Source organism: Salvia hispanica, chromosome 5 (genome assembly GCF_023119035.1).
Source record: "Salvia hispanica cultivar TCC Black 2014 chromosome 5, UniMelb_Shisp_WGS_1.0, whole genome shotgun sequence".
Taxonomy (NCBI): Eukaryota; Viridiplantae; Streptophyta; class Magnoliopsida; order Lamiales; family Lamiaceae; genus Salvia; species Salvia hispanica.
In genome coordinates this window covers 13,536,801-13,652,454 of record NC_062969.1, presented here as the reverse complement: position 1 = coordinate 13,652,454, position 115,654 = coordinate 13,536,801, and the positions used below count along the sequence as shown (strand labels likewise).

At 36.0% G+C, this 115,654-nt stretch overlaps 12 protein-coding genes, 2 non-coding genes and 1 pseudogene across 17 annotated transcripts; 8 read left to right on the top strand and 7 right to left on the bottom strand.

Annotated features, from left to right (window-relative positions):
• Positions 1–4,985: 4,985 nt before the first annotated feature.
• Positions 4,986–6,538, bottom strand: LOC125186927. The gene is made up of 3 exons (XM_048083415.1): positions 6,133–6,538; positions 5,574–5,759; positions 4,986–5,345 (listed from the first exon to the last, which is right to left on the bottom strand). The coding sequence occupies exons 1-3, from the start codon at positions 6,532–6,534 to the stop codon at positions 5,064–5,066; spliced, it is 870 nt and encodes a 289-aa protein (XP_047939372.1). The 5' UTR covers positions 6,535–6,538; the 3' UTR covers positions 4,986–5,063.
• Positions 6,539–14,452: 7,914 nt separating this feature from the next.
• LOC125191432 lies at positions 14,453–14,545 on the bottom strand. Its single transcript, XR_007171116.1, has one exon. It is a non-coding gene; the product is annotated as a small nucleolar RNA snoR1 (small nucleolar RNA).
• A 249-nt stretch (positions 14,546–14,794) lies between these two features.
• LOC125191428 lies at positions 14,795–14,894 on the bottom strand. The gene has a single exon (XR_007171112.1). It is a non-coding gene; the product is annotated as a small nucleolar RNA Z43 (small nucleolar RNA).
• Positions 14,895–16,094: 1,200 nt separating this feature from the next.
• On the top strand, positions 16,095–18,199 carry LOC125189466 (rop guanine nucleotide exchange factor 9-like). The gene is made up of 7 exons (XM_048086741.1): positions 16,095–16,242; positions 16,337–16,486; positions 16,570–16,724; positions 16,821–16,895; positions 16,969–17,235; positions 17,367–17,687; positions 17,780–18,199. The coding sequence occupies exons 1-7, from the start codon at positions 16,095–16,097 to the stop codon at positions 18,056–18,058; spliced, it is 1,395 nt and encodes a 464-aa protein (XP_047942698.1). The 3' UTR covers positions 18,059–18,199.
• Positions 18,200–19,043: 844 nt separating this feature from the next.
• On the bottom strand, positions 19,044–20,516 carry LOC125189465 (glycine, alanine and asparagine-rich protein-like). The gene has a single exon (XM_048086740.1). It carries the CDS (start codon positions 20,514–20,516, stop codon positions 19,044–19,046), a length of 1,473 nt encoding a protein of 490 aa, XP_047942697.1.
• A 6,164-nt stretch (positions 20,517–26,680) lies between these two features.
• LOC125187853 (peroxisomal fatty acid beta-oxidation multifunctional protein AIM1) lies at positions 26,681–34,431 on the top strand. Its single transcript, XM_048084502.1, has 18 exons — positions 26,681–26,984; positions 27,069–27,140; positions 27,593–27,655; positions 27,749–27,805; positions 27,898–27,965; positions 28,071–28,152; positions 28,268–28,323; positions 28,938–29,240; positions 29,391–29,477; positions 30,352–30,526; positions 30,717–30,838; positions 31,233–31,396; positions 31,869–32,123; positions 32,322–32,443; positions 32,532–32,653; positions 32,788–32,936; positions 33,298–33,436; positions 34,111–34,431. Exons 1-18 carry the CDS (start codon positions 26,891–26,893, stop codon positions 34,153–34,155), a joined length of 2,175 nt encoding a protein of 724 aa, XP_047940459.1. The 5' UTR covers positions 26,681–26,890; the 3' UTR covers positions 34,156–34,431.
• A 720-nt stretch (positions 34,432–35,151) lies between these two features.
• On the bottom strand, positions 35,152–41,267 carry LOC125187854 (protein tesmin/TSO1-like CXC 5). Its single transcript, XM_048084503.1, has 9 exons — positions 40,639–41,267; positions 39,577–39,687; positions 39,279–39,456; positions 38,043–38,399; positions 37,209–37,312; positions 37,045–37,139; positions 36,540–36,929; positions 35,918–36,144; positions 35,152–35,446 (listed from the first exon to the last, which is right to left on the bottom strand). The coding sequence occupies exons 1-9, from the start codon at positions 40,923–40,925 to the stop codon at positions 35,396–35,398; spliced, it is 1,800 nt and encodes a 599-aa protein (XP_047940460.1). The 5' UTR covers positions 40,926–41,267; the 3' UTR covers positions 35,152–35,395.
• Positions 41,268–57,532: 16,265 nt separating this feature from the next.
• LOC125188763 (leucine-rich repeat extensin-like protein 3) lies at positions 57,533–59,792 on the top strand. Its single transcript, XM_048085811.1, has one exon. It carries the CDS (start codon positions 57,754–57,756, stop codon positions 59,362–59,364), a length of 1,611 nt encoding a protein of 536 aa, XP_047941768.1. The 5' UTR covers positions 57,533–57,753; the 3' UTR covers positions 59,365–59,792.
• Positions 59,793–74,908: 15,116 nt separating this feature from the next.
• LOC125188909 (palmitoyl-acyl carrier protein thioesterase, chloroplastic-like) lies at positions 74,909–78,565 on the top strand. Of its 2 annotated transcripts, none has more exons than XM_048086008.1 (7): positions 74,909–75,088; positions 75,690–76,309; positions 76,411–76,544; positions 76,661–76,774; positions 77,031–77,202; positions 77,308–77,376; positions 77,977–78,565. In XM_048086008.1, exons 2-7 carry the CDS (start codon positions 75,803–75,805, stop codon positions 78,244–78,246), a joined length of 1,266 nt encoding a protein of 421 aa, XP_047941965.1. In that variant the 5' UTR covers positions 74,909–75,088; positions 75,690–75,802; the 3' UTR covers positions 78,247–78,565. The 2 variants fall into 2 exon arrangements, with proteins under 2 accessions (XP_047941965.1, XP_047941964.1); XM_048086007.1 differs by having other exon boundaries at positions 74,909–75,183.
• Positions 78,566–79,620: 1,055 nt separating this feature from the next.
• LOC125191489 lies at positions 79,621–79,717 on the bottom strand (annotated as a pseudogene).
• Positions 79,718–81,107: 1,390 nt separating this feature from the next.
• On the top strand, positions 81,108–86,084 carry LOC125188100 (3-hydroxyisobutyryl-CoA hydrolase-like protein 3, mitochondrial). Of its 3 annotated transcripts, XM_048084842.1 has the most exons (11): positions 81,111–81,342; positions 81,525–81,626; positions 81,839–81,884; positions 82,118–82,169; positions 82,803–82,937; positions 83,025–83,121; positions 83,395–83,524; positions 83,859–84,037; positions 84,157–84,284; positions 84,425–84,526; positions 85,746–86,084. In XM_048084842.1, the coding sequence occupies exons 1-11, from the start codon at positions 81,123–81,125 to the stop codon at positions 85,845–85,847; spliced, it is 1,293 nt and encodes a 430-aa protein (XP_047940799.1). In that variant the 5' UTR covers positions 81,111–81,122; the 3' UTR covers positions 85,848–86,084. The 3 variants fall into 3 exon arrangements, with proteins under 3 accessions (XP_047940798.1, XP_047940799.1, XP_047940797.1); XM_048084841.1 differs by lacking the exon at positions 81,839–81,884 and having other exon boundaries at positions 81,108–81,342; positions 82,117–82,169; XM_048084840.1 differs by lacking the exon at positions 82,118–82,169 and having other exon boundaries at positions 81,112–81,342; positions 81,839–81,903.
• A 50-nt stretch (positions 86,085–86,134) lies between these two features.
• Positions 86,135–89,241, bottom strand: LOC125188101 (nudix hydrolase 20, chloroplastic-like). The gene is made up of 9 exons (XM_048084843.1): positions 89,012–89,241; positions 88,877–88,941; positions 88,071–88,257; positions 87,846–87,926; positions 87,372–87,497; positions 86,975–87,054; positions 86,739–86,854; positions 86,557–86,677; positions 86,135–86,463 (listed from the first exon to the last, which is right to left on the bottom strand). Exons 1-9 carry the CDS (start codon positions 89,198–89,200, stop codon positions 86,394–86,396), a joined length of 1,035 nt encoding a protein of 344 aa, XP_047940800.1. The 5' UTR covers positions 89,201–89,241; the 3' UTR covers positions 86,135–86,393.
• A 4,224-nt stretch (positions 89,242–93,465) lies between these two features.
• Positions 93,466–95,444, top strand: LOC125187867 (glucan endo-1,3-beta-glucosidase 8-like). Its single transcript, XM_048084511.1, has 2 exons — positions 93,466–93,948; positions 94,119–95,444. Exons 1-2 carry the CDS (start codon positions 93,578–93,580, stop codon positions 95,245–95,247), a joined length of 1,500 nt encoding a protein of 499 aa, XP_047940468.1. The 5' UTR covers positions 93,466–93,577; the 3' UTR covers positions 95,248–95,444.
• A 4,412-nt stretch (positions 95,445–99,856) lies between these two features.
• On the top strand, positions 99,857–100,657 carry LOC125186275 (zinc finger Ran-binding domain-containing protein 2-like). The gene is made up of 3 exons (XM_048082630.1): positions 99,857–100,224; positions 100,321–100,391; positions 100,506–100,657. The coding sequence occupies exons 1-2, from the start codon at positions 99,914–99,916 to the stop codon at positions 100,388–100,390; spliced, it is 381 nt and encodes a 126-aa protein (XP_047938587.1). The 5' UTR covers positions 99,857–99,913; the 3' UTR covers position 100,391; positions 100,506–100,657.
• Positions 100,658–108,764: 8,107 nt separating this feature from the next.
• LOC125189464 lies at positions 108,765–114,254 on the top strand. Its single transcript, XM_048086739.1, has 3 exons — positions 108,765–112,152; positions 112,255–113,153; positions 113,271–114,254. Exons 1-3 carry the CDS (start codon positions 108,765–108,767, stop codon positions 114,252–114,254), a joined length of 5,271 nt encoding a protein of 1,756 aa, XP_047942696.1.
• The last annotated feature ends 1,400 nt before the right edge of the window (positions 114,255–115,654 follow it).

The window sequence follows — 115,654 nt, the reverse complement described above, 5'->3', positions numbered from 1 at the left end:
TACTTTATTCGTTGCATAAAAATAGTTAACTTTTATCTATTTATAAAATTAATTCACATTCACTTATATAGTTAAAGATTAATTATGTGGATTTTGTTATTGTTAGTTTAATAATATTTACTTCTTTTTTATTTATCAATTGCAAATTAAAATATGTATATGTACCGTTTCAAAAAGTCATGAACCCTACTGTCCCTGCATAAGTCAACAGCGAATTATCAAGAATAAAAATAATTGATAAGAGGTAAGTAACCAAGATTTTTGACCAGATGTAAATCCAGATTTCAGAGTTGAGCTTCTCATATTATAATAACGTGCTCTTTTACGTCTATTGCTTATTAGCTCTAAAAAATTAAAATTGGAAATCGATGCTAATGCTAAGCTTCTCAGACATAGACCCATGAGATCTATATATCCATGATTTTGTCAAGAAAATTTAATTACGTGCCTCTTTTTAGTTTGTTTCAATAATTCTTTCTCAATACTAATTATAAATAAATTACATGGGTGTACAGCACAAACTAATACCCAAGCTAGCTATTGTCAACAGGCACCAACTCACCCCATTAATTTGTTCTAGAAATATGATGCTCCAATTCATGCAAAAAAATTGATCGAAACAAATCATGAAGTATCTGAACCACTCAAGCGTAATATCCCATTTTAGATTAGTTCATAAAGCAAAGCAAACAATTAAATAGATTTGTTTCTGTTATGTTATAAACTACTATTAAAATAGTATCAGTCCAATATTGGATGGATATTATTTACTTATTTATTAAATAGGAGTATAGATTTATGTATCAAAGTTTTTATTATCTCATTAGTGATTTTATTAATTTTATTATATTTTCATATTAATTGTACTATCAATTAATATCTTCGTTTACAATTATTCTTCAAAACGAAAAACTAAACAGTCATCACTCATCTCATATCCGATTAGAAGGAAAATATTGATAACTAAATTGATAAATTTAAGGGGAAAAAAAGGTTACTCCATAGATAGGTTTATTTTATATATCAAAATTTTGGATGAAATAACAAACACAAAAACTTGGGTAAGTGTGCGCTTACCTTCAGCGCAACCATTAATTACAATATATTAGTGACTTTGATTATAATATTTAAACATTAAATATAATGATGGTGTGCTTAGTATCTTGTACCGTCGGCGTATAGAGTGTTTTTCAATAATAAAATCAGTAAAAATCTGGATGTGATCGATCAAACTATATTATATATCCTGTTGAGATTCGGGACACTTTTGGTCAATAAATTGGAACTCTTATTATATACACCGATATTTTTAAATATTGGGCCACCATAATTGGGCTATTCGGTGGACTAGTACACAGGATACTTTGGGCTCATAGTTGATGGGCGGAATCTACGAAATATGTTTCAATTAATTAATTGCGTAAAAGCATACTCCTTCCGTCCCTAATAATTTGTTACCATTTGACCTGACACGAATTTTAAAAAATATAATAAAAAGTGGATTGAAAAATTTATTGGCACGCGGATCCTACTTTTATATACTCCCTCTGTCCCATTAGAAATGCAACGTTTTCCTTTTTGGGTTGTCCCACTAAAAATGAAACATTTCCTAAAATGGAAACATCACTCTCTCTACTTTTCCCTTTCTCTTACTTTACTCTCTCTTCATTAACTCACAAAACAACACTTGCATAAAATCCTGTGCCGGAAACCAAATGTTTCATATTTATTGGGACGGATGGAGTATTAGTTTTATAATAAAATGTGAGTGGTAATGAGTTAGTGAAATGTGAAGTCTACTGCCAAAAATAGTAAAAGTGAAAGGTGATAAATTTTTAGGGACGGATGAAAATGGAAATAAGTGACAAATTTTCACAGGGATGGGTGGAATAAAATAAATTATTGGATTATTGGTTTGAAATTGCATTGCGAAAATTTCGTTATAGTATTAGTGTTTTGATGGGTATCAAAAATCAAATGATGATGAAACGTATGATGTTATAAGTCGTAGCTCAAATGTTAGATGCTAAGTCATTTGGTTTATAGGAATTTAATTATGAGTGAACTGATCGTCAAAGTCACCAAATGTTGTGAATGCACAATCACAAAGTTAACAACAAAGAACTAATAGGATCGAGATTACAGAACTACATTGAGTGTTGAAATAGCAAAGAAGGATCCAAAGAAACATAAGAAAAGAAAAACAAGCACAAAGACATAGTCTACCAGCCATGACATAATGGAGAGGTCGTCTTTGCAATTGGCGACTGAATAAAATAACAAGATTGCCACACAAAAATGGCTAATCGTACTTTAGCTCGCCCAGCTGTAGGCTCGAGCGATTGTTATTTTATAAAAAAAAAAACATATTAATGAACTCACATTTACCAAATGCAAGAAAGAGATTAAAAAAAACCAACAAGTTTTAACACCGAGGTTTGAACAATATATTTGCAATTAGAAGGGTTTAATATAAGTTATATAAACACTACTCAATGTTTCTAGTAGAGTAGTAGTATATACTTTAGAGCAATTTTTTTTGTTTCACCCATTATAATCAAACATTTATTGATTAGTATTTTTCCTAAACACTAATTTGATCCGAACTAAAACAAATTCAAAACCAAAAGTTTTGATTCTCGGTTAATCAATAACCAACCTGAGCAACCTCTATTGATTCGATTATTAATTAATAAACGATAATCGACTAACTGAATACAATCCACACGAGGTTGAAGTCATTTATATATTCATACATTTTTACAGTGGATTCATATATATTGAAAATCTGAACACTTTATATTGATTAGAGGTTGACAAATCGTGAGGATTGTATTATGTTATTGGGTCAGTCTGAATTAATGACCCAGCTCAATAAGGCCTACACGAACTTGGCCTCTTAAGGAATTTTTCAGCCCTAAACAAGAACCCATCTTGCTACTTTCAAACCCAAACACAATCCACACACGACAAAATGACACGGTATAATATGGTAGATACTAGATACAACACGATAACAACCCGAATATGATATTACACAATAAAACCTAATATTACATAATTAAAACATGATATTACACAAGTAAACTTGATTCACACAATTAACTAAAACCTTATACTCCACAATAAAACCTTATTTTAAATCTGATATACCACATTATAAACCTGATGCACACTATTAAATAAATCTGATCTACACACATCTATCTTCCTTAATCCAAGTGCCAAAATAGACGTCTCTATTAATAAGAAACCCACCAATTCCAATTTAAATCATCTTTAGTTGTGATTCACAACTCAATTTGACGGTTGCAGAAACGGAAGGTGAATTAATGATGCAATTTACCTAGATCTTGACATTTTAGATTTATTAGTAAACTTGTTTTGTGGCATATATTAGATGAATCTTAATGTGTGTATGCTATAGATTATTATCTCCTAGCATATTATATTGTCCTAACTAATTCTTGTATCTTTATTGCACTTTTGAAGAGATCTTCCCGACGCAATTGATATGACGAGTGAGCAGCCGCAAAAACCCTCATTTTGCCAATGTTAGGTTAGGGCACAACTGATGCAGTTCAAGGCATTGACGGCAAGGACATCAACTTATAAATAGTGAGAATAGTCGTTTTTGAAGTCGGACTTGATATAAGGTTTCTTGAAACTAGAGTTTCTTTTAATTTTTTGTGTGATTGTTCTATCTTGGTCGATTGTCAACAACAACCATATGCTTCTTATCTACTTTTAATGTAAGGCTTGTTAAACATTGTGTCCACATTGTTGAATATTTGTGGTCTAGTTTTAGTTGGACCTTTGTATTTAATTGGTTTTGGGCTAGTCCCAATTGATTAAATACTGGAGCCCAATATTGTGTAAGGGAAGCCCAATCCGGCTTGACCCATTACTTACCTTGATCACACCGATGCTTGCCACGTGGAGCTCTCACCCGGATCCTGCTTTGAGGCCGTTGATCTTGAGCTGTGTTTGTTAAGTGAGAGGCCGACCTCTCACTTACCCTATTCTGTTAATCTCTCTCTCTCTCACTCCAGAACTCTCTCTGCCTTCTCTCTTCTTTCTCTCTCTTGTTTTCAGGGCGACTTCGCCGATGAACTCCTCAGATCTTTGGTTTACACCGATCGATCCTTGTTTTAGTGGGTTCTATAGGTTTAGATCTTGAGTTTGGAGACTTTCTCGGTTTCCATTAGAGTGTTGGAAGGATTCTTACTTAGGGTTTGAATCTGGTGAAGTCTAGCGTTCAAGAAGTGAGAACTTGTGAGGATCTTGTGGGTTTCTGGTGATTGCGAGGTGTTCTGACAGTTGGTGTGGCAATTGGTGTGGCTAGGGGTTCTGACCTAGCATTCGACGGTTTCTCCCTTGTGACTTGTGGTAGAAGTGTGTGAGGAGGTCCTTGGCCTAGTGTAGTCACTGTTGTGACCTGAACCATATCCTTACTATTCTGTCTTAGTTGTTGTTTCTTGCTATTACTTAGATCCGAAAGGATCTTGTGTTGGTTTACTGATCTATCTACTTAGTGTGCATGTACTAATTGGGCAAGGACTTGGATTCCAGATTGGTAGAAATCTGGAAATAGTTAGGGTTCCAATTAGGGCTTATATATGTAATAGTTAGATATCTCAGTGTTCTAGATTACTTGTAATCTTGTAGCAACCTTTGTGCTTGGCTTGTAACTTCTGAGATTAGCCATCTCAGAGATCAATCAATAAAAGAGGTCCCGGTAATTAGTGAATCCCGAGTGATCTGATCCCTACACACATCTATTAATTCTTTTTGCTAAGTATAAATTCTCATGCACTGTGTTAATTTATAACTTTTTATTCACTCACAAAGTTAGTTCTTGAAGGAAATATTCTATAATCGTGTGTTTGTCAAAAATATCAACAAACAAACCGGACAAACTAAAACTAAAAAAGAAAAATTATGCTTTTATTTCACTCTCATATTCATATAATAATGCCTAATACTGAAACGAAAAAAAAGACATACAAATTTGCTAGCTGGCCTAGTGAAATTGGAAGGTAAAGAGATTGAAAATGGTGTTATTACAAGTATTTGCAAGCGCCGTGGGAAAATAAGATCTGTTTGGTGAGGAGCTTTGAAGTGATAAGAGGGGAGCATGATAAATGAGTTGTGTGCAAAGTCTTGACCAACTTGCCAAGATGGCGTCCCTTGGACTGAATACTGAACTCGAGCTTAAATCGAATTCCGGCTTCCCTGTTGGAGTCGGCCAGCACCATCCCCGCCCCGTACAGAGGAACATCTCTCCCCACCAGCTCCACTCGCATCATCCTTGTGCTCTTTCTTGGCTGGTAGTATTTCTTCAGCTGATAATCAATCTCATCTAATTATAATGTCTAGTATTCCACATATTTTGTATTTTAGTATTATTTTTTTCAGACTTATTTTTAATTTTCTAATTTGTTTCTAACTGCTCAAAAATAGCAGATGTCTTTGTTTTGGATGCAATTTTTTAGTAAGAAATTAACTAGGATATCTTTGATTATTCAATTATTTTTTATTTGTTTATTTATCAATAATAATAAATTAAATACCTGGCCGGTTGCAACGGTGACATCTAAGAATTTGAGACGAGCAGTGTGGGAAGTGACATCAATTCCAAAAAATGTAGCAGGATTGTAAATCACCAAATTAGCTGAACAGTTGACTGTGATCAACGTTGTTGGAACACCTGTGTGGTCTGATCCTTCTCCAAAATAAAATTTTGTAACCTTTAAGCTCTGTCACCATTACAACAAACATGGAGTATAAAATCAGTTTGCAAATATATATCAGTTAATATCATAAACAAAATATCAGTTCTGACTCAATATTAATTTGTTAATTTATGAATCTCAGTTAGTTCCTAACTTAATATCAGAAACTGATATGTTTTGTTTCTAGTACATTCTCGATGAATCGCCCTTGTTATATACTCCCCCGTCTACGATATAAGCCCCACTTTGATTCGGTCTGGATTTTAAGAAATGTAAAAGAAAGTGGTGAAAAATATTAATGGATGTAAGAATGTACTGGAGTGTAAGAGCCCCTTCGTAAAATGGAAAATCAAAATAGCAAATTGGGACGAGTGTATAGTTAAAAAAAGAGGGATACCTTGATGGTGATTTGAGATTTATAATTCCTGGTAACCCCAAAGAAACCCAACCAAATCATTGAAAAGAATAGGAGAAATGAGATGCCAAGAATGAGGCAATTGCACTGCCTGGCATAGGCTTTCTCCCCATAGTAATCGTCATGAAAGGCGCCCTCCTCCGACACCACGTTGCAGTAGTGCTTGTTCCACCTGCGGCGGCTGGCGGCGGTGGTGGAGGAGGAGGAGGTGAGAGAATGCCTTGGAGCGGTGGGCGAGTCCAACGTGCTACGGTCGTTGGAAGAGGAGCACTTGTCAATGTCGTCGTGGGAGTCTCGCGAGGGGCTCTGCACGTAGTAGCCCCTCGGAGACGCCGACGACGGCCGGACGCTCGTCATGTCCGATTCGGACGTCGCGTGCATCATCTTTCCTTCCAAAACCCGATCACAAATATCAAGATCTAACCACAGGAGAAATGGTCACTTGGTTCTATATATGCATGCTTGCCTTGGTGTATTTATTTATTTAGGTACTACTATTTTGCGACAAAATTGCATGAACTGGTCACGGTTGATGCTACATCGACGGTGGGTTTATTGATTAGCTTTTCAAATTAATGTGCATAGAATTTTATCATGTTTAGAGCATTCACAATGTGTCTCTCCATCATTCTTTTTTCCCCTTATTTATTCACATCACTTTTTTACCCTATTTCTTACTCAAGAGATAACAACCGACGATTATCCATCATTCCACCATCTCTTCATTTAATAATTCATAAGTTTTACTATTTCATTTTTTTCTTATCTTTTTTACCAATCAATAATTTAAATTAAACATTGTATTCGAATCCTAAAAATGACAATTATTTAAAAAATCAAATATTACTTAATTAAAATCCTAAATTTACAATTCATTGTAAGCAATAAAAGTAAATTATTCCAAACAAGTCTTTTGAGCAGGATTCTCCCAATCACAATGTGATGTAGTAGATTATAACATCGGCAGTCAAGTTCATCGTGCACAGAGGAGGAGGATCGGCAAGATTGTCGTAATACTCTTTTCAACATTGCTCCGTTAACACAATCTACCAAGCTATTTCTGCATTGATGGCCTATACTTGAATTGAAAATGGAAATAAGAGAGAAAGTTCAGTCTGAGAGAATTTTTTAGGGTGTGAAAACAAATTTTGAGATTAAAAAAAAGGAAAAAAAAATTGGAGGGAAAACGGAGTATTTGGGAACAGCAGGATAGTATATTAGAGGTGCGTTAAAATAACAAACCTCAATATGGGTAGTCATAAAATGCAAACTTATATATTGTACAAACTTAAAACTCCTCAACACAGCTTCAACACAGTTTCAACACAATATCAACAGTGTAAAATTTCAAGATTTTAATATCAATACAGCATCAATCATTGACTACCGTTGAAATTCTATTGACATTTTTCCGTTGATGCTTGTTTGTGATCTGTTGACATTTTTCAATTGTCCAGATCATAGTTTTGAGTGTGTACAATATTTAGAGTTTTCATTTGATCACATCTCACCTCAATATTATAAACACTACACAACAATAGTATAAACGCTAGCAGTCTGGCATATTGGATATTGCAGACGAGCAAAAATTGCAGTCTGGCGTATTGGATATTGCAGACTGACAAAAATTGCAGTCTGGCATATTGGATATTACAGACTGGCAAAAATTGCACTCTAGCGTATTAGATATTGCAAACCAAGAAAATTGGATATTAAATTTACCTTGAGTTTGTCATTTTAACACAAACCTAGTATATTATACTCTTCTAATTGATTTTCAAATTTTTAATTAAAATAGTACATTTTTAACGATCAACAACATATACTCCCTCCGTTCCATAGTAATAGAGTCATTTTGCTATTTTGATACGTTCCACAGTAATAGAGTCATTTCCATTTTAAGTAAAAATTAACATATTTTTCTCACCTACTTTACTCTCTCTTACTTTTTTCTCTCTTCATCTTTACTCTCTCTTACTTTTTTCTCTCTTCATCTCTCTATCTTTTCCATTTTTCATTTTATTCTCTCTTAACTTAACTTATATAACTCTTATTTTTTTCTCTCTTAATTTCTCTACCTTTTACACTTTCCATTTTATTCTCTCTTAACACAATATTTATTAATCTCCGTGCAAAAAAAAAAAAAACGTCTTTATTACTATAAAACAAAGGGAGTAAGTTTTAGTCTCTCTGGAATTTCATTTCTCTTCGTTACATGAAAGTCTAAATAGATTTTTAATATAGTTTTAATATAAACCTAAATGTGAAGAAATATGTTTTGTAGGAATTTTTCTACTTCGTACAAAGAGTGGCAATACTGTTAACCTTTATTGATCCAAAACACAAATCAAATCATGATACCTTACCATTTAAGTAGCCGTGTAGTGGTGAATTTAAGTCGATAATTTTTACAAACAAGGAACCTGGTATGTTTAGAAGGTGTGTTGTTATGTTGGGCTTGCAGTGTAAATTTAGTTCTTTTGTTAAATCACTTTAAATATTTGCTTTTATTGGTAATTCTATATTACACAACAAATGATTTTTTTAAGAAGTAATGTAATCTATACGATATATATAAAAGGAGACTTTTGGGATATTTAGGGAAATATCATTTTAAAAGATATTAGGTTATTTAAATAAAACTATTTTTTTATTGAATTATAGTGGTAAATATTAATCTCCCGTTTGTGTGGCCTCTCAAACTAAGAGTGGAGTGAGTGGGTTGTAACCGCCACATTTGTATGTGCAAATTGTACACGACCTATTTTTGTAACTGCCATTATTAACATAATTTGTTGTTCTTTGTAAAAATGGACACAAGAAGGTTAGTACCAGTAGATCCAGTAAGATTCTTAACATCCCCCTTTTCATATTATGCACTTCTAATTAAAAGTTGTTGTGTAGGGTGGTGCTAAGAAAGTTGTGATCTCAGCTCCTTCAGCAGATGCTCCTATGTTTGTCGTTGGTGAAAATGAAAATAGTTACAAACCAAACATGGATGTTGTTTCCAATGCTAGCTGCACCACCAATTGCCTTGCTCCTCTTGCCAAGGTTCTTAAGAAATCCAAGTTCTTTTCTGTAACACCTCCTAACCAACCATCTGTCGACCCAATGCCGGCCGAATAGGTGATGTCACAAAAGAGGCGCCATCAAGTTTGAAAATTTAAGATTTCATATTTCTGGATCACTCAGAAACAAATAATCAAATAATTAATATTTACAATCACAGCCAAATTATTTAGTTATATAGTTTAGTTCTAACATGCCACAACTAATAATTCAAAAGATTTATATCGCAAACAGAGACCAGTGACCCACCAAGGATGCAGCGCTGAGACGGACAAGAAGAAACATTGACTGATACTCTCCAATGCCGACTAACCTGTAGCACACTCAACACTTTAGCCAAAATTCTCTAGACTAATCTAGATTAAGTTTGCAAGTTGGAGCTTATTTTCTCCACATCACACGCCACTTTGATTGAGAAGAGCAAGGTTAAACTAACTCATATGCAATTCTTTAATTATAAGCCTCTAATTAAACATATACCCACCATTTATCTAATTTCTTCTATTCTTCAAAATATCCTTTATATTAATTCCAATGCTACAATTTCTCATACATAAATGATAACTAAATCCATTATTAGATCTACACAATATAACTTATATACTAATTCAAAATCTCAATTCTCATCACATAATAATCTTATAATCATTATGGATTATAATTATTTACTATTTCTGTCCGATTTTCCTATTGAAATAATGAATTTCGTTTAGGATCATTTTTAGGATGTTACATTTTCTATTGTAGATTATCCTTTAATTTGTATGAGTTTTTCATAGCAGCTTCTTTTCAATCTCGTGGCATGCAAACATTCCCCATCTACTATTCTCTAACAGTTTGCTAATTTTGCAGGTAGTTAACGAAGAGTTTGGCATTGTAGAGGCTCTGATGACAACTGTCCATGCAACAACGGGTATGTGTTATGCCAGTAGCTGCTTCCCTGCAGATTTTGAAATATCACTTTCGCTCATAATTATCCTTATCTATAGCCCTGCGTGATCTTAGTTCTCTTTGTTTATGTCCACTGAAGACAGTTGATGGTCCTTCAATGAAGGACTGGAGGGGTGGTCGAGGAGCAGGGCATAACACTGATTATAAATTTGTAACTGCCACATTATTCAGAACTGTTTTGACAATAATTCGAATAGCTTCTTCATATATTTTGTCTATAAAAATGTAAGTTTATTGCTCACTTCCACATTACCTTCTCCAATTACATTTTAAATTTCCAGCAATTTTTTTCCCAATAGGGTTCCTAATTTTGTGCTCTTTTTGAAACCAAAGAGTTCACCTTCCTTACTTCATGAGTCATCAAAGTTAGCTACGTTGTCTTCGGGTTTGGACATAAAAAACGTGTCAAGTATGGTATGTATTTTGTCATTTCTTATTTTATTTGGTTTATAGTTACTTATCAAAAACTGTTATTGTTACTTTTTTTTCCCGCACCTGGCATTATGATTCAAGGAACATTTTTCCGTACTTTTAACTTCTATAATATTGCACTCAAATTCTGAAGTTCTAAGAGCATCCACAATAGCGGCTAGCCGATTCGCGTCGCTAGCCGGTCGGCTAGCCGAACTACTGCAACCGGCCAGCCGAGAATCGGCGAGAAAATCAGCGTGGGCTAGCCGATTCGCGTGCGCTGGCCGCCATTGTGGCGTGCCGATCGGGGGGGATGCAAGTGGGGAACCAGGGCGGATGTCGGGCGGGGTGCAGGCAGCGCCGGGGTGGGGAGGTATGCCCCGGATGTAACAGCAGATGATGCAGCAGATGATGGGGATGATGTGGCAGGGAGGGATGCAGCCCGGGATGCAGGGGCCACCGGGGGGGACACGGTCTATCGTCCCTCTCTTGATTTTTTGATGGCTTCGTCTCATACGTCGACCCAAGTGGAGACGCAGTTCACTGGCGATGACTTTTTGTCATTGCATGATATGGGGATCGATCTCGGTGAGCCGGACACTCCCGTTCCAGCGGGTCGGGCCGCGCCGAAGAAGAAGAAGAAGAAGAAGAAGAAGAAGAAGAAGAAGAAGAAGGCCAAGGGGAAGGGCAAGGTGGTCGGCGAGTCGTCGCAGCCCGCTGTTGACGACACCCCCACGCGGAGGAAGTGGACGAGGAGGATGAGTACACCGGCGTGGCCAAGGGGTGGTTGTTGGTTTGCGACGATCCGCTGGTTGCGAACAACCAGCGGGTCGCCAACATGTGGGCGAAGATTAGAGCAACCTGTAGGAGGAACTGCCCGCACGGGAAGGACTACGGGGCCGGGAGGAGTGCCGAGAAGGGGTGGAAACGGATCGTGGCTGCGGTCGGCCGATTTTCGGGGTTGTACGCCAACGCCCTCCGCCGCCCGACTAGTGGGCAGAATGAGGAGGACGCCCGGAGGATAGCGGAGAGTCAGTTCCCCTTGCCGGGGAAGTATAAGGAGTTCACCTTTCTCGGGAAATGCTATGTGTTGGCCGAAAGACTCCGAGAAATTCCCGGCGGGGTGCGACGCCGGGTGGCCGAAGAAGCAGAGGCCGAACTATTGCAACTACGGCGGCAAGCGGCGGCGGATCCCACGACCTCCCCCGGATGCGAGGAGTTTCCGTCCCCTCCATCCTCTACTCGTCGCCCTCGCCCGGTTGGCCAAAGGCGGGCGCAACGGGCAGCGTGGGGAGGATCCCCCCTATCGCCCCAGGAGGTCATCTCGGCACCCGCCCTCCCACGCGCGTACACCTTATTCTCGCGTGCAAAAACGGAGGAACGGATGTTCGCGGTCTTCCAAGAGTGGAAGGCCGCAACCAACCCCACAGAGAAGATGTTTCTCTACTCGATGCTCGAGAACATGCGGGTGGATTTGGACGCCTCGAGGGCACTGGTGGGGGTTAAGACGCGGGCTCAGATACCCCGGGTGGCGGCGGCGACGATGAGGAGTAGAGAGTGGCGGGGCTCGTGTGTGGAAGCCCTTTTTTTTAAAAAAAAAATTATGTATTTTTTTTTATCTATGTACCTTTTTTTTTTAATGAAATGAATGAATTTTCCGGTATATGTCTCGTAAATTTAATTGCGTAAATATAGTTGTTTTTGAATTATTTTTATTGCGGCTGGGCTATTTGAGTAAATGCTGACGTGGCAGGTGGATTTTTTGTGCTGCTGACGTGGCAGGGAGAAAGAGTGGTTGGTCTATTCTTATTGTGGATGCTCTAAGAGCATCTCCAATGCAAATAGGCCAGCCACTCTTTCTCCCGCCACGTCGCCAGCAGACTAAAAATCCACCCGCCACATCGATTTAGGTCCGCCATAGGCCCAGCCGCAATAAAAATAATTCAAAATATACTACATTTACGGAATTAAAATTACGATTAAATTACGGAATTAAATTTACGAGACATATACGGGAAAATTCATTAATTTTATTTAAATAAAAAAAAGTACATTAACTAAAAATCAAAAAAATTACATAATAAAAAAAAATCGGGCTTCCACACACGAGCCACCGCCCCACTCTACTCCTCACTAATTTATTTAAAAAATACATTAAAAAATGTTAGTATGCCTTGAATCCGTTCTAGTTTGCCGCTAGCCGAACACTATGACATGTTTCTATTTTATGTCTTAATTTTGTATTGGGCTAGTTGTTGTCCATCGCTAGATGTTGCTCTTGTACAGAAATATAGAGATAGAGAAAATCGCGTTTATATAGTTTTTCACCAATTAAAAAAAATTAAAAAATAGCGTTGGCCGATCGGCACGCCACAATGGCGGTCAGCGCATCGGCCAGCGCCACGCGATCAGCTAGCCCACGCCGCTTTTTTCGCCGATTTCGGGCTCGCCTGCTGCAATGGTTCGGCAAGCCGGTTGGCTAGCCGGCATTGGAGATAAGCCGGTTGGCTAGTCGGCATTGGAGATGCTTTAAAGCTTAGTGTGTTTAAAATAAAGAGAATGGGGAGGGTAGATAATAGTGTTTATTTGGAAAAAATGAAACAGTCGAGTTTGATCCTATATCCTGCTCATAGAGAAGCTTAAATGGGGCATTGTTTAACCGTTGTTGTATAATGATCTAATCAACTTTAAAACAATTTTATCAAAATAGCTATATTACTCTGAATTGGGCTTTTATTAATGAGTAAAGCATTAATTTAAATTTTATTTGTTTAATGGGTTATTTTTAATTCATGTAAACTAACTTATTTAATTCTTTATTTGTTTAATGTTACTGGATTTGCCGATATTTAAATTACATAGGGCTTTGTTTACTTAATTCATCTTAATAGATTTTATTTATTCGATATTGTATTTAAAATTTATTGAATAATACTTATTAATTAGTGTTTGTTAGTTAATTGACCTGCAAAATCAAACAATTCATAAAATTTTGTGATATTTAAACAAAATAGGTTGTGGTATGATTTATGTAATTGTGATATCTTTATATCTATATACTTTAATTTCTGTTCAAATATTATTTTAATATATTTAATGTATTTTAATTTAAGTTAATATAATTTTTTTATATAATATTAATGTAAGAACTAAAATATCAATAAAAATTTGCAAAGGTTGAAACTTCGACGAAGTCAAACCAAGTGAAGTGTATAGTGTATTTCATAAATATAATTATAATTTCCTAATATCTTACTAATAAGTTTGTGTACAATAAATTTATTGAAAATGTATAAATTAAACTACATTTTCATTTTGTCACCATTGGTTGATTATCATAATCATAAGTACTTATGTGAAGGTTATTTATAATATTTAATTCTAATTGAAATTTTAAAATATCTATTCTAAATATACACATTATAGCAGAATTAATTTCAGTTATTAACTAAAATCAATGACACAGGTTGAATTATTTTCAATTTTTTACTAAATTTGTTATATCTAATTGTTGTTTCATATATATTCATTTGTTGTTTTGTACAGTGTAGATATTGAATTATTATAAAGTATCATAATTGAATTATTATAAAGTAAATTATGATACGTGCGATCAGGTGGTACACTAGTGGTCTCTAAAAGAAGAGAATTAAAAAGAAATGCAAAAACAAATTGATTAGAATGATATGGCTGCCTTAACGCTTCTCAAAATCCAAAGCAGTACGAGAAATAGACAAGAAAAGGCAGCACAATTAGTATTGCTTCAAGGGAACGAGTCAACAGAAACTTGAAACAATTCTGAAAACCAGATAGCGAAGCAACAAATCAACTCAAACAGCGGATCAATTGGAAAAATTATTGATTAAGATTGGGCTCAGAGAGTTGCATAATCTGCTCACGGAAGAGCCTTGCGACTCTTCTCATACAAGAGGTGTCAGAATAATTAGCAACAATCATCATCGACACCGAAATAACATAACATATCAACATTTGAATTCAGCAATTATTATTGCAATCAAATCAAATCAGAAACGCTAAATTATTCAATTTAAGATCTGAAATAACTGAAACAAATCTTTGAAAAGACTATCAACGAAATCAGCCTCATACTTAAAAGTATCAACACAAAAATTTCAGACATATGCTTGTCAAAATTGAAATTTAATCATCGGCCAAAATGAGAAAAGTAAGATAGGTTAGAAAAATAAAAGGAGGGCTCAGTTTATGGGTGGTGATATAACAGGATGGTCGGCAAGGCATTGTAACATGCCATTACGACGAACGAGACCTATCACAGTTGGTCGTCATTGCCCAAATTCATAATTGAAATTGAAATTCATCTGCAAAGTAAGTCTCTGTGGTGAGGATTTTGATTGTGTGTTTTGCTTTGCTATTTATAGAGAAACGCTGCGGAATCTACTAGGGTTTACTGTATGCAATTTGAAGAATCTGATTTATGGCGCGGCCCAATTCGAAATATGACATTTTTGGGCCTACAATTTTACCCCGAATATATGAAGAAATAAGAAATAAATTAGAGTACTATTTTTATAAAAAAAAAATAGAAATGATTTAATTATTTTGAAATGGAAAATAACTTAATTAACAAAAAGAGAGAAAGAAGATTAATTCTAATTCTTTCTTATTGCATAATGATTGAATTAGAAGTATTTATAGGACTAGGAGAACCGACTCCTAATATGATTCGAGAAAGAATTTTCAAAAAAACTTGAAAATGAGCTTATAGATATGCATGACTCAAAATGAAAGAAATTCACATAAACCTGGCAAAAATAGTTAATTGGTAATCTACGTATTTCTTGGGCGGAGCACGCGTCCATTGTGATCGTCGTCGCCGGATGTGCAAGCCGATGTGGCGACGGTGACTTAGGCGGTGGCAGTGCTCGACGGTTGTTCTCCAGTGTGCCCGTATAAGGTTGATTGTATAATCATGGGGCTAAATGTTTATTTTCAAATTTTCACTGTCTTTGTCATACTTGATTTTTCTAAAATCATGATTTATCTCCACAATTTTATCCCTCTCATAGGTAAAAAAAATTAGAATTTTGTAATGCTATAATGCTATACAGAACAATAATTAAACTTAGACTAAAATCATAATTTATCTCCACAATTTTTAATCACTTTGACTTATGAACATTGTTGATTTGTGTAACATATAAATTATGTATGCTCTCGCGGGCTTCTTGCTCATGCTTGAAAAGTTTATCCATTCATTCTCATCTCTTATTCTCTCTCCATATTGAAAATCTACTACCAATCACATTATCTATTTCCATCTATAGCACCACCTCAACACCTTCAACAAAAACTTGCAAAAAAAAAAAAAAAGAGGAGATCAATCACATGTATCATTGCCTTGTATTTCCCTTGCACTCTACCACATGGTATGCAAATGATCGGAACACAGCACAGAATGCTGGCAGTTTCCAGAAATTGTTGAGATCGAATACGAGGGACAAAGATGCAAGCATACAAAAGTAAACAAGATAATGGAGAAACGTAGTATTGAATGTATGGAAGCTGAGCAAGCTGAAAATGCTTCTGAGAATGCGAGCGACAAGAGCCCTTCCTCATCCTCCTGCAATGGTAACGAAGGAGCGCCAGCTCCTTCATCACCAAAGAAGAAGCAAGTTTCAGGTGTTCCTCCCATTCTGTTATAAGTACATTCATTGATTTTGTTGCTAATGGCAAAAAATTAAGAGATAACAAATATGTTGAAGATCATTGTCAGAGTTTGACGTTGCTTCCATTTTTTTTGGTCTAGAAACGGACATGGTGAAGGAGAGGTTTTCCAAGCTACTCCTCGGGGAAGACATGTCCGGCAGCGGAAAGGGTGTCTCCTCTGCGCTCGCCTTGTCCAACGCGCTCACCAATCTCGCTGGTACCATTAATATCTTGCTTGGGATTAAATTGCAAATGTCAATTATTTTTTTGAATTTGATCGATATTATGTTATTTTTGCAGCTTCTGTATTTGGAGAACAATCGAAGCTGGAGCCAATGTCTGAAGAGAGAAAGACGCGGTGGAAGAGAGAAGTGGACTGGCTTGTGTCCGTCACAGATCACATCGTCGAATTCGTTGCTTCTGAGCAGAAAGGGAAAGATGGAACAAACATGGAGGTAATTTAAACACCATATATATGTGTGTAATCTGATAAGTCCCATTTAGTGTTACTTATCCAAAACCAAACTCACTTGTTTTTGTTTATTTGCAAGATAATGGTGACACGGCAAAGAAGAGACCTCTTAATGAACATCCCTGCTTTGCGCAAGCTTGACACCATGCTCCTTGTAAGAACCTGCTTATACTCGAATCATTAATCTATTTGCAATGACAAGTTAATAATATTGCATGATTCATTAGGAGACACTTGATAACTTCAAGAATGAGCAAGAATATTGGTACGTCTCAAAAGATGCTGAGGAGTCTGAGAAAGGGGTTCAGAGAGGAGACAAGTGGTGGCTTCCTACAATCAAGGTTCCACCAAATGGCCTCTCACAAGACTCGTGCGTCTTCATGCAGAAGCAGAAGGAAGCCGTAATTCAAGTGCTCAAAGCATCCATGGCCATCAATGCTCAGATTTTATCAGACATGGATGTCCCTGAAACCTACGTGGAAAATCTTCCCAAGGTACTTTGAACTAAACAAAGAAGGCGTTATTGTTGTTCATATCACTAGGTTGAAATTATAAACTGTCAAAGTTATGTAAGAAGAGTTCAAATACCACATATCTTGACTTTTTTGTGTTTATGTTCATGTAGAATGGGAAATCATGCCTAGGTGATTCAATCTACAAAAGCATAACTGATGAGGTGTTTGATCCTCAACAGTTTCTATCAACCCTGGACTTGTCATGTGAAAACAAAGTGGTTGATATCAAGAACAGAATTGAGGCATCAATTGTGATATGGAAGAGAAAAATGAATAACAAGGATAACAAGACTTCATGGGGTTTCACTGTGAGCACGGAGAAGAGATGTATGTTTGAGGAGAGATTAGAGACAATCTTGATCCTATTGAAGCATCAGTTTCCCGGCCTTCCTCAATCGTCACTTGACATAACCAAAATCCAGTACAACAAGGTACAATATAAAGTTCATTTTTGGGTCTCTTTATGGGGTTGTCAAACTTGTTTGGGCCTCACTAATATGGTCTTTTGGTTTTGTTGAGGTAGGATGCAGGGCTAGCGATCCTTGAGAGCTATTCGAGAGTGCTGGAGACCTTGGCCAACACGGTTATGTCACGTATAGATGATGTTTTGTATGCTAATACTATGGCTAGAGAATCTGGCACGGGGGCTACGATGTTGCCAAGGAAGAGCAACGCCATGAGCTCAGGAGATGGGCCGGCAGAGAAGATGAGTTGTGGTATAACACCAATTTCAAGGACAATGACACTCTCAGATTTCATGGGGTGGGGAGTTGAGCCTGAAAAATGTAGTTTTGATGTTTGAGGATGGAAAACTTTGTTGCTCATCTTCATGTGCATGAGATGAAGCATATGATAAAAGATAAGGAGATGTTGATTACCTGAAAAAATGGTTTCTGTATTCAAGATTGTTATGATTGCAAAAATGTCTCATACTACTTAAGGTTGAAGTGAAATTAGAATTGTCTTGTTGGATAACTAGGATGATTATGAACTTCTATGGAGGGTTGTTTCATGGCTACAAATAGATACCTCAATTGGCAACAAGGGTGTAGTCTAAATTTTCATCACATTATATTGGGATGTTGTAAAATACAGAGTGGTCATGGATTCAAAGTAGATACTTCTCATTTTCTATCCATATAAAATACAGAGTGGTCATGGATTCAAAGCCCATGAGCCGTTGGGAGACTTTCGGCCTTACTCCAAAAACCCAGTCGAGCAGGATTAGTCAGATTCCGCCATAGGCGGATTCGGTACACCTGTGATCAAACTATAAAAAAAATTGACCTCAAGAATATTTGGTCTACAATGATGTACTATCTTCATCCCACTCAAGATGTCCACCTTTCCTTTTTAGTTTGTTCCATTTAAGATGTCAACTTTTTGTATTTGAAAATAAATCTCTCTCCTCTTTCCTTATTAAATACTCCCTCCGTCCTACTTTAGGGTGTCCACAATGGTGGCCCTCTTGGGCATGCCCAAGCCACCATTTCTTGGGCATGCCCAACAAACTTGGCCCTTGCCCTCAAAACTTGGCCACCACAATGGTGGCCCTCCGGGCCACCATTTTTTTTTTCTATTTCAACAATTAAAATTATTTTTATACATTTTTTGTATATTTTAATATTCCTAGAATAAAAATTATATGCATATAATAAGTGAAAAATGCATACTTTAAAAATTACTAAAAAAAATTGAAACCAAATTGTCGTAGTATTATAGATAGGGTAAAATTATACAACGACAACGTTTTAAATACAATAAAAAAAATGACGCACACCGCCCGACTACTCGGTGTCGTCATCGTCATCCATCACATCATCGGCACCGCCTCCACCGCCGCCACTGCCACTTGCACCGACCCCACTACCGCTGGCACCGCCCGACTGCGACCCTTCGGACCATCCCAACTTCGACCTCAGTCGAATAATGAGGTCGTAGTAGAATCTCCTGGTCTCCGGATCAGTTGACTTCTCGTACAAGGCCAAATTATCCTGAAGTTGCTTCATCATCTGCACCTCTAGGGTATGAGCCAAAGCCGCCCGCGGTGTTGAGGGCATTGCTGTAGAGGTCGCAGCGGAGAACTGAGAGCCGGTTCTAGATTCCCGGATTGCGGCACGCTGGCCCTGCGGACGTGGGCGCCGAGAGAGTCTGGAGGGGGGCTCCTCCTCCGAAGCATCATCGTTCAGGTCGAAGGCGCGTGAGTCACTGCTACTGCTGTAGTTGCGGGCGACGCCCAGTCTAGTCCGCTTCGGCGCAGAGACAAGATCTTTGTCGATGAGGACTCTGAATTTCGGGCAGTCACGCAGAACGAGGTATTCGTCCCAGTAGGTAAACTTCGGCCACGATTCAGTATTGAACAACCGATACGACAACGCTCGTACGTCGGCTTCGGTGCGGCCGCTCTCAGCAAGGCGGAGTTGGGTCTCGTATATGCCACTGAACCTCTTCAACGCTTTAGTAATCCTTCCGAACTTCTTCCGGACCTGGCTAGCTGTACGCTCGACGCTCCCATCTGGTTTGAATTCGTTGTACACATCGAGAACGCGATTCCAAAAGCAAACGTCGGTCTGATCCGTACCGACTATAGAATCGGTCGTGACCGCATACCAGGCTCTGGCTACAGCAATGGATTCTTCATTGCTATAGTAGGTCGACCGCCGGCTTCGACCGCCACCGCCACCGCCATCGCCATCGCCGCCGCTGCCACCGTCACCGCCGCCGCGTCCGCCGCCTCGCCGACCACTTCGGCCGCCACCTCCTCCGGTGCCTTGCTCTCCTCGGCGGCCGGCGCTTCGACCACCGCCGCCGCTTCGCCCCCCACCATTTCCGCCATTTCGCCCACCTCCGCCGCCGTTTCGCCCCCCAACGCCTTGATTTCGCCCGCGGCCGCCTTGAGTACCGGACACCGGGGTGTCTGGTGGTGTTCCCATCAACTGTTCCCACGTGAATCTATCAGATTCAGATAGAGGGGATTGGGTGTATTGGAATTGGGAGGATTGGAATTGCTGAGAAGGGTTGTTGATCGCGTCCATATTGGGCCGGTAGTCGCCGAACCCCGATTGGGGACGACCCACGTTCCTCTGCGGCTGAGAGGAGGACTGACCCCGGAGTTGGGGTGTCTGTTGCCACGGCGGCGGCGATTGTGGACTCCACAGGTTCGTTGGAGGGGGGGTCGGACTCGATCTCCACGGTTGGGAAGACGAAAATGCGCCAAATCCCGATTCTCCATAGCCGGGAGAATCATCTCCACCTTGCATTTTGTAGACTTTGAAAATGGTAGATAGTGAAATTTTTAGGGTTTAGAATTGAGGAAGATAAAAAAATGGAATGAATATAGTATTTATAAATATAATTTTTGAATTTTAAAAAAAAAAAAAAAAAATGAAAACCGGTGGGCAGGGCCGCGGCTCTCGGCCCTTGCAGTGGCGGGCCGAGCCGCCTGCCCAAGAGCCTCGGCCTGGCCGAGCGCTCGGCTCTCTCTCGTCCACCCCCCCGAGCCGCGGGCATGCCTCGCCTCAGTAGTGGGGGGCCGCGGGCTGCCCAAGCCCGGGCCGAGAGCCGCGGCTCCCCCACTGTGGACGCTCTTAGGAGTCCCGGTTGAGTTCGACACGAGTTTTAAGAAATATAAAGAAAAGTTGGTGAAAAAAGATAATGGAATGTGGGTCCTACTTTTATATATTAGTTTTATAATAAAATGTGAGTGGAATGTGGGGCCTATTACCAATTATGGGATATTCCAACCGGGACTCATAATGTGGGACATCCAAAAGTAGTAAATCGGGACTCCTAAAGTGGGACGGAGGGAGTATTCAACTATTTTTTTTCTCTCTACTTACTCCACCTAAAAACTCTTTATAATATCTCGTGCCACTCAAGAATATAGATATTTTGAATAGAAAGGAGGTAGTAATTTGGTTTAAAAGATAGAAGTCTTAGACATTATTTTTTATTCAAAAGCTTAGGCCCAGTGGCAAATAAGTTAGGGTCAAGTACTTTGAATTGGGCTCTGCTATTTTGATGTGGCCCAAACTTTAAAGTTTTTCCTTGGGTCAACCTAAGTTATTTATTTATTTTCGCATTCTTCTTCACAAATTCTCTTTTGCACAACTAAATGATTAGTACTTTGGAGATGTAATATTCGAAAATCTCTACTTGATCAAAAAACAACTACTCGTGCTTCACAAAGCATCCATAGAAAAATACAACCGACACAAGTTATGTTATTCGCATATTATAAAAATTTCTCCTGATTACATAAAATTTTCTTTCATTGCCATATCGCATTAAAAGATATTCAAAAATAGCATGCACCACATGTGCAATCACCAAATACTTTCATTACTTCTATAAATCTTTGATGTGTTGGATAAAATAAAATTGATAAATATTGACAAAGCTGCATTAAGAACTAGTGGCGACTAAAATGAAAAGGTCAACAATTCCCTTTGAAACTGAAAAGAGCAAAATGGGAGACTAAATGAAAAAGTACTTCAAATGAATTAGAAGTTTTATCGAGATACCTCAAGTGCAATATATTTTCTCAAAGTATCAAATATGCATCCTATATTATGCTGATACCATTTTGTTGCATATTGAAATTATATAAATAAAATTAATTAATCTCTAATATCATAAACTCAGGCTGAATTTTAGATTTTTTTATTAACTTGAAATTTAGTCGTTAATACTTTGAATTTTATTGTCGTTACTTATTTCCCAATATTTCCAAAATCGAAAACGTTGTAATAAATTAAAACTGAAGTGGCAATCACGATTTACCAAAATTATAAATAGTTTTCTGTTATTGAATATAAGATACTTTTTCTTAAATTTTCAGATAAAAAAACGAACTCACTATTTTATTTTCTTTTATTCTTTAACGCTGACTTAATATTTTTTTCTATAATACTCGTTCCTATCTTAATAATCCCAATATCTATAACTGGGATGAGTGCAGATAAACGAAAAAGAAAAAGGTTGGAAATGCCTAAATTTAGATACTTTTTTTTTTTTGGTAAAGAAAAAATTTAGATACTTTAGAAAAGTGCGTTGGAGATGTTGATAGATTGATTAGTCTCACAAACAACCAAGTGAAGATATGATCGTCTCAACACACACAGATATGCTAATCCCTTTACTTTAGTCTGGATAGATTATAAGGTTAGTTAAATATCCTTATATTGAATCATGAAACCCAACCAAATTAAAATATGTTTATGATTTGGATTTGTAAAATTTTTGTTATTCAAACATCATTCTTTTTAAATAAAATATTTTATTCAATTAATATTCTTTTAAAATAGCAGATTGTCACATACATGTTTTATATCGAGTTTGACTCGATCCCTCCATCTCTATCAATCTACAACATTTACAGATGCTTTAATTTTTAACTGATTAAAATGATGGCTATTTTGATATGACCAGAACTATTTTTTCAATATCTAATGAAATATCATTGTCACTTTAAAGCATTGTTGTTGTTTGGCCCACAGTATCTTATTACTTGACTTCATTCAGTGACCATAATTCAAGGGTTGATTAAATTCTAATATTATTAATGAATAATTTGACTGGGAACTGGAGTAATAAATTTTAATTGAAAAAAGTAAATTCTAATTAAAGTATAAATTTACCCTGATTGCACCCAATTAACCCTTTTATTTTATTAATTATATTTATATATGCATCCTCACAAAAGTTTTGTACCTACAAAATAATTAGGATTTTGATTTATTTGATTTATTTTTCAGTTTAAACTTCAACTCCCTGGTGTTCTCTCTAGCTCAATTACGATTTGGTCTTGGAGCTTTAATTTAATATTATTGGTGTAACGCTGTTAATGATTTGATTTAGTGTTATGAAAAATTCCTATTGTCATTTATAACTTAATTTGTGGGTTTTGGTTTAATTTGTGAATCTAATATACATTGTTCGTATTCAAGTTGAATCTGTTTAACTTTGTATCAAATTAAATAGATATCTATCTATACTAATATAAAAGGTGAATTTTGGGAATAATTTTGAACATTTATAAGTTTTGGGTACTACTGTAACTACTTTAAATCTATAGCTATATAATAAGTGTAATGATGTGACATAACTATTCTAAGAGTTTTTTATCAAACGTTTGGCTAATTTAGTTAGATATTGAGGCCATGCTAATTAATTAATACTCCTAATTAATTATGAGAGTGAATGCCCTACACCATAGCTAATTAATTATGAATTAATTGCGAGAAAGAATACTAATTATGTACTAATATTTGTGTGTGACCGACCGTTTCATTGTTGTGGAAATTAGTACTCCCTTCGTCCCGCTTAAGATGACATGTTTTCCTTTTTAGTTTGTCCCAACTAAGATGACACATTTCCTTTTTTTGGTAACTTTCTCTCTCCAATTAATACACTCAACCACTTTTTCTCACTCCTATTAAAATATAAATCTTTCTTTATCTCTCTACTTTAATACTTACACCCACCTTCTCTCTCCAATTAAACACTTAAACCAATAACTCATAAAATCTCGTGCCGGCTAAGCAATGTGTCATTTTAGCCGGGACGGAGAGAGTATATGTCAATAATTATATACTCCTGTGTTTCATATGTACATACAGAGTCCTATTAACCACAAATCCACCCTTAAAGACCGAACTAGAGACCAAATTAGGGTCACTCAATTTTCTTAATCTTATAGTTATGATTAATTTATAATTAATTTAATATTTTATTAAATAAAAATGTTTTTTTAATTTTTTAGATTTTTAAATTTTTTTTAAAAAAAATTAAATTTTTTTTTAAATTTTTTTTTTAAATTTTTAAAATTTTTTTTATTCGATAAAAACTTGCTGGAGTAAATAATGAACTATATTCATTACATAATGAACTAAATGAATGTATGTTATGAACTTATTACTTCATTCAGTCGCGCTATTACTTCATTCCGTTAGTTTATTACTTCATTTATTCATGTTATTACTTCATTCTATTAGTTTATTACTTCATTCAGTCATGCTATTACTTCATTCCATTAGTTTATTACTTCATAATGTGTTATGACATAATTATCTTTCAGTTGGGTTTAGGGTTATTACTTCATTCCGTTAGTTTATTACTTCATTCAGTCATGTTATTACTTCATTCCGTTAGTTTATTACTTCATTCAGTCATGTTATTGTTACGAGCTTATTATTTCATCAAGTCGTTCTATTACTTCATTTTGTTAGTTTATTACTTCATTCCGTTAGTTTATTACTTCATTCCATTAGTTTATTACTTCATAATGTGTTATGACATAATTATCTTTCAGTTGGATTTAGGGTTATCACTTCATTCAGTCATGTTATTACTTCATTCTATTAGTTTAGCACTTCATTCCGTTAGTTTATTACTTCATTCAGTTATGTTATTACTTCATTCCGTTAGTTTATTACTTCATTCAATTATGTTATTACTTCATTTCATTAGTTACTACTTCATTTCATTAGTTTATTACTTCATAATGTGTTATGACATAATTATCTTTCAGTTGAAGTAAATTCAGTATATAATGAATGCGAAAAATTACTTCATAACATGCATTCATTTAGTTCATTATGTAGTGAATATAGTTCATTATTTACTCCAAGTAAGTTTTTATCTAATAAAAAAAATTAAAAAAAATTCTAATTTTTTTTTAAAAAAAAAATATTTTTTTTTAAATTAAAAAAAGAATTTAAAAAAATTAATTTTTTAAAAAAAAATTAATTAAAAACATTTTTATTTAATAAAATATTTTATTATTTCTAAATTAATCATAACCATAAGATAAAGAACAATGAGTGGCCCAAATTTGGTCTCTAGTTCGTCTTTAAGAAAGGTTCATTGATCACAACTCTGTACATATATATATAGGGATGTATTCAAATCCTTTTCATATCTTTTGTCCTTTTTCCTTCTTAATCCTAGCCCCACGATTTTGTCATCTGACGGTTAGATTAATGCCACGTGTCATTTAATAATGCACATTTTCATTCTAATAATGTACGGCGGCTAATAATGCAACATTATAGACTAATAATGCACATTTTCATTCTAATAATGCACAACGGCTAGTAATGCAACATTATAGACTAATAATGCATTAATTACAACCATCCAATTCAAGGATCCAAGGGCTGAGATTAAGAAGGAAATAGGACATATATATATATATATGTATATATATATGATTATAAACGAATTCATGTGATTAATGATTTCTTAATGTGATCAAATTAACTCCAAAATTATTAAATTAATGTGTAATTGATTATTATAATTTTATCCTAAATAGCAAATGTGAAAGGTTTTCATAGAGGCATATGGTTATATTTTTGTCCTATAAATATGACATTTGGAGGCTTATTATTCTCACACACCTACTTATATATATAGAGAGAGTAAGACTCAAGCTTGATATTTTTGTTCTTACTAGAAAGAAAGGTTGATACCATAAAACCATTCCATACCTTGTTCAATGATCTGAAGTTTCCTCAATTTATTTGGTTATAAAAATTCGATGCATTCATATTTAGAAAGCTACCACTCATGGAGCCAAAACCAATATCATCGTTTAGAGTGTGTTTTTCATGATCATGCGGTATGTTGTTATGCGGTGTAGTTTTGTGCATCATTTTAAATTTGTATGCAAATTATATGAAATCATTAACATGATCATGCGGTATGTTGTTATGCGGTGTAGTTTTGTGCATCGTTTTAAATATGTATGCAAATTATATGAAATCATTAATTACAATTTTTTTTTTCTGAGGGCGTTAGAAACCGAACAACTTTGCTGCGAATTTTACATGAAATGTTCGGTGCAATACTTAAGGAAAGGAGGTGTTATCATATAATTTCAGATTATTTATTGTATTTTTCAATGCGGTTTGGTGTTTTGTTTTGTTTTTTTTTATGAATTTCTTAAATTTATTAGTATTATTTTGTATAAGATTGATTGCATTATTATTGCATACATATTAATTTATATTAATTTCTTTATATCATGTATGCTTAATTTTTTAAAATTTAGATAAATATATAAATTAATGATCCGTTACACTAGTTTAGATGAATGTGAAACATTAAATTTTTTAGTCTGGCTTAACATTTTAGACTTAATTTTGTGCCTTTTCTTCTACTTTAAGTACCCTTGTTCAAAATAATTGATCCATATGAAACATTGTTATTCCAATGATGTTGCAGGTTAAGAGATCACACTTCTCACGTGTATTCATATAAGTATGAATGATTGTTGAATATGCTTACTTTACAGAATGTGCATTATACAGTTTGATTGATTTAATTGATGAGATCTGATTTTCACAAATTAAAGAATTAAAATAATTCCAAAATATAAAAGCAGAGAATAGAGGAAAGGCGTTCGTAGCCGAGTTGACTCACTGGTAACCGGTAATTGTCGAAAAATTGCTCCGTAAATTACCAACGTGGGCGGCGTAGTTTCCTTTCCCCGCTTGACTTCAATTCTACCCAATCTCCATTCTACTTTGTATACCAAGTATAAATAGCAGATCAGATCCCTTTCATTTTCAGTTTCACTCGCTATCTCTCTCTGCTTATTTTGCTATTCCCGAAGAAACACGCGCTAAGCATGAGGCAGCCTAGAGTTATCATGGAGGTCGGTGACGACGGCGTTGCGGTCATCACCGTCTCCAATCCTCCGGTCAATGCTCTCGCCCTCACCAGTAAGCTTCGCTCAGCTTCTCTCTCGCACAAATGGACCTGTCGCATTATTCTGTTTTGATCGATCTCTCTCTCTTTTTTTCAAGTTTTTGATGGACTGAAGGAGAAGTATGCTGAGGCGATGAGAAGAGACGACGTCAAAGCTGTTGTTCTCGCCGGTAAATCTTTATTTTATTTTATTTTTGCTTGATCCATGCTGTTAGATGCCACAATTTTAGTAGTTTTTCGGTTTACTGTTAAAACCGACGGATAATGGTTTCAGTTTAGTTATTTGTTTGTTTGTTTGTATTTTCTGTATTTTGAGGCTTTGTTAGTCATAGAGGATAGGATACAGCAGAATAGTTAGGCTCGCCAACACATTGACAGCCATTGAAAGTTGATTTTCGGGTTCATATTCTGTGTTGATGAGGTGAGGTGCGAATGTTTGTAGATAATTGTGGACTGTCTCGTGATACTTTTTATTAGTAACAAGTAATGATCGAGCTAACCATATCAGATCCATTTCTGTGGCATGGTTAACTTGATTATATTGAGCTCTGTCTTTGTGTGGAGGATATTTTGCCTCTTGCTTTGACTGATCGCTGATTTTATGAGTCTAATCAACTTCTAGGTGATGCTGGAAAATTCTCTGGTGGCTTTGACATAAATGTGTTTGAGAGGGTGCATAAAACAGGTTTTTATGTACTAACATTTTAATGATCTTCTCTTCTTTTATTATGCTATAACCGGTGCCTCATGCTCGACAATTGAATTTCTAACTGCGCAGGAGATGCTTCCATCTTACCTGAGACGTCTATTAGTGTTGCGGTCAATGTAATAGAAGGTCCTCCTATAATTTGGCATATCTGAATTTTGAAATTTAATTTTTACGTAGTACTTAATTTGTCTGAGGCTTATTAATGTTGTTTTCATTAGATGGAAAGAAGCCTACTGTTGCTGCCTTGCAGGGACTTGCACTTGGAGGTGGATTGGAACTAGCTTTGGTTCGTGATCTTCTCTGACTTGCTTTGACGTGTCCAATGTTACATCTGTTTATCATATGTCATGAAGTTTATTTCCAATCAATCATAATGGCAAATATTTTGCAGGCTGCTCATGCACGAATTGCTGCGCCAAAAACACTACTTGGTCTGCCTGAACTTACTCTTGGTGTTATTCCTGGATCAGGAGGTATGAACTCCTGCAATCTTGTAGTATACTATTTTTTATTCATTTTCGTATCTCAAAGCAGACAATTTTCAGTTTTCACCATCTGATCTTTATCTTGGTCTTGGTACTATTCCAGGTACACAGCGTCTCCCTAGGCTTATTGGGCTTCCTAAAGCACTTGAACTTATGCTGGTAGGTCTCCAATACATATATCAAGAACCTTTAAAGTAACTGCATTGAACCTATAAGTAATTAACGTTATTTTCTGTATAGTTCAGTGCAATTACTTTGTAGGTTCAGTGAAAATTTCTTACATTATGACAGTGTGAAGTTTTTATTCAAACCATTCCATATATAAATATATATGCACACACACACGAACTAGACTCTTTCTTATTGTCAGTAAAACGTCCACTACATTGTGCGTATAAAATTATTGAATCTGCTGTGTATTTCAAATGTGTAAATTTCATTTTTTATAGCAGCAAATTACACAACAGATTCTGGACTAATGTACTAACAACAAGTGAACTTATTTGATCCCTCTAATATGTTCAAATGAGAACCCTTACGTTTTCAACCCTTTTTCAATTGTGAAGATATACCGTGAATGCATCACCTTGTTTGATGACCGCATTACTTAGGAAAAATTGAATACGTTAAATTTATACTTTGGTGCACTGGTCTCGCGTTCTCATGATAAATGTTGTTCTCACGAGAACAACATTTATCAGTGCATGTCTTCATGCAATGCGTTTGGAAACTTGCATTGTTTTAATGCTCTTTGGTGGTGCTACCGGCAACAGTTTTCTAAACCAATAACATCAGAAGAAGGAAATGATCTAGGGCTTGTTGATGCTGTTGTTCCTTCTGATGAATTAATAAAAGCATCGCGCCAGTGGGCACTAGACATCATAGAGAGGCGCAAACCATGGATACGCTCTCTTCATAGGATAGACAAACTTGGTTCTGTGCCAGAAGTGGTGGATATAATAAAAACAGCAAGGCAGCAGGCCAAACAGAGTTTTAAAAATGTGCCTCAGCACCAGGCATGTCTTGATGTAATTGAGGAAGGAATCATTCATGGTGGTTATCATGGAATTTTGAAGGTAATTTTACTTTTAACTTGGGCTGGCAAAGTTATCTTATGCAATTTAGATAATACTTCTTGTTTAGCCATTCGTCTTGCAAGATATATTAATGGATTTCTGGAAATTCCCCTTGCACTTTAGCATCTTACCAGCATGTGTTTTCTGCAGGAGTCAAGCGTATTTAAAGATCTAATCTTTACAGACGCATCAAAGGGTCTAGTGCATGCATTTTTTTCTCAAAGGGCAACGAGTAAGGTACAGTCACCCAGCAAACAACTTTTGTGATAACTACTACTTATACTGTATGATTTATCAAGAATGGGAATAGAACATATGTAAATGTTGAGGTTTCTTTAGAAAAATTGTCCACACAAGTGTCTGTATGTGCATTGGAACCATTCAAACTTGAAACATCCTGCAAGATGTAAATTATTTTCTCGTGGTCACTTTGGTCAAGTGAAAAAGGTCATGGACATCCTACAAGATACACTTCTTCTCTCCAGCTATGACTTATTGGAGATATAAAAGTAATTCATGATTTGGTATTCATTTTTATTAGCTATTATAAAGCTATGACATATTACAGTTATGGATTTTACTTGAATGAATGAATCGTTATCCCTGCTCCTAATTAAATGGTGTGCCTACCTCCTTGTAGGAATACTTGAATATTGATTCCCAATGAAATTGTTACATTTGCATATAATAGACACCTTTCTTCAGTTGTAGTTTTACAGGGTGAAGAGCCTTTTACAGAGTCTCAGAAGTCTGTAGCTGATAACACCTTTTGAAATTTCGACTAAGATGGAAATATTATTTTGTACTCGTCGGGTTATTTGATTAGAATCGTTCCAATTTGTAAAGAAAGTATTTCAGGGCTTATTTTAAAAAAATAATGGGTTTGATGGAATGAGAATCTGAGTATTGCTTCGATAATGCCCGGGTGAAGTATTGTACACTATAGCACCATTATCTGTGTCATACTCATGTCTATAAAATTTCTGTCACAGTCCATAAAAATCTTTATGAAAGGGCTGTCATGCTGCATCTTTGTTTCTGAACATTAAAGCTATTACTTGAAATTTATGCATCTTTTGTCTTAATAGAAAGCTAACTTATAATGATATAGGTTCCAAATGTTTCTGACATTGGACTAAAACCAAGGAAAATATCGAAAGTCGCTATTATTGGTGGAGGGCTAATGGGTTCTGGCATAGCTACAGCACTGATTTTGAGCAATATATATGTCATCCTCAAAGAAATCAACTCTGAGTATCTTCTGAAGGGAATAAAAGCAATTGAAGGTTAGTTATAACTTGCTATCAACAAATCTTTGAATTTTCCTGTTTTTTGCATTCAACCAACAGAACAAGTGTTGACAATAGATATCTATCTGATTACAAATATGACAGTTTACAGTTCAGTCAGGCTTGGATGTTTTTTTCTATCTTTATTGAATTTCTATGACTTAATATTTCTGTGTTAATCTGGAAGGGAATGTCCGAAGTCTTGTATCAAGGAAAAAATTGGCAAAGGATAAAGCAGAGAAAGCCCTTTTGATGGTTAAAGGCACTTTGGACTACACTGATTTCAAGGATGTGGATATGGTTATTGAAGTAAGTTCTTGCAAATTTGCAAGTTAACCCCACAATATAAGCAGTTACCTGTCACATTTGCCTTTTTAGATTATGGATATCAGCACCAGTCTTTGGTTCATATTAAAGCTATCCTAATATTTACCTATGACCAGGTCTGGTAGTTCCCTGAAAAATATTCCATGGTCTACTCACTGTCTTGAAGTGTCTTCTATAGATATCAGATAATAGACCGTGAATCATGATTTGCATCTAATCTCCAGTGTTTAATACCATTAAATTTTAGATCTACTCCATTATACATTAACATATCATAGTTGATTCAACTCTAGATTGCAACACTTTTAGGACGTGATTAATCAATGGTACAATTTCTATCTAGTTTGCAACTATTCTGACATGTGTTTTATTTCAGGCCGTTGTTGAACATATTCCTCTGAAGCAGAAAATTTTTGCTGATATTGAGAAGGCATGCCCACCTCACTGTATTTTGGCTTCAAATACTTCTACCATTGACCTCAATGTAGTTGGAGAAAAGACCAAATCACAAGATCGGATAATTGGAGCACATTTTTTCAGGTACACATTTCATAGATAAAATAAGAACTTGTTTGGCATTTTTCTGTTGGTTATTATTCTAGCAAAAAAGTTGAGTAAACAGATAGAGAGTTTGACTGCAATCATCCTAGCTTAGTTTGTTATTTACCAAAGAATTGCCGACCTTTAGTCATTTTTGCAAACTAGTCACATCTTACAAATTTAGCAATCCCAATGAACGAACTTAAATTTATTGGAGTTTCACATGCAGGCCCCATTTCAGCAAAATTAAACTGAACTATCCTAATTCCTAACCCTCTTGAATGACTTAGTAATAAAAAATCATGACATCCGAGTAAGTGAACTTCAGTCTAATACATCTAATAAACACATATTAAAATCATGTTATAAGTTTTCAATTTGAATGCAAATTTTTTATTTCCACTGAAGAAGCTATGTATAAAATATGGAGCAAGTTTGCTTCAATTGCTAATTGAGATGCAATTGTTGACAGCCCTGCTCACGTGATGCCTCTCTTGGAAGTTGTACGGACGGAGAAGACTTCTGCACAAGTAATTCTTGATTTGATGAATGTTGGGAAGATCATAAAGAAAGTTCCTGTTGTAGTTGGGAACTGCACTGGTTTTGCAGTGAATAGGGCCTTCTTCCCCTACAGTCAGAGTGCACATCTTCTGTTACACTTGGGGGTTGATTTATTTAGAATTGATCAGCTTATCAGCAACTTTGGCCTTCCGTTGGGGCCTTTCCAGTAATTTTCTTTCCTTTCATTACATAGTCAGTCATCTTCAAGTTTCTTTTTGTAGCTGAGGTTGGCATCTTTTCCAGTTATGAAGTTGCCTACATTAGAGATTTACTGATAATATTTATTTTTTATTCTTATCACCTCCAAAATAATTATGATTCTTGTAGCAAACTATTGATGAATATGATTTTGGTACTTTTACAGGCTTCAGGATGTTGCAGGTTATGGAGTAGTTGTTGCAACAACAGAAATATTCCGTACATCATTTCCTGATAGGACCTTTCAATCTCCATTGGTTGGGCTTCTTTTAAAAAATGGGAGAAATGGTAGTTATAAATTATCTTCTTGTTTGTTATAGAAGGATTTCATTTCTTCTTCAAATCATACTTACAGATATCAATCACAATTTTGCAGGTAAAAATAACGGAAAAGGATATTATATCTTTGAGAAAGGAAGCAAGCCCAAACCTGATCCTTCCGTGCTCCCGATAATAGAGGAATCTAGAAGAACTATAAATATCATGCCTGGTGGCAAGGTACAGCAAAGATGTTATTAATTCATAAGCAAGACACGCATAAAACTTGTTATCCCTGTCTCTAATATTTTTACCTTCCCCACATATTCAATTCTGTTTGACATTAAAAATGTATTCTGGAATTGTCCATGCAGCCTATATCTGTTACCGACGAAGAAATTATTCAGATGATACTGTTTCCAGTTGTGAACGAAGCATGTCGTGTATTAGATGAAGGGGTGGTAGTCCGAGCATCGGATCTTGATACTGCCTCTATTCTTGGCATGAGTTTCCCATCTTATCGGTCTGTTGTTTATCTCAATCTTCAACTTGCAAATTTAAGATTGCTTACCATTTCCATGCTTCACTATTAGTTTTCTCATGGGCTTTTGGATCAAATGACATAAAATGCTAGGTAGTCTAGTTTCCTCTCTCAAATGACGCAAAAAGCTTAAAAGGAATGAATAAACCTTCACACGAACTATTGAGAATCGATAGTAAGCTTAATAATCATGTGTTACATATACCCAACATATCTTCCAAGAAAATAACCAGCGCTGTTAGTTATATTAGAAAATTTCAGACATGATCTTCGACGAAAATATTATTACTATGTATTAGTCATGTTGGAAAAGTAATACTGAAAATGTCTCGTTTTGTGGCAGTGGCGGTATTATTTTCTGGGCAGACACCATTGGAGCAGATATCATATACAAAAGTCTCCAGAAGTGGTCTGAACTATATGGTAACTTCTTCAGACCATCACGGTATCTGGAAGAAAGAGCAACCAGAGGCATCCCATTGGTAATTACTATTATTTTAAGCTTAATATCATGTTACGCATCTTTCACTTTAGTTATATAATAATGTATTTTCTGTCCAAAGGAAAATGTACTTCTAATATCATGGTAGTCTATAGGAAGTTAATTTTACTCTAAGGAGTCTGGCATTGGCAGAAAGTTTCTCATCTTAATCGCCATCGTCATAGAACTCGTATAGTTGGCATCAGACGGAGATCAAAGATTAACTCATATCTAACATTTTATAAGTCTTTTTGCATCGATGTTTTCAATAGTTAGATTCCTGAACGACTTTGAATCTAATGGTAATGCATAGTCACAAGATATAACGAAAACTAACAAACCCCAACTTCAGTGAAAATCAACTTTATGAAAATCCTAAAAAAGAGTAACATTTGCACTTGTCAAATACCAACTTGTTATTCCTTTCCTGATTAGTTTCCTCATTAGCGTGTATGCTTTAATCTGATTTTGTGAGGCCTTATGCATATGGATATGATAGCATATTTGGTCTTGCATTTGTCTAAAATGCCTTCTTCTCAGTTGTATTCAATAAAGGAGAGATAATCAGCAAACAAATTACTGAATTTCGATGGATATTTCTGTCTGTGCTCAAACTTTTGTGGCCTTAGTCACCTATATATATTTACTATAACTTCGAAGTCAATTTATTTGCAGAGTGCACCTGCCACAACATCTCCTGCAGCAAAGGCGCGCCTGTGATTCTTCTGCTGGATATTTTGGGCTGAGGGGTGAAATAACTTTGTTTTGTGCCAATCATGTAATAACATAAGCTCTCTGTGGCTCCTCAATCAGCCCTTCATTCCAACACCCAAGGAAAAATAATGAGCAAAAGTTATCTGTTTCTGTAGTGGTGTAACAGGCAATATCTTGTTGATCCAACATTTACCAACTTATTATGAACATCTAGTACAAGATCGTATAATGTGTAGAGTAAGTGTGGAAATGATTGCAATAAATGATTTTGGCTTAGAGTAATATCTCCTTCATCATTTGTGGATTCTCTCGACAAAAAAAATGAAGTTTGGTGAATGTTACACCACATGCTATATTTATTATCCAATGCACATGAAATGTCTGTGAATCTGTACTTACTGATAGTAGACATATCAAGATCAATATATCTCATTAGCTTACAGCCCTTTGGGCGACAGAACTCTGGATTTCCTTAAAGCTCGAATAAGAGAATGAGCTGAACTGTGCTCCTGTGGGAAGGGGACCTTCAATTTCTCCCAAGTTAGTGAGATCAGACAGAGCATCATCAGGATGGTACCAGGGAAGTTGTTGCAACTGAGGTCTGAGGGCTGTGATGAACTTCGCCCCACCAATCTCAACCGGGATCGCTCCGTTTAGGCTGTTATTGCCAAGTGACAAACCTGGTGGTAGGCTTGAAAGCTGATTGTATTGCAAGCCAGAGACGTCTGCAGGCTTAAGAAACACAGGTAACTCCAGTCTTGTCTCAACTAGATCAGAGTTTTGCTTGACTGATGGTAAGTTCAGTTGGGTTGGGAAGTTGCCTGAGAACAGGTTGTTTGACATATCCAAGTAGAAAATTTCTTGAAACTCTACGATCCAGCCAGGAATCATTCCTCTAAGATAGTTGAAACACAAGTCGAGAACCTCTACATTTGATAGCTTTGACAGCCACAATGGGACAGCACCAGTGAATCCACTGCTCCCCTAGAGCAAGAACTCGAAGATTCAGACAGGCCCTGGGTTCAACCATCATTTCATCACTAGGGTGCTCGTAAATTGAAATGGTGCCATTTAGCTTGTTTATGTGTAGGTGTAGGTGTAGTTGTTCCAGGATGGAGAGCTTCCCAATATATCGAGGACTCCTCCCTGCCAGGTTGTTATCCCAGAGAGAGAGTTTCCTGTACGTTAATTTCTGGCAATGTCAACAGCTTGCAAATAATAAGTGGGATCTCTCGTTGTAACTGGCTCATAAACTCCGCAAGTTTAGGCTGTGGCCAAAAACCTTGACTAATCGTGCCTGCAAAGTCATTGTTGGAGAAATCAAGATGTTGTACTGAGGAAGAAGGGTGCAGATGGTTGAAGGGATCAATCCAGATAAGCTATTCTTGCTTACTTTAAAGTTTTCGAGTTGAATGCTGGCTGAAGAAATAAATGAGAGAGAGAGAGAGCAGTTTTCGGTTTTGGTCTTATTTAGGGGAGGAAGCAGTTGAGTGTGAGCAGTTTTCTGTTATCTTTCAATGGAAACTCAATCTCTAAATTCCCCACGCCAAAAAATACAGAGGATGCTAACCTCCAGACTAAAAAGACATGAAAAGAAATCAAAGAATAAGTTGAATTGAACAAAAGGAACATGAATTATTTTTATCTTAAATTGATAATGATTAATGAATGGGAAAAAAGAAAATCTGCATAATATTACAAATGATGTAGCAGCATATCTAATCCTACACACTGCACATCACGATTGTGATTCAGGTTTCGTTTTTACATCTCCGTTTTCAGGATGTGTTACTCTTTGATGGGCTACATTATTGACTGCATCAAGTGCCAGAGTTACAGCTGGAGAAGCTCTTTGCGTAGAAGCAGCAAATACAGCTGCACCATTGCTTATCAGTTGTTGGCTCCTACCAATGCTCTCATTCGAATAGCTGGTGCTAGCCACAAGGTCATTTTCTACACCTGATTGTATCCGTGCTAACGAACAATACTTTGTCTCTGCATGGTGGAATATGGCATAATCAATATCCATCATAATTCAATATTGTGAATCACATTTCTGGTCCCTTGCATGCTCTTAGCATCATTCAAGTTCATAGTGCAAATTCTATTTGATTCTCTATGTCAATAACTTTTTGATACAGAGTTCATATTCTACCACCAGAATTGTTATAGTTGTTCAATCATATAAAGATATTTCATGAAACAAGTCCCTATATATATTTAAGAATTTTTAGTTGTCTAAAATAAACATAGCTCATAAAATAAGAAAAGTGCTAGCTAGTAGGCATTCTTAAACAAAGCAAAGATTTCAACAAAAACAACTGAAACTGACGTGAGGGCTCAAATTTCTAATAAGCTAAATAATGCAAAGCAAAGATGATAAGACTTGCCTTTTATTTCTCCTAACGTGATGAGCCGGTTAAGACATTCTCGGAACTTTGTTAAGACAATCCTTTCTTGTTCAGCATAAGCCTCAGCCATTCCTTGCTCAATAGGCAATTGGGATGGCTCATTAGATTCCACTAAACCACTAGAGGAAGCAACGGAAGTGAACATTGTATCTCCTTCATCACACATTAGAGCTAAAGTGCTGGGTGACATCGCCCTTCCTCTTGAAACATCTGCTCCATCTGAACCAGACTCCTCTGCTTTGGTCCTCTCTCTCTGGCTTTCGGATGAAGGAGCTTGAGCTCTCTCAGCTGAAATATGCTTTTGGCTTTGAGACTGTTCTTGTGTTGAAGAAACTAATGAGCAGTCTTTGGAATCTTCTGCTTGCTTTTCTGTTTCATGATAATTTTAAGTTCACTTAACAAGAAAATTTTATATGCTTTTACCGAGTGCGAACTCTTTTCAAAATACAGAAAATTGGATGAAAATTCACGTGGCCATTTATACCTGCAAGCATTCTTGCAGCCTCTCCTGAATATACAACAAGCACTGAACAAAGCTCCTTCAAATCTTGGGGCTGAATGATGTCAGCTAACAAAGACCTTCAATAAATGCACTAAAATTAGTACTTTGAAGTAAAACTGAAAAAAAGAATGAGGAAGGAGTGTAACCTGTAAGTAAACTTTGATGGATTTACAACAGACGAATTACTGGGGCCAGTACCAGGTATTGAAGGCGATAAGGGGGAAGGTACAGAAGCCTTAACTTGATTCACCTGTCATCAATGAATTTTGTGCCATCAGTAAGATACTACTGTAAAACGCGATAACTCCATCGTGATTTTCTGTACTTCTAAGGAAATGCAAAATTTTGTCCAGCAATAACATGTGCAAGTCTCCTCAGAACCCTGGAATCTCGAAACTATGTCAATGAAATGATGGCCTTGCTTCAGATTTACATTTTACGTGCCTACTGAACACTTCATTTCTCTGAAGCAATATAGCATGCCAAAATGTTGAAGTGTGCGGTTAATATATAACAGAGAGTTCTTAGAACTTTCTAATTAAGATCAAGTAAATCAAAACTCATACAGGATTAGTAGTTTTTGAAGAGAAGAAACTTATTTTCGTCATCACGAGTAAATCTAATGGATACCAGTCAGCTACTATTGAAGATAGAACTATGTCATGTGGTATGCATGAATTCATACTATTCCAATTTCTAGTGTGGAATTTTGGCTACGGTCTTATAATCAAGAACAAACTTAGGTTTGAGCAAGTTAAGCCTGTTACCATTGATACAAATAAATCCAGCCTCAACTAGCATCTGATAAAGATTTTTACCTAATCATATATATACTCAAGTCAGCCAACACACCCTATAGGCTCAGTCCAGCCATTTATGAAATAGACTGAGTATACAAATATTGTCAACAATACAGATCCATTACTTCCCTTTCAACTGCTGAACGTTTGCCACTTCTGTACATAAGAACAGAGCAGTACCTGTTGTAACTGTCCAAGCCGTTGTGCAGAATCTTTCACTGTTGGCCCAAATAAGAGGTCTTGGCCTTTCCTTTTCTTACTTAATGGAGGAGACCCATAACCAGAAGACCCAATAGCACCCGTGATGGCAGCATTTGCTGCCTGTTGGATATATACAATGTTATTGGCATGATCCCCATGAAAGAGAGCCTGTCGCTCTTCACTTCCTTCATAGTTTTTGCAGTCCATGCATTTACAATTTTCAGAACAAAGAATATTTGCTTGAAAGCACTCACAGTACTTTTTAAGACATCCTGATTTCTTACAGTGACATCCTTTGTTATGCTTTCCTGAAACTAACACTTCACCAGCTTCTTCCTGAATATGCATAGAATAATAGAATCAAATAATGCCATCATAAGTGGCAAACAGCCGAATAGGCACGATTCTCATTCATCTTGAACTGAAGAGTTTGGTACAAAGATATAAAAAATAGTTTACAAATATATAATGTCGAAAAATACAGGTATGGGGTTATATAACTCAACAAATAGAAAAGTAGATGCGACCTTTACGGGACTATTATGAAGGTCATATGCCATATCATTTGAAGAAGACTATGTGCAACTCAGCCACAGAACAAAAGCGCGTGGAGAATCGCCCAGAAATCAAAGAGCAAGTAACAATCACAAAACATATTTTGAGGTTTCCCAAAGCATTTGCAATAATGTTAAAATGATCGATAGACTAGTTAGACTGTAACTCATATAATCTCAGAAACAAAATTACACAATCCATAAAATATCCTGAAAACCAAAGGTCCTGATTAGAGAAAAGTAGTTTAAACTTGCACATTATAAGCCAACTAGGAGTAACATTTTTTTATTTCAGTGTATGAATACTCCTTCCGTCCCCCATTTTTAGTCCACTGTGTGTTGGGCACGAGTTTTAAGAAATGTAAAGAAAAGTGGGTTGAAAAGTTAGTGGAATGTGGGTCCCACTTTTATATATTGGTTTATAATAAAATGTGAGTGAAAATGAGTTTGTGGAATGTGGGGCCTACTTAACATTTATGGTAAAAAGTGAAAGTGGACAATAAATGGGGGACGGACAAAAATGGCAAAAGTGGACTAAAAATGGGGGACAGAGGGAGTATAAAAAAGAGAAGGCAGCTTAGTTTACCAAATAGAAAACATGTAAGAGTACATATTATATACTAAAGGTCTAGTGAGATGGCATTTCGAGTTCAGAGATTACCCTGCTATCCCGAGCTCCATGTGGACTGCTAGCAATTTTGGGTCTGAAAGCAGTTGGGTTCCTTTCTAGTGTTGCCTCAACTGCTTCTCTTCTGGCTGCGTCATTTTCGACATTGTTATGACAATTGACACAGTTGCAACCATCACAATACACTCCAGAAGCAAAGCATTCACAATACCTGACCATAATTGTGAAATATGTGTTATACTCCATGCCAGAGATATAACTAAGAAGCATTTGACTACCAAACAGGCAATGAATGATTACAAATAAAACATGAAGTGCAGTAGCAGCTTACAACTTCAAACATCGTGAATGTTTGCAATTACACTGCTTTTGCTTCTTTGGAGTGCCATCTTTTACTTCAGATACATTCTGTCTTGGGCGCGTTCTAGGGGATTCAGGTTTCCTGGAAGTAGGAGAGTTAAATCATGAGATACAAAGAAGCAAAAGGACTATAGATTCATTTACTAAATGAACACCAGGCGTTTCTGTTTTACAGGCTAATGCAGGGACGCCTCCACTCTCAGAAAAGAAATGAACAAACTAAGATAGGTCAGAATGTGTGACCTAACATTAAATATTCGAGTAAATAAGGGTTTGAGAAAGGAGCCGTGCTTTATTTAGCTATGAAGCACAAGCAAAATGTCAAAGCTATCATGGATAGAGGAAAAATATAGGCCAGGAAGTAGACAAAACAATGTAAAAAACACGTCTTGCATAAATGTTGCAAGAAATCACGCACATTATAAGAAAATTCAGACACCTTCTCAGTAATGCTAACAAAATCATCTTCACCTAATCCTAACAGGCCAATGAAGAATCTAATAATGAGAAGAAAGAAGCTTGCATATCTCCATGTAAAAGTCTTAGTTAACTTTGAGACACCAAGAACAAACAAGCAGCATTACTCATGTTTTAATCCTAGATAAATGTCTCAGCCATTTTGACTTGACAAACATAGCCACACTAAAACAGTAACACATACTTAATCTTACCTACAAATATTTATGTAAAATCATAAATGAATATCTAATATTTGACATTCCAGTCTCTCGGATATAGAGTAAACAACTTCACAGATTTCCATGTAGAACACTCAGTCAAGTATAAGAGGAGATGACGCATTACTACTATTCCATGATGTAGTCTAAACTTTTCAACGAATGCTCAAAAAAGGCTCCGAGGAGCTAAACACAGATCATAATTTGATCATGGAATACAAAATTTGCATCCCAAAAACCTAAACTCTACCAGAAATCCGATCTCTTCAGCTCAAAAGATCAGTTTTTCCCCCAAAATTCTAGCAGCATCAAAACGAACAATCATGTACAATTCCAGAATTGCAGAAAGCACTCACAAAATAGGTCGTATCGAATGTTGAGCCGGCGGCAGAGCTGGCTGCGGAGTTTGTTGCATCGTCATAAACAGCATCTGCGGCGGCTGGTTCTTCGCCAACTGTGGCTGCTGTACAGCGGGCTGCACCGGCTGCTGGCTTTCAACACTCGATGAGGCGCTTAAGCCAGTAAAATCCAGCTGCCTCACAAGCTTCCTCGCCGGCAAATCCGCTGGCGCCGGAGAAGAAGCTTCTGATTGAGGAGGCAGCTGCTTATTTGGAGGTAAATCATCTCCCTCTCTCTGCTCCATTACGAAATTCGAATTGAAACAAAAACAACCACACGAACAAAACTTCTCCGGGAAAAATGAAAATCAGGCATAAGAAACCAATTCCACTGATTTTCGTTCCAGAGAATCAGCCATATCCAACTAATTCCTCGCTGGAAGCACCAGAATGAAGAAGACTAAATGCATAAAATTCAAATTCAAAACTCTGAATAATTTATGGAAGAACTCAGATTCAAACGAAAGAAGAAATTCAGAATCGTGGCCGGTATACAGCTTCAATCAGAATAAATAATCAATCTTTACACGTACAGAGATGCATCAACGCTTATCTGCTGAATGCATAAATCGGGAAAAAATGGTGGAATTTTCCGAAAGAGAGAGTGTCTCTCCTCCCTCTCTAGCTTTGCTTTTGAAATTCAATTTTCTAAATATTTATTTCGTTTTAACCCCCCACTATTATAATCTAACCCCATTTCGACCCCTATACTTTATTTATTTATTTATTCGTTATTTGTATAACCCTACTACTAGTCTACTACCTAAAAAAAAATTTAGGAGTGCTATATATTAATCTTTGATAAATTCGTTACTTTGCAGTTTTTATTAGTAGATTGCAGTGTTTGTTGTTGAATTAGATTTTTGCGCCATTTAAATGCAAATTGGTTTGTTGATGAGTTTGTTGAGTTTGAAGGAAAAATGGGCTAAAATTGTGATTTTTAATTAGTAGTTTGTAAAGTTTACCAATCTCTTCGTCTTCGAAAGAGCTTCACGTGAGTATCTTGCTGTCTAAATTAGACTTATGTGAAAAAAGTTATCTTTGTTTTACAAAGACTATGTGTTGTCCAGATAACTTATACGGATCAGGTTACTCCAGAAGATCTACCTAGGCTGGATAGATTCTCCCACAATCCTTCTTCTGCCAGGTAAGACGTGTTGATTTGTTCGAGAAAGGATTTTAATGCCTTTTAAAAAGAGAAGACCTAGTGCATGAAAAATGGGATCATTATACACATTACTCATATCTCAAATAAGAGAATACATATCCAAATATCGACAAATTCAAGATCGGACTTACACAATTATTCCACATAGTAAAGACTGAGCTCTCAATTGAGATTCCATCAATGGTGTAGTTAGTCTAGCTTTTTAATATTCTCATCCATTAGTTATTTGACTCTTGTTATGAACATGTTTAGCTTTATTGATACATTGATTTCTATGCTTAATTGATTTCAGTTTTTTTTTTTTATGTTTTAGCTAATGAAGTTATTTCAATTGCTTCTATGTTTTTACATGTATTTTAATTACTGTGCTTGATTAACTTGGATTTTACATGATTTTAGAGAGTAGTTTTACTTGGTTTTGATCATATATTGTGTACTTTGAGACATGGTTATAGCTACTTTCCTATTATGTTGGTATTTTGACCATTTTGTGAAAAATGTGTTAAAAAATATACAAAACATGCGGATGTGCAGCTGCTCAGTGTTCGAGAAAGCTTTTCTGGAGATTTTGAAGTCCGGTTCGCATTTAATGCATACCATTCTCTTCGTCTTCGAAAGAGCTTCGCGTGGATATCTTAAACGTCTCAATCGGAGTTCGGTAGAAGAAGTTACAGCCGTTTTACTAAGACTGCGCAGAGCAGCGACATAGCTGGCGACCCGTCAGGTTCGCATTCAAACTAACCTGGCGACCCGCCAGCAAAAGACGAGAAAAATGCCGTAAGCAGCTGGCGACTCGCCAGCTTCGACGCACACCCAACCTGGCGACCCGCCAGCTTCGTCCGACAATTTATTTTGGGCCCAAAGTCAACCCTAGGTATATATATGCTTAGGAAACGCCTCCAAACACAACTTTCACGCCTCCTACCCCAAAAATACTACTTTTTCACCTAGGAAGAAGAGAAGAACGAGCAGAGGACGAGTATTCATTGCAAGATTGAAGACGAGACCTCCAATACGCCCAATCCAATTCTAGGAGTTTCTACTTTTAGTTTTATGCTTGTTCAAACAATGTTTTTAAATATTTCTATGATTTTTGTGATGAACATGAGTAGCTAAATCCTTCGTAGAGTTCTACGGGGGAGATACAATGATTCTTATGTTTAATTGATTTCCTTTTTCTATGTCTTGGCTCATGTGGTTATTTTGATTTCTTCCGTACTTATACATTTATTTGACTGATCACCTTATAAATGCATGTGGATTTTACTACAAGAACTGAGAAGTGAGTAGTTTAATTTGAAAGAGAAGAAATTGACGTCTTTGCCAATATAATCGAGAGATTTGAGCCTTTGAATGAAGCTAAGTATCTTAGGAGCTATTAAGAGTTGTTGCCTTAGTTCTAGGAAGGAGACTTCGGTTCTAGGTAGCAATCTACAAATTGTATGCTTTGAGAAAAGATATAGTTTTACCTTAGTGATAGCTTAATAACCCTTGAGACCTTTTGTTGGCATAGTTAGGACTTAGGAAGTTAGTTGAGCATATGATAGTTGTTATCGATCCCGTAGGATTCTACCTTTCTCATCCTTGATCTACATCCGTTTTTTTATTTGCTTTTAGTTCTCTAGTTGTTTTTAATTATTTTTACCTTGCTTTTAAATAGATTTAGAAAAACCAAACTTCCGATTCATCTAGATAGTAGTTGAGGTTGGTTCGTGGTAATTAGGTTGACATTGCTCTTTGCTTACTATTTGTTACATTAGCCCCGCACACTTGCGGGTATACTTGTGTTAAAAATAAGTTGAGTCAGTGCTTTCTTATGAGTAAATGTTGATGTTGCTACAGTAACTGAGATATGAGTAACTTAATTTGATAGAGGAGTATTGACACTTTAATAAATAATGGTCGAGAGACTTCAGCTTTTAAGTGAAAAATTAAATACTACAAACTATTAGGAGTTGTTGATTAAATTTTAGAAGGAGATTTCAGTTTTAAGTTGCAATCTAGAAATTGTATATTACGAGAGAAGACATGATTTTACCTTCATGATAAGTTGATAACTTAATAGTTCTTGAGACATTAGATAGCATAGTTTGGAAGTTGATCCTTCATGGTTGTTTAGATAGTGAAGTCAGTTAGTTATAGTAATTAGATTTAATTTATTAGTTCATGTGAATATGATAAAATGTGAATATGATACTCTTATTTGATTATGATTATAATTGCACCGTAAATTTGGGTGTCGTTATGTTGTCATTACTAATTATGTAGAATTAACCTGTAAAATTATTTTAATTAGAGGGGTGGCTATGACAAATTATCACATGATTATTCATTTATGATTAAATTATAGGATCTAATTTCGTGAACTAAATATAAGGCATATTTAATCCAATAATATAGTCTTGAAAGAATATAATTAGTCTAAATCCTATGTGTCATTACCATATTTTCGAAATCGTAAATATCTTAAGTCTAAATCCTATGTGTCATTACCATATTTTCTTATACTATTATAATCCTTTTTAATATGTCATTAATGATACTTTTGCCCCTACGTTAAATATTTAGCAAGTTCCATCTATGTATGTTTATAAAGTGGGTGCTTCCATTTAGCAAGTTCCATCTATATATATCTTTATAAAGTGGGTGCTTCCATTCTTTCATTTAACAAGGAAACAAAGCATGACTAGGTTAGAGTTACCTTAACTAGCTGGTCAAATAAATAGCTACTCCTATGTTTTTAATTTGGGAAGTTTAATTTGACAATTTTAGTTTACAAGTAATATAATAAATATTATTAAATTGCAAAAAAATCCCAATATATATATTCTTATTTATCTTACTCTTGGTTTAAGTCTTCCAAATTTATTAATTATACTATTTACAATAATTGTCTTGCTAACATTCTTAAATTCAAATTAATCAGATGATTGCATGAAGTAATGAAACCTATATTACGTTGATTAGGTAATTACTAATTCGCATTATATTAATATTAATATTAAGGTTTAAATTATAGAATCTTATTATTAAGGGAATCAAAATAAACGTTCTGGAATTAATAAGCAAGTAATTTATACTATGAATTTGTATATAAGTAGTATTTCTTTTACTATTTTATCTAACACATTCATTATAGTTGCATCATTAATTTAAATTGTACTATTTTTTTATGAAACCCTTTTCGGAAATAAAAATCCTAAAAAAGAATATTACTAGTTATAGCTTAATTATAATTATATGAGCACAAATATTTTTCAGTAATCAAAGAAGAGGTTGTATTTTTGTATTTTTAAAATTTATAATTTGAATTGTATTTTTAATGCTTAGTTATTTGTAATAGTTATAATATCATCATTATTGATGAGATTAGGAGCTAGATGAAGGCACGAAACACACAATAAGGTTTGCTCGTGGGTTTGCGATGGCAGGTAGACCTTTTGCTTCGGGTTAGTGTCTTTTTGGCTGCGAGGGCCTTGTTGTTTTTTTAGCTTTTCTTTTGTTGTTATAGCTTTGTTGGGGCTCTTTTGATTTCTGTGTCCCAATGCTCGCCCTTCAGATGGCTTGAATTTTTCTATTTATCAAAAAAATCATTATTGCAATTTGTGTTCAGTATCTAGATTTTAGGAGTAATATGGAGTACTATTGAACGATAGATCGATTTATACGGACGTGGAACGAGTACAAATGTAGTTCAATATCATGAAAATTTATGAAATAGCAAAACACACATCGAAAAATTGATTAAGATTTCGAAACCTTTACATAGTCAATTAATCATTAATAAAGTTGCAGCAATTTACAAAATACTGATATTACAAGTTTTGTGATGATGAATCTTCCATTAATCATAGGCTAATGCTATATGGCTCAGTTCTTCGAAGCTTCAAACATTTTGAATAATATTTACATAAGTGTTAGACGTTGATTAGGTTGTGTTATTATTATAGATTGAGTTGTTAGGGTACATTACAATCTCAATATTCTCTTGATTAATTGATTTTATTATTTGATTAATGCTACACGGACTCTGTTTGGGCTTTAATTGAGCCGTTTATACAGAGACCTTCTCAAACTGGATTAAGATGTTTGATACGGCTATTGGGTAATTAGCAATAGGATTGGGCTGCTTATCTTGTTTACTCCAGTGTATCAACCGATAAACACCCTCTATCCATGATTCATACATTTTTCATTTTGGAATATTTTTCATGGATGGAGGAAGTAGTGCTTTTACAACTAAAAAACAATCTGTCCAGTAGTAGGCATAATTTTTTCCATTTTAAAATTAATTATTAAAATTATTTATTTTTACTTTATTGCAATTTATTAATCTCATACGTCTATTTGTTTAAAACTTATTCCATGTGACTGTGAGCCATAATTTCAAATATTTTTTACATTTTTATCTCAAATTTCAACCATTTTTTTTCATATTTTACTAATTACACTAAAATCCACATCTCTCACAATCATAATATTTTCGGTGGAAAGAGAGAGTAAATTTTACACATAGAAAATATAAATTTTATATATTTTCATGCTAATTATACTCACTTTTGCAATAGAGAAATCTCTTCTCATTTTATTAAATGATCAATCATTATTCAACATTTACACTCGAGATAACTCGAACTCCCAATTTATTAAAAAGGAGAAGGTGCAGTAAATAAATAAGATAATTTTATTTTCTGAATTGGGAGAAGTAATGGCGTCGAGGATTGAAGTTGACCCTAAATAAGATACATTTCTATATTTGAATTTGTCCAATGTAACAATTTTAAATTAAAAATATGTCTACATAGTACATATTACCTTAATGCTATAGACTTCAATGAAAAACTCCATCTATTGGAAATGACAAGCTAGCTGGCTTCGTCAATTGAGTCTCGATGTCTCTAAAATCTAAATAGTCATGATTATTTTTCTCTATTTCATTTCACTATTTTCCTCACAATTTAGTAAAACGTAAACATTACTCCAGTAGACTTAACATATGAATTATTTTTATCCATACTTCAAGAAAACTGAACATGCGGTGGAGATAATAAAAATAGCAATTAAGATATTAATTTAATTAAACAATTAACCTATAGCAGTTAGTATATGCATAGTTAAATACGTAAGAGACATGCATAAAAGCCAAAATTAAACCAAACAAGGGTTGATGCAAACAACAGGGAAAAAGTTGAAAGTGTTATGTCGCAATTCCTTTTAATAAATCTATCTTTCCTTTTCTTTTTTTGAATAAAACTGGTAAAAGTGTCAATCCAAACAGACAAATTTATCTGTTAATAGACCGATAAACAAAAAGAGTGTTTAGCTTAAAACATTTCAAATTAAAAAAGTTTCCATTCGATTTAAAGGAATCTAATTCAACATATCCTTGAATAGGTCCAACTCGAAACCGAGCCCATTGTTCCCAAATTTTTTAAGAACTAAACAAATGCGTATTTTCGTAATTTAAGTTTATTTATGAATAAAAATTTTAATATCTACTTTATAATCATGCTTGTGTTATGCGAACACTTTCATACTTCTTTTTGGTCTATGTATAATGTCCCAACTCATTGATTTCTCTCTCTTCCCACTGTTTTTTTTAAATAAGGCAATTTATAAATTTAAGATATTCCTTAGGACAATAGACAAAATATTTTTTAGAATAAAATGTAATCCTATAAAATTTAGACTCTCTCTCCTCCCACCAAATTCAAGTATGCCCCAGAATACACTCTATTTGGCTTCTATTTTTCGTTTACTTTTATGGGGAGCTAAGAATGAATTACTGTATTTTTTAAGCTCATCAAAATTTGAATCAAGATGTCATCAGTCATATATACCTATTCGTGAAACTCTTGATCCTAGCCAGCCTCTAACAACCTTCAAATCCCACTAACAACCTTGGTGCAAAGAGGAACTCCAGGCACCACCCTTTCCACCAAGTTTTAAGACGCTACAAAAGTCGATTCTCCTCGAACTCTCTCTTATGTTTGACATCTTGGTGTACAACCGTACCATATTGTTTCTAATATCCCAAATCGTCCACATAATAACGTAAAACACGAAACTCCGTGAGCACATATCAGATCTTTTCAATAAAGTATTAATCCAAGAAAACAGACATGTCTTTGGATCTATAGGAATACATGATGATACTATTCATTTTTGCTAATGCGGCCGTAACTAGAGTTTTTGACTCGGGGGTATTACGCTTTGTTAAACATCTAGCTCATCATTTAAAATAATCTAACCATTTTAGTATATAAAAAAAAAAACTCTAACTCAACGTAATTAAAGTGGGACTGGGAAAATGAAAAATATCGGAAACCATGGTGTCGGTGAGATTTGAAGTGTGGTGCAACACATTGGGTCCATTTTTCCAATAGTGTCTAACCACCGAATCCAAATTAGTTCGATTACAGTTGTACGATTCACAAAAATAAAAAGATCCCCTTTTCTCCTGTTGAAAAATTATTGCTTTTAGTAAATGCAAACAACTGCAAAAAATCACTATTAAATGGAGTAACATACATGGCCTCAATAAATACCATTTTCTTCTTTAATTAAGCTTCCTATATTATAAAGTAAATGGAGTGTCTCATTGTTTCATTCCTAGCAATAGCTTGGGTAGGAAATTATTAGTGTCTCATTGTTTCATTCCTAGCAATAGCTTGAGTATTTATAATAATAATACCACAAATATTTGAGAGCATTTTCTAAACTCAAACTTTAATAATTACCCTTTATATTGTCGGTCATGACTCCTAACTTACGAAAATTATTTGCTTTTCAAATAATTATAGAATGCAAGATATTGATGCGATGACTATTTTATAAGGTTTACGTTGTCCGAGTCAAACTAAACTAGCTTTATTCATTAAGGAAGATCCTAAATTGATTTCTCTATTTGATGTCCACATAATAATTTGAACATAAGCAATAGTAAAATAAGATATTCGTTTTGTAGGTCCGATCAATCACTTAAAATGTTAAACCGAACAAACAAAGATCCCACTCCATTATCATATGAAAATAAATAAACGCCCCAAGTTGTATGACAGTCGACCAAACAATAAATGACTAGAAAATCTTGTATCTAGATATACATTTTTCAAAAAAAATGTGTCTTATAATGTTTACATATGACTAAATGAGACACTCAAAATATAAGACATTAATAAAAATATTGAATATACAACAAAAGTCACTCTTGAAAGGCAAAGAACAATGAAAAACAGCAATAAATAAATAAAAATAATTTTAAAAAACAAATACCGGCGTAAAACTAAAATTATAAACATAATGTGAAAAATTGTGTGAGTTAGAGCATCTCTAAGCATTTCGAGGGGAAAAGGTAAATTGAAAAAATATATTTTTCATTAGCCTCCACAAAAGGTAAATATACCTTCTAAAAAATAGTGAATTTACCTTTTTACCCTTGGAGATTCTTCTTTAAAATTGAAAAAGTTATAATACATAATACATTCTCGGAATATGTTTTTTTTCCATTGGAGAATGAATTTTTATGAAGAAGAGGTAAATAGGTAGTTATCTCTCTATTTTCATTTTTCTTTGAAGATGCTATTAGAGTTAAATTGAGAAGATATATTTCTCATTCGCCTCTTAAAAAAAATAAGCATACCTTCTTAGTGAATTCGAATGAAAGAAGATAAAAAAATTTATGCAAAATTAACTATTATATTTACCTTTCATGTGAAAAAAAGGTAAAGGTAAATATTCAAAATGAAAGAAGGTATAATATCTTCTTAAACACCCTTTCCGTTGATGAAGAAGATATTATATATAGGAATGTAATCAAATGCAAACTCCAAACTATTATCTGAACTGTTAAAAATTGTCAACAAATTACAAAATAATAGCAACACAAAATATCAAAACAGTGTCAACGGTTGGCACTGTGTTGACATTATGTTGACATTAAAATCTTGAAATTTTATATTGTGTTGACATTGTGTTGAAAAGTTTTGAGTTTGTACAATATATGAGTTTGTATTTTACTTTACCTTCTTATTTACCACCTTCTGAAAGATACTCTTGCATACTCATAATTTGAAAAAAGAGATGTTATATATTTTATGTTAGCACTACGTCCGTTTGAAATACAATTAACGTTGTTTAATTTGTTTTATACAGGTAAATTGATTTTAATTATATGAAATAATATTTTTAAAATAAAACAAACAATGCTAATTGTGTTTTAATCGAGCGCAGTGCTCACAAATTGTGCTCATATACAAAGATATGTAACATAATTTATCATTAAACTGGCACACTCATAATTAATATTTAAAGTCAACAAAATAAATCTACAAATTGGTCGTATTAAATAATCAGCTGACAATCAAAAAGTAATAGAAGTTTGTTTTGTTCTTTTGAAATAGTTGAAATTTGACATAGTTTGCATTTTTTTTACATGAGCGTCTGGCTGTAGCAAAATCTTAAATGACACTTGTCCATTTTCCGAGTTATGACGATGAAGAATGTGCAATTTAATTGATAAAAATATAATACTGTTTTAATTTGAATAAATAGATCAGGGTTAGATGACACCTTACGTTGACTATATTTGTGCAAAAAATGTTGATTGAATTAGTCATTTTAAAAACAAGTCGCCGAGCTGTTTGAACAAAATAAAATACTATAAAAACAATTTTATAAAATATTACTAGCTATTTAATACTTTGAAGTCAAAATTCGCATAATTAACTAAAAGAATTTTCTAATAAACCTATTAATATTCACTTAACCTATTAGCCATATACCGAATTCAGTATTTTTCGTTTGGGGGTACGATAAATAAATTTAACGATTTGAAGCTTCAAAATCTGTTAATATTTTATTTAATTTTTTCTCTCATAAAATCTATAATTTTAATTTTAATAAAACAAACATCACGTAGATGTGCAACTAAAGGAAGTAAAAAAAATAAAAAAATTAAATACTATATTATGATGAAACATGCATTACACGAGAATGTGTGTGAAGTTTTGTTGGTTTTCAAACGAATTTTATACTAATATTTAACCGATATAAAAGCAAAGATATACTAAATAAAATGCAATATCTGAAGACACTAGACAAATAGGATAAAAAACTGAAAAAAAATGCTGCCGAGAAGAATCAAACCCATGCCTCCAAAGTGAAAGACCGGAAATCATACCACTAGACCAACTCCACCAACTTATTTTGGGGGTACACTCGTACCCCCTTGTTTTCACGTGGCTCCGCCACTGCCATATAGTACATAGTCTCCTTTTATTTTAAAATAAAATAATTAAATGTTACTGTATTAAATTACTAACGTCAATCTCTAATTAGATAAATATATAAATAAATAATACAGCTATGGAAATTATAGACTTCATCAATATAATCTCATTTAAATTAAAATTGATGAGTTGTCTAAATAGCATAAAACAATAGTTTTACAGAATACATATATTTCAAGTTTGAATCTAAAATTCCCTTAACTAAAATGATTGAGAATCACCTAATTAATATTCATGTGAATATATACAATATCCTTTTATTTCTAAATTCATTTTTTCATAAAATATTTTTTTTATCTTTCATGCACATGTACATACATGATATATACAACCATCAATCTATTATCTAATATAATTTCTACGTCCAATTGAAGTCCACAATTCTGAACAACAAAAAAAAGTAATTTTTTTATAAAGCTAAATTTCAAAATAATTTGAAATTTACACGAGACTTATGAAATGAGTTGAGAATCTCAAACATGGAGTAGTTTTTGAGACATTCTGATTCCGAACAAATTGTGAGACATTTTCTAATACGGAAATTTGTTAAGATGTAGAAATTTGACTTAAATTGGAAGAATATCGGTATTTTGCAAATATTCAGTATTTGAGAAAATTTAAAGATTCTTATCAAATGCAAAAAAAAAGAAATTTTCCGAATTTGAGATATTTCGATGGTTTAAGATAATTTTTGAAATTTTGAAAATTTTAGAACTAAGAATCTATGAATTTTTATGATACCAAGTTTATGAAAACAAATTATATAGAGGATAAAATATGAGATAAGGAAACTTTTGTTTTTGTACATGCAATGTAGAGATATTAGAGACGATACAAATTTAATACTAATATTTAATTATTTTTAAAATAAAAAGTGATAAATACTGTATAAGACACGGTTTTATAGGATATAATTCTATTAAAACTTACACACGTCACATTCTTTGGATGCATATGACTAGGTCAGAGTCCAGTTTCCAAATTTATTCGTATTAAATTATTGTGTCTATTCGTTAGTAACACAATACAGGTCATTGATGCGTCTAGATTAAAGTAAAAAGGGAAGAGAAAAGTTAGTGAGTTAGTGTAGTTCTAATTTTACTTGAATATGCATATTAATTTGATAACAAGGATGTAAGTCAGTGAAATATAAACTTTTATTTTATAAAAAATAATAGAAGTGAAATGTGATATTAATAGTGGACATAACATGAGATATTTAATAGGGAAGGGTGGAAATTTTAAGATTATGTTAAGTTGCGAATCCTTCTTCCTTTTTAATCTCTTATAGTCTTATTCGATTTGGGGGACGGTTCTTCTTCCTAGCCTGTTGTCTTAATTGCAGCCCGCCTCCAGGCTCCAAACATTATTTTTGGGTCTTCGCCAAGAAGAGGGAATTCAGTCGTTTCTTGGCTAGGCAAACCCAGTGATGTAACTAGGTTTGCAGCCATGTCGGTCATTCCATTCTTGCTTCGCTCTAACCCAATATTTGTTTGCATTTATTTTTTTTCTTGGAATTGTGACTTCCAATTTTATGAGTTTTGGTATTTTTTCTACCATTGTGTATTTTCGTTGTCTGCAAATGTAGGATTTGCAATTTGTCTGCAATTGTGAATTTGATTTGTGAGTTAAATATGTTATAGCTTGATTTTTTGTTGCAATTTTATTACCCTCTCCGCCCCTTAAATTTTGTCACATTTTTCCATTTTCATTCCTCCCACAAAATTTATCACATTTCACTTTTTACCATTTTTAATATTGGATCTCACATTCCATTAACCTATTATATTCCTACTCATATTTTATTATAAAGTAGGATCCACATCCTACCAATTTTTTCAACTCACTCTCCATTACATTTCTTGAAATCTGTGCCCGATCAAACTGTGACAGTATTTAAGGGACGGAAGGAGTAGATTGTTGGGAGTTTTTAGGAGATATGTAATTCATGTGTGTTTTGTAAAGCTTACTTCAGACTAAATTAACAGCATATCTTTTTATACACAATAATATCGAGTGTTTAATTATCGTTTAGGGTAGGTTTTGTAAAAAAAATCCTACTCTACATATAAAAAAATAAAAATAGATGCAAGTATGTATTCAGTGTATATAACGCTCACATATGAAAAGATACATCTAAATAAAGTCATGCCTGGCCTTTGAGACCTCATGAAAAATGTGATGTCCATTATAAACTTCATCTACCATCATGCAAGATTTTCAAAGAAGTAAACTTGATTGGTTGCATTTGTTAGCATTGATCAACCTGTATTTATATGAACAAGTGATGCAATATATATAAATGATAAATTCATGACCCAAAAGAAATCATTGACGCAATTAAAAGACCAATTTATAAAGTCAATAAAGTTTACATTTTAAAATAATTAAATAAAAGGTTAATATTTGTTTAAGTTAAGAGGTGTTTTATTGTAAGGTGGAATTGTAGTGAAATGATGATAGTTGCTTGATGCCAAAGAATGATCATATATATAGGCTTAATACTGGAGTACTGTATATTTCCGCATTACTTATAACAACTCCTTGAATGTAAATTTATTTAAAATTCAATTTCATGTTAAAGGCATATATCAATATATCTGCAAACAATCAGAATTGCATACAAAATACATTTATTTTAAACTCAATAGATCGTTGAGAGTTGAGACATAATTAATGGTTGTTGCCTTGTTGGTAGAAAAAATGCATGCACAAGGCATGCTCGAGCGCGTATGAGATCATTTTGAATCAATTGTTTTAGTAGTAGCCGTTAACATAAAAAAAGTTAATCAAAATATTAAAAATTATACTAATTATTTATTAATTAAGATTCTGAATGAAGAAAAATCATTAGTAATTATCTTGAAATGATCAAACATTAAGTATAACAATCATATACGTACTCGTTATAAATCAACCCTAGGCAACGGTTATAAAATTAAAATAAACAAAATTGTGTATATAAAAAGGTTGAAGAAAAACTTAATGACAACTTTTATGCTTTATTAGAGGACTACTATCTAGCTAACTTTTATTTCTAGTTATATTATACAAGCAATAATGTGTATAAACTTGATCGAATTTTTATTCATGATAGATAAATATATTTGTCAATGCCTAAACATCAGAAGGAAAATATGAATGAATACATTGTTAGTACTAAATTATTAACACTTGAACGATCACCAATCTAGTAAAGTAGGCGTGTGACATTTTTCCATTCTCTTGGACTAAAAAATAATAGTGGCCGGTGCATGATGAAAATCAATCATTTTCTTTTTATATTTAATTGATGATCACATGAACATCACTTGCAGAACTATTGCAGAGTAACTGGTATTGATCATGCCATTAACAATGTAGACCTCAAATTAAAATTCAAACCATAACATAATCATGCTATGCCATCATTCTACTTAAATCTCAAATCATATCAAAACACACGCAACTTCATTTTTAGATTTTATTTTTAAAAATAAATATCCGATTCTTTTTTTGTTACTATTTTTAAATGTTACTTAATAAATAACTCAAAATTACTTTATTAAATTTAAAAAAAAAACATTTTAAAAACTAAGTTGTAATTCCTATTAGAAACTAAGAAAGTAAATCAAAAGATGGAGTAAAAAAATTTAAAAATATATAGGAGTAAAATTTAAAACTGTAGTATATAACATGTAACTAAGATGGTGTGTAGGAATTCTATATTTACATCTGAATTTACAGAAATAGTGGAAGTTAGAAAATTTCACTCAACCCAAAACCCTCCTCTACACTCAATTTTGCAATAAGACAACTAGAAAAATAATGTTCGTAGTGCCATTAGTGTGAGTGCTTTCATCCATCTATAGATAGTGTTTTGCTGGACATGACTCACAAACTAACTATATTTAAATAAAATACACCTAGGTCTCTAACAAACTGCCATAATAGAGCCTACTTAATTAAAAGATTAGTTTTGTTAATCAACGATTTTTGCAATTTAAATAGATTTAGTTTGTTATTTTTTACTATAAAAACTTATAGTTTTGTTTTCGCGTCAAATTTGACTTATTTAAATAATCAATTGTACCGGCACATAATTTTGGCTTGAAAACAATAGCGTGCATCAAAGCTTTTTTTTTTTGTTATTATTAGACAAAAATGTCTAAACGGCATAACACGATAAATTGAGGGCCTTATAACACGCAAACCAACACAAACTATGAAAATGAGATTACTAAACGTACCTCATGTGAGCATAATAATCATTTAATACACATTTAACATTATTTGTGTTATTGTTACATTTAGTTTGATTTTAATATATTAAAAATTACTCCATTTTTTTAATTTTACAATATTTATAAAAATCAAGGCTCAATTTGTTATTTTAAACATTTATTTAAAATTATAGAGAAAAAAAACAAATCAAGCTTTGAATTTTATAAAAATTAAAAAAAATAACGTGAATAAATTTTGTTAATATATAGAATCAAAATAATATACTAATAAAACAAATAATGCTAAACCTGTATTCATCGAACGTGATGCTCACGCGATTGATACTTACCTAAGATATGTTGTACAACAATGTATATTTGCTAAAGAAAGTAAAGTGTGAAATATCCCAAATTTAAATATTTTGTAGAATAAAGATAGTTTTCCCTCAAATTTTTGAAATGTCTCATATAAACTCCCAATTAGAAACAAATTTTAACTTTAGTATTTTTCAATATAATAAAAAAATGCTCATAATGTGTCATGATTAAAAGGTTCAATAAAAAAAAATACAAAATCAAAAATTGCAAAGATATGAGTACAAAGAACTATCGAGACACGAACATAAGAAAATTTGAAAATACGCACTGCACAATTTGACTAAAACAAAATTAGCTAAATTACTATGTATTGTATGATATGGAGAAAATAAAAGAGATTAATGAGAGTCAAACAATTTTGTTATTTATTCCTATAAAGAATTAACTGGTCCAAGTCCATGCATCTCTATTTTTCTTTTTTTTTTTCCTTTTCTTATCCACAATTCTGTAATTTAGCGCACATTCATTAATTGGAATCCCATCCACATTCCAACAAACAAACAAATCCTACTTACCCCAAATCGTGTATATTTCATGAAATCATTATTACTAGTATTTTTCTAATATTATTTATATTAATCTTAGAACTAAACTGCATGTCCCATTCTCCACAAAACGCCACCTCCAAACGCGTTTACATATAATTGTACAGTTGGCCGGCCTAACGCCGTCACGCCTAATATTTGCATATTCCATTCAACCGCTCTTCCACATATTTTTTTATCTCTAACTTTATATTAAAAATAATCTGCCTCCATTTTATATTGTAGTCGTTATAGTTTAGTTAAATTGCCACGTACCCCTCTATCTGAATATATGAATAAAAAGGAGCAGCATCTTACTCAAAATAATGGCACTGTGAGCCTGTGATTCTACATTTCTACTTATATACGACAATTTATAATTTATTCATACTCATTTTGGCCGTTTTGCAATAAATTAATATGTGCGGTTGTTTTAATTGAAAACTTTTCGAGGGCATTATTGGAAACTTTTTATGTGGAGGAGCGCGTTGAGCATAAATGTGTTAGTTCGAATAAATAAAGTCTCCTCTTTTAGAGAGAGAGCGAGAGAGACCGTGTGAAGTGAGAGAATCTAGTGGGCTTTGAGCTGTGACTTAGCTGTATGTTCATTTTTCCCCCTTAATTAGCTAAAGCAATTCTAATTCAAAACAAGGGCCCCACCACTTATCTCTCCCACACAAAATACGTTAATTAGTTACTAAAAAGCAATTTGCATTCATGATATTTATAGGTATTAATATAACTGTGATAAAATATATAAAAAATATTATTACTAATGATATTTATAAAATAATATAACAGATAATTAATGATATTTTGTTGACTTTTTTGCTCATTTTAATAGTAATAGTTAAAAATTTAAATTATATGGCAAAGTCAAATATGAAAAAAATAGTACTAATAAAATGGTGTTATTTTTAACAAAGCGATATTTATATTTTAAATATTAATTAAAAGACGTGATTTATCTGAAACGATGATGTTTTATTGTAATATTATAATTATTTTAATTATACAGTTGAGAAAAATATAAAATAATATATAATTTAAATAATAATATTCCCTAGATATAATTATAATAAAATTATAAATTACTGTAATACATTGTAATTTGATATTTTTGTAATATGTATAAAAATTGTTACTGCTAATGATATTTATAGGAATAGATATAATCGTAAGAAAAGTACTAAATAATACGGTAATACTAGTATATTTGTAATATTATTCTATGAAAATCAATAATTAGTTTATATTGTGATATGATAATGCTCCTTTATATCCCTTCCCCACTTCCTCTCTCATACACACACCGCACAGCACAATTCTTCTCTCTCTCTCTCTGACTCCTCTCTTCAAAGCCACCCAAATCTCTAAACCTCAGATCTCAATTTCTCCGCTTCCTCTCCCCATTCTCCGCCCAGATCTCCGCCGCATTTCGCAGGCGTAGGCGGAAATAGGGCGTATACAATCCCCATTCTCAGCTGCCGCAGATAGATGTCTGGTGTGAGATGAAGCAAAAGAATCGCTGCATTTCGTGGAGCGGTGTCGCGCTGCTGCTGCTATCTCTCTTCCTCTCCTCCGCTGATGCTTCCGAGGTTCACATCGGCAGCAATGGCGGTCCTCTCAATGACGCACAAGTCAGCTACATCGCCAAGCGCCAGCTGCTCTACTACTTAGACGAGTTCGGCGACAGAGGCGAGAACGTCACCCTCGATCCGTCGCTCGTCTTCGAAAACCCTCGCCTCCGCGACGCCTACATCGCGCTGCAGGCCTGGAAGAAGGCCATTCTCTCAGATCCCTACAATCTCACCGGCGATTGGGTTGGATCTGACGTTTGCAACTACTCCTACGTCTTCTGCGCCCCGGCGCTCGACAATTCCTCAATCCGCACCGTCGCTGGAATCGATCTCAACCACGGAGACATCGCCGGCTATTTGCCGGAGGAACTCGGCCTCCTCAGAGATCTCGGCATTTTCCATATCAATTCCAACCGTTTCTGCGGAACGGTGCCGAAGAAGTTTAAGAACTTGAAGGTGCTGTTTGAGCTCGACCTGAGCAACAACAGGTTCGCCGGAAAGTTTCCTTATGTTGTTCTAGACTTGCCTAAGCTCATATATTTGGATATTCGGTACAATGAGTTTGAAGGAACGGTGCCGCCGCAGCTCTTCGACAAGCCATTGGATGCTATCTTCATCAATCACAACAGGTTCGCTTTCGAATTGCCGGATAACTTTGGCAATTCGCCGGTTTCCGTGATTGTGCTAGCCAACAACAAATTCCACGGCTGTGTGCCGGCGAGCCTCGGCAACATGACCAGGTTGAATGAGATTATTTTGATGAACAACGGGCTGAGGTCGTGCCTGCCGCCGGAGATTGGGATGCTGAAGAACTTGACGGTGCTTGACGTGAGCTACAATGGAATAGTGGGGCCGTTGCCGGAAAGCATTGGAGATATGTTGAGTTTGGAGCAGCTGAATGTGGCTAACAATATTTTCACCGGCACTATTCCGCAGAGCATTTGCAAGCTGCCGAAGCTGGAGAATTTCACCATCACCAATAACTTCTTCACCGGTGAGCCGCCTGTGTGCTTGGCCCTGCCCGAGTTTAATGATCGGCAGAATTGTTTGGCTAACAGGCCGGCTCAGCGATCAGCCGCTCATTGTTCAGCTGTTTTGGCTAAGAAATTTCACTGTGGTGCATTCCGGTGTCATCGGTTTATCCCCACTCTTCCAGCTCCACCGCCTCCTTCACCTCCACCTCCGCCTCCTGTGTATTCTCCGCCACCCCCTGTTTATTCACCTCCACCTCCGCCACCACCTCCCCCACCTGTATACTCACCTCCACCACCACCACCTTCTCCACCTCCGCCATCACCACCGCCGCCACCACCGCCTTCTCCACCTCCGCCGTCACCTCCCCCTCCTGTATACTCACCCCCACCTCCACCCCCGTCTCCTCCACCACCATCGCCTCCCCCACCTGTCTACTCTCCTCCACCTCCTCCTCCGTTTTTTTTGCCCAAAACCATTTCCAGAGAAAGAAAAAGAAACAGGTATCTACATGTTTTAATTAGTCATCTTTACGTCTCAGTGCTTACCATTGTCCCTTGGCATACATGATTCTCTCATCACTGGATGAGCGGAAATGAAACACAAAGAGGGATAGAGAGAGTGATCCAATTAGGTATTGGATGAGAGCATTTGTGCCTGGTATAATGTATTGATTTATTTTAGTTGCCCTTGTGGAAGAAGCAAGATGAGTGGGTGACCAAGAAGAGAGACATGAATTAAGAGCTGAAATTTTTATATATATATATCTTTCCAATTTATTGTGATGGATCATAAATTTAAGTTGTGAAATAAATTAGGTAAATTGCAGGGAGTTGTATGTATATCATAATCAGGAACTAGAACTGCTGTTGTTCTAGCCTTAGTTTGCTGCCTTTCATTTTTATTTATCATACATTTTTTTCTCTCTTTTTCACCAGTTTATAGAATAATAATCATCATTTAACATTGGTATTCAATACATCAGTTTTTTCCCAGAATTGATCCGGGCCTTCTTCTCTCTTCTGTTTTTTTTTCCCTAATTGCTGAGTTCCTTTTCTCTGCTCTTTTTCCTCCTATATAATTTAATCATAGTATGATTTGGGATAAAATCAGAGGGAATTAATTGGATTATGTTAGTTTAATGGGTGAAAATGATGAACAAAAATGTGATGTGGTGTTTGACGACGCCTTATTAACGTGAAGGAGACCAAGCACATGGTGATGATGATAAATTGATAATGATGAAGAGGTTGAAGGCGACATCAAATTATGATAAATATTTCCAATTATCCATTCATGTGTTCCGAATTTAACATTTTCTAAGCGAATAAGTTTCTTCTGACCAAGCAAATGAGTCGATGTGACATTTTTGTTGAAAAATGACAAATTACTCCATATTTGTTTGTTAGGGAGAACTCCATTAAATTAGAATAAGAGGTTTAACCAAAACTTATAACATTAATTAGTTTTAAATAATTTTATGTTACAATATCCATGATCCCTATTAATAAAGATTTTCATTAATTATAATAGTGAATTGAATTGTTGATGGTATATTAAAACGAGAAAAACGTCTAATCAAATAGGGTGATCGCCCATAATTAACGACACATCCAAATCAGTTGACGGTCCCCGTATGCTAGTTAACGATACATCCAAATCAGTTGACGGTCACAATCTCTATTTTTAAATTTATCTAATTATGAAATGACACCTTTGTCCTCCTCTTCTCTTTCCACTTTTTCCTTTTACTTTTCTCCTACTAGTAGTAGTATTTTTTTATGTCTCGGAAAAATAATAATTTTAGAATGTTGCCGACAAAATTTTCAAATTATTCCATTACCATATGCTATCATCCGTCATTACCGTCGAGGTTAGGCATGGAACAAAATATTATTAATCTACTTGAAAATAATTCAAATTCAAACCTTTTTGTGTGTTGACAATTGTCAGACTATATATGTCCAAATTTGATTTGTGGCGTTTAATTTGGGTATGTTGCCAACTCAAACTTTAAGATGCTTTTTAGCCACAAACTAACAAATTAGAGAAAACATTAATGCAGTGCTAAAATTGCACAGGCTGGAGGATTATTTAGAGTGGGAACAGGTTGCTGGAGTTGGATTTTGTGGGAAAAAAACCTAGTCAACCCTATAATTGTTTCTTAACTATTTCAAAGTTATTACTTGAGGATCGTTTCGTAATTATGTTATAGAGTAAGTTAAGAGTATTATTATATATGTTATTAATAATGTGTTTGATATGCATATAAGTCTTACTAGTAAATAACTCGTGTTATTGGACTGGAGAAATTCGCTTTGAAGCTTATGTTTTCACATTATCCATCATTTTGTCAAGTTACAATAATAACTTTAGGAATTGGACCTAGATAATGCGATCAAATTACTAAATTGTTCTCCATTTTTTTACCTCTCTATTTGAGTAGACATATTAAAAAGGGTATTTAAGTCCATACAAAATTAACATGGTCTTCTGTCTTTCCCAACAAACAAGTACTAGTATTAAAGAGAGGGTAAATTTTTATCAAATTATCAAACACATCTACTAGATATAATAATTAGCACAAATTATAATACTATCATGGACCATGGTCATTATCCTACCTAGTTGAAACATAGATATATCGAATCGCACCTATTTTGTTTTCTTAATGTGATTTATCTTTCTCATGTAATTTGAATCCTATTCCACAAAATCAAACTTTACTTAGAACAACGACTGCAACTAAAAAATCTTCATTCTTAAATTCCAAATTCAAAACTTGGAAACTACATGGGAAATAATAGTGAATTTCTATTGGAGATTAAACATTCATACATTTCACTTTCAGAAAAAGAAGAGTATGTCTCTATTGCCAAGGTCCCATTCACCAAAAATTCACTAGAGCCAAAGCCTAAGATATGGTGATACTTTAAAAATAAAGGTAACACTACATGTAAATATTTTACTAATATGTACAAACATGTTAAAAGCTGAACTAGATTTGTGCAACCATTTCATGTAAGTATTCGTGGGGGAAAAAGAATGATACAAAGTAAGAATTGTTTTGACTCTTTTGTGGAGAAAGTGGTGATGGGTGCATCTTTGTTGACTAATGAGGATAAAGAAAGTGAGTGAAATAAAATTTAAGTGAAAGTAAATTGGCACTAAAATCCCGCCTCAATTTGTGTTAAATACACAAATCAATTGGATCTCCCACTTATTTATTATCCATCAACCATAACTCCACCACTCACCATGTGCACATTTAAGTTTCCTTCAACTTCACACCTCTTCCTACTTATATAAATTCTACATTATTTATTCAATTTTTTCTCTTGTTCTTTTAATTATAAAAAGTAGTATTGGCTTATTCTTTATATCGATAAGGCCAAATCCCTATGATGCTTTGAACTTTTAAGATTTGAATGTGATAACGGAATTATCAATTAACCCATATTTTGATGAAATTTTGATGTAGCATCTTCTTTCAAAGTGATCTCGGGTTTGATTCTCATCTTAGAATATATATGGATGTAGCAAATGCTTAAAGTGATCTGGTACTGGTATGAATAGTATTGGAGGAATTAAATTGGGCAATTATTTAAGAAAAGATAGATTTTAATTTTTTTCTTATAAGAGATATTGGTATTAAAAGTCATAAATTTTTAGCCAATTTTGGCATTCTTATGAACTTTGAAAGTGATTTAAAAGTCACAAATTTTAAAATCTACATAACATATTTTATCCTATTAATTAGATACATATTATTCAACATTGAATTCAAAAATTAAGATGTCAAAACAATATTATTTTATGAATAGTTCAGACTAAAGAGTCGATTTTATGACTAGCCACGAAGAATCAAATTTGAAATCAGTTTATAACTTTGAGCGCTTATTTGTGCAAAAATGTTATAAGGTTATATGAGGGAGTTGTAATTTTGTAAATAATGACTCATTGTATAGATACGCCAAAGTTGTGACTTGTGACATTAAAAAATCACAAACTGATACTTTCAGTTCTTATTTGTAAATCATAAAATACAAGGCTCAAAAACAATGAATATTCATTACCAAAAAAAAACTACTACAGTATGAATTTTATACTACTAAATGATGAATGTATATGTATTAGTTGTGGCATATATGATTGTGTCACGATATCTCTATTACTCCTTCCGTTCGCGAATAGAAGTCACATTTCTCTGTGGCACGAATTTTAAGAAAAATTAATGGTATATGAGTTCCACTTGTTACTTGTACGTATTTGTATTAATTCTAAATGAAATTTGAATGAAATGAGTTAATCGGAGGGAGTAATCATCATTTAATTTATAAAAATGAAAACTACTTTATTGTTACTTTAAAATGGAAATTTACATTAATCTAATTTTAAATTCTACTAGTATTTTTTTTTCTCGAGCTCCTCAATCATCTTAGTCATAAGAAGGAGGCGTTCAACCTCGGACAAATGGGAAGTGTGCGTATGCATATTGCACGAATGTCGTTTGAGCTCTTCGATTCATTAAAACTTTGAAGATAGACAAAAAAAATTGAAAATATGAAAATAGAGAGTGAGAGATGTGAAAAATGAGAACATATGGATATTTATAGAGAAATTAAATTTATAAGTATATAAAAAAAGGATTAAATCGCGCGGATGCTGGGGCGGTACCACCGGCCGGCGGCGATTCAGCCGCGAGGGAGGCAGGGAGCTGGGTGGCCGTGGAATTATAAGGAGATGCAATATGCTCCCCTATGTAGCTATGCCATGAACCTACATACAATCAATTATATATTGACGTCTTTTTTTACTTCCTAGTGTCTTGTCACACTTTGGTTATCTCCTATTTACCAAAATTTCCTTCATTCCTACAATAGTTATGCCCAATTTAATCGTGATTTTCGTTATTGGATGGATGCCATTAAAAAGAAAAAAAATGGAAGCTACGTGTACGCGTTGTCAAATTCTATTGACAACAATCATAACACAACTAATTCATAGTTATACCCTTGTATGATTATCCAACATTTGTGTTTCTCCTCGTAAAAGAACATGTTGGTTCTTCCGTGTGGTATAACGGGATATAAAGAGATAAAGAATATTTAGGGTGTAATACAATTCAAAATAATACTCAGAAAATAAATGAAAGAGAAATACATGAAAAGTGGAAATAAATTGATCAAGTTGAATATAATTGAATAAACTGATCAAGCTGAACTAAATATAGAAAGAAAATAAAAAACAAGTCAAAGTGATCAAGCCGAGTCGATGAGACATCTTTTTGCAAGACGAGATACGCCTCGATAGTGCTCTCGGCTTGGCGTGTCGTCCTCAAGATAAAACGGTTTTGTTTTGTCTGTTGCAGCACCGCAGACGGAACAAGCTCGAGGGTAGAGCTTCAAAAGGACAATGTAGAGAGAGCGCTTATGATTTGTGAATGCAGAATGTGTGATGTAGTTGTGTGGAATGCATGAAATGTCTTCCTATTTATAGGGGTTTTATTTGAAATGCTTGAAACACTAACATTTTCCGTTTTCATAAAATTCGGTTGGTCGACCATTTTCCAATCACATGCCATTTCTGAATCACTTTCCAATTTCGTGAACCAGGAATGTGGCCAAATTCTATGACGGTAACTAAACCACCCAACTCGTAAGATAGTGCACGGTCCTCAAGGTGCACTAGCTTGAGCAGGGTTTGCCGCCCTTGCTTAAGTATGAATTCGATTTCATGACGACACACAACCAAGTGACACACAACCAAGAAGATAGTCAGTTCGTGAAACAAATCATGACAAGACAAACATTTTCCCGTATTTGAAACATAAAATCATTTATCGGCATAAGCAAAACACTTAACATAGAATGCATATGTTTTAATTTATTTTTTATTGACCGTTCTCGCCCTCGAAAACTTACTCTCTTCACCCCTTTATTCTTCGCAAATTAATCGAATTCAGAATTTAGCTACATATTTTTTCAATTAAATCTCAACTTTAACTACTTCAAATGGAGAATAATTCGTTAGTATAACTAATTGGCTCAAAAATTAAATAAATAGCCAACAATAAACTTGAATTAATTCTAGCCCAATCCTTTAATTAAGTCTTTTAGTTTCTGGCCCAAAGCTTTTAAAGCGTGGCCCCAAAATAATTAAACTATTCACCCCGTAAGTTAAGTTTCTTCAATTAAATTCGATTTCTTAATTTTAAAGTTTGGTTCGTTTTGCTCGGGTTCGATTAAACAATATGATTGGGTTGATGATATGACTATGATGAATGTGAAATTGATGATGGTAGAGAAAATATACATTTTGAACTTGGTAAAGATTAGTGTAAATTGGCCTTTGTCTCGTTGGATGTTTTGAAGAATTTGTGAATATTTGGGTGTAGAGAATATATAGAGGGAATTTTTGCCATAATATTTGGTGATTTCTTGCCATAATTTTGGAGTCTCATTTTTCGGGAATTGATTTGCAGGATCAAGACAAGAGATCAAGAAGAAATTTTGTAGGTGGAGATCAGTGACAAAAATCGTTCCTGCATGGAAGAAAGAAAGGAAAATTTTCTTTTCCTTATTCTAGATTTATTTGGGCTCAAGAAAGGAAGAATAAAAGAAATTGGGCTCAACTCTCAAGAGTAAAAAATAAAAGAATTTGGCCTACCATGTTAGTATTTCATTTGATTTTATTAATTGTTGAAAGCCTAATACTTTGTATTTTAATTAATTTGGAAATGGATATCTACATTTAAATATTTTCTTTTGAAGTAGTACAAGGAGTTTTGATCTGTTGGATCTGAAAATTGGCGGTCAGGATTTACCTGATGTCAACTCTGCAAAAAATGTCAATCAGAGTGAATGTCAATTGAATGTGTGTAAAATGACACTATAATTATATTAAGAGCATCCGCAATGGTGCATAGGCCAGCCATAGGCCAGCCATTCTCTCCTCTGCCACGTCAGCAACACTAAAAAAACCACCTGCCACGTCAGATTTAGGCTAGCCATAGGCCAGCCCAATAAAAACAATTCAAAATATACTACATTTACGGAATGAAAATTACGATTAAAATACGGAATTAAATTTAGACACGTGTACGGGAAAATTCATTAATTGCATTTTAAAAAGTTACATAGATAAAAAAAAAAAAGTACATGCATAATAAAGAAAAAAAACTATCGTCGTGCAGTCCTCCGTGCCCACAACTCTTCAATTATATCCTTTTGGAGTTGAATATGAGCATCCACTTGGCGCATGCCGGCAAATTCCTTGAGTCGGCCGGCTTCATCGAGGGGTACCCCACGTCGTACACTAGGGGTGGCCGTTCCGTGGCTTGGACCGGCTTCATCGTCATTGACCCAACTAGTCGGTTGTACGCCTTCGTCTTCGACGATCATGTTGTGCAGGATAATGCAAGCGTACATTATCTCGGAAACGCATCCGACATCCCACAAACGCGTTGGGCCCTTGATTGCCGCCCATCGAGACCGGAGCACACCAAATGCGCGCTCCACGTCCTTGCGCGCCGACTCCTGTCGTTGCGCAAAGTAGGCCTTCTTTTCATCACTTGTTTGTCGGATCGTCTTCACAAAGACCGGCCACCGAGGGTATATCCCATCCGCCAAGTAGTAGCCCATATCATGCCGGTTGCCGTTGGCCACGAATGAGACGGCTGGACCGACGCCCGGCACTTCTCGTTGAAGAGGGGAGACGAGTTCGGGACGTTGAGGTCGTTGTTCGACCCGGCTACCCCAAAATACGCATGCCAGATCCACAGCCGGTAATCAGCTACGGCCTCGAGGATTATCGTGGGGTTCTTTGACTTGTAGCCGGTCGTGTAGGCCCCCTTCCAGGCAGTCGGACAGTTCTTCCACTCCCAATGCATACAGTCTATGCCGCCCTAACATCCCGGGGAACCCATGCTTCTCCCCTGCATACGCATCAAATTCCGACAATCTTTAGTGCTCACCGGCCACCGAAAATGCCGATCACGCCCCCACAGAACTCCTTCGACATTTCAGTGGCCGACGACTCACCGATGTGGAGGTACTCATCCCACATGTCCGCCGCGCCTCCGTAGGCCAACCGCCTGATTGCCGCCGTGCACTTTTGGATAGGGGTGTGGCCGGGTCTGCCCGCCGCCCGCATCGTGCCTGAAGCGGAAACACATATATTGACGCTCCAATGCCCTAACGATGCGCATAAACAACTCCCTGCGCATTCTGAAACGCCGTCGGAACATGTTGGCGGGAAACCGCGGGTACTCTGCAAAGTAGTCCTCATATAGCCGCCGATGTGCAGCTACGTGATCCCGATCAATCACCGCTCGGTGGTGGACAACCTGGTGGAGGAGGGCGAGGTATCGCCTGCTTGTTCCACCATACGCATGTACCGCTCCATCCCGCGGTTCATGTAGGCCTCCATAGCCTCGTTCATCCTCCGTTCGTACTCCTCAGGATCCCCACCACTACCGCTACCGCTACCACCCGCGTGATCCATCGCTCGATGATGCTCTTGAACAGAAAGTTAGAGAGAGAGAAAACTCGTTAAAACAAGTGGTGCAAATGAAAATGAAACGAAAATCGCGTTTATATATGATTTAAAAAAAAAAAAAAAAAAAAATCGAAAAATCGGCGCGGCCGATCGCTGGCCGATCGGGCCTCCACAATGGCGGCTAGCCGATCGGCTAGCGTTTCGGCCAGCGACGAGCGATCGGCGAGCCCACGCCGATCCGCTCGCCGATTTTGCGGCTGGCCGATTGCAATGGTTCGGCTAGCCGATCGGCCAGCGCGACGAATCGGCTAGCCGGTCGCTAGCCGACTATTGCGGATGCTCTAACATACTCATCTTATTGTGTTGACGTTTTGAATAAGGGTGGAAATACGGATATCGGGTATTGGGTTTACCCGTACCCGATCCGATATCCGCCGGGTATTTGATACCCAATATCCAATTTTATGGGTTTGGGCATGGGATTGGATATTGAGATTTAAGATAAATAGGGTATTGAGTAACCTGAATTGGTATCAGATAATACCCGAATATCCAATTTATTATTTAAAGCAATTTTTAAATTAGGTTTAGCCATTTTGTGCTTCAAGAGCTAGGCTAATTTATTTACTAATTACATTTTACTAGGTTAACTTTCTCTATACTTATATAAATAAGTCAATCTCTCTTACTCTAGATCACGGCTTCTCCAAACTCTCAAATTTTACGTATTCCATAGCCAACTCATATTATTTTTATATTATAGTTAATTATTTTGACTTTTATATGACTTTTAACTGTTTAATTAAATGCGTAACTTTTATTATTTTACTTACATATTGCATAACCAATCACTATAAATATATTTATACTTTAAAATAAAAATGACCCATTTTTTTTTATAGTTTTATACTACAAAATAAATGCAACATTAAAGATATTAGTCAATTTAAATATTTCTATATTTATATTAATATATAAAATTTGATTTTTTTTATTAGTTATTAACACATATAAAGAGTCGGGTATTTGGGTACCTGATACGTCGAGTATGGATACCCGGGGCGAGTATTGGAGTACCCAAAAATATATCCGGTCGGGTTTTGGATAGACATTTAGATAATTTTCGATGTTTGGGTACCCGATTTTTTCGGGTCGGGTATCCACGGATACCTGTATTCCCACCCCTAGTTTTGAATTATACTATAGTGACATCATTAAAATGTCAAACGAGATTAACATTGATATCCATTTATATTAAAATATTATTTTTAAACTATAACATGATATCATTTCAAACCATTAAAAATCTTTAAAATTCTACAACCTAAATTGTATAGTTAGCATTTAGGGAGGAGTTATCAATAAATTACCTCGCTATAATAAATAGGTATAGATTTAGTCTAGGATATAAATAATACTAGTACTATATAGTATCATTTTTTTCTAAAACTTATGTGGCATACAACGTGGCAGTTTAGACTTAGAGCATCTCCAATGGTACTTCGGCCAAAAATCGGCCAACAGTTTCTCCCCCTGCCACGTCAGCAGTACTAAAAATCCACCTGCCACATCAGATTTAGGTCAGCCACAGGCCAGCCGCAATAAAAATAATTCAAAAAATACTACATTTACGGAATTAAAATTACGATTAAATTACGGAATTAAATTTACGAGACATATACGGGAAAATTCATTAATTGCATTTAAAAAAGGTAATAGATAAAAAAAATTACATTTAAAAAGGTACATAATAAAGAAAAAAACTATCGCCGTGCAATCCTCCGTGCCCACAACTCTTCAATTATATCCTTTTGGAGTTGAATATGAGCATCCACTTGGCGCATGTCGGCAAATTCCTTGAGGCGGCCGGCTTCATCGAGAGGTACCCCACGTCGTACACTAGGGGTGGCCGTTCCGTGGCTTGGACCGGCTTCATCATCATTAGCCCAACTAGTCGGTTGTACGCCTTCGTCTTCGACGATCATGTTGTGCAGGATAATGCAGCGTACATTATCTGGGAAACGCGTCCGACATCCCACAAACGCATTGGACCCTTAATTGCCGCCCATCGAGACCGGAGCACACCAAATGCACGCTCCACGTCCTTGCGCGCCGACTCCTGTCGTTCCGCAAAGTAGGCCTTCCTTTCATCACTTGTTTGCCTGATCGTCTTCACAAAGACCGGCCACCGAGGGTATATCCCATCCGCCAAGTAGTAGCCCATATCATGCCGGTTGCCGTTGGCCACAAATGAGACGGCTGGACCGACGCCCTGGCACTTCTCGTTGAAGAGGGGAGACGAGTTCGGGACGTTGAGGTCGTTATTCGACCCGGCTACCCCAAAATACGCATGTCGATCCACAGCCGGTAATCAGCTACGGCCTCGAGGATTATCGTGGGATTCTTTGACTTGTAGCCGGTCGTGTAGGCCCCTTCCAGCCCGGTCGGACAGTTCTTCCACTCCCAATGCATACAATCTATGCTGCCTAACATCCCGGGGAACCCATGCTTTTCCCCGTGCATCTGCATCAAATTCCGACAATCTTCGGGAGTAGGGCTTCGAAGGTACTGCTCACCGAAAACGTTTATCACGCCCCCACAAATCCTTCGAGACATTCCAGGGCCGTCGACTCACCGATATGGAGGTACTCATCCCACATGTCCTGCCGCGCCTCCGTAAGCCAAACTGCCTGATTGGCGCCATGCACTTTTGAATAGGGGTGTGGCCGGGTCTGCCAGCCGCATCGTGCCTAAAGCGGAAACACAGATATCGACGCTCTAATGCGCCAACGATGCGCATAAACAACTCCCTGCGCATTCTAAAACGCCGCCGGAACATGTTGGCGGGAAACCGCGGTTCTCTGAAAAGTAGTCGTCGTACAGAAAGTTAGAGAGAGAGAAAACTCATCGCTCGATGATGCTCTTGTACAAAAAGTTAGAGAGAGAGAAAACTCGTTAAAACAAGTGGTGCAAATGAAAATGAAACGTAAATCGCGTTTATATAGGTTTTTTTAAAAAAAAAAAACAAACAAAACAAAAATCGCCGCTGGCCGATCGGGCCGCCACAATGGCGGCTAGCCGATCGGCCAGCCCACGCCGGTCCGCTCGCCGATTTCGCGCTGGCCGCCTCCAATGGTTCGGCTAGCCGATCGGCCAGCGCGAAAAATCGGCTAGCCGGTCGCTAGCCGACCGTTGGAGATGCTCTTAGTCATCAATTTTTCGGTGTTGAAAATATTGATTCTAATAATTTTAAGATATAATTGATTAGAAAAAATGATAATCATAGTAACTAAATAATAAGTACTCCATAGAACAATGAAAAAATGTTAACTGTTTTAAACCTTTAATTTTCTCTAATTAGGGAGAGTGAGACGGTGAATGGACCTTTTCTTTGATAAACTAATCTTATTGTATTTTACAATGTAGAACTAAAATAACATCGATCTTTTAATATATAGTCATTTCATATATTGTGTTAAAATAAAAAAACTATCTATATGCTATTTTCCGAGGCCATTTGGTAACTCGTAATCCATAACCTTAAAATTAAATTAATAGAAGTCTTCGTAATATCTAATCAACTTATAATGATATTATACGTATTTTGTATGAAAATAATACTAATAAAAATAGCCATCTATCTCCCTATCTCCCACCACTCCAAACCACTAGGTTTATATGTAGAGTTTTTTATATTTATTGAGAACGCTATTGTTGAAATTGAAATTCATAATTTTGAAGATTTAACCTGAAGTTAACCCCTCGGCTTTTCTTATTAATTAATTAATTAATTAATTAATATGTAAATTGCACGTGTATTTGTGTGATATTGCTCACATTGAAAATACAACCAACCACTAAAAACTACTATGATTTTCAGCAATTTAATATCACCTAAGCTATGTAGCTTAATCGCAAGGATTCTTAAATGGTCACAAACCTTTAAATAAATATAAATTTTTAACGTACAAGTGGTTAATAAAATCTTTATTACTTGAATATAAATTCTTAAATGGACACAAACCTTTAAATAAATATAAATGGCCTCAAGCATACTCAACAAATCTACGTCACTTATTTTCATTATTACATGAATATGAATTCGATCCATATGTGGAAAAATTTAACCACAGATATACTTACATAAAAGCTAGGATAGAGGGTGGCCTCCTTTTTATTAAAGTTAGGTGAACAAGGACTCCCTACTTTATTTTAATTAAATTTTTAATTTGTCATGTTATTATATACACGTATATGCTTTGAATATTGTTACTATTTGAAATCCAATGTGATTGTAAAAGGATCTAGAATCGAATTGCTTGTATATTGGATAACGTCGGCAGATGAATAAAATTTATTGAAAGATGATAGCTATTGTTCTAATTTTATACTCCCTCAGTTCCATACTAATAGAGTCATTTTGCCATTTTAGTACGTTTCATAGTAATAGGGTCATTTTCCTTTTCAGTAAAAGTCAACACATTTTTCTACACCTATTTTACTCTTTCTTAGTTTATTATCTCTTCATCTTTCCACCTTTTTCATTTTTCACTTTACTTTCCCTTTACTTAACTCACCTAACATAATTTTTTTTAATATCCGTGCAAAAAATAAATACCTACATTACTATGGAACGGAAGGAGTATTGTATAGATATAACGGAAAACAATCATAAATTCAATAGATAAGTTTGGATGTACTTAATATATAGCCTATACCAAGTACCAACCCCTTAATCGGCCGGTGACAGATATAACTAAATTTTAAGTAGTTTGCATAAATCTGAAATTTATTGCTCTTAGTTTGCATAAATCTTAAATGTATTGCTCTTACTTTCCATAAATCTGAAATTTATTGATCTATATGGTATTTTGTTATAAGAGTACATTGTCAAATAAAGGTTAAATTCCAATTCGTCTCCTAGTTTTCAATATCTAAAAATAAATCACAAAGTTTGAGATTTTTATAATTATCTCATCTCTCATCCTTCCTTTTTTTCGGCTAATTATATGATGGTACAGAGTCAGTTTAAGACACATGGACAAAATGTCATTATGAACTTAATTAGACGTTGTCATTTTGCATAACAACGTTTTGTCCACGTGATTTAAACCGTCTGCCACATTAACGCATAATTGGCCGAAAAAGGGAAGGATAAGATGATAAACAAAAATTTCAAACTTTGTGATTTATTTTCATTGCAACAAGATTTGATCCTCCGTTGCTAACTACGCTGCCCCTACGGGCATCGTGATTTATTTCAGATTTTATGAAGGGTTGGACGAATCATGAGGAGATCTCTAATTTAATCATATTTCGTGATTTATTTGATAATTTATTGTATTATAATTATTAAATCTTTTTTTATATGTATTGTTGTTATAGAATTGTGATATTCAACTAATAACAACCTTTTTCTTTCGATCAATAAAGTCTGATGTTTGAGTTTTCTCAAATACACGTGTATAATAGTTTAAGTCTAACTAAGTAAAAGTCAATAATGTATCTCTTAATATATAGCTTATCTCTCAATTATCGTCTTTATTTAATTATACAAGGATTAATATCAAAATATGCCTATTCATACGGTATTTAATAGTGCAATTCGAATTAGTATTTATTTAATGAAATTCGACACCATGCAAGAAAATATATTATGCTAACATGAATCATATTTCGTTTTCTCTCTCTTTTTTCACAGTTGGAATTCCAGTGGGCGCGTTACGCATAGGACCACAATAATCATCAATATTGACATACGAAATAAAACTTTAAAAAATATTTTGAATGTTGAAGCTTGGTTTATCAAAATTAAAATACTGAAAAAATTAGGTATTTTATTTATCAAACACGTAATTATTTGTTGGGGGAGACCACCGTGAGAGGATGAGTAATTGCAGCAAAGGAGGTGCCTAATCAACGACTTTAATTTTTATTAGTATAAAGCGTGTTTTAACCTCTTTGTTGTGCTAATAATTAAAAATAAATATTCCTTATACGTCAATAATTATGGGCACATGGAACTCTTTTTCTAGACAATCACCTCTTTAAAGATGAATATTACACTGTCTTGGCATTGTATGCTTAATACCTGCCCTTTTGTTGTTTCCCTTTAAGAATGAAAACAATTTTAAAAATTAGATTGGAATAATTTACCTATTTTTTATTGCATTAATTGTACTTCAAACGAGTACTCTTTTTCTTTGGTATTTTTTTTCATTTTGATTCTTTATCAATAAGATTTTTGTGAGACTCCTTCCATGAGTTTTCGATACCTCTCTTTTGGATCAACAAGCTTAGCGAATATAATTTTTTGAGTGACTCTCGACGGTCAAAACTCAAAAAGACATTTTACTATTATTTTCATAAGATTTTATACAAACTTAAAACATACCGAACTATATACTTAACAAGTAGAAAAACAGTCTTATATTTATTATGATTTCTTGAAGAGTACTTGGAGTAAAGATAATCAAAAGGAGAGAAAAATTAGTCATGGCCCATTAATTTAAAATTATAATGGAGACAAATTTCAAATTTTAAAATTTTGTTAATTCAATACTATACTCCTATATATTTAATTATATTGATAACATTGAATTATCTTTTTAAATTTTCAAAATTGTTAGGGCCATGGCCATGGAAAGCCCACAATTACTGTATCTACTCAACTATGGTTAAATTCCAACTTACAATATACTATTTGTTAAATTTTAATTTGTATTGCAACTTAAAAATTTTAGGCCAAATTCTGGTATGCTAACTTATAAAATAATCACTCATGTTCAATATAATATGAAGCAAAGTAGTAAACAAATACATAACTAATTATTGAATTAATTATCAACTTACTTTTCTAAATATATGGTTTAAAATATTCCATACATATGGTGAATTCCAGCTCTAAAACACTCCTATGTTACAAAAAAAATTCGTCTGCTTTCATTTTATTTCCCAACATAACTATGAGGAATCTCCTGAAATCAATTCTTTAATTTTTATCATGTTTTATCAGTCGTTGACACGAACCCCTAAACTATATTCCCACTAACTTAATACTATTACTACATGTTTAAATTGTATAAGACAAAAGGTAAGATTGTAGCACTATAATTTCAGTTGCACCGAAATTACCAACTAAGGAGAATGTAAATCTTGATCAATTTATTCCATTAATATTATACTATGACATACATATATCGTGAATTAAATTCATTTAAACGCCGTTTAAGTAAGTTGTTTAAAAAGGGAGTCTTATTTTCATAGAACAAGGTTAGGACTTAGGGGTATATTTTATTCATAAAATCATCGCCAAAACTAATTTTCTGAAATATTTTAATCATTTTGAATAAGTTACCAGCTAGAAAAAAAAACAAAAGTATAGATTACCAAACAATGCAAATTGCAATTACTGCAAACTATCCAAATCAGAAATAAAATATTGGATGAAATTGTTGTTGCACAATCCATACAATGATGGCATTATCGTGAATAGGGGATAAGATAGGGGCAACACCGGCACAAGAGATGAAAAAGGAGGCCATTAATAAGGAAGTTGAAGGAGAGGGCTGTTTGCAATTATTTTTTGCATTTAGTTTTTTGTTACTATAAAAAGGAGCTGCTCGACGCAATTGCCTTCCACCATCGAATGCGCTGTCCCTTCTCTCTCTTCGAGAATTTTCCGTGCTGGTCGAAAAACCTCAGAAAAGAGAAAAAATTAGTTTAGAATCTTCGTAATCAGGAAAACCTGAAATTTGCGTCACAAAGAGCAAACCCTAGGAATTGCGTGTGCTACGTACGGGTTTGCCGATCGAACATTGATGATTTCAATTATCTGATCGCATTCATTTTTGGACTTCGTTTTCGTTGTGTTTTTTTTCGACCGTCAAGGTGCGTGTGGCTTTGCTTATTCCATGCGTTGCGATTTGTTTTGTGGTTTGTATCGAGATCGGGATGGTTTGGATTTATCTCGTCTGCCTTCGAATTTAATTGCATTGTGTCGTTTTTTTTGTGGCTGAATGTTCAGATCTGCTGTGGTTTTCATTGGCTCTGGCGGATTTGTAATTTATTTGTCGCCTGTGTTTATGCTTTGTTATTTTCTGCGTAGCGCATGCGCGTGAATAATTCGAAACCATGACTGGTCGTGTATTTTGTGCTGTATTTGAATCGTTTTGCAATTGCTTTTGAATTATTTGTCTGTGAGCTGGGGACTGTTTGTGTTGAAAAGGAACACTGCCAATGCTCATTTGAATTGTGTGATGACATTTATTGCCTCTTTTTACCCCCTTCATGCGGGTATTGTGTTTGACGCAACATTTCTCGAGAATAAATTACCCAAACTGTGCAGAAATTAGGCAGCACTGTATTCTTATTCTTGTATATTGCACTGTTTTCAGGAAGGACATGTCATACTTGAAGGGAGTTTGGTGATATAGTACTCGTGGTGGTTGAATTAGCCCAGATATCATTCAATTGCCTCCTATCCTTTCATTCACAGTGTTCTAACATCATGGTCGCCACTGCTGCAACTTCTGCGTTTCTCCAAATACCTTCTCCAGCTTCAGACTCTGCTGGAAAAACACCAGGAAAGGCATTAGGGAGTGTCCCTGCAAGTGTTGATGCACGTGGCACCAATGCTAAGTCGAAATCCACATCGTCGGGAAGATTGCACGTTAAGGCTAACGCACAAGCCCCTCCCAAGGTCAATGGCTCTAAGGTTGGCTCTATGGAGTCTCTGAAGACTGAGGACATGTCACCTCCACCGAGGACATTCATCAACCAATTGCCTGACTGGAGCATGCTTCTTGCTGCCATTACTACAATATTTTTGGCAGCTGAAAAGCAATGGATGATGCTTGATTGGAAGCCAAAACGGTCAGATATGCTTGTTGATCCTTTTGGTTTGGGGCAGATTGTACAAGGTGGTTTTGTGTTTCGTCAAAACTTCAGTATTAGATCTTATGAAATAGGGGCGGATAGGACTGCTTCGGTAGAAACACTGATGAATCATTTGCAGGTGCACGCTGATTCTTTTTTATGCCTTCATGTATTTCTGTGATTGTGAATTGTTTAGTGTTCTGGTTGCACCTTGTAGATGAAGTTGCTCAATTTCTACAGGAAACAGCTCTAAATCACGTAAAAAATGCTGGGCTGCTGGCTGATGGCTTTGGTTCAACACCGGAGATGTGCAAACGAAATTTAATTTGGGTGGTTTCCAAAATGCAGGTTGCTGTAGATCGCTACCCGACATGGTAAGTTTTTGCTGTCAAACAATTAGTAAAACAGATTTGACCATTTAATGTTTTGAAGAAGTTCAATTGAGTGTTCTTATTAGTTATAATCTGATGGGGTGATGTTCTGTTTTCAGGGGTGATGTTGTTCAAGTAGATACCTGGGTAGCTGCATCAGGAAAGAATGGTATGCGTCGAGATTGGCTTGTGCGTGATAGTAACACTGGCGATATATTAACTAGAGCTACAAGGTTAGAATTTTTTGACCAAGCAACATGTGGTATATTCATGAAACATCAACAAAATCTTCGAAGCATTACCAAGTGATGCAGCTGTTTTTTTATTGAGAACTAGTTTGATAATGATGAACAGTAGAAAAATGATCTTAATATGCTCTACTTCATTGGATTGGAAAAAATGAAAAGTGAAGCTGGAATTAAGTGTTGTATATTGCATTTTACAACACTTAGACTTTGAAATTGAAATGTGTTTTTATGTTTTGGATAGTCTATGGGTGATGATGAATAAAGAGACACGGAAGTTATCCAAAATGCCGGATGAGGTCCGAGGTGAAATAGGTAGCTACTTTGTGGATTCTCCTCCATTAGTGGATGACGATAGTAGGAAACTACCAAAGCTTGATGAAAAGACTGCAGAGAACATTCATAGTGGTTTGACTGTAAGCAGCAGTCTATTTTTGTTGATTTTTTTTTCTTTTGTCCTACAATGATCACAGTAACAGTTCTATCTTCATTTTCCTAAAGCATGTGTCCTTTGTGTGCAGCCTAGATGGAGTGATTTAGATGTGAATCAACATGTGAATAATGTTAAATATGTTGGTTGGATACTAGAGGTAAGCATTTTCTTTACCTTGAATTTTACTTAATTAGCAATGTGCCCTTTAAATAGCCTTGAAGTGTTTGGAACATCTTTTTATTACTACTATTAGAGATGCAGGATGTGACCTCTTGCTTTTTTATGGTTATAATTAGACTAGACTCCTGCCAAGATTTGCATGGAATTTGCTTTTTCTTTTGTTTGCTTTAATTTTTCTAAAAGCCATTTTATTTGCTGAGAAGATTGCCAAAAATCTAGGGAGAAACAATTGCAACTTGCCTTTTCATTACTTAAAAACAAAAACTTGAGACGCATTGAATTTCCGCAGACAAAATGAGTGGCATCATTGATTCTGGCTCTTGTGACTAAACTAGTTTCTTGGGCTCCCCTTAATTAGATACTTATATCCTTAAGTTTGATTGAGCTTGATTTTCTTTTATAGATTTACTTTAGGTTGCAGTCCTTAAAAGCTTCTGTCAAATTAGGGATGGCTAAATATCTTCAGCAAAAATTAGTTGTGCACATGCAATTTCTACTATTTTGTGCAGTCATTCTGCTAGTTCTGGCTCGTTTGCAGTTGAGTTTTGTTAAAAGTGTGTTTTGTCTTCTATTGCAGAGTGCTCCACTAGAAATATTGGAGACTCACGAGCTCGCTGGTATGACTCTAGAATACAGGAGGGAGTGCATGAGAGACAGTGTGCTGCAGTCACTCACTTCAATTGTTGAGGATGGTAGTGGCGACTCGTCTCGCCCTGGCATTGTTGAGTGCCAGCATTTGCTTCGATTGGAGGGTGGAGGTGAAATTGTGAAGGGGCGGACCAAGTGGAGGCCGAAGTTTGTTGACAAGATCGGAAGCTTTGGGCAGCTCCCGCACGAAAATGCTTAATGTGATGTGTGCAGCCATGACGGTTTGGCCCAGCGCGCGCGCCCTTTCTTACAGTCTAGTATAATACTTTCTTACTACTTGCTTATCTCCCATTTTATTCTCTCAATCCCAATGTAATATCCAGTCTAATTTATGCCGTTCTTTTATTTTCTTTCTTTTTTTTGGTTAATTTTCGTTATTTTTTAATTCCTTTTGACGAAAATACAATCGGTTTCAAGTCATTGTAAGTACCTATCCTCCTTTTTTTGTATGCTGGCTTCCATTAAATTTCCCAGCCTTTGTTTGGTGTTGGTAATGAAAGTTAGTTCATAGGTGGGCAGTTGTGGTCCTTTTCTTTCTCCAATTATGCAATCAAATAATTAGTGTTGAAAGAAAATTCCAATACGTAATCTGTATAGTAGCAAAGGGCTTTAACTAATCTTGTTTCCAGCTGCTGAATCGGTGGAAAATATAAATTTAAAAAACTAGTATATGAATTATGAATTGCTACAAATTGTAGGGAGGTGTCCATCCTTGTCTTGATCTGACTTCATCGGTTTATGGTTTATTGTTGGATATGACGGCTGATTCATTTATACTACAATGATATTGTTGATGAAGGAATTTAATACTCTATTTATCATGCCGCACTATTTACTTATAAGAATCATCGATTGCCACGGCATATAAACCAACATTTAAATAAGACAGGAAAAAAATGGTTGGATATTTAAAACTGAAGGCGACATGACAAGATGAGAGGCCAATATTGATTTGGAATATAATTGAATCTTCGACTGTTCAACTCATAATGGTCAAGAAAAGTGACCGTAGTGAACAGTGAATATTCAAAAATCAATCTAGGGATCTTGCTATTGGGGGTTAGGTGAACAAACTATATAATCTATGTATAGAGCATGAATATTCGATTTTGTTCCTTCACAGTTATGCTAGAACTAGAACGAAATCTAGTAAAAAGATGGTTATATAATTGTTTTAATAATAATGATGACAGCTAGCCATGAACAGTGAACTGATCAAAAGGATATTATATACTCCTTCCGTCCCATAATATACACACTTGTATAATGGGACGAAATTTTAAGAGATGTTGCTTTGTGTGTTGAGTGGTGAGAGAAAATAATATATTTATATTAATGTGAGAGAGAACTTTTTCTAAAAATGAAAATGTGACATCTTTTGTGAAACAAATAAAAAAGGAAAGTATAACATCTATTATGAGGCGAAGGAAATACTACTATTTAGGCCAATACCTTAGTCCAATGTAGAAATGTAGTGGGTTTGGACTGGGCTCATTAGTTGAAATGAGCTCCAATCAGGCCATTTTGTAAACCCATCCTCTTAGATAATAATGTAATCAAATAACAAAACACTAAGAATAGTCTATTTCTCATTTAATGCATCTCATGCACATGTGTCATGCTAATCTTCTCTATATTGTTCTAATTTTATCGGATGACCTCGAAGGAACTTAACCACAAATAGTCTAATGCCTACAATCATCCAATTTTGGCTGCATTTAATTTTTCTCATACTTTTTTATTCAAGATACAATAGGATATGATTGTGAAGTTATCTTTAAAAATATTATTCATAGGAGTATATTGGTATTCAAATTTTTTTTTGCAAATAATATTTTTAATATCTCTTTAGTATACATAAAACAAAAAAAATTAAACAATGACAGAGTCTTGGCCTTGGGTTGGGCTAAGCCCAGCAATATTAATAAAATCATGACCCAAGCCAGCCTGCTTCATACATGGGCTTGTGCCTCAATCTAGTTGGGCCTGCTAGCCCAATTTTGATAACTCTTAGTCAATGTTGCCGTCATCAAGAAAATAGAATTCTGACTAGCATTTATATGCTTAGATTACCCTCACTAAGCAATAGATTTCCGGCAAACTGTTCTCTTCATGTGGCATAGTAGAGATTTTATTATGCTCCTCAACTTCAATCACTTCGATCATTTTGCATTATTCTAATTGCTTGTCTCTTTTAGTTCATTTAAAATTTGTCGTGGTCTTTTTAATATGGATGATGGTCTTTTCCATTTATGCCACTCAAATTAAATAACTGATCGCGCATCTTCTCATAGGAGTATTAATTAAAGTTTTGCTTGTGGCAAGGAAAGGTCATCCTATGATAGGTGAGACATTTGTGTACGCTTGCATGTCTACCACCACAAAGTCAATGGAATAAATGAAATCATCTACTTTTACCAAGACATCTTCAACCATCTCTATAGGTCAGCGAACTATCATATTCGTCATTTACAACTTGATAATTGTTGACTTGAATGAATCTATATTTCATTGTTCAAACACAGATATAGACATCATATTTACATTGACACCTAGATCACACAATGCATTAAGTTAATAATTTTAGTCTCTTTGTTAATTTGCAAGTACTTCGAAGAATGTGAGTATGACACAAAACTTTTAAGCAAGATGCACACATTATTTATATATCAGCTCCTAAGTCTTATTCTCATTGTCCGCCATTTATAATTCTATTTTGATTTGTCACAGCTTTAAGAAATTATTTGATTTTATGACAAAAATAAGAAAATGAATTAGCGAAATGTGGACCCACTTTTAAGTGAATAGTAGGAGCCATTCGTTTAAAATGCAAAAAAGTGAATAATACTTTAAATCGTGAACATTTTTTGGGTACATAAAGTTCAACAATTATCCTCCTAGTTGATTTGCATGTATTTAAAAGAAGGTGATGGCCCAAAGCCTAAAGTCAACAAAGGATCCTTTGTTTAGTCCAAAAACTGAATGAGTAGTAATTATTTGGGTAGGGTGAGGTGGACTAATGAAATGATAAGTTAAAATGGGCAATCAAACTATTTATTCGGTGTTAAAGAAATCATGCGAACTTTGCTTCATCTTCTAAATCACTCCCCCTTTTCCACTCTCTCCTTCCTCCGTTCCTCATCTCGATCTTCTGCAAATTCATACAATCCCCGCCACTCAACCCTTCGAAGCTTTGCACTTATGGCCGATGACCTCGTCAGAGGAAACGTGCTCCAAAACGGCGTCGCTCTCATCACTCTCGATCGCCCCAAAGCACTTAATGCCATGAATTTAGGTTTCACCCTATTTATTTTGCGCCTGCTTTCCTTTTCTAACATTTTGATTTGCATCTAGTATAATAATTATTGGAGCTTAATTTGAAAATCTCTACTGATTTTGTGTGTTAAATTCGAGCGCCTCTTCATCTGTGCCGGATGTAATTGCTGCTAACTGTGGGATTTATTTTATTCTATGTAGATATGGACGTCAAATATAAGAGTTACCTTGATGAATGGGAATTGGATCCCAGAGTGAAGTGCGTTTTGGTTGAAAGCAGCTCATCTCGCGCATTCTCAGCAGGTCACAGAGCTGTTGCTCATTCATAACTTCATGAGTAGTATTTATTTATTTGTTACTGTAGTCTAGTTTCTGGACTGCCTTGTTGTGATTCTGTTATATACTTGTTGTATTACACTCGGAGCATGGTGGGTTAGTGATATTTATTTAGGGGTTTTACTGTGGCTTCATGAGTCTGGAAAGGTTTTGAGGGTAAACATTCATGATCAATGCAGGAATGGATATTAAGGGTGTTGCTGCTGAGATTCAAAAGGACAAATCCACTCCTCTTGTCCAGAAGGTTCCTCTATTGTCACAGAATAATTAATATAATTTTTGTGACACAGACCTATAGTTTTACTGTTTGCAAGTGGCATCTAAATTTGGCTGTCTTTGGATCTCTCATTTTCCCTCTTGATCTGTGGTTGTATAAGTAGTACCCTTTCCTGGAAAACCATTTGGCTGGAATCTTGATTTGGCAGCTGAGACTCTTAGTTAACTACTTTGCATGCAGGTGGTGATGTGAAGCAGATTGCAACAAAAAATCAACTGTCAGACATGATTGAGGTCTTGTGGATCCAAAAGTGGAAAATTGATTAATAATAACCATATAGATATTCTAGGTCTATTGAATCATTTTGCATGCTATGAAAGAGTTGTTTTTCATTCTTGAATCTTGATAACTTCAGCATCTAAACGCCTTGAAACAAAGTGCATGCTACTTTATCAAGCATTAATAAATTAGATGTGGTGTTTCAGTGACGCAATTATGTCATGTTGGTTACTATTTTCTGCTTAGTTGTTTGTATGCAGGTTTTACCTCTATTCCACACATACAGAAACTTATATCTTTGCATTGTAGTATGTTCTAAAGAACTGGTTTATCTCATGCAATAAAGCAGTTTAAATAGGTAATGATTTATAAAAAGGAGATTAAGTTTCCTTGTAGGGTCAATGTACTTATAAGATCGTGTAAGATCGTGCCACTGATTTTGGAAAAGTATCTTGCTCTGCCTTGAATTTCTTTGATTGGTGTGCACTTACTATTTCACATAATGCACAGAGTGTATATGCAGTTCAATATGGATACACTCTTGCACCTACTGATGTTTTATGGTAGAAGCTTTTGTTGCGTTAATATATTTTTTGTGTATGTGCTTCTCAAAAAAAAGTCACTCATCATTTTGAGCTAATTATTAGGTGTTCACTGCGGAATATTCTCTTATATGCAAAATATTTGAGTACAAAAAGCCTTATATCTGTTTCATGGATGGTATTACAATGGGATTTGGCATTGGACTGTCTGGTCATGGTCGATACAGGCTCATAACTGAGGTAATCGATTTTGTAGCATCATGTCTGATGCCACTACTTATTAGATAAAGATCTAAAATATCTAATCGTGTGTGTCATTTGTTTCAGAAAACAGTCCTTGCTATGCCAGAAAATGGTATTGGGTTATTTCCAGATGTTGGCTTTGCTTATATAGCAGCAAAAAGTCCTGGAGAAGGAGCAGTAGGTCAGTCCCTTGCTTTTTAGTTGGTTACACTTGGGAATCTCCAGTCTGCCTCCTTTCTGTTAAAAGCTTTTGATTGATTTTAAGCTCAAAACTCAAACTGTATATTTTATGATGAAACTCTGGACCTGGCTGTTCACAGATTTTTAGGACACATAGATTCATATATGAGTTTACTAAGAAACAATCCGATTTATAATGATACAAATTGGGGATTCTTCTGTTCATGATCTATTCTTTTAACCATTGTGTTTCTCATCCCTATTCGATTTTCAGGGGCCTATCTTGGATTGACTGGAAATAGAATATCAACGCCAGCTGATGCTCTATATGTTGGTCTGGGAAGTCATTATGTTCCTTCTGGGAGCTTGGCTGCACTAAAGGACGATCTCCTGGCGACCACCTTGTATGTTTGTCTTGATATGATAAACATTGTTATGCTAAAAATTGCTTTTAATTTACTACCTCTAACAGTGTTAACTAGGTTTATGTTTTGCTTGTAATTGGAATTTTCACTTCTGTAATTATGCCATCAGGGTCTAGCACTTCAGAGAAGTGACTAATCTTGTTTTCTAGTTCAATATAGGAACCTTCTAGATCATTTAACACTATCAAAATGCAAAGGTTTGATAAATGTTGCCATGTTACTCATTTTAATATCTATGTGGTTTTGCATCTATAGGACATATTTTTAGTGTCATTCATCAAACAAATTTTCTAATTGTATGTTCACAATGTAGTTCTGAGGACCCTGATCATGACATCAGAGCACTGGTGGAAAAATATAGCAGAAATCCGGAGTCCGAACCTCGTTTGAAGTTGCTTTTACCCCGGATAATTTCAACCTTTGGAAGTAACAAATCCGTTAAGGAGGTTATAAAGGAGCTGGAAAATCATCAGCTAAGTGGTGATTCACTGGGTGAGCTCTAATCCTTTTGTTCTTTTCTCATCTTTGAATGTTTAACATGCATTTCTTTTTTCCTCCCTGCTCTTACTGGGAAATAGTTTAATGTGTATATTTATTCTTCTTTTTGCCAGTGGCAGAATGGGCTAAGGATGCCCTGCAAGGGCTCAAGAAAGGAGGCCCCTTTTCTCTCTGCCTCACAGATAAACATTTTTCAAGAGTTTCTTCTGCTCAAGGCAACAATAATGACGAGTTATCCAAGGTAGTGGCCTTACTTTTCTTACCCCCATCAACCCTCTCTGCTAGGGAGAAAGGAAAAAGTTTGTCTTACTCAAACATTGATCTTCAAGTTTGTTCAACATATTTCCTCACTGCTTTTGTCTTGTAACATTCTCTCTCCAGCTGACTGGTGTTATGAAAACTGAATATCGAATTGCAATAAGGTCTTCTCTTCGAAATGATTTCTCAGAAGGCGTCCGAGCTGTCTTAGTGGACAAAGATCAGGTGAGCGATGGCGTGTTCTCTTTAATATGTTTTGCTTCTGATTATTGTTAGACCCTTAATAAAGTTTTATGTCCCCAACTTTCAGCATATTCCAAGAAATCTCCCAACTTTTTGTTTTTTCATTGAATGTCTCCAACTTTCAGATTTTTTCATAAAATGTTCAACAAAAAAAATCAGTGACAGAAAACTGATTCATTTGACTGGAGTATGAGGTTGAAATTTTTTCCTCTTCAATACATGAAATGAAACAACACCATTTTAGCAAAAAACAAGAATGGTTAATAGTGTTGTGTCCCCAAATTTTAGCGTATTTCAAAAAATATCCCCAACTTTCACGTGTTGAAGAGGAAAAAAATTCCAACCTCAGACTGCGGCGAGATGAATCAGTTTTCCGCGACCGAATATAGCGGGACATTTTATATGAAATGCTGAAAGTTGGGATCATTTGATGAAAAAAATGAAAGTTGTGGAATTTTTTTTGGAATAAACTGAAAGTTGGGGACATAAAACACTATTTAGTATTAGTAACTCTTATTAGAAACTCTTCTGGTTGGCGTGAATTATATTCATCTTACACACCATCTCCTCCTTTACCAGTACCACCCTTGTGTATGTTATAATGAAGTCACTTCTCCATTGGTCTCATTAGTTGAAATTGCCTGGTTTTGTTTAAACTTTGCAATCAGGTTTGCAAATCAATAGTATCTTCTTTTTTAAGCTTGTCTAGTTTTATTTAAGCTTGGCATATCTATATTTTTTTGTCCTTTTGCTTGTCATAGCTGTGCTGATAGTTTTGGCAGTATATTATTCTGCAAGTTTGCTCTTTAGTGAAAGCAGAAGCAGAACATGAGAAAGGCTAGTTTTGCACATCTTTCATGAGCTACAAATAAACTCTCTTTCCTATACATTGGATATTGACATGCGTCTCTGTATCGGAATAATTGTCCTTGATCAGAAAAACTAGCACTGACCTCTCCCATCTTTAGATAGGATTACCACGATTGATTATCTACACAGATTAGCAAAGAATCACAGAACCTTGTGATTGAGATTATCTACTTAATTGCAGTGCTTTTCATTACTCGGTTACTTGAAAGCTTCACTTCCTTATACCATCAAACAATTAACAGTAGCACTTAGTAAACCAAACTGAAGCGTTTAATTATTGCTGAGTCTTGTGCCAATGTTGTCCATCTCTGATATCTTTGTCTGTTATCAGAATCCCAAGTGGAATCCGCCAAGCCTAGACGAAGTGAATCCTGCTGAAGTGGAAGCTCTTTTTGAACCTTTGGGGCCAGAAATCGGGGAATTGAATGTGTGAGTGGTGACTGCAACGCTTCCCAGCTATGCTACTAAAGATTCTCAGCTATTTGGAATAAGATGAGAGTTTGATTTATCGGTGGATAAACAGTGTTTAGGCAAATGCTTTCCATGTTATTAAAGTAAAGCTGAAGATCCAGACTTAATAGAGTACTTTTCAAGTAGCACCATGTGCGTTGTCCGTCCGAAAACTTGTCTGACTCTAATTTTTCGAAATAAAAAGTACGTAATTTGAAAATTGTGCAAGTTATAAGTAATGACTGGAACAAGCTCCAATACACAGACGAATTGCTAAAAAATTCGTTCAGTAAATCCTGAAGTATTAGCGTGCTTCAATATAATCAATACAATTATTATTATTGGAGCAAGACTCGAGAAAGATGCATTAAAATGTAGTATTCGTTTCTAACAAATGGATTTTATTTTACGGGCTCTAATGTGCTTCAATATAATCAACGAATGACTATAAATTCTTTTTCGACAAATCCACTAGTGAACAGAGCCTTCGAAAACTGTCACAGTTCTTTCTTTTATGAAGGAGTGAAATTTATGTGCATTCTCCACTTCTCAGACTCTGCAATAACTTCAAATATCCAGGCGCTTCAGGTTTGATATACCTGCATAAATATACAAACAAAGCAAATACAAATAGTAAAATGAATTAGGTCTCACTTATCCCAGAGCTTACAGGGAGTGGAAAGAGATCATACCCATGGCGAAACAGGAAATCTATAATAACAAGATTGCAGTTTGCCTTGTAATATTGTGTGCTTTTTATGATATTTGCAACAAGTTCAACAGGGAGTAGTCTAAAGCTTTCCACCTCTCCATCTGCAGGTAAAACAAAATGTGTGAAATGAAGCTTTTTTTGCTTACATGTTAAGAACCTTACCCTCATTTGTAGGAAGAAAATCCTCGGGAAGCTTCAGATCATAACAGAAAAGAACATCTCTATTGAATCTATATCCATCAATGTCCGAGTAAGTTACAGCACCGACAGCTTTGGCCCTGAGTGAACAGAAGTATTTCGGAGTATCATTTATCATGTTTGGAGAACATTTTACAATAAAGCATACACGTGAGCCGTTCGGGCTAGGAAAAGGAGATATTTTGTCTTGTGAAACTCACTTGCTGGAAATAGACCTTGGTATCCCAGCCTCTTCTTTGCATTCCTTCACAACATTCTCCATGCAGGATATTCCATGAGGCTGTGCACATGCATATGTTATTTCTATGAAAAGAGGGAGAAAAGACTTTGATATTACCAGTAAGAATTTTACTATTTTGAATAAATAAATCTAGTATGCTCCTTGGAGAAAGGATATTCCTGCACAAGCGAGTGTACACCAGATTTGTTGAAAGGAAAAAGTTGAGAAGAACAGGAGAAATAAGCGAGCAAATGAGTTTGAATTTTCATTCAGAAGGCTGATTGATGCCGCTCCAAAATCATTATCAAGTTATTAATTAAGTAACCAAGAGGCAGGCATTAGAATGTTTTGACACATGACATAAAAAGGAGTCGTACCAGGCCCCCAGCAACCAAATGATCAAGCTGGCCAGGATATTTGGACTTTGTATTACTTCTCTTCCCTACCCACAAATAGTCCTGCTTCTCTCCTTCAACATAGCCATTTAAATGAATTCCATAAGCCTAGCATGAAAGCATATCATACAGAGAAGATGAGTATATTATTCCTTCAATTAATACATAGAAGCTTCATAACTGCATTCTTTCAATATTGGATATAACACATGCTGCACTTAACAAATTGGAGTGCTAAGTCCAAAGCTAAGAAACAAGAGTAAAAAGTATAGATTGTTTTGAAAAATCATAGACCCTATCTTAGCTAGAAAACTTACAACAACAATAGTAATGGTAGCCATCATTTAAATCCCTTATTTTACACACTAGTGACCAGCTAGAAGAAAAATGCAAAAATAACAAGAAGAAGAAAAAAGATTTCACATAAATCTGGATTATGTTGAAAAAGCTGAGCACCTTTATCCCAAAATATGGTGCTGCTGCACGTTCCAGAGAGAAATATTCCGGCGTCCCGAAAGAGGACGTAACAGGATAGAGCTGTACATAGTAAGATATGTGTAAGTTATTACACTTAAAAAGGGAAGAAGATGGATGTTTTGCAAATCCACTACACATCCAACATAATTTCATCAAGTAACAAATTGCAACAGTAAAACTAAACATATTTGTGATCACACGTACCTCATTTCGAATTCCTGGTATAAGTTTGTTAGCGAAGCACTTGACCACATCTGCAACAGCTTTTGTCCTGTCCTCAGGCGTACTCAGCAATGGATGCAATGCTAAATGGAATCTGAAATTGCTGCCATAAGATGAGCCTTCTGGAAAAATGAATACATCTTTAAAAGTCCTCAAATGATCGGCAAACCTGCTCAGCGAACAAAAGAAAAATGAATTGAAAACTTATTTCAGCAGCGAACAAAAGAAAAATGAATTGAAAACTTATTTCAGCAGCGAACAAAAGAAAAATGAATTGAAAACTTATTTCAGCAGCGAACAAAGAAGTATCATTCATCAGGGATCTCTCATGTTAAATTATGAATTTGACGAACGAGTCTTTCATCATATGCCACCTCCTCAGTAGGTTAATGCCTTGTAGAATAATCCAAAACTCCAATTCAAAAGCCCCAGTATGATATTATCCTATTCATCTCTAAACCATAGATTGGTAGCATACAATGAGAAAAGCATATAAACATTATTACTGCAATACTATTCGAGAGCTTCGTGATAAGATTAATTCTCCATTTCAGTGATGCACTGAAGAAACAAGCTCCAATACATCATAAAACCAAAGATTTAAGAGATTAACTCCTTTTCTCATTCTGTATACTTGAAACCTAGGAATCGAATCTTCTTTTATGCAATTCAACTTGAATTCAACGTAATCAAGGACCGAGGATCGTGCTCAAACCTAGAATAAACTAAACTAAACACGACAAATTCGACCTAGAAAAAGGTGTGAAGATGAAGAGAGCAGGATTTACCCGTGATGCACGTAGCCAACGACCTGTTGTTCAATCACAAACGGCATAAATTCACACATCTTTTCCTGCAAGGAAATTTTACAATCAGAAGGAGGCGACAATGTGTTTGTGCGATTGAGAGAGTTAGACGAGTACGGAATTGCGATTGCAGAGAGCGACTTGGTGGAAGAAGCCGCGGAGGTGGGAAGAGTCATGTTTAGGGGTTAAGCTGACGACGTCGTTCCAAGTGAAGCTGCTGCTCCCGGCGACAGTGTGCTGCGCGGAAACGGCCGATTGAAGTAGAGGGCGATACGGTAAATTCACACCCCACACTGTGAATGCCATTTTCAAAATCTATTCCAATTTTATTCTTCATATGTCCTCATCATATATAAAAGTCCCAACTCCTATACTATATTTCGTTTAATAAATGCCTATCTCAGTAATTACGCATTGTTATACACTAGTGTAAGGGCATGTATGGTTTCCACTATATAGGCCTTTCTTATGAGTTTCTTTTCTTTCTTGTGTTGGCCATCTCCAGCAGTAGTGAGGGCTCTTCCACGCCCGTCGCCGCACCACCTCTGAGTGTCTTCTATTGTTTACCTTCCTTTTCCTTTCGACTTGTGCATTTTAGATCTATTTCTTGTTCGTTCTTGTTAAGTGTTAATTGTTGTTCGAATTGGATAGAGTTTGGTTAAAAATGTAGTACTATGTGTTACCTTGTATTGGAATAAGGTATCTATTTTCATGACAACGGTCATTTGCACTTGTACAAATTCAAAATAACTTCATTATAGAAATGAAATTACTTCATTATATGAGTTGATCTTCTGCAATGAAGTGCATAGCATTGTTATAATGACTTATATTTAATATTGATATTGAAGTAACTTCAATTATTTAATGTAATGTATTTTCACATTTATGATGTATAATAAAGGTCAATCATCCTGAATTATAGTGTCGTAATATATATTTGGATGATTTTAGACATACAACAATATCCTTATGAGACAATAATAAGAGCATCTAAATTATAGCGACGTAATATTAACTTGGATGATTTTAGACATACAACAATATCCTGATATGACTATAATAAAAACATCTACAAAGGTATAGTTAAAGAGAAGTAACTATCATATTCATCTTTACAAATACTCATTCTCCAATATAGGAAGGTTATTTGAAAATGTAGTTTGACAATAATACCAAAGGTAGTTTGAGAGCTTACAGTTGAAGAAATGTTTTCCATGGTATTTGACTCTTCCTTGCATAAAACACACGAACCATCATCAATTCTAAACATTGAGATGTGAAGTCTTAACTTATGTATTGAATTTTCATTGAAGAATAAACTAAAGAAGTAGTTGCACTCGAGGAGAAGCAAGTTTCTCCAAGCAACGCATCCTTGCCAATGATATATGGGTTGGGATATGAGCGAAGGACCCGTTGGATATATTGATCTAAGAACCCATGTATAAGAGTTTGTAGCAGTCTCTCTAGAATCAAATATCTAGTTTGATCAACTCAAGAGCATGGAAACCTCGACCCGTTGACTATATAATAAGCCAAGAACTTTGGTATGTTGAATGCCTCACCTAACTCAAAATGTATTGATAAGTTCTAAACAAGTGAAATACTCTACATAGAGAATTCAACTTATAAAGACAAAGTCTCGTTTTGTTTATGATCAACGGTGCGTCAAAATGACATGCTTACAAGTTATTTATATACTAGAATGGACTCTTGAGAGCTTCATGTCATTAATACCGCTTATGATTATTAAAATTATTCATAATAAGTCAAAAGTACCTCCTAAACCATTGGTGTTGACTCTAGCACTATTAATGTCACTTGATAAACACAAAAATTAACTTAAAAAGACTCTTCATTTTGGCTTATTCATTATGCACGAAAATGCTTCAGCTTATCTTCAATGTTGGCCACTTGGCCTCTTATGTGATATGTAATGAGTCCAAGCTTCATACATTGTGCAGTCTAGCAACTTGTATAATATTCACCATATGGTCCAATGTAGATTGTTTTTGGATTTGTAACTTTTATTTTAACAACTAAAAGTATTATAGACTCCTTTATCATTTTAGCTCTAGCTCTTATAATTGGCATGCTTTGAATAACCAAATTCTATCTTATTGTCCTTATGTAACAGTTGGGGTGCATCTCCATCTAAAGCTATTGGATAACATGCATTACAAAATTAGAAATGAAGAAAATACAAGATTAGTCGAAAAACCAATCCTCAAATCCCCCTCATTTTTCTTAAAAACGTTGTGATCTATGGCTAGATGAAAAACCTCACCTTTTTTTCTTGCTAGACAAAGAGATTGGTTCTTCAAGAAAACCTCATTTCAAAAGCTCAAACCAAAGGGTGAGCAAAAGACAACAATACAACAAAGCATATAACCAATTCAACAAATAAAAATTAAAAGTCTAGACATTCCCCTTCTATTCAACCGTCCAACCAAAATGTTTTTTGGCCCACAACTGTCCAACTCTCATACAAATCCATTTTTTCTTTGTCACTTCTTCATCAGTTGAGTTTCCTTCTAAACATCTTGATAGAAATTTATGGGTTCCATTTTAAAATTAATTGGTGAAAGAAGGAATGATCCTTGAGACTTACATAATGATTTCGTTCTAAACATTTTGAAGTGATAAAAATTTATGAGTTCCATTTTAAAATTAATCGGTGATAGAAAGAGTGACCTCTGATATAACTTATATAGTTATTTTCAGTTTTCTCTACATTATTCTTTAGTTTAAATTGCTAATATTCTATCTCAAATCCTTCAATATGAACTTCGGACGAGTTCGACTTTTTTTCGTTCCACAATGGTCACAAATCACCACCATCACTATTCAGTGTGACATTTCTGATGTTGGGTCTCCTCAACCAGTGTCATTTTTTAAAGTAGGATTTAAATAAACTCTGGGATTAATTTTTTTTTCATACATTAAAACTGAAGGGATAAGAACAAAAATTGTACTAAAAGCCAGTCCACCAACCAAATCAAAACTATCTGCTGAGTGGAATATAAGGTACTAATATTGTTACATTTTATAGTGTTTCATTAAATCATATTTATATTTTATGGTCGTTGGATTATATTTATCCTTTCACTTTTGAAACTTAATCACTAAAGGACTACTTTAAACTTTTGATGATTTTTCTTGCTTTATATATCTATGATACGAAATGACTAAGCTTTTGTTCCTTAACTTTATTTTGTTATTATATTTATTTATTTGTCTTAGGACATGCAATTTCATCATTCTTTATTCATAGATTGATAGTGGTTGGTCAGCCTAAAGCCCAATAAAATTATGATTAAACTCTAATAATTTAACCGAACTTTAAACTTAAACAGATAAGACCAAGAACATAATTAGTTGTAGCTTGCTAGAATTAGCCAAATTAAGATATCTTAAACCCTATAACTATCTACAAAAAACAATTCTCCATTTATCAACCTAAATGATTTTAGTGTGTGTGAGTAGAAGATTTTAGTGACAAAATTTATCGTTGAGTATGAATGGCTGAACCCCAAGTAAACCATAGAGTCAACACTCTATCAAACATGCTTTTAAAGAGATAAGTGAAAAGAATACATTAATCTTAACTGGAATAGCACCATATCTTTTGTGACGACGAGAAAAAAGTTTGTGAGGAAAAATTGGAAAAAGCTGAAACATTAATACGAAAAGCAAAATGAAAAGAAAGAAAGGAAGATTTGCAGTGGGATGAGAACACGTAGATTTGGGGTGGAAAGTATGCATTTTTGAAGGGCTAACTTCAAATCCATTAAAAGCATTATTTCACTATTTAATATGCATTGCCTAATTAATTAAATAATGCTTCTTATAATCCTTTTTAATCAAAAGTCACTTCTTTTCAGCAACAAAGTTATCACACCAACCTCTTACAAAACTTATAGTACTAATATATTTTGTGTTTTACTAGCTGGATAATATTGGTATTGTTAATCTTTATAAAATTAGTAATGCATACTCCTATATATCCATTTTGATTCTAACTAGACCTACTAAATTTAAGGATGCTTTAGCTAGCTCATTTTATTTTTTTTGTTTTCCCTATATGTTATTGTTATAGATAAAAATAAACAAATAATTCTGCTAATAAATGTTTCATTTTCACTTATTATATTTAGCAAGTGAGTCACACATTTCAGTAACTCAATTTATTAACATTTTATGATAAATTCAATATAAAAGTAGGATAATACTTACTTTTCGATTAATTTTTCATTACAAAGGCTACGTGAGCTGATCAACTATGGTACAATTATTGGTGGACGGAGGAGTAATACAGAGGCTCGCGAGTGGGCCGACTTGACTCAATTGTGGCCTACCATCTGGTAGAATCCAATTGGCTTAACGCATCAGAGATTAAATCTTTGCATGGCATCGTCATGCTCAACTTTACATCTATTATCATCATTATTCAATTTAATTCAATTCAATTCCAACCTACCCCATCACCATTCACACACTTTTCACAGTGGGTCTCCTCGTAATCCCATGCATAACTGAATAACAGAATTAAGAAACGAATCTGTTTATTCACCTCTCCGTTTCCAATCTAATTTCTTTCACACCATAAAAACAATAGAGTAAACACCATTACTATAACTAAACCCCCTTTTTTCTTAGGCACAATATATCCCCTCAATCAAAATGGAGAGAAGACAGTTAAATTATCATGAAAATGTGGCTGTTTTGTTGTGCGTGATTATAATGATGTCAGAATCATCAGCAGCAGCAGCAAGCAGCAGCAATAGCGTGGGAGTGAATTGGGGCACAATGGCAACACATCAATTGCCTCCTTGGAGCGTGGTTGATATGCTGAAAGACAATGGTTTCAACAAGGTGAAGCTGTTCGACGCCGACGAGGCCATCTTGGATGCATTATCTGGCACTTCCATCGAGGTCATGCTCGCCCTCCCCAACTACATGCTGGCCGAGATCAGCTCCGACCCCTCCATCGCCGCCTCGTGGGTCGACGCCAACGTCACTGCTTACGCCTACCCCGGTGGAGTCAACATCAAGTAAGGCTCTTCATAATTAATTATATAGTCAATACATTTATCCGAGAATAAACTAATTAGTACGTGTGAGTGTGAGTTGGCCTAGTGGTAGAGTCGCGGCCTTTAACTTTCAATTCATTTGCTAAAAGAAAATAATTTTCTGAAAAAAAACTGATTAATCTCGTCTGTAGATACGTAGCCGTTGGAAACGAGCCGTTTTTGAAGACGTACAACGGGACCTACTTGCAGCAGACGTTGCCAGCGTTGAAGAACATTCAGGAAGCTATCAACAATGCCGGCCTCGGGTCAAAGATCAAGGCCACGGTCCCGTTCAACGCCGACGTATACAACTCGCCCGAGTCGAACCCAGTGCCGTCCGCGGGCGAGTTCCGCGCCGAGATACGCGATCTGACGGTCCAGATCGTCCAGTACCTCTACTCCAACGACGCCCCCTTCGTCGTCAACATCTACCCGTTCCTGAGCCTCTACGGAAATTCCTACTTCCCCCTCGACTTCGCCTTCTTTGACGGCTACAACAAGCCGCTCCGGGACGGAAACAGCGTCTACACTAATGTGTTTGACGCAAATCTGGATACCCTGCTCTGGTCGCTGACCAGAGCAGGGTACCCTGGCATGAAGATTGTAGTTGGTGAAGTGGGATGGCCCACTGATGGTGACGTCCATGCAAATGTACAGAGTGCTAAGAGATTCAATCAAGGTCTAATCGAGCACGTGATGAGTGGGCAGGGCACACCTCTGAGAAAAGGCAGAATAGATGTTTATCTATTCAGCCTGATCGACGAGGATGCCAAGAGCATCGACCCAGGAAGCTTCGAGCGACACTGGGGGATATTGGAATTCGATGGTAGGCCTAAATACGAGCTCGATATCTCGGGCTCGCATCAGAACAGGAGCCTTGTGGCCGTGCAGGGCGTGTCCTACATGGCGAGGCGGTGGTGCGTGTTGGACCCACGCGCCAAGGACGTTGAGTGGGCTTTGGCGAAGAATGTGGACTACGCCTGCAGCCGGTCTGATTGCACGGCGCTGGGCTACGGCTCGTCGTGCAATCACCTGAGCCTGCAGGGGAACGCGTCGTACGCGTTCAACATGTACTATCAGTTGAAGGATCAAAATGAGTGGGATTGCGATTTCGCGGGCCTGGCCGTGATCACGGACCAGGACCCCTCGGATAGCAGATGCAAGTTTCCTGTTATGATTGCTTATGGCAAGCGTCCTGTGCTGATGCTGCACAAGAAATTGGTCAACATTTTGCTTGTGGTTGCTGAGGGTTGTGTAGTGTTTCTGCTTCTTGTGTCTTAGGTTGTTGTGATTGATCTTACTCTTACTTAGATGGATTTAGGACAGAAACAGAGTTTCTATTTCTAATTTCATTGTATATTGCCATTTAATTTCCTCTTTGTCTGAAGACAAAAGGAGGGGTGTGTTTTGTATGTTTGATAAGAATCATGCCACTCGATTCTAAAAACGTTTATGCAACCATCGATTTCGTAATCATAAAAATATCATTTGAATCAGTGTTTGTATGACAACTTTTCTAAGTATAAAAATGATACTATAAAGTGTTAGCTCAATTCAAATTTGACCTAGTCACAAGCACCCCATTCAATCACTATAGATAATGGGATTGTTAAAATGTATACTTTGATGCATCCGTTTACATAAAAATATTGCAAAAGTTAATCTTAATATTCCACCCCTAAAATTACAGGTGTGGTTGTGAATTGTTTTTTTTGGTGTGGTTATGAATTGCCTCGCCTAATAATATGATTGGTTGTGAATTTAATTTTGAATTTTCCAACTAAAAGTAAACCAGTACTTCAATTCTAAATATGATACTAGTATTTTATTTTATTTTCTTTTTTTTTTATTATCTTTTTGTAACAATTTCTCATATTTGCAATGGAAAGTGGGTATTTTGAAATATTTTATAGTTGAATTTGTGAGGGTGAAACGAAGGGTTTAGAGCATTATGGGGAGTTTACTGAATAATAGTAGTATTTCAGATCCTGGGGATACTGTATGGGCTGGGTCCAATTAATGTAAAGCGTGTACCCCGTTTAACATATACTGTAATTAACTTTTTAAAAGTAATTATTATCCTCCACCCCAATTAGGAAAAGGCTTCATGGTCGAAAGGGCTAGCTGTTACTCCCTCCGTCCCATAAAAGTTGAATCGTATTTCTTTTTAGTCCGTCCCAACAAAGTTGAAGCATTTCCTTTTTTAACTAAAGACAAAACATCTAATCACTTTTACTTTATTCCATCATTTACTTTACTCTCTCTTATTTTTTCTACTTTTTTCATCTCTCCTATTTATTTAATATAAATTCTTAATATCCGTGCCCAAAAGTTTTGTCTCAACTTTTATGGGACGGAGGGAGTATTATTTAGAAAGCTAATTTATGATCTACGTCATTCTCTCTCTCAAATACACGTACACATTTAAGACCAAATCTCATGACTGATCGAAGAATTCATAATTAATTGGAAGCAAATGATAAATATAATTTCTATAAAAGGAAAACAAGAATCTTCATTCGTGAAATTAAATTATAATACCAATTTCAAATGATAAATATAATTTCTCTATAAAACAATAAGTTGCGTCTCTCGATGATTTGGAATGATATAAAAAATCACTATCATATACGAATAAAAAAGCAGTGGCTATTTTTCACGTCGCCCAGTCTTTAGGATGTGGATTCCTTCATGTAACTATTTTGGAGAATTAACAATATCCTCTTCTTTTTCTGAGGGAATAAATGGGTAAGTAACTACTAGTCCTAGCTATTGAATAAGGAATTATTTATTTTTATATTTAATATGGAAACTGTGATTCTCTCTTATCGAATCCGTGGTCAACATATCACGTGAAGTCATACCACGTCAGCCTTCCGGGGCTCCACTGAAAATAAAATAAAGATATACTAGTACTACTTTCAAAAGGAAATTAAATAACTTCAAATCTTCAAAGTATGTAGGGCTTCCAACCATGAACCATCCACAATAAGATCTTGAAAACCGCCCCATTTTCAACCGCAGCTCGTTTCGCAGTCATCAATGTTCACCTCATCGAGGTCGAACGGGCCATCATGCAACCCTGTGAGCAGATTAGACGAAGCAGCATGTGTGTCGCCTTCCCAGTTCGCATGTGCCTGCCTGCTAACCTTTGTTTCGGATAAATTCATTCATCTCGTCATGTCGTGGATCATATTGATTAAAAAGCTCGTTGGGTCCATTGCTCGTTAAATTGCCAATTGCCATTCAAGGATAAAACATGGAGTACTCTCTTTCTGCTGTGGGGTACATTACAAAAACATTTACTAGCTTATTAAAAATAATAAAAATAAAATGAGATATTTTATCGTCCACGTTCATTTTTGGTAAAAAAAAGGATACGGAGTAATATTTTAATAGACGGGCTAAATATCAAACTATATATTTATGATATTCCTGGTCCCTGGATCCTTCTTCATTTCAATATTCAGGGGCTTCATCTAAAGAATTTATTTTTTGTTAAAGTTTTTTTATTTTTTTCTAGGAGAAGGGGGTTCACCACATGCTCAATGGCGGTTCAAATAGGACAAAATGAAGAATAAAAAATATGAACGTAACCAACATCTAACTTAGTAAATATAGTATCACTTCAATACTTCACCTAACGATTTTTTAAGTAAAAAACCTTTGGCGTGCATATTTATAAGCTTTAGCTAATGTGCATTTTTGGAAGCAAAAACGTCCCAATAGTAGTAAAGATTTTATTGTAGTTTTAATTAAAAAAATGAAAATGGAAATTGTGTATGTGGAATTACTGTAAAATGCATTATGCTCACAACAAATTAAAGTAGAGGCAAACAGAATATTTGATCCATCTGGACTCACATTTTATCCTAATTAGCCTATTAATTACCAAAAGTCAAATTTATCTGATTCGTTGTAACACAATGGTCTCCAAAGCAATAGATTAATCTAATAATTGAGTCATATATTCCTCTCGATCTATTTTATTCGCTCACTCCCATAATAATGTCAGCTTTTTAGGTGTAAAATAACTAGGAATCTTACAAATATGAATAAAATTATAGCCCTTCAGTCAATTATTTCAGACAGGCAAAAGCATTGCAGAATATACCCTATCTATTTTTGAAGCAAAAAGATAGTAGTAACTTTTTTTCATGTTAGCATTGCACTAAAAAATTCTTTACAATTAAACTGGAATTTGGCCTCCTTAATTAGTGGAAAATTTGAGAGGCCGTTTTATAGCAGTATCTACTTTTTTTTCTTTTTGTAGCTTTTTTGTAGTTGCTCTATGAACTCAAGCATGTTAAATGCATAGTAGGAGTAACCACATGCATGCATTATAAAATTGCATCCAAACAAAAATGGTCAAAGAAGGTATGTACATAATCATTAAATTGCACTATAATATTGTTGAAAATTGCATGCAAACAAAAATGGTCAAAGAAGGTGGTTCTACATCATTATTCAAGCCGGATCGAGTTTATAAAAACATGAAATGTGCCTGATTGGTTTAGTGGTAAGAATATGTTACCAACCAATAAGCCTTTTTTTTACCAAACTAATTGAATTATTACGATTTGTGAGCAATTTTTTTTTTAAAAAAAAGATGAGTAACTCAATATAGAAGGAATATAGAAGGGTGCAATTGAGTATTGGAATTTGACAATGGATGTGCATTATGAGGAATAGATTCCAATTTTTTTACACTAGCCTGAACCACATTGACCGGACCATATAAAACCTCTATATGTATTTCCAACATCTTAAAAATACCATTGAAAAAATAGTTTCATTACATTTTATCGTATTAATTGCTAATATACACCATGATGTAACAATATTGTCATCATAAATATTATTGATTACATAAAAATTTACATGTGAATACAGGTGATCAGACCCCAACTTATTTATTAGAGAAGAATCGTATGACTAAGTGACAATTGTCTGAATAATAAGATACTGAAAATTAAGATAAAAATGTTTTAACTGGTGGAAGACTGGCATAGTGATCCGAGTCCATCCCCTCATTATACATCATACACACAGACATATATCTTTGATTTGACTGGGACAATTAATTCATGTATATAAATATAGTATATGGGGGTGAAAATGAAATAATATATGGAGGCACCTCACAAATAACATCTACCGGCACCTCACAAATAACATCTACCCCTCATAATGCCTAGCTACCCCCGCAAATGGGCATAGAATACCGAATAATATTTCCAACTCTTTTTCTGTAATAATGCATATCGAATCACCCAAAAGGCGCCATTATTGATCCATCACTTGTTTTTTCCAACTTATAAGTTTTAACCATACACCCCCACTCTTCTCTCTGTTACAAATTGTGTTTCATATTATACTAGAATAACAGAATAACACGGATCTAGAAATTCTTAGCAAGAGGAGCAAAAATATACATGGAGAAATTTTTAAAATTAAAGAAGGGTTATTAGTGGAAGATTAATACAAAAATCTGTATAGTTGGTTATATATATATTAAGAATGAATTATGAACCGGGGCATTTGCCCCATCCAGCTTAATGCTAGATCCGTCCCCGACAGAATTACATTTTCTTTCAAAATTGCATTTAAAATTTGATTAGCGATAATTGGAATAGTCCATCAAATTTAGAGTTGGTTATTTTTGACACTCATACTATAAGACTTGAGGTAGAAGGATTTTATAATGCACGTTTGTGGATAGGAAAAAAATGTGTCGTCAGATAGGAATCCCATGTTAAGAGACAAATCGACAGAAAACACAAGTTTTAGGGTCCCACAATTGAATTGAAGGGCCTCACACTCAACTAGGAGTAGTATATAAAGGCCATGATATCCATTCTCCTGATTTACCACCACCTTCAAACAATCCCACACACCACATCAGTTACTTCCAATTCCAGCAACAGCAAACACATACTCTACTAAAATGAGCAGAGAAGGAGGAGACTGGATGTGCCAGGCGTGCCAGCACATCAACTTCAAGAAACGGGAGGCGTGCCAGCGGTGCAGCTGCCCCAAGTACTCCACGGCCGCTGAGGTGGAGGCGTATGCCGCGCCGCAGAGGACGGAGGTGATGGCCGGAGACTGGTATTGCGGCGCCATGAACTGCGGCGCTCACAACTACGCCAGTCGAAGCACCTGCTACCGCTGCGGCGCTGTCAAGACCTACTGCACCTACGGCGGCTATGCCTACGAGGCCGTTCCCGGCTGGAAAACCGGCGACTGGATTTGCAATCGGTAATTGCTAATTACACACATCTTTCATCTTTACCCAATTTCAGATTTTATTGAATTATATTGCTAATTTTTTTTTATTTTTTAAAATTTTTGCAGACTAGGATGCGCCATGCACAACTATGCTAGCAGGACGGAATGCTATAAATGCAAAACACCCAGAGAGTGAGGTCATTTCTCTCTCTAAACATACAAATGTAGATGGTTTTGGTAGTAACTAACTAATCTATGTATTTAATTAATACTAATAATTTTTGTTTTCTTGTGATTTAATACTAATGCAGGAAGAGCAAGGGTAGGGAATTGGAAGATAATTAGTAGGAGGGAGTTGAAGACGTGCTCTTTTCTTCTACTTTTATTATACTAGAATTTTGTTTTACTACTTTTTTCAGATTTCATTTGAATTAATGAGCATCGATCGATGACAAATTGTTAATCCCACTGCCATTATTTATAGGTTAAGTATGTTGTGACTAATTAAGGTATATATTTTTCTAATATCTCATTTCAACGTTGGATGAATTATGAATGTAGTAGTTTAAAATAGTCATGTCAGATTTCACAAGGCACATCCAAAGACATATTTTCGCAACAAGTTTTATTGGGTGGATAATGTTTCCCGAGCAACATAATTTTTTTCATAAATAGTCTTTTTTCACTCTTCACTCTGAATCAAAGTGCGATAATATTTTTCCATGCAAGTACAATATCACAATAACCTTTTCTCGTGCCAGAAACGTCGGATAAAAAAGGTGGGAACTACTAGCATTTGATAAATTTTTCTTGTATATACCCCTTGTTTATTGTAATACTCCCTCCGTCCTCGATTAGTTGAGTCCGTTTGACTCGGCTCTAGTTTTAAAAAATATAGTGGCAAGTGAGTTGAAAAAGTTAGTCGAATATACGTCCTACTTTTATATATTAGTTTTAAAATAAAATGTGAGTGTAATAAGTTAGTTGGATGTATATTCATTACCAAAAGTAGTACTTCATCCGCCTCACTCAAGATGTCTATACTCTTGGTGGCATGAGATTTTAGGATGAGCTATTAGTTGAAATTATTAAAGAGAAAAATGTAGTTGTATATGTTAAATGAGGAGAGAGTGATTCATTTTTAAATATAGAAATTGGACACCTTGAGTGAGACAAATTATAAAAGAAAGGTGGACATTTTAAGAGAGACTGAGAGAGGTAGGGTTGTCAATTAATTTTGGATGGACGAAAAAAGGAATTAGTGTCAATCAATCGGAGTGAGTATACTATTTTGAGAGTTTTTAAAGGTATTCATTTTGATTTTGAGATGAATTTCAGTTTTGTTTTAATTACGGCTATTATTGCTTTTATTTTACTACTAGTATGTATTTATTTCTACTCTTATACATTTGTTGCACATGATTTATTGTTCAAAAGATTATGCTATGATTCTACAAATTCCAATTTTTTATCCATCAATGAGTGAATTAGTCTAATCGAGCTTGCTTGGTGAAGAATTAGCAATGATTGACGTTTACTACCAAAGTTACAATTCTCATTTTCATTGTAATGTATTTGCTAAATCTTTTTTATTGTGTAATTGTGTTTTAAATATGGCAACAAATTGCATTTACTTTTTGCAGTCTCTAAAAATGAACTTTGATCTACTAAATAGATATGTTGAACATGGTGTGTTGAGACGTGGGAGTTTTTAAAAATTCAATGCCAAAATCGAAAATCTAATGCCAAATATCGTTAGAAATTTTCAATATAGATGTTTTATGCATGGTCATTACTCATTAGGTTTATATAGATATTAGATATTTTGGATTTCAAATTTTAAAATATCCCAACTGAACATCAAAAATTTTAAAAATGCTTCTTTATCCGAACTGAAAATCTCAAAAATTCAAACCAAATTATAAATTCCCGCGAGTTCAGATTAGATTTTCGGATTTCATATATTTTGCTTGCCTTTAATTATATGGACCAAAAACTATCAAACTGAAGTTCGTAGATTCAAAAGGTTCACTTCTAATGAACATGCCCAATTTTAAACTATAATCTTAACTTTAATTTGAATTAATCAGAGTAGTAGTTATAAGAGCATCTCCAACGGTGCTCAAACGGTGTGTGAGGACGATACGACGTCGAGCTCCCTTGCGGGTGACTAGCTGTAGTGAACGTTTTGCCGCTGAGACCACGACGATCTGTGTAGCCGACGCGCCGTGGCAACAACATCAGCAATTCTGGAGTTTGGAGAGCAGGTTTGGCCACCCCCTGCTAGGCGGAGTCCCCTGTTTCCCCTGTTTTGCCTTGCCATTCTGCTGGGTCAGATAGTCGCCTTATTTCCTAAATTGGGAGCTTCATCATTGGAATTCCTCGTCGTTCCCTTGTACTCTTGACTCAACTTTATTTTACCCAAATATTACCTGCAAGTGTACAGGGTTATTGTAGTGAATAAGCAAGAGTATATCGTATCCCACAGAGACAATTAAGTGTAAACCTAAGTACCACGAACCAATTTCAACTACTATCTAGACGATCCAAATTTTTGGTTTGAAACTAACACTACTAAAAGCATATAAATCAAAGATTAAAAAGAAAAGCACTTAAACAAGAGAACAAAGAAGCAAGATGCAGACAAAGATGAAGAAATATGCAGAATTCAAGGATCCGATGCACAACTCATAGCCTAACCCAATTGACATTAAATTACCATTTAAAGTCTCCAGAATTGTTGAATCAATCACATATATGAATTTAACCCTTTCCCAAGGTGAGAAATCCGCAGATTAAGTGTAACAATTGAAGTCCCCTTCTAATTCTTAGACTTAACTCCCAACAGATCGATTAGATTAATGACCCCACTCAGAATCTCAACTCTCCCGAGTTTTATTGAATTAAGGTGTGAATTATTCCTATTTTCAGACTAATTATTTCACCTCCCGATTACTCTAAGAAACCCTACACTACCAATTGGTGATCAAGCAATTGACAGGAAAAAGCGCAGGAATAAACCAAACAATTACAAGAGCTAGATAAAAACAAAGTCAATTGGATTAAAACTATGAATCAATGCATCTTCACCAAGAATTCTACATAAAAGAAGTTTAGCTACTCATGTTCATGGTAGAAAACAAATAGAAACAAGGAAAAACAGTGGAAATCATGATCCGAATTGCAATTGGCGGAAGAATTGAAGCTTGAATCTCCAATCTTCTTCCAAGAGTCCTTCACAAAGAGAGAGATGTGTTTTGTCGCTTGTGGAGAATGCCTAGAATTGACCTAATTCTTCCTTCTTCTCTCCTCTTCAAAAAATTGCGTTTCAGCTCTAAAAAACGCCAAAATGACGGACCCGGCCGGGTGGAACTAATCCACTGGAAATTCACCCGACCGGGTGGGAATTCTTCGGTACTCTCTGGAGTCCTGCAGGCTTAATTACGCCACCCGGCCTGGTGGAATTATAGGGTAATAATTCACCCGGTCGGGTGAGATTTTCTGGACAGCGCAGTTTTCGTATAACGGCCATAACTTCTTCTACCGAACTCCGATTGAGGCGTGCGAGATACCCACGCGAAGATATTTCGAAGACGAAGAGATTGATATGCATTAGGGGCTGATTAGCCTTCAAAATATCTAGTAAATATTGTCTCAAACCAAGGCTGCTGCACATCCACATATATTGTACCTTTTATCTACACATTCTTAACAAAATGGTCAACATACCAACATAATAGAGAAGTTGATATAAACACGCCTAATAATGACGAAATATGCTCAAATTCATACAAAACCATCCTCTAAAACCATGTAAAATCCAAGTATGTCAACTCCCCCAAACATACATAATTGCTAGTCCTCGAGCAATGAAGAAAAAAGAACTAAAAGAAGACTTGAATTTAAAGGGATTTTAGACATCATCATCGTCTCAAAGAATACAGAATAAAGGAGCATATCACAATACAAATTCCATCAAGTTAAGATGTCGAATGCACTTTTACTACTAACTCGTATATCACCTTGGATTCATGCTTCACTCGGATGTATATATGTGTGTTTATTCACCTCACTCAAAAGTGTATAAGATATCAAGTAGTCGCTCAAATTCCGTCCTATCCACATTATGTACAAATTTTGCTCAAGTATTCTTGGGAGTATATTGGTTCAGTCCAAAAATTTTCAAATTCCGTCCTATCTACCTGACCCAGCAGATTCCCGAAGAGTACTTAGCAAACTGATCCAAATTTTTTTCAGATTTTTTTTTCTTTAGGAACATAAAATCTTTTTGTAATTTTCTGATTTTTAAAATGTTTTTGGATTTTCTTAGAAAAATATTCACAAGAATTAAAACTCGACTAAAAGAATTTACAAAATGAGCTTCTAAAGTATCCTAGGACTATATAAATGCAACCAATAGACATAAAATGGAAAGAATGAGGAAACTCCGTGGCCCCATAGGCATTCTTTCAGCCACATGTAACTGGAGAGCTTTCCTTCTTCACTTCAGCCTTAGTTTTTTTCAACCTTGGAAAGTTGGAAACACCTTAGATAAGAAGTCATGCCTAGACAAAAGAAAACGATCAAAAACAGGAAATTGAAGAAAGTCGAAAGCTATTTACGGTGTCATAGAAACAAAATCAAGTAGATAACAACATAGTCCCCGACAAAGGCGCCATTTGAAGATCGGGTTTTTGCACGTGTGTCGCAAGCACGTGTCCCTCCTTTTAACAAGATTTATAATTTTACCACTAAACTAATGCAACGAATATTACTAAGTATAAGCGGCAAGAGTGATACGCTCGGATTTTGCACTATTTTAAGGCCATTATTTGGTCCATTTTTTATGTCAAAGTCACTGTACACATCCATTATTTGCGTATTTTCATCTATTTTGGTATTTTGACGTGTTTTGTGAGAATTTGCATAATTGAGCCAAAAAAGGGAGTCAAAACGCAAAGTCTGGAAATCTGGAGTCGGGACGGCGACCGGCAAAGCAGTGCAGCGGTCCGCCTCGGAAAATTACACTTGGAAGAGAGTCTCGCCCGGCGACCGTCGGAAGTCGTGCGGCGGTCCGCCGCCGGAGGAACAGAGACTCTGGACTCCAACGCGGCGACCGCCGGCCAAAGTGCGGCGGCCCGCCTAAGAAAGGCGGTGAATCCGAATTGCCCTAGATCTGCTCCAAGATTTACCATATTTTGAAGATCTTTTTCTTCTACAATGAGGATTGGTTTTCCCTTATAAATAAGACCTCAAGCTTCATCAAATTAGAGAGCTTCTTTTTGCAAAATAATTCACAGAGATTAAAAGCTAGAGTACTTCAATTGTGCAAGGAGTTGAAGAAGGATTTCAAGAACAATAAGGATTCAACCTACGGGTTTTATTTGCTTTAGTTTTATGTTCAAATTGTTTTCCCTTCAATCTATGTGTTTAGCTTATTTCATTATGTGTAACTAAACTCATAGGATTCTAAGGATGTGTTAGTAACGACTTTGGTTATACAATTCATTTTTCTATTTAATATCCGTTTTGTTTTTACTTTATTTCTTCCCTGATACGCTCGGATTTTGCACCTGTTTTAAGGCCATTATTTGGTCTGTTTTTGATGTCAAAGTGCTACACGTCCATTATTTGCATATTTTGTCTATTTTGGTATTTTGACGTGTTTTGTGAGAAATGTGCATAAATGAGCCGAAAAAGGGAGCCAAAACGCCAAGTTTGGGAATCTGGAGTTAGGACGGCGACGCGACCGCCGCGGATGTGTGCGGCGCCCGCCGGCGCCCGGCGGGCAGATCAATGCAGCGGTCCACCTCGGAAAAATGTGCTTGGAAGAGAAGTCTTATCCGGCGACCGCCGAAGATGTGGGGCAGTCCGCCGCCGAGGGAGCAGACTCTCTGGACTCCAACGCAGCGACTTGGCCGGCCAAGGTGCGGCGGCCCTCCGGAGAAAGGCGGCGAATCTGAGAAGCCCTAGATTTGCCCCAGGTTTTACCATATTTTGGAGATTTTTTTCCTTCTACAACAAGGCATGGCTTTCCCCTATAAATAAGACCTCAAGCTTCATCAAAAAGAGAGAACTTCTACTTGCAAAATACTTCATAGAGATCAAGACCTAGAGTACTTCATTAGTGCAAGGAGTTGGAGAAGGATTTCAAGAACATCAAGAACGACAAGGATTCAACCCACTGGTTTTATTTGCTTTAGTTTTATGTTCAAATTGTCTTCCCTTCAATCTATGTTTTTAGCTTATTCAATTATGTGTAACTAAACTCATAGGATTCTAGGGATGTGTTAGTAACGACTTTGGTTATACAAATTCCTTTTTCTATTTAATATCCGTTTTGTTTTTACTTTGTTTCTTCCCTAAGTAGTTTTGATGTTGCATGATTGAGTGACACAATTGTGTATGATTTAATATAACTTGCTTCATAACTGTGACAGAGTTCTAGCGAGTTAGATTCACTTAGTAGACACTACAGTTAGCTTCCCTTAAAACGACACTGTTAATTGAGAGTGAGGACTTTTCAAGGGTCTTAGGAGCTTTTTGGAGTTACGTGTTAGGATTGACAACCCTAATCTTGTAATCAACATTTGTATCGCATGAGCATAAGCTAGGTGACTCGTCCTTTCAAAGTATAAACTGTGCTAGGGTATTGTAGTTGGAATTTTGTATAACCATAACTGTGAACACACATCCCTGGGATTCCCTTATCTCTATCGTCTTTCTCCGTGTTTTATTCTGCTTTTAGTTGATCTATGCTTTCTATTGTTTTTAGTTTTTCAAAAGTTTTCAAAACCCAATCGTTTTTCCAGATAGTATTTGAGTCTTAGTAGAGGATAGACACTTTGTGTTCGTCTTCCCCGTGTTCGATATCAGGTACTAACCTTTAGCTATACTATATATACTCTGTATACTTGCAGGTTTATTTAGTGCTAATAAAAAGTGTATCATTCCCTAAGTAATCCTGATGCTTCATGATTGAGTGACACAATTGTGTATGATTTAATATAACTTGCTTCATAACTGTGAGAGAGTTCTATTAGATCCACTTAGTAGACGCTACAGTTAGCTTCCCTGACAAACTCGTATTTTAGTGTCATGATTGGTATGTTGATATGCTTAATTGTTGAGTTTTTGTGCTCAAAATGGTTATTTCCAGCCAATTACTATTTGTTTCGGAGTTCACGTGTTTGTTGAGTGTTTTAGGCAAAATAGGCAAAAAGGAAGTGAAACAGAGTCTCACCCGGCCGGGTGAGATATTGGGCAGAAAAGCCACCCGACCGGGTGGCATTGAGAAGCCGCGGAGAATACAGAGAGTTCGAGTGAAGCCCCACCCGGCCGGGTGATTTTACAGTACAACAATTCTACCCGGCCGGGTGGAACATTTTGGCCTGCGTAATTCCAGAGAGTGCCAAAAGAATCCCACCCGGCCGGGTGATTTTCCTGTACAATAAATCCACCCGGCCGGGTACGTATTTCTGGCGATTTTCCAAGCCAAAACGCGATTTTCTGAAAGAGGGAAATAAGAAAGGAAAGCTAGGGCAACTCTACTCATTCTGGACCGCTGTGAAAGACACGACCGATCTCTCTCAAGCACTCTTGGAAGAAGATTGAAGATTCAAGCTTCAATTCCTCCGCCAATTGTACTCCGTATCATGTTTTCTATTGTTTTCCTTAGTTTAGACTTGTTTTCTTCCATGAATATGAGTAGCTAAACATTACATGTAGAATTCTTGGTGAAGATGCATTAATTTCATAGTTTTTATCCAATTGATTTTATTCTTACCTTGCTCTTGTAGTTATTTGATTATTCTTGGGTTTATTCCTTTCAATTGCTTGATCACCACTTGATTGTGTAGGATTAATTAGATTAATCGGGAGATGAAATAATTAATCTGGAAATAGGAATAGTTCACACCTTAATGCAATAAAACTCGGGAGAGTTGAGGTTTTGAGTGAGGTCTTTGACCTAATCGAGCTTTTGGGAGTTAGGGGTTCAGGATTAGAAGGGGACTTCAATCCTAGCACTTAATCTACAGGTTTCTCACCTCGGGAGGGGGTTTAATCTATAAATGTGGTCGACTTAGTAACTCTAGAGACACCAAAAGGTAAGACAAATTGATTGGATAAGAGCTTGGAATTGTGCATCGGATCCTTGAGTTCTACAATTTTCTCCATATTATCTTTTCACTCTGTGTTTGATTACTTTTATTTATCTATTTTGTTTGCATTATATGCTTTTCATAGTGTTAGAACAAAACCAAACATTTCCTGATTCTCTAGATAGTAGTCAACATTGGTTCGTGGTAGTTAAGTGGATACGAATTTGTCTCTGTGGGATACGATATACTCTTGCTTGCTATTTGCTACAATAGCCCTGTACACTTGCAGGTATTATTTGGGTAAAATAAAGTTAAGTCAAGTTTTTGGCGCCGTTGCCGGGGACAATTTTGTGTCATTATAGCTTAATATCGTGATAATAATAGAGATTACTAATCTAGATTTTATTTGCTTTATTTTTATTTTTAATTTTGAGTTCTCTAATTCTTGTGTGTCCTTGGGCAGGTTGTATGCACACGCGTTCTAAAGGTCCACCTTTAGAGCCAATCGATCTTGAGATCGAAGCATCCAACAGGAAGAGGAACGCACAGAGAAGGTTAAACCAGAGGATTCGGGTATCTTCACCCAATCATAGGCGTCTACCTTCCCCTGTCCAGAGAACTCCGTCACCTAGTCCATCTCCACGCCCATCTCCAATCCTAATGGCGGACGCGGAGAACAACAACAATGAGGATCCTGTTATTCGTCAACTTCGTGATCAGATGGCCAACATGCAGAGGCAGTTGGATGAGCAGAACGCGAGACCACCAATCCAGCCCGTGCAGAATCTGTATGCATATAGACGGGTTAACAATCCACCAATCAATAATGCTGGGATTGCGGCCAACAGCTTTGAGTTAAAGCCGGGATTGATAAACAGGGCAGAGGCAAACGCATTTGGTGGAACAGGTTCAGAAGATGCCAACAAGCACTTGACCAAATTTATACAAATCAGCAACACGGTGAAGGCTAATGGGGTCTCCGATGATCAGATTCGCCTCAGATTGTTCCCTTTTTCTTTGAAGGATGACGCCAGGGATTGGTATGATAGCATGGATCCCAACTCGGTCGAAACTTGGGACGCAATGGTTGAGCTTTTCTTGGATAAATACTATCCCCCGAGCGAGGCACTAAAGCGCCAAGCTGAAGTCATCTCTTATGCAATGCACCCTCAAGAGAATATTCACGAGGCATGGAAGAGATTCAAACACTTGATGAAGAGATGCCCCAACCACGGGTTAAGCCCGGGGCAACAGATCGTAACCTTCCATAGAGGAGCCACTCCGGAGGCAGTACGCGAGTTGAATATGAGCGCAGGGGGGTCACTACTTTGGCTGGGAGAAAACGAGGCATTAGAGGTGATTGAGAGGGTGGCCTCCAACGATGATGGGTGGAAAAATGAGAGAAGCAAAACCTACAGGGTGGCATCCGCATCGGATGTTGACAAGATGGACATAATGGCCAAGCAGCTGGATTTCTTGACTAGTAAGTTCAGCAGTATGGAAACAGAGCCAACTGGGCTCGAAAGTGAAGAGGTGAATTACGTGCACCAAGGAGGCAACAATCGGAATTTCAACAACAACTACCGCCACCATCAAGGGAGTGGTAACTTCAACAGCTTTGGGAATAAGGCACATCCCAATTTGTCTTATGGGAATCCTCACAACGCCCTGCAGCCACCTCCGGGGTTTCAAGTGTCGAATGGACAGATCATTGAGCCGAAGAAGAATGAGCTTGGAGATGTCTTGATGACGTTTATGAAGCAGACAGGGGAAATAATGGCTAATTCTGATAAGAGACTGAAGCAAGTAGAGACAGATGTGCAGAGCCTAGGCATTCACATGAAGAGCATCGATACTCAGATGAGCCAGATTTCACAGGCTGTGGGTATTCAACATCAACCGGGCCAGTTTCCCTCACACACCATTGTCAATCCCAAGGACTGCAAGGATTGCAAAGCCATCAATCTGAGGAATGGCAAAAGCTATGAAGGTCCAACCATGCCTGCAGAGAAGGAGAAGATCTCACAAGAAGAGGTGGTTATAGAAGATGTAGTGGAAGAAGAGGAAGAGCCAGTGGAGGAAGCACCGCCTCCCAAGGCAAACATCGTGATACCTGCACCTCCAGTTGAAGTTAAAATTCCATTCCCACAGCGGGTGCAGAAGAAGAAGCTAGATGATCAGTTTTCTAAATTTCTTGACATTTTCAGAAAGGTACACATCAACATTCCGTTGGTAGAGGCGTTGCAGCAAATGCCTAGCTATGCCAAATTTCTGAAAGATGTTATCTCCAAGAAGAGGAGATGGGTGGAGCACGAGACCGTCAACTTGACGGAAAGCTGTAGTGCCATTATCCAGAAGAAACTGCCCGCTAAGATGAAAGATCCTGGAAGCTTCACTATATCATGCATAGTGGGGGATAGCCAAGTGGGCAAGGCACTGTGTGACTTGGGAGCGAGCATTAATCTTATGCCGTTCTCGTTCTTTAAGAAGCTGAAGATTGGGACACTGAGGCCCACCACCATCACACTCCAGATGGCCGACCGATCTGTGTCGTATCCAAGGGGGATTGTTGAAGATATACTCGTCAAAGTCAATGACTTCATCTTCCCTGTGGATTTTGTGGTGCTTGACATGGAGGAAGACCGGGATGTTCCTCTTATACTGGGAAGACCTTTTCTAGCTACAGGGAAGGCAATGATCGATGTGCAGAAGGGAGAGCTCACACTCCGACTTAATGATGAGAGCGTCACATTTTCTATCTACAATGCAATGCAGAGGCATGATGATGAAGATGCAAGGAGAGTGGAGCACTGCAACATGGTTAAAGTGGTCGATGATTGTGTAAAGGAGGTGGCTCAAGCCATCTCACCACAAGACCAATTGGAGCGATGCTTATCGCAATCTATCTTCTCTCCTTACTATAATGATATTAATGAGCCTAATACTGATTTGTTAAACTTTGTAGGTGTTCTCAATTCAGCAGAGGAGATCCCTAGGTTTCGACAGAAATTCTTACCATTGAAGGATCCAAATGAAGAGGAGAAGAAGGAGGAAAAGAAAGAGGAGTTGAAGCCGTTGCCGTCACACCTTAAGTACGCATTTCTCGGGGAGAATGCTACTTACCCGGTAATTGTATCATCTTCACTCACTACTAATGAGCTTGATAAATTGCTTAGAGTGCTTAGGAAGCATAGGGGTGCAATTGGGTGGTCCATCTCGGACCTCAAGGGGATAAGTCCTACGGTTTGCATGCATAGGATTCTTGTAGAAGAGGGGTCTAAACCCAAAGCTCAAAACCAAAGGAGACTTAACCCGATAATGCAAGATGTGGTGAGGAAGGAAGTGCTTAAGTGGTTGGATGTCGGGATTGTTTATGCTATCTCGGATAGTGATTGGGTAAGTCCCACCCAAGTGGTAGCTAAGAAGGGTGGGATGACAGTAGTAAAAGGGGGAGACGATGAGATGATAGCCACTAGGTTGGTAACCGGGTGGAGAGTGTGTATAGATTATAGAGCCCTTAACGCCGCGACTAGAAAAGACCATTTCCCCCTCCCATTTATTGACCAGATGCTAGATAGGTTGGCGGGGTATGAGTACTATTGCTTTTTAGATGGCTACTCCGGATATAATCAGATCTTAATTGCCCCCGAGGATCAATATAAATCTGCTTTTATTTGTCCTTATGGTGTGTATGCTTTCAGGAGGATGTCATTTGGCCTTTGCAATGCCCCAGCTACCTTTCAAAGGTGTATGATGTCCATCTTTCACGACATGGTGGAAGAAATAATGGAAGTCTTCATGGATGACTTCTCCGTATTTGGTAGCTCCTTTGATAATTGTTTACGGAATCTAACTCGTGTGTTACAGAGATGTGAAGAGACACACTTGGTGCTCAACTGGGAGAAGTGCCATTTTATGGTGAAAGATGGCATTGTGCTCGGGCACAAAATATCTGCAGGAGGACTTGAGGTGGACAGAGCTAAGATAGTGGCGATTGAGCAGTTGCCACCACCATCCAACGAGAAGGCCGTGAGGAGTTTCCTTGGTCACGCCGGGTTCTATAGGCGGTTTATTAAGGACTTTTCTAAAATTGCTAGGCCTTTATGTCATTTACTTGCTAAGGATGTCAAGTTTGAGTTTTCTCTTGAATGTTTGCAGGCCTTCGAGACATTGAAGAAGGCGCTTGTGAGCGCACCCGTGCTCATCTCACCGGATTGGTCACAGCCGTTCGAGATCATGTGCGATGCTAGTGATGTGGCCGTGGGATCTGCTTTGGGCCAGAAAAGAGACAAGATTTTCAGGGTGATCTACTATGCAAGTCGGACACTGGATGCGGCGCAGGCAAATTACACTACTACCGAGAAAGAAATGTTGGCGGTGGTATATTCGTTCGATAAATTCCGTCCCTATCTCATTGGGGCGAGGACTATTGTGTTCACCGATCATGCCGCCATCCGCCATCTTTTCGCCAAGGTGGATGCCAAGCCGAGACTGATACGGTGGGTCTTACTTCTACAGGAATTTGATTTAGAGATTCGAGACAGGAAGGGATGTGAGAACGTAGTAGCCGATCATTTGTCGAGATTGGAGCACTGTTTTGAAGGAGAGAATTTGAAGAGGCCGATAAACGAGGAGTTCCCCGATGAACACCTCTTCTATGCTCAAGGTTCATCGCCATGGTACGCGGACATTGTGAATTTCCTAGTAGCCAAGGTGGTCCCGGAAGGCCTCAACAAGTATCAAACGAGGAAGTTCTTTCATGATGTCAAATTCTATTTTTGGGATGAGCCGCTCCTATTCAGAAGATGTGCAGATATGGTCATTCGAAGGTGTACCCCCGATGAACAATGGGAAGCTGTGATAAGAAATTGCCATTCAAGCCCCACCGGAGGTCATTTTGGAGCAAATCGAACAGCGATGAAGGTGCTCCAGTGCGGATTTTATTGGCCAAGCATTTATGGAGACTGTCAGAAGTTTGTTCTCCACTGCAATGAATGCCAGAGGACGGGGGGTATCTCTAAGAAGAAGGAAATGCCGATGACTACTATTATGGAGATAGAGCTTTTCGATGTATGGGGGATCGACTTCATGGGTCCCTTCCCGCCATCCTCCGGTCAACAATACATCCTTTTGGCGATTGACTATGTCTCCCGTTGGGTAGAGGCAATTCCTGCTCCGGTCAATTCCTCTAAGGTGGTGATAAACTTTGTGAAGAAGAACATTTTCACGAGGTTCGGGGCACCGAGAGCCTTAATAAGTGATGGGGGGTCTCATTTCAAAAACAAGTGGCTGGAGGTTGTGTTGAGCAAATATGGTGTCAAGCTTCGAATCACTTCTCCTTATCATCCCCAAGCCAATGGTCAAACTGAATTGGCCAATCGAGAAATCAAAGGCATCTTGGAGAAGACGGTGAATGCCAATAGGAAGGATTGGGCTTTGAAGCTCGATGATGCACTTTGGGCATATAGGACGGCTTATAAAACGCCGATCGGCATGTCACCTTACCAGTTGGTGTTTGGAAAATCGTGTCATCTTCCAGTGGAGCTTGAGCACAAATCATATTGGGCGGTGAAGCAGTTGAATGCTGACTACTATAAGGCCGGAAAGGAAAGGCAAGCTTATCTGAACTTGCTCGATGAGTTTAGGAATGAGGCATTTGAGAACTCAGCAATCTACAAGGAGCGCCTCAAGACGTACCATGACAAGAGGATAGAGAAGAGGGAGTTTTTCCCCGGAGATTTGGTGCTACTGTTCAATGCACGTCTAAAACTCTTCCCCGGGAAGCTCAAGTCAAGGTGGTCCGGCCCTTTCAAAGTCAAGACAGTAATGAAGAATGGAGCTTTGGAGCTCGAAGCTGATGATGGGCGAGTGTTCACGGCCAATGGTCAGAATGTGAAGAAGTTCCACTCTATGGAGCAAAAGGAAGAGGTGTTCCGTCTCTCCTTGGAGGCACAGTGATACACTATGGAGATGTCGAGCTAACGACTTTAACCAAAAGCGCTTTAGGGGAGGCAACCCCTAGTAGGTAACTCTATTGCTTTTTGTGTGATTTGTCTTTCGATTTTTGGTGTGTTTGTTTTTCTTTCCTTCTTGTGGCTTTCGTATCTTTAGTTTTTTTTGTTTTGTTCCCTTTCTCAAGTATCTCATCGGATGTGGATTTGGTTTTTGCGGGGGAACTGACATTTTGCAGAAATAAGTTGGAAACACTGGTAAAAAGGGAGTGAAAATTCGGATGGAGAACAAAAATCTGCCCAGAACAAGTCACCCGGCCGGGTGGTTTTACCACAACAAATGTACCCGGCCGGGTCATATACTTTGCAAAGAAAAATTCCAGAGGGGACTGTATCACGACCACCCGGCCGAGTGAATTTTCTGTTCAACAATTCCACCCGGCCGGGTCACGACCGAACAGCGTCGGGATTCCAGTGAGTATTAATTTTCTTTCACCCGACCGGGTGGTTTATAAGTTGAGAAATTCCACCCGGCCGGGTCCGACGCTGCGAAACCTATGTATAAAAAGGTATGTCCGATTTCTACTTTCCTCACCCGCCCCCTCCACCCGCCTCCCTTTTCCCCCCCAATTTCTCTCCCTCTCACACACAATTTCACTCAACATCTCACTCATCCACCACATATTACACCCCCTAGCTTCAATTCCTTCTTGCTAGAGTGTTTTGGTCCGATTATTTTGTGTATTTAGAGGAGTTGTACCAACACACTTGGGAAAGGGCCCTACTTTTCGATTTTTCTCTCACCACAAGCAACAAAGGTATGTTCTTCACCTCTAACCCTCTCTACCCATGGATATGATGTGCAATGTGTGATGGGTATGAAGTTTGTAGCCTCTACAAGTTGAATTGGTGATAGTCTTGTGCTTAATTTGTGAAATTGTAGGGGTTTTGGTATGAATTTTGCTTGTGGTGAAGTCTTTGAGTATGCATTGTTGACTTGAGAGGTTACATTAGCTTGTTTGAGTTGAGTTTGAATTTGGGCATGAATAGGGTTGATATTCTTTCGATGTGAGGATTTTATTGTTGAATTTTTTTGATCTATGTAAGTTCCGGGATTGAGTCTATCTCCCTTCAAGGATTTTGGTGAACAATAGGCATAGGGATTGAGTCTATCTCCCGAAAATTGCTATGTTGCGTTTATAGATTTTAGAAATCGAGTCTATCTTTCTAATTTCTAGCTAGATTACTTGTATGTCCTAAAGTTTGGGGGAGTCACTAACATTTCTCTTTTTAGGTACCCACTACTGATGGCCCCGAGAACACTCAAACCACAGAAGGTCGGTGTCACCCTTCGAAAAGGGGAAAACAGGAAATGGGAGGCTTTGGCGGCACTAGACAGCATACCGT

Excerpts from the sequence above, each read along its gene's own strand:
- LOC125188101 (XM_048084843.1), bottom strand. The coding sequence starts at position 89,200 with ATGGCATTCACAGTGTGGGGTGTGAATTTACCGTATCGCCCTCTACTT. Across the intron at positions 87,927-88,070 it reads TACCAGGAATTCGAAATGAG|CTCTATCCTGTTACGTCCTC; the intron begins GTACGTGTGATC and ends TACTATGTACAG. Across the intron at positions 87,498-87,845 it reads CACCATATTTTGGGATAAAG|GCTTATGGAATTCATTTAAA; the intron begins GTGCTCAGCTTT and ends CTTTCATGCTAG.
- LOC125189466 (XM_048086741.1), top strand. The coding sequence starts at position 16,095 with ATGGAGAAACGTAGTATTGAATGTATGGAAGCTGAGCAAGCTGAAAAT. Across the intron at positions 16,243-16,336 it reads AAAGAAGAAGCAAGTTTCAG|AGTTTGACGTTGCTTCCATT; the intron begins GTGTTCCTCCCA and ends GATCATTGTCAG. Across the intron at positions 16,725-16,820 it reads AAGATGGAACAAACATGGAG|ATAATGGTGACACGGCAAAG; the intron begins GTAATTTAAACA and ends TTTATTTGCAAG.
- LOC125186927 (XM_048083415.1), bottom strand. The coding sequence starts at position 6,534 with ATGATGCACGCGACGTCCGAATCGGACATGACGAGCGTCCGGCCGTCG. Across the intron at positions 5,760-6,132 it reads AATCTCAAATCACCATCAAG|AGCTTAAAGGTTACAAAATT; the intron begins GTATCCCTCTTT and ends TAATGGTGACAG. Across the intron at positions 5,346-5,573 it reads TCACCGTTGCAACCGGCCAG|CTGAAGAAATACTACCAGCC; the intron begins GTATTTAATTTA and ends ATTGATTATCAG.
- LOC125188763 (XM_048085811.1), top strand. The coding sequence starts at position 57,754 with ATGAAGCAAAAGAATCGCTGCATTTCGTGGAGCGGTGTCGCGCTGCTG.
- LOC125187867 (XM_048084511.1), top strand. The coding sequence starts at position 93,578 with ATGGAGAGAAGACAGTTAAATTATCATGAAAATGTGGCTGTTTTGTTG. Across the intron at positions 93,949-94,118 it reads CCCGGTGGAGTCAACATCAA|ATACGTAGCCGTTGGAAACG; the intron begins GTAAGGCTCTTC and ends TCTCGTCTGTAG.
- LOC125188909 (XM_048086008.1), top strand. The coding sequence starts at position 75,803 with ATGGTCGCCACTGCTGCAACTTCTGCGTTTCTCCAAATACCTTCTCCA. Across the intron at positions 76,545-76,660 it reads GTAGATCGCTACCCGACATG|GGGTGATGTTGTTCAAGTAG; the intron begins GTAAGTTTTTGC and ends TTCTGTTTTCAG. Across the intron at positions 77,203-77,307 it reads ACATTCATAGTGGTTTGACT|CCTAGATGGAGTGATTTAGA; the intron begins GTAAGCAGCAGT and ends CTTTGTGTGCAG.
- LOC125189465 (XM_048086740.1), bottom strand. The coding sequence starts at position 20,516 with ATGCAAGGTGGAGATGATTCTCCCGGCTATGGAGAATCGGGATTTGGC.
- LOC125187853 (XM_048084502.1), top strand. The coding sequence starts at position 26,891 with ATGAGGCAGCCTAGAGTTATCATGGAGGTCGGTGACGACGGCGTTGCG. Across the intron at positions 27,806-27,897 it reads TGCGGTCAATGTAATAGAAG|ATGGAAAGAAGCCTACTGTT; the intron begins GTCCTCCTATAA and ends TGTTTTCATTAG. Across the intron at positions 31,397-31,868 it reads ATTGGAGCACATTTTTTCAG|CCCTGCTCACGTGATGCCTC; the intron begins GTACACATTTCA and ends AATTGTTGACAG.
- LOC125188100 (XM_048084842.1), top strand. The coding sequence starts at position 81,123 with ATGCGAACTTTGCTTCATCTTCTAAATCACTCCCCCTTTTCCACTCTC. Across the intron at positions 82,170-82,802 it reads AACTGTCAGACATGATTGAG|GTGTTCACTGCGGAATATTC; the intron begins GTCTTGTGGATC and ends GCTAATTATTAG. Across the intron at positions 82,938-83,024 it reads GATACAGGCTCATAACTGAG|AAAACAGTCCTTGCTATGCC; the intron begins GTAATCGATTTT and ends CATTTGTTTCAG.
- LOC125189464 (XM_048086739.1), top strand. The coding sequence starts at position 108,765 with ATGCACACGCGTTCTAAAGGTCCACCTTTAGAGCCAATCGATCTTGAG. Across the intron at positions 112,153-112,254 it reads TTGTTTACGGAATCTAACTC|GAGGACTTGAGGTGGACAGA; the intron begins GTGTGTTACAGA and ends AAATATCTGCAG. Across the intron at positions 113,154-113,270 it reads CCGATGAACAATGGGAAGCT|TTTGTTCTCCACTGCAATGA; the intron begins GTGATAAGAAAT and ends GACTGTCAGAAG.
- LOC125186275 (XM_048082630.1), top strand. The coding sequence starts at position 99,914 with ATGAGCAGAGAAGGAGGAGACTGGATGTGCCAGGCGTGCCAGCACATC. Across the intron at positions 100,225-100,320 it reads GGCGACTGGATTTGCAATCG|ACTAGGATGCGCCATGCACA; the intron begins GTAATTGCTAAT and ends AAATTTTTGCAG.
- LOC125187854 (XM_048084503.1), bottom strand. The coding sequence starts at position 40,925 with ATGGAGCAGAGAGAGGGAGATGATTTACCTCCAAATAAGCAGCTGCCT. Across the intron at positions 37,140-37,208 it reads CCATCAAAGTTTACTTACAG|GTCTTTGTTAGCTGACATCA; the intron begins GTTACACTCCTT and ends CATTTATTGAAG. Across the intron at positions 36,930-37,044 it reads GGCTGCAAGAATGCTTGCAG|AAAAGCAAGCAGAAGATTCC; the intron begins GTATAAATGGCC and ends ATCATGAAACAG.